We start from the raw sequence: 127,452 nt of genomic DNA on the forward strand, positions 1-127,452 counted from the left end.
TCCACTGAAGGAGTTTTGCTTTGTAATGGCTTGTGGTTCCACAGTGATTTGTAAATGAAAAACCTACTATGATTAACTCTACTGTAGTCACTAAATTACAGATACTGTCATGAGAAAGTCCAAAACTTACAGTGTTTCTTTTAAAATTTTCAGCAAGACACAAAATTCCAGTCCAGTTTAAAGTGTTTTCTTTGAATGCCATTTTAAATGGCAATAAATGGCTGCTGTGCCTTCTGGATGCAGAACTTAACGCAATGCCCTATGTGCTTCTTATACGGTAGACGGATCTTGTACTTTAAATGTACCCGAAGAAGGGCCCCCACAGGCACAGCCATTTGGATCAGCTACTCCTATGTATATAGTGCAGTAGGTTTGAATCTGCTTAGGGAGAACCACAACTGGGTGGCACGTAGCGAATGTTGGGGTTGTCTGTTCTCAGACGGCATGACACAAAGCATCCCAGACAGCAAGAGACAGAAGCATCTGCAACGTTGTTCTGATTCTGTCAAGTAGCAGTAGTTTCCATCGAAAGGTGGTGGTTATTGCTGAGACAGTAATGCACTCCGGTTGGCTTTCATCTTCTCCAAGCGTTTTACTAGATGACCATTGCTGACTTCAAGCTCTTCAGTTTTATCCAATGCTGAACGAAGCTGAAGGAAGGAAGCAGAAAAATACCCCATAACTTTCACAGTGTTTTCCCTTTCCAAAGATAAAGCAAGGTTTGTAGTTACCAACACTAACTGACCATATTGCTGGAATTTCCTTACAAGACAAAGCAGTTGAAAATTCCTGTTAGCGGAGTTAGAAGTAAATGTTGTTTAGCTGCTTTGAAGGTGACACACAGATATTTTCTAAGCAGAGTGCCAAGAATCCAAGGCATTTACAGGATGTTGAACAAACAGCTCAGACTTTGCCTCAACTTCGGAGGCACAGATGCTCAGAGACACCTGCTGGGTGACATACACCTGTCTCACTGCCTGGCTTTCATGTTTCTGGTTCGCAGAACTACAGCCACAGCCATGACTTCGGTGCCTCAGTTTTCTATGAAGTCCACCACAGGATGGGGGTTAGGGAGAGAGAGGTGGACTGCCCAGAGCAGTATTTATAGGCAGCAGAGCAGAAGGACTATTTAGAAAAAGCAAAGAGCCACACTGAACAAAAGTCAGGAGGCAGGTGTGAAAGAAGCTGACAAACGTATTTAAGCTGGTTGTAGCAGCTACTTGGAGAGAACATGAAGTTTCATAAGGCAAATATGGTCAAAATTACAGACAGCTTGAAGATGCAGTGTTTTAAGGGAGAGAAATATGACAGAGTCTGCAGATGGACACACTACAGCAAATGAATAGATTGCCAGAGCAAGAAAAACAGGCTCTGTAAGAACGATTCATATCCATTTAGCACTCAAGTTTAGACCCTGAAACTTGAAAGTTTAGACTCTCATTCCTGGTAAGGTGTGGCACTGTGCTTAAATAACTAACTGGCCAAATTAACCTTACAGCAGGATTTCCAGCTTTCTACTGCTGTAATTTCTGAATCACATGTTCTAAAAAGAGCAGTGATTTGTATTTACAAACTCCAAATTTGTAACACCCCAAGTAATGAGTCTTCAGGTACAACAAAGGACAAGGACAGCAAAGTAGAAATAGGAATTCTTCAGCTTGATGAATGTCAAACGTGAACATTCACAGCTGCAAAGTAGCATGCAAACCTGAGCATTTGAAGGCTGCTTCTAGACTCAAGCTGTACAAGTAGAACTTGAGTTTGCTGCAGAGAACTGACTCTGGTACAAAGCAAGGTATTGCAAGTCAGTTTAGGAAGGAATGGTGAAAAGGCAGTAGGAGTTCACACTTGTGACTGTTATTCCAGTTTGAGTGCTGAAAGTTTGGTTAAACATTTAGAACGAATAACTGCAGCAATAAAAAAAGCAGATGTCTATTCTTTGCTCTACTGAGAAGGGTAGTTCCTCCTCTAAAATGCAACAGACATGTCTCCCCCCATGCAGTGCAGGCTGATTGCTAGCCTATGACAGTTTGCATTTAGAGTTACCTCTCTCTGTAGTTTGCGTTTCTCTGCTTTCAATTCATCTTCTACTCTTTCAGCATTTTCAGCAGCAGTTTTGTATCGGGCTACCTGACCTTCCAATCGTATTACCTAAGGTGAAGGCAAAATTTCTGAATTAAAAGATGTACCAAGAAGTTACTCTGAAGCTTCACTCTTCCACTAGCAGTTAAGCAATAAGCAGAGAGATGCTCACTTTTCTTTAATAAAATAAAGGCATATTTTAAGAAAAAAAATACCAAGGAAGCCTGGCCATGGTAACTTACTCCAGACCTTTTATACATATCCATATCTAATATGCTTCCAGCAACAAAAAGTACAGTCCATTGACTAAATTTGTCTTAGCAAGAGTATCGCTGACATGCTCTGGACAAGAATAAACAGTTAAAACTGAACAGTCTTGTATAAAATCCATATATACTACATCATATGCCAGGAGCCATTTAAAAATTGTCGATAGCTAGGCATAAGAAAGTATTCTGAAGAGTTCAGTAAGCGCTCTCAGTATACCTTTGTCTTTGAACGTTTTTCCTTCAGTGAAGATGAGTAATACAGTCACTCTTCCCTATACATAAATGAAAGCATTTTAGTTTTTATGACTTAAGTACAGTAGTCCTGATACTCCAACACTCCTCTTTCTTACTTTAAGGGAAAATCACAGTACTCATTATTTCCTTTATTGTATAATAAAATACAGTATCTCTCTGCATTCTCACCATGCCTAAACAAACAGAACAAGCCAGAAACTTACATTCTGCTCCAATGCTGTTATCTCTTGCTCAGACTTTGCTAGCTTAAATTTGAGATCACTGATCTGTCTGTTGGCATCTCCTAAAAGAATTGCAGATATATCAGAGATGTCAGAACAAGTGTCAACAGTGTCTTCTAACAAGTCTGTCATAAAATTTCCACGCTACTTGGGGCAGCAGTAGAGCAGCAAACGCTGTCTGCCAAAAAAAGTTTCCTTCTACATCAGAGCTGGCAGCTAGCTAGCTAGCCCCAATCAGTGCCCAGCACATAGGAGCCATTCCCAGCCCTGCCCGATTCCCTCTTGACCACTCTGAAAGCAGAATTAACCAGGAACTCAAGCCAAGCTCTCCTGGGGAACATAAGGGAGACTTCCAATGGCAGTCTTGTTCAAACAAAGGAGAATTGTTCCCTCACCTCTAGTAGAGGTGCATGGCTGATTCCCAGTTTGAAGCTCCCTTAGAAATGAAGGGAGCATTTTTATTTAGAGCCATACGGTTATTGTACAGATACATTTTCTCACTCACATGCAGGACACAAAAGTTCTCTTAAAATCAAAATGTAGCTCACTTTGGAGGTCAATTATGTGCATATCTGTCCCATTTTCTAGAACTTCATCTTCTGATTGTGCATTTTCCATCTTGCCATTCTTTTGCTTTTCTTCCAGTTGTCCCTTTAATTTTTTAACCTGAAGCACACAAAAGAATTAGTTATTAAAATCAGTAAGGGAAAATTGTGGCTCAGTACTCAAATTCACTCAAGTATTATAAAAGAAATTCTATTTTTTTAAACCTAAATTCCAAAAAATCTCGTTACAAAATAATTTCTTAGAAATTCTTTTGGCAAATGACTCAGTATTTTAAGTAATCGTGCTTATGCATAAATTCAGGACCAAACATAATGAGTCGAAGATGACTGTTTTATTAAAAAAGCCATAGATGTTCTGTAGGCACATTCACATAAAACATTCTTAAAAAAACAAAACTGTGTTTGGTTGTGTGTGAAGTCTCAAGGCCAAGGATATAATCCATAAATAAAAGCACAGAGCATCCTGCAGAGAAACAGATCAGCTAAATTTTTTTGAATAAGCTTTATATCTGCTATGGATTATCATGGTACCAGCAATAGTTACTTTAATTACTATTTACCCACCTACTGTAATTCCTCCAGCATTTCCTTCTAAATGGCCCATTGCCCACAGACCCAGCAATCAGGAAGGCTTACTCTTGGAGATAAAATTTGCTTCTGCCATTTGTGGGCCATATTTTTTTTTTCCCTTGGGCTTGACCAATCTGAAGTATTATTTTTCAGAAACAGTCATGGATGAGTTTTAAGTGACTAAGGACAGCAATCTGCAATACTCTGAGCACCGAATGTGACTGGTTAGCAACATAGAACAGGCACACTGGGTCATATCTTTCTTCCCCTGTATCCTGAGTTAACACGCAGGAGAAATGTTTCAGAGGAAGAATAAAGCGGCAAGCAACGCCGTTAAGTTCTCAGCAAAAGCAACCCAGCACACGTTCTGAGGCACTGGCAATGGCACTGATGTTCTACACCTTATGTTAGGACTATTTCGATTTTTTTTAATCTCTACTGTTCTTATCACAGTTAGTAAACACACAGCATTTCAGTTTTCCTGTGATTACCTGGTCTAGTAAGGATTCTCGTTCATCAATGAGTTTTTTCAGCCTGTCTGAAAGAGAAAACTGAAAGTTCAGTGCTGATTTGATCGAGCCACACATTTCAGAGTGCATCTGATATAAGACTGAACCATTAAGGTTAGTGAAACTAATGATGAAGGTAGTTATGCACGTACCACAGGAAATGAGGCCACAGACAGGGCTGGGAAGGGGCTGCAGCCAGGGGAGGTTATGTCATTCTCACAGAACATGCTTGTCACAGCAGTAGCAGCACCCAGCTGCATGCAAAGAGGCTAGTCTTCTACGTTAGGTTAGCATGCAAGAACTCTAGGGTCAAACACAACTGTAACACAAAATCTCACAAATCTTTACAGTTTAACATAATGAAAATACTGTAAACACGTATAATCATAGCCGAGTACATTGTCAGCACTTTAAATCTTCACTTCTTTTAATAAACAGCATGACAATAACATTTAGTGTTATCTCCAGTATTATGACCAGAAAAACATTTGCCCATTAAATTGTTTCAAACCCAGCATTCTGGTAAAATAATCTTTTCTCTTTAATTCTTCATAGGCAATTCTCCTGGTCAAATATCAAGCAGGCAATGGGCAATCTGGACCAACTGTTGTGTTACACCTGAACTTGGAAGTGCTACAGATCAGCACATGGATACGTGTGGCACTGATTAATAAAGTACATGCTACAGAATGAGACAACTGGAAAACACAACTAGAAGTAACCAACCATATCACTTGGTTTTTTTCTTCCCTACTAAGGGATAGAAAATGTGAAAGCATTTCAGCAGGTACTGTATGCAACAAATCTTAACTCACAAATTTTCTTATCACTAAAATTACCTCATTAACTAACAACCTTAGTTTGCTCAGGTACACCTCAACAGAAATATATTGGAACACAGCATTCAAATATTATTATTAGAAGAGGATATATTGACCTCAGGCAGGTCTTACTCCACAAGTTTGACTTGTATGTTTATTGCAGTTTTATTTAGCTTGCCTCCCTTGCCAGCAAGCGGTCACCTGTGCAGAACCAAGCCAGTGGGCGTTCAGAGCTCAACTCCACATCTAAGGTCTGGCCTGTTAATTAAATGGTTAAAATCCAAAGGTCACTCAAGGAAAAGGTCTCTTTGTAAACTTAAGGAGAGCAATTGACAAATTACAGATAAAAGGCTGGTCGGCTTTTACCAGGTAAATTCTGTTGATAGACTTAAGTATTTTTGAAAAGATTTCATCAAAAAAAATAAAAAAAGTGACAACACTGTAGCCCTCATTTGTTGTTAAAACCTGAACAGGCCAAAGGCTTGTGGTTCACCATATTTCTTGTTAACACATGCAGTAAAGGGAACAAAGAATCTGTATTGAATCAAATCATGGGGAAATGGAAGTCCCTCTATATGGCAGACACGTACAGTCCATGAGCTAGTAATAGTGTGGTAAGTCATTCCCCTCCTTGGGTATACAAGTTCCCATATACCAGCAGTCATTCTAGAGCATGGAATAAAACCTTTACCTTGGCTTCTGATGCAATACCCACATACAGATGTTATAGCAACATCCCCGTTCAAGCAGTTCTATGCATTCATTTTGAACCTCCTCAAGTCCTATCCTTTTTTTTTTTTTTAGCCATTTGTAGCACTCTCAACATTGTTACACCTGAGCATTGACATGGAAAAACAAAATAAAGCAAAAACAAATAAGCAAACTATATTTTTACAAGTATAAACCCCTTCAAAATAATAAAACAATTTCACTTATCTATATGGGAAGGAAAGGAAGCTTAAGACAAATTCTGTAAAGGATGAAAGAAAGGGGAAAAAAATAAGTCAATGAAGAAAGCAAACAGCAAACAGCAAAAGAAAGGTCAGAGATATTCCGACCTGGAGACAGGGTTGGGAGCACAGGTCAGCAGAGATGAAGAAATGAAGTTACTAAGAATTGGAAAGAGAACAAGGACTGATGCAGAAGGCAACCTCTAGGCCACTACAAAATTAGCCCAAACTTACTGACTCCAAAGGGGCCAAATACTCCACCCTGATCCTGAAAATAACTTAGTCATGCACACAGCTAACTTTCATTAGCAAAACCACTGCTGCAGGGTGAAATATGCCTGCCTGAAGAAAGGACACCTCCTCCAGTTTCGAGTAAGGAAGCACACCAGCTTCCTCCAACCCCTTTCCCTGCAAGAGGGATGTTAGCATTTTGGGATGAACCCTGAAATCCGATCTCACCATCAGTTCTCTCTTCCATCATTACGGACATCTGTGCACCCCACTGGGACAGGTGACATGCTGGCAGCAGAATTTACAAGACCACAGAAAAAATTAGTTTGCTAAAATTGCCATACATGTAGAAAAAAGTTTTCTGCATGTATAGAGGAAGGTCTCTTAGGTTTCACTTATCTTAAAACTTCACACTCATACAGAAAACTTACTTTAGCTTTAACAGATATCTCTGCAGAGCCCCCTTATTTTTGCATTTAGAAGGAGACATTTTTCCAACAATCAAGGATCTGAGGACCCCTAGAACCATGAGCAGAGAAGAGCAATCTACTGAATTAGCACATGAAGCAGCTCATTACAATTCTTATCTGTAAAAGTACTTTCCCTTATTTCACATACAAAGATACTACAATGAAAATTCGAGTGTGACATTCATCTCCCTTAAATTTAACTTTGATAACATGATTCCCAGGCTGCTCACTGCACCAGTTCATGGCTTACATAGGCAAAGGACCTTAACAGAGGGCTGATGTGAGCAGCTGGGCCCTGGGAAGGCCTGGGAGAGAGCAGGACAGCCGGGGGTGGGGGGTGGTTACCAGTGTGTCTTCTGCTATCGTACAGGCCTGTTTGTAAGTCAAATGGTTATTCTCATCACCTTGGTAATGCAGTTGACTCTAGGTATTGCTAACTAGGGCGCTGCTTCAGTGGCACAGTTGACCTAACATCCCCTAAGCAGCCACAGAACCTTGATGTCTCTGCCTACTTGGAGGGCAGCATGGGGTGGGAAGCAGCTGGTTTTAACCTGAATGATTTGTATGATGAGTAGCCCTGCAAGTAATTAATACTGATGCAAATGAGAGGGGTAGACTGTACTTGGAGGGTGGGAGGGCATCCCATGAAATCAGACCACCAGCCCCAAGCAGCTATTCAGAACACTTTGCAACAACCCGACTGTCAGATCTACAGCAGGTTGGGTAATACTCCTTCTCTATCTCTGTCAATTTATTTTGGATCATGAGAAAACAACAACAACAAATAGTGAGAAGTGCCTTCCTCTCTTTCTCAGAACAAGGATACTGCTGGGGACAGGCTGTTGGGACAGTGAATAAGCACAGGGTTTAGAAGACACCATACTGATTTTGAGGGGGACAGGAGGACTGTTCTGTTCTGTAATAACGGAAACACTGACCAAGGCCTTTCACTATTACTTGCTGAATAAGAGGGGAAGAGAAACAACTTTCTTCAGCTGCTGCTTTGGAAAGCATTGCAGGCTAGCTCTGAATTTGCAGTAATGCACAAACCCGGGCTACAGGCTACATGTGCCACTAGGTATTGAACAGAAAACCCACAGAGCATTTGGAGCTATGGAGCTATTCTGAAAGACAAATGTCTTATACACAGAGTGGTGCTCACTGCAGCACACATCAGCAGACTGTCCCTACTCAAAACAAAATGGGTAACATAATAGCAGCAAATGTGAACCTTGATGTTAGTTCATCTCATGATTTATTGGTTTCATGTTAGACTTCATCAAAAGATTGATTTTGATATTTTGCTGTCTTTGAAAGTCAAAACCAATGAAAGAGACCAGCTAGATCTTATCTTGTATCTGTTAGATATCACAGGAAAAATGCCAAAAATGGGTTTCAATTGTGTAACTTTACAAAAGATGCATTTTCTAGGGAACTCCTCCTGAGACACTGTCCCCTCCCTGTCTCTTATGGCACACATTTCACTCAAATGTTAGCTGGCATATAATACTTAAATTACTAGATTTGGAATATAGCATCTAGCAGTTCCCTTTATCTTCAAGGTGATTTATCCCTCAACGTGCATATACTCAAGCAAAAACCAAAGAGGTGAAGAACACCTTCTCCTCCATGGTACTTGCCCAATTCCAGAAGTCAGGGACCAGCTGCTAACAGCAGTACCAAGAAGCTAATGTTCAGGAATGGATTTATAGTACATCAGCTATTCTTCATTGCCTGTCCATGTTCCTGCTCCTACCCTAGTTTCACTGAGAGCTGGCCAGTTACTGTGGGATAAAAGCTGGTACATGGACAGTTAGTTAAGACTAGAGGTGTTATTATTTCTCCTTCTGTGACTTGGCTTTAAAAAGGACTTTTCTTACAGATGCTTTGTTTTCTGAAGTGGAAAAGCTAGTTAAAAACAGCTCACCATTAATTCCCTCAACCATCCATACAAATTTCTATTAGAAACACTCGTATGAAAAATACAGGAAACGCTGGCATGTGCCTAATTTAGATCCATCCACAAGTATAGGTGAAGCCTGGCAAGCACATTTAATTATATATTTAAGCGTATCTAACATTTAAATATAAATACATTTAAAGTACTTTCAACTTTAAACCATATATTACAGTTGCAAGTATAGCAGAGACAACTTTAAACAGCCACTGCTACATAGTACAAAGAGATGCTTGTAAGATCTATGACATTTCAGATTAGCATTTAGTGTAAACCCTTAAGAAGAACAACTTCTAATACTTACAGAAACCATACTGGAACTGTTGTAAGTTGGAGAGAAGCCATACGAAAAGAGTTACAGGTTTACAGTCCTGTTAGAGGTTTACAGTTACGGGTGCCATTGCATATTAAAGGTCCTCAAGCACCAAGGCTGCCCATTCCTAGTAAGATAGCTCTTCTAGCCACATAGCACAATGCAATAAATTTAATAAAGCAAGCTGCAGAAAGATGTTTTTGAAATTATATAATTTAAATAAATATTTATGCAGGTTTATAAACAGTGCTCTGGACAGGCAATTTGAAGTATAAAATATGTTTATTTCAATTATATACAGCTCATTACATTTTGATATACATCTTGAAATTTTGCAGTCTGTTTGTACTCCATCAACTTTTTAACACCACCACAAATACAGCCTTCCATAGCGCCCCCGCCCCAATTCCTCAGCTTGCATTCCCTTGGGATGTTCAGTACTTAAAACAACTTTAAATTCATTTTTCATTAGGCAAAACATGCTCTTCCTGCCAAGCACTAGTAAAGATGCAAGAAGAAATATACCAATGGAGTCGAAGTGTCTAATTTATGCCAGCAAGTCAAAGCAACCCAGCTTTTCAAAAAGGCACGAGGGCTAGTATACAGACCAACAATCGTCTATGGTCCAATACCCAACAAGAATTAAGACATGCAAAATTATCTTCTTTCCAGAAAGGAAGAGGAAAGAATTTTTCAGATATAAAAACACTCCTTCAGAATCATAGTTTGCAAAAAATATAGTGCAGTAAGGAAATACAACTTTAAACAAAAATCTTTTTTGAAAAATAGGTATTTTATATATTCATAGCTAGACAGTACTTGATAGCAAACCTAAGCACACATTACAGTGTGTATTGACACTTCCTTTAGAAAAAATAAAAAAAACCATGTGAGACATGGTGTAAAAGGCCTGTTGTGGTGCAAAGTGCCTACATGAAGTAAACATGTATATATTTATTCCTTTCAGCAAAATAAGACCTGTATGTTGCACTTGCTTCAAACTGTATGTTGTTCTTCCAAAGTTTTAGACTAAACAGACTCACAGTGATCTAATTATATTTTGGAATATGACCATATCAGAAATACACACAAAGTGGAATAAGAGTATTTTTTTTTCCATAGTAAAAAAATAAATTGGTTCCTAGGCTTTAATCATTCAGAAAGAAGTTTCAACATCAGATCAGTGTTGCTGATATACTGAGTTCCTTCATGAAGTGTTAATGTACTTACTGTAGATCTAACGCGCGTAAGTACATATAAGTATGCATATAAGTTCACAAAGGTCCAATACACATTAAGTACATTCAAGACATCTATCATCTAGGCTAGGAGAAAAAATAATTTCATATACTTGCATCACTACCACTTACATAACATTGTATTATGATGAGAGTTACCTATAAAGAAAAAACCTTAAGAGTATTCCTAAGGTCTGATGTATTGTGCAAAGTGCATGCTTCTGTACTGGGACTAATCAAATAGCATGTAACTTGTGTAGTCTTGAGATTGTGAACTTATGATACCGTACAGTCATCTCTGGATTTACCCTTACTCCTTCTACCACCCTGCAAATCCTCCTTGCTTTCATCCCTGTTATTGCCAGCACTTTCCAAATCCTGTTCCAAGACATTTTCATCTGGTATTTTTTCCACTTTATTAGAATCTGATGCTTTGATTTCATCTTCCATCACATCAGTCTTCTCATCAGTTTTCCATGATGCTTCCCCTTGCAAGCACCCTGTTTCTTCAGGTTCATCTCCTTTTTTATGCTGCAAGCTGTCATCTTCAGTCAGGGCATCTTCAGTTTCTATTTTGTCTGTTCTTTCTCTGGTTTCGTCTGTCTGGGCAGTTTTTCCAACAGCACCATTTGCTCCATTACCCTCTCCTTTCTGTGTATCAGCTTTCTCTCCATCACATTTTTCATCAGTTTCTAGTATCTGTCTTGACCCCTTATCAAAATCAAATGCATCACCGTCATCTTCCAGTCTTCCCTCTGCTTGACCATCCAATTTAACTTGTTCACTAACATTTTCATCCTGCTCAGCTTTCTGCGCCAGGGATTGATTTGCACCTTCGTCAGAAGCAAATCCACCACCATGGCGGTAAGCAAGCTCTAACTCTTCCTCATTTTCTTTCAGTGTTTGTTTATCGACTTTGTTTTCAGTAGTTACACTAATATCTACAGTTGACGACTCTTTAGATTCACCTTTCTCTTGTTTAACTACATTCTGCATTTCACCTTCTAAAGGAGTATTTTTCTCTCCCACTGTATCTCCTGTTGTTTCTTCACTGCACTGAACTGCCTGACCTTCTACCTTTGGCTTTAAATCTTCTACCCATTCTGTCCTACTTTCCTTTCCTTTCCCAGACTCATCCTCTATTTCCACTTCTGACTCCTGAATTTTGTCTTCTAAAAGACTTGGGTCTGAACTGGTTTCCTGAGTCATCACCTCTTTCACAATATCCATGCCTGGCTCTGCCTGCTGCAGCACACATCCTTTTACCTCAGTGATACAGCCTGCAGTCTCCACAGCTGCCTTATCTTGCTCGCCTGTTTCTGCAGAATCTGAACACATCTCCAACTCTTCTATTAATACTTCCTCCTGTTCATTCCTCTCGGCCACAGCATTTTCAAGTTCAGTTTTATCTTGCATATTTTGTTCCTCTGATAATGCTGAAGGATTGTCCTCTGAAGAAACTGGTTGGATGCATGCCTGATCTCCTCCACCTTCCTTTTCACTTGCATCTGCAGGGACACCACTTTCACATGACTCCATCCCCTCCAAACCCACAGACTCAGTTTCCCTTATCTGACCCTGAACTGTGCTCCCAACCTCAGTTTCTTCTTCAGCTCTATCACCTCCTGTTTTATCAATTCTTCCATCAGTGCAGTCTTTGCTTTCAACAAGCTTTTCCTTCAAGACATTTGGAACCTCCTTTTCAGCACTTTCTTCTGAGTGCTGGAGTCCCTCAGTGTGACTCTCCACATTTACCTCTTCACTAAGTGAGCCTGCTACTGTAACGTCTAGTAGCCCTGCCTGGTTAGAAACCAACTCACAGCTCTCACTTGTAATGTTGGCTTCCTGATCCATTTCATTATCACTCAAGGCATGGCTACCTTTAAGATCCTCTTGTTCTTCCTGTTCGGGTGCAGCTTCTTCCAGTTCATGCTCTGTACCTAAGACACTAGGCATTTCCTGAGGAGTCTCAAAAATCTGATGACCTTGCAGAGAGCCCACATCTGAGTCCCAATTTGTCCTTGCACTTAAGTCATGGTGTTCAGCCTCTGTACTAACAGGCTGTTGGACTGCTGTGCCTGCGGACTCGGTCTCCGTTCTCAAATCATCTGTGTCACTATCATCATTTGAAGAAATGCTCCCTGATACATGTTCTGTAAGGCTTTGAATTTGTTCTGTAAACCTACTATCTGGTAACATCACTGTTGACAGGGCACCATGTTCTTCAACCGTTCTTTCTGCCTTTGCATTTTCATCAGCATGCAATGTCTGTACTTCCCGCTCCTCAGACTCCTCTTTGTGTTCCTCACGCTCAGTATTCTGCAAGATTTCTCTTTTCCCCATATCCTCCAAAATCTCATTTTTCATGTCCACTTCATTGGCTTTGCCTAAAAGACCATTGAGAAAATTGAAGGGACCACACCATAGCACTTACCTCCCCACTTAAAACCCGAAAGAGAATGAATCAAAGAATAGGTTAATAAAAGATCAGCTTTTGCCAATTACGTGAGGCAAAGCAGCAATTGAATTAGTAAGGGTTCGGGGTTTTTGATCAGTGAAATTCACCACCACCCTCTCAAAGCAAGAAGTCTCTGGTGCTGGCTTGTGTTTTTGTAAAGTAAAAGATTTATGCTCTTGGCTGTGTGAATTACAGCTTTTGTAGATGAGAACAACTGTTTCAAGCAGTGCAATTTAACAGCAATACTTGCAGATGTTAACGCTAACAGTAAAGATTATTTTTTCTCAGCAATATTCTCTACAACTTTAACCCTAACACCACACTGTGCATGCAGGAGTGCATGTCTGATGCCATTATAATGAAGTAATCAAGGATTATTCAGTAATATTTTACTCCTAAGTATCATGAACAGGCATCATCAGTGTATATGACAAACACTGAATGTAAAATCTGATTGGCAAACAAATGGTTCAGCTGTTTAACATTACCAACACAGAACAAAGCTCAGGTACTTAGTGCCCCTTACAGCCACTTCATCCACCCAAAGAGGTGGGGACCTCTGTGGTTTTGGGATTTTTTTTGTAACAGTTTTTCTTCAACTTATACTTAGAAGCAACAAGTATTAGAACAACAGGGCTTGTGTTTTCAGCAGTTAGCTTTTGGGTCTATGTTGTACCTATTTCCAAAAAAAACCAAAACCAAAAAGAAAAACCCCAAAAAAACCCCCCAAAAACCCAAAACCCACAAAACAAAAAAACACCAAACCAAACCACAAAAAAATCCACACCACCACCACCCTCCCCCCCAAAAAAACCCCAAACCAACAGAATAAGGAGAGACAGAAAACATACTACATTTAAAAATACACCCTTACCTTGGTTTTGGTGTTCCAGATTGTTTCCACACAAAAACTCAGTGAGGAAAAAGCAGCCAACAGCTAAAAGCAAGTTAACTTGCACTTGCGACAGTTGGCTGCCTGTTGCCATTTATTAGTATGTTCATTTAGAAAAAAAACAGGAGGGGGAAAAAAAATCCATTATTTCCCTCCCTTCCTCTTAATATAAAAGTTCTCTGAGTGGCCACTCATCACAAGTGCATAAGAACAATGCTTTTGCCAACCAGATTTCTCCTTCCTAACACTATCTGTCTCAGAGTCATATTCTTTGACTTTAACAGCATTAATCCTGTTATAACAAGTAAAAACATTGAAGTGTTAATATTAACTGCTCAATAGTACTAGATACCAAGAACAACAAATTCATACATTAGTGTGTTTTAACAGTGCCCGGCACTGTTGTTTAGTGGACACTTACAGTTGTCAGGTATATAAATGAGCCAACATACAAGTTCTTTATAGGAAGCTAATTTTTTTTTTTTCCCTGATTCTTTAGGATATGTGCTGAAAAATGTTGAACAAAAGTAGGATTATTCTGGGACAATTTTCAAATTCAGGGTTTAAATAGTAATCTGAATGATTGCTACTTATCTGTAATGTCATATGTGTACTCTCATCCTTTGTCGCCTTGAATGGGAAATGAAGTCTGCCTTTGCAGGAAACTGCACAACATACTTGAAGTGATAATAAATATTAAGCAGAAAAATGCATAGGGAGTGATTCAACAAGTAGCATGCTGCGTGATGTGTTAATTGTCCCACTAACAAATGCCCAAACTCCAAGCAAAGATGAATGAATGGACAGACAGACAGAAAGACATGATAGGATATATAGCACTTACCTAGCGCCCCATCCCCTCCTGTCTTTAATGCCTGAGTTGTGCCTGGAACAGTTTTGGAAGAATCCAGGTGTCCTTCGTTATCAAGAATGTCTGATGTCTCCCCGTTGGTGGCTATGTCAGAGTCTGGGATTATTCCATGTTTCTGTGGAGAAGCAAAAGCAATGCTTTAGAGCCTGCTGCTCAGAAAGGGGAGGATTGTTCAGGTGTTCTTGTCCTTGATACTCTGAATACACAATTGCTTCAATCGTTCCATTAAACATGGCTGGAAGTCAGAAAAGAACACAAAATATTACAGTTCTCAGTTTTGGGGGTTTTTTTGTGTGTGTGTTGGGTTTTTTTAAAAAACATAAGTCTGCTGCATAAAACATTCCTCAGAAAAGAGTCTCCTACAAAAGCAACTACGTAATACTACAGACTATACTAAGGGCTCATGGTCAATATTAGGGGGAAGGACTTTCTATATAAAAATCCTGAAATGGCAGCTTAAAGGCAACATGAAAATAAGAGCTCTTGCTGCTGAGCGAGATTAAAATTTTCTGCAAAAACGTACAGGAGGAAAAGGTCAGCAGTTGAATATAAGTTTCTTTTACTCCTCTTGCGTACCTTCAGTTGCTCCTTCAGCACAACCACTTCATCTCTAAGGTCATCCCGCTCACTCCTTATGGAATCAAAGAAATCTTTCTGCCTCTCTAACGCCTGAGTTCCCAACACAGACAGAGGGCGAGGAGATGTGAAGAAAGGAAGGGAGACAAGTAAAGACCATGAAAAGCAAGTGTAAACAAGAATGAGTAGATTTAAGATATTCAGAGATTCATGGAAGTGGCATGTATGGAAAAGGTAAAGTTTACAGATTGAAGGACCAAGTTTACATACACACAACTAAGCTTCAAATCCAAGAAACGCACAGCTTATTCAATAACCAGGAATTCCTCCTAAAGACATTCAGAGCCCAATCCTTCACTAGGGATCCTTCAAATGAGGATCCACTTTTCATTCTTATCTGCTAGACAATTTAATTCATATCCATATTATTTCAACATGCACATTGAAGACATAGTGCCATTCCTATGCGTTAACAGAAGGGCATGAAAGCAGGCCCAGCAGATTTTAATAGCCCTTTTATTCCATGGATTACCATCATGGGTGCAGTACATTTCAATTAATTTGAAAACTGCCATTAAGTCATCTTTAGACTGGGATGTACCATGTGCAAATGCATATTTTGCTACTGAATCCCCCCAATATTCCTATATAAGTACAAGTAGAACAGTAGCAAAAATTAGACAATTTTGAGTTTCAAGTTGCTACAAGTTATTGGACATCACAAGCATGGGCAAGTGGCCAGATTTCTTTGTCCTCAATTCAGGAAGTCTTGCAATGCTCATTGTTAGAAAAGAAATCTAAGCTTTTCTTTAAGAGTGGGTTTCCATTTGGCTTTGATAAGGGGTGGTGGGAAGGGATGAGAAGCAAGGGAGAGTTAAGAGACTTTCAACCCAGCAGTCCATAAATAGCTCTGTTACTTCTTTATCACACTCCAATTTCTGCTCAGTCAGCAGATTAAATCTGAATAAGCAAAAATTCAGTGCTGATAGAATTGCATTATAAATAGCAGTTCCTTTCTCAATATGGCAAATACACCATGGTGCACCACAGCAAATAAATTGCCCTAGGTTTTGAAATCAGACCAGCTAAATCTTTCTTGGATTTTATGATACTGGCCAAAGACAAAAATCTGCTATTTGCTAGTTCACTGGTAATATAGTAAGACAGCCACACCAAGCAAAGTCACTAAGGAGGATTTTATTCAGGAGGTTTTGCAAATGCAGGATCAGCTGGAGAACAACAGTGCCACTCTGAACACATTTCAGGAGTTGACAGTCCTACCCCTATTTTTTTGTCTTTCCACTCTATTGTCTCCTGAAGATCAGAAATTTCCCTGACATAGCTCTGCTGTTTCTGTTGCAGCTGTTGGATTTCCTGAGAGACAGGAGCAAAACAAGAAGACAGAAAGCAGGTAACAGGTTAACAAAGAAGGTCAAGATTGCAGTGATGCCAAAGAATGAAAAAAGTCAGGTGCTAAAGTAAAAGAGTATCTACATGCACATTTCACAGTTTTTGACATCTCAACTAAACCTACACTCCTGAACACAATCTTACTGTTCACGAGATGACTTGCAACAAAGTTAGACAGTTCCACTGGTTTCCTCTGCATTTCCACGAACAGCTGTTTGAAACACAGCTTATTTCGTATTATGAACAAGGCAAAAAAGAAGTCCAACTTCACATAATACTTATGAAAGTACTATTTCTATCAGTCAGCCAGCTCTGAACCTGTTTGGCCTGAAACACTAGTATTTCTTCAGGTGAGAAACTTGAGTAGGGAGTAAAATCCTCCATGCCTCACCTTCTACGCTCCTACTGCTAACTGGGAACATATCAATCGAAGAAGCCATTAAAAAAAAGTTACTTACTGCAAGCATTTCTTCTCTTTGCTTCAGAGCCTCTTTGATTTCCATGAACTGAAACTGCAGTATGCTATGAGCATGCTTCTCCCTCTCAAATTCCTATAAATAACAAAATATTGAGATTTTTATTGATCAAAAATAGTATCCCATGAAAAAAAGAAAATAAGCCCAAATACAAAGAAAATGCTTACTGCAATGCAATTCTTGAATATTCCTCTAATTACAGTCCCACAAGAGTACAATTTTTGTCTTATTTGTCCTTTTCCCAAGAAACTATTATTCCATCAAATACAGAAGTGACAGACATAATTTAGCTGGTTTCATAAGTTGAGCAGCAGGCTGGCAGTGAATAGCTTTTACACTCAAGTCCTACAGACTTCACAGATTAATGGATGGGAATTTAACCCACTCCTTCCACATAACTGTGTACTAAAAGTTAGCCAGACATTGTGGACTTTAAAAAAAACCTCACACTGTATCTTCTAGGAGCTATGTGTATACTATAGTCAAATGCCCCAAGCTAAAGAGACATTTCTGAAAAGCTAACACAAGCCACAGCTTTATTATTTAACACCAACTTGCTAGCTGTCAGATGCTGACTTCATGTAAAACTTAATTCACTCAACCATATAGCTGCCTTAATGATATAAACTGCACAACTCTCTCCCACGGGCCCTCTGAAGAGAGCTTTGTGTGTAAAATACTCCAGAAGCTGGGGGAGGAATCCTCCAGAATTCACTATGAACAAAACCTTTGAATTTACTTTAAAGGTGGAATATAAAAGGACATGTGATAATATCAATATAACCTTACCATATGAAACATTTCTTCAGAAATTGCTTTATAAGACAGAAACTTAGGGAAGAGTCCCATTTGTATGATCACAACCACAGAATATCCTGCTATTCCACTTGCTTTAACAGTAACTAAAACAATGACTTATTTAAAATCTTGAATAGTAATTTGGTTGCCTCCTCCCAAAGGTCTCTGCATCCCCCACCCAATCTTCCCCTGTTAAATAGCATGCCATAACTATATACATACTTTACTTTTTTCTTCATATTGCCGCCTGGATTCTGCCAGCTGTTCTTCTAACTCTAAGAGCGCATCCTTCAGGGTATCCACTTGGTACATGAAATTTGTTTTTTCATTATCTAGTTGAGCATTTGACACCATAGCCTTTTTATATTTCTCTTCAACTTCGGCTAGAGAGTCCTGCAAAGAATAAGCAACCACAGTCAGAGTCAGTTATAAAAGATACCTTGCCAACCAAGCCCTTGAACAAGAAAATTAAGTACTAAACCACAAGCATGCCAAGTACTCCTACAGAAACCAGTGCTAATCATGTGCTTACCAACTGTCCCAAGGTGATGATAACCGCCCCTGTGTTCCCACCAGACGTCTGTTCACAAGCAAGGAACCTTACCTCTGGACGGATAAAATGTTTCCTGTTCTCTGCTGCTTCAGCTTCTGCTTTCTCAGAGTTTTCTTCCTTCCCCCTCCTCCCCCTGCCCCTGCACAGTGGCAGCTCAAAGCAGCTGCTGAAGATGACAAGTTGATTTTTTTTTTTTTAAAGGTAAACTGGGCTTCATTTAAGATCATTTTAGATGATCTTAGGCCTTAAATTAAGGCAGTTTGACAGCCACTTCACACAAATTTCAGGGATCCTTACAGTGTGGGAACCACTAAATATACTGACTCAGGAATTAGAATTTGCCATCAAAAAGCTGCAGCTTTTGTCACCTGATGTATCATTTTTCATTAGGTCTCCTATATCATATCCCTTCTTTACAAATTTACTCTGCAAGACACAATTCCCAGGATCTCAAAAAACCTCTCCTATCAACTTGACCTGAATATAAGATACTGAGGTATTTATAACAACAGATGATGGCAAAATAAAGATCAGCATCATTTTCCATGTTGTGCAGTCAAACTTTGCAGTGTATGATTTCCATACAGAAACAAAACAGTGCAAATACACAAACAAGGAGGACACTCATGTCAACATTTTAGTTTACAGATCAAGCAATTTCTCTCAGAACTTAAGTAATTCTAATAATTACATCTAAAGCACAGTTGAGTTTAATGTACTTCCCTTTTCAGTCAATGGAACTGGGGATGATACTGGTTAGATGATGACAAAATTAAGTTTGAATCAGTTTAGTTTACATTTCTATTGACAAATAAGAGAATTTGACTTTAAGGACAAATTTGTACAGTTCCAAACACCAACTGTGTTTTGGTACATTTTCCAGCCCAAGGATGAGAAATACCAAGCAAAGAAAAGCAGCCAGGATTTGGAAACAGTGGTAGGATCAAACCTCAGAAGTTAGCTGGAAAGAAAGTATATGCAAGTAAGAAGTTAAGGTAGTTGCTGCACCACTCCTTTAGCACACTACATTTTGTTTTCTTAGCATCAAGCAGTGTGGCTTAGGTATAAATCACTACAAAAGGCAGTCTAAGGGACATGAGTTGAAAAATGACCTACATTTTTTTATGCAGTATGATTATTTTGCTATACCTACTACACAGCGATTTGGGGAAAAAAAAAAACCCAGGTTTTACAGAAAAGGCCAAGCTCCTCTTTTTCCATTGAGAACTCTGTTAAGATGGCACCATCTTCACCTGACGCAGTGTTGAGCCGATGACACAGTCAGCTATTATTGCTGATAAATAATGCACTATATGCTGGATGTCTACATATGTATTTGCAAGACTGCCTTTTCCAAAAAATGCAGCTCGTGTTGCTGTTCACTTATGAGGTGGTGGTACGCAGATGCACAAGTTAATTGTTACACCAAAATTTGTTTATGGCTTCATGAAAGCGGTAAGCACTTCCTTTGTGCCAACTGGTGTGAGTGTTCGTTCTTCACGTAACAAGCTTTGTTACGTGAACTTTTGTTACTAGAATTGTTTAAGGGTGTCTTCTGTGATCTAAATATAAAACCAAAACGACAATCACCACCTCACATGCACAACTTTCCAACTGCATGCTGGACCTTATCAAAACAAAAACATACAAGCTTTTAAACTCTGATTTTTCATAGCACTGTACGTCATGAGTTTTAGTTCATCTTCCAATATTGGGAGGCTTCCTGGATTAGGAAACTGTAAAAAAAACCCTAATAATTTTAATTTACTAGCAAAATTATTACCTTCTCAAAACAGCAAAGACAACATGCAATAGTAATCAGCGGCCTTTCAATTAACATTTGGAAGCATTTCTCACCACAATCAATCGAGGTCAGAACAGATACTTTTCCAGTTAATTAAATGCTTTTCACACAATTTACAAGCCCTTCCAGAAGAAAAGCATGCAAGGTCAGTTCTAGGTCTCACACTGACTCTCTGAATGTTTAGCTAGTGTTAATGATCACACTCCCAGTCTGCAGTAAACCAGTACCTTCATTTCTTTCAGTCCCTGCATGTATTTGCCTTCTACATCCTGAATCTGGTCCTTTAACTCATAGATATCCTGAGGGAAACGATGAGAAAGGTGAATGATGCCACTGAATCTAACGGGCAGAAGCACAGCTGATAGGGAAAAGCAAGTATTCAAAGTTCTCATTTAAATATTTCTACCACATCGGTTAAGCAGTCTGATCCTAACCTGAAGCACTGCTGGACAAGGAAATTTCTTGGTTAGAAGTTTATGTCAATTCTGCTCTTCTTGACTGGAAAAAATGAAATCTTCAACATTAAGGACAAGACACAAACCCAGCTTCAAATCCTCCAACAATTACATGCCCCAGACGGACAGCCCTTTCGCTGATTATCATCCTCTTTGAGGAATTCTGGTATTAAGGGTAAGGGCTGCCAAAGCCAGCCTGAAATACAGGCTATACTAGAGATGTAGGAAAGACTGTATGAAAACCATCCGTCACACTAAATTTAATTGTAAGCCCTATTTCACAGTCTTTCTCCTCTTCTGTCCTTGGTCACCAGCAAAGGGCTATCTTTCAGCTGTTTTACAGTGCTGAAACTGGGACAGACCTGCTTGTATGTGAAGTCCTAATACAAATTCCAGATGTTAACTGGTTGAAATTTCAGAAGAGCTATAAATTGTATGTATGAAAGCTAACAGAACTCACATTCCCCATTTCAAAATGGTCTTCAGAATGGAGCATTAAAAAAACCAGATTAAAACCAAAACAATTTAGCTACAGACTACCCAGACTTGCACTCAATTATGAACACTGGATTGCATAGCTATTTGCTATTCAAATGTTTCTAACTTCAGGGAATCACAAAATAACCCCCGCTCCCTAAATTAGCATCCAGTAAGTGCAGTGCTTGCATTATTTCAATCCTCCTGTCAGTGTGCTATACTGAGTCCACTTCCTATTTCATTAGGTTAGGATGAGATCTATTATGATCTGTCTGTTCTACTATCGTATGCCATAGGACTTTACCCAAATATTCCTGCAATACACACTAGCTTCCCAGCAGCATCTCTCTAATAAAGCTATTCACTTTTCATTTACAGCATACAGTTCATTTTGTCAGAACTGCCAAGAGGGGAGACAAGACAGTTTATTTTTTGGAAAGAAGTCTAAAGCATATTTAATAATATCCTTTATATAATATTAGTCTATTTAATAATAATGAGGGGGACAGTCCTAGTTAGTATTAGCCTGTCAATCCCAATTCTTACTGCCAATTTCTATAGTCAGTAACAGGAACATCAACACTACTTTTGAGTAATCTTATTGTTTATTAATTTATCAAATGCAAGGCATAAAAACATTCTGATCAAAAGAGATATAGTTAAGAGACAGATTCCTAACAATTTATGCTGGTTTTAAGTATTTCTTACCTTTATTTCTCTAATAGATGCCTCTGTATCAGCTGAGATGGATGTATCCCCACTGCCTCTTCGTGAAGAAGTCCCACCCAGAGAAGCTAAAGTAGCTGCTGATAAACTTGAAACAGTACGTGCTCCCTACAATCACACACAGTTAAAAATGGTTGTGATTTTTTTTTCCTATATTATGGGTTTGTACATTTTTGTTGTTGTTTTGTGGTTTGGTTTTTTTTGTTTTAAATACACACTTTATACCAACCCTTGCACTTCTAAATTATGCAAATTTGATTGAAATGCAACTTTCTAAGAAGAAAAATTGAAAGAACAAGCTTTAACAAAGGAAAGCAATGAGAAAAGGCAGATCAGATGCATTTACACTATTGTAATAGGAGGTTGCATGACTTAGCATCTAACTATTAATTCTTAATTAGACAAAGTCTTTAGGGGCTAGTATCGTCTTGCCAGGTATTTTCAAAACTTGTAATAATACATTTTGTGGATGCTTTTGTCTACCTCCCAAGCTCCTCTCCTTTCACAGACATTTATCTACTCAGCAGCAGTAGCCACATTAACTGTTTTACTGTACCAAGGGTTTTGCATTAAGCCAATTTCTCACTACTGCAGTAGTCTCCTCTTTTTTATTATTATTTATTTATTTTTATGTAATAACATAATTAAAATCTAATGAACAAACACAGTATTCATGTGGCTTAGCCTAAAGCAATTTCAGCCAACTGCTGTGAAGGTCAACTACTTAACATCTGAATGACCAGAGGTTGAAAACTTCTTCTTCAAAAATGTAGCAGTAGACAGCTCCAACAATTCAAATTTTTGCCCCACAATGGATTTTGTATATTTCTGTACACTCACTGTGAGTTCCACCTACCAGAAAGAATGTGAAAAAAGCACTATTGTCAGAATAATTCATAACATTCTTCTTACCTTCTCAAAGTCTTTTTCTGGCCTTTCCTCAATCTGTAAAACAAAGATTTAGAAGGAATTATTAGATAATAAAGGACAAGTGAAGGCAGGAAGATATCAGAAAGGGAATTCTTAAACCTGTAAAAGATTTTTCATTAGCAATTTCTATCCACTCAAAAAGCAGCCAGCTCACTCGGAAGAGCGGTGTCCTGGCTGACATCTCAGGGCACGAGGCTGGACAGCTCACCTCAAATTTCTAAGCAGTATGTAATTAAGTGGAATAGACTTACTGATAAAAAACTATTTGGTCTATTTAATAAAGACAGAAGAATACTTTTTTTCCATATTCTACATCACAATGTTTCAAACATGAAGATGGCACTCGATCTATGAGTTAACAATGCAAGAATACCAATACCTACATGGGCATGAACTCAAACCCCCAGATTTCTTTCCCTGGACATAAAACCAGCTGTATGCACATGCTGTGCTGACATATGCACCTACTCCTACTTCTTTTACAGCAATTTAAAAATATGCCTCAAATAAAACCAAAATAGCAATTTTTTTGTCATGATTCACTTTGCGGGTGGGGGAGGGGGGGAAGGGAGCGTTTCAAAACAGAATCTTTTTATAAGTGACTCCATCTAAAATGGATCTGGGTGTAAAAGGACTGCATGCAAGAAAAAGCTCAGCAGAACTCAATGTCTAGAACATGTCAGCGTCTTCTGGAAACGTTCAGCATCACAGTCAAGATGTTTTCCCAAAAGACTTCTACAAAATTAATGGCTTCCTCAGATCAAGAGCCTGAGTCAAAGGGAATAATTTTTTTGAAACAATTGGAGGGGAAAAAAAAAAAAATCAGGAGAGATCTGTTTCAGGGGAAGGTAGGAAATAGTTGAGGTTAAGTTGATAAGTTTCATTGAAGATGCACCCAAAAACTTCATCTCTTTCCAATCAGTCCACATTCAGCAGGTTTTTTTTCTTCGAATTATACAGAGCAATGTGTGAATGATCTCACTTGTTATTTTTCATATTATCTGTGGTACCCTATTAAAAAAAAAAATCCCAGAACTGAGAGGTACCTATTACAAATCAGCTTTTTACACTGACAACACATCTCATAAATTCCCTATGATTAGCATTAGGGAAGTTTAAGACTTAGGTTTCAAAGTAAAATAAGCCAGACTTAAAGCACTAGATAAAAACTTTGCAGAGACACTGCATACACAGAGTACTTAAAGGAAAAAAAAAAAAAACCACAACCCAAATCTCTGAATTTGGATGCAATAAGAAAAGGTGACTAATTAAGACAGATACTTCAGTTCAGACCCAATAAACAAGATGTACTTACTTCTGCAAACAGCCTATTATTTTCATGCCAGACAGCTCCAAGTGGTGGATCTGGCAGCCTTCTAGCCCAGCCAAACACTATGTTGTTGCTTATCAAGACAGTTGTGGCAGTGTAAATATTGGTGTGTTACCAAAAATTAGTGTGTACACACACAAATCTATCTCCAGAAATTTATGTACAGCCTTTTGCGAAGTCTATCTTATGGGTTCAGAGCACAACTCAAAAGTATTTTCCTTGAGCCATTTGTATAATGTCCTCTATTTTCTGAAAAAGCATGCAACCTTCGTTTTCAATAAGAAGGGAGTAAATCTTGATATTGTTTTAATGATGCATCACATGGGTCAAATAAAAGCTTCCATTTACAAAGGGGAAAATGTTGAAGAAAATGTGGCGAGAGATATGCATACAGTGGGCATTTCTACTCGAAACACTCATAACCACACCTGTGAAGCTTGCTATGCATTTATTGCAAAACAATCTTTAATAACTCTCTGAGGTGGCATAAACTTTAATAATTAAATTATTAAGTAACTTCTAAAATTGAGGTGGTTTAAGAAAAAAAAAATACCGGTGATTTCATTTTCCCTAGTGATGCCCTCATACACATGTCGATTTGGTGCTATGAATGGAATACTCCGAGCATTTTCTCCTCAAAAACAGTAATTACCACTAACAATATATTTAAGTATTAATATTTAAAAATTTAATGTTTTGAGAAAAGCCAGTTCCTCATACTAACACAGTATCTTTCCATTACAAAGATGCCTCCTGCTACACAACACTTTCCTAAGCAAAAAGTCAGTCTGAAACAAGCAGCATTTAATTTTATGGTTATGTGGCAGTGATACACCAAAATCTGTCAAGAGTGTCTTGTAGAAAGACAGAAGTCTATTTTAGATGAGTATTTTATGGAGTTTTCATTCTGCTCATCTTTAGATTTATGTATTCACAGTATCACTCCTTTAAAAAGATGTCTCGTGCTTTCCAACAGCACTCAGCCACCAGAGGGAACTCCAGGTTTTCAGCCTTCACCTAGTCCCCGACAAGCCCTTTGGCATTTGATCCAGTAAGAAACCAGAGAACGGTCAGGAAAAAAAATGTTTATTTTTATTTGAAGTTGCACAAAATTCTTGCCCAAAATACTTACCTTCCATATTATCATTTAATAAAGAATACTGTAATGATTAAACAGACTGCAAACAACCTCTCCACAGTACTACAGCCAGGGCAGCCCTTCATACAAATATACTGGCTTTGGGACTTGTCCACATGAAAATACAGAGGACTAACAGAATAGTTGCTAGAGGAGGAGATCTAAAGAGGAATTCACCTAACAATACTAGACCTTTAATTTCTACAACATTATACCATTTTTCATTTCCACAAGGGTATGGGTCCGTTACTAATCCCAGATTACCTTCCTCTTCACCAACAATTTGGGCAATTTGTACTTGAGTGTGTAAAAAGCAGGAAAAGGCAGTAATTTTCTGAGGAACTCCAGCACACGCATCTTTGTTTTGGCAAGGGGAATAATTTGCTCTCTGCAAAATAAGTACAATGGGATCAGAGTTCAGCCTCTTCAGACAGCGATTTTGGAATAAATCTGCAGCCATGTTACAAAACTGTTAGCAATATCAGAGGCTTACTGCAGCTGTACAAGAGCAAAATCATCCCACAAGTCTATATATGGACATATTGCCTATTTTTTCATAGATAATAAAAACATTTTAGTGTAATGTTTGAAGAAGTATTTCTCTCTACTCTGCCATCAACTAGCAGGTTAACCCTTGAAGCTCTTTGCCCCTGGTGAGTGTCCAGGCCAAAATTAGTCCCCGCAGTGCTATCACAGTACATCCAACAAGACAATTCTCAAACACCTACTGAAAAAGACCAGAGACCCTGGGAAAGTCAAGCATTACACCCCAGCTGCAAGTAAAGAGATCTTTAAATCGATGGAAGAGTCAGGACTAAGGCACAATTTCCAGTTTCCAGGGTCCTAAACAAGGCTACAGACGAAGGGAAATCTGAAACGCTTGCCGTTGGGTAGTGCTGCCTGCCACACTCAGGTATGAGAACAACTTTAATGTGTTCAGTATATGGCTGTCACTGCTCAGCTCCACCTAAGATCTTGCACTTCAATCAACTTCCTCATGAAAGCAAGTGGGGTTTTTTTTGGTGACAAATAAAATTAAGATCATTTCCTGCTCTTAAAGCAGTACAGCACAGTTTGAAATGGAAATATGGCCCACCGAAGAAAAATTCTTGCAATAGGTAGTGCTGAACACCAGATGGTATCTACAAAATGGAATTAAAAACCAAGAAGTACTGCAGTCAATATAACCCCTCCTACAATCCCCATCTTACCAGTCTGATCAGCTGGGCTGGGGGAGGCAGTAATACAGAGGGTTCCTGCGTGTTTTTTCAGTGAGAGCCACCTTAACGCTAGCAATTTGCAATAAGCCTTTACAAATCAGCAGGGGAAAACCACTGCTGAACTTTGTTAGGTCTAAAGTGGATTTGTCAGAAGTATCCTTGCTCAGGAATGAATGTTATGCCAAACGTCATTGCTTCAACAAACTTATCAGTCTCTGAAATGCAAGTTAGCACTGCAAGTTAGCAAATCCTCACTCTGGAGGGGCCGAAAGCACACCCAGACTGTCAGTGGCTGCGCTAGGATACAGGCCTACTGTAAATCTGTAAGCGTAGAGGAGAGAAGGTAAAGCTTGAGCATACCGATAACTGCTTCCATGAAAATTAAGTCCAACTATTTCTGGCGAGAACCTGGTAAGCTTCTTCAAATGAAAAAAGCTGTTCACAACTGTGCATTACTGTATGACCTGAGGACTGCACACTTGCTAAGTGGCACTTCCATTTTCATTCTTGCACTTCATATGATTATGCTGCTGTCGGTACCAGCCCACCTGGCTAGGCTGCATGCCGACTGCTTGTGCCCACAGTCTGAGACTCCAGAAGAAGGAAGAGAGTTAATATGAAAGACCACCTTCTCCGGGTAGCAGAGCGTGCCCTCTCCTATTTGCCTTCCTTTGCTCAGATAGATAGACTCAGAATGCAATAGTATTTACTTCAACTGTATAAATAATTGCTTTTCACTAGTAGTTTATTAATTTAAAAAAAAGAAAAATTCCAGCAATTCATATTAAAAAGTCCACCTCAGCCAAAACATGCCACTAGCTCCGGCACAAGATTTACCTCCATCTCTACAGACAGGCCTGATGTTTGCTCTCAGCAGCAAGTAAGATCTTAAGATCTGTACTTTGTATCAAGTATAATGCTTTAATATTAAACAACACATTTGCATATCTGCAGTAACTGCAAGGACAGCAGACAACAATTAGTACTGGGTATAATGGGAAAAATGTTAAAGAAAAATAAGCAAAACAGCAAACTTCATGCAGATATATTGAATTCTTAAAAATACAAAAACAAATAAATATTCACTTGTGTTTATCTTTCTGGCTTTTACTGTATTGCAAACATGGTAACACAAATGAGAACACAGGCTGGCAAAGCTGTGCATAGCAGGAAACCTACTGTCAGTTTTCGCTCACTGTTTAATGAACAGTGATAGAAGGGGGAAACAAAATTCTGAGAAAAGATTTAAGGGCTGCAATAACAAGACATTGTACACTTTAATTTAGAAAGTTAAATTGAATCATTCTCCATTCTCAATATATAATTTCTCATAATAGTTAGTCAGGCTCAGGAACAGTTCCATTTCGGTTTTCTGCCTAATAATGCCCATAGTCATAAGAAAATAATATTTAACTTCAGTGTTAAGCACTCATGATTACAGTACATCGATTTTTGTAAACTATCACACTCTCGAGTGACGTAAGCATGCTGGAAGCTCAGCTTTTCCACCCAACAGATACTCCCCTTTCCTTCCTCCTCCACCAGCCATTTAAAAACTAAACTTGGAATCAAATCTTTATGTGTGTAAATGCCAGAAGATACGTAAAGCAGAATCAAGAAAGCACATGGCTCGATACATTAAGGGAGGGAACAACTCTGTTTTGGGGGTTAGCAATTTTAAAACAGTTCTAATGTAGACTATTGATATAGACAAAAACAACCACTTTTTTCCCCTCTCATAAGTTATCACCATTGTCCGAGCAGATCTTTATTTTTCCTTTAGGAGTCCAAGCAGATGATATTTCGGGAATGTACGCGTGCAAGCTATACACTGCTAAGCCCACTGAGAAGACAGGGCTCTCTTTCAGCATCTTTACTGCCAAGATCAAGTACACAACTGGAAATGTTACCAAAATGCCTTGAATCCTCTGTTAGTAAAAGGCAAGGCAAGTGATTCCTTACTGTGAGTTATGTGAAAAGGTATTGTCTGTTAAATGGGGGGGGGGGGGGGGGGGGAATCACAAGGTGCTACTGCATTGACCCCATGTAGTAATTAGAACTTTTAAGAGCAATGCCACCATGTTAACAAGGCTTGTATTACCTTGCATTAGGAGAAGCAAAGCCCCTGTAGTGGTGCCTTTTAGACCCACTACGGTGTTAAATCTCAGCTCTTCAAGGCCACAGAAATAACGGAAGCTCTTCACACCCAGCAATAAGCCACTAATTAAAAAAGTGCCTGTTGTCTCCTTGAAGAGTAGATTCAGCTTGGCACCTCTCCAGCATCAGTGCTGACACAGCTAACCATCTCTAGCCACTTGCATACAAACAGTCCAACGTGTAAGCAGAGAACAGAAGACAAAAAAAATCCCCTATAGCTGCCAGGAGGGACAAGCTGCATTTTGTGATTACCGTAAGCAACTTGCACAAATGACTGCATACAAAAACCACAATGGAAACCAACATAAATCCTTACACTTAAGGAACTTTAATAGAATCCCTGGTTACTCTGATTATTTTTTGCTTTGGGGAGAATTGAAATTCGGTTTGCAAAGCCATTTAAGAAGTATTACTGATGTAAGATATATACTGCAAAAACACATAGCTCAGGGACTCAGACTCAGGGACTAATTAAATTATCTATAGCTCACCGGCTGCCATACATTATCTGATGAAAATCCTTTAAAAAAAAAAATTTAAAAAGTGGATATACCCTTGTCTTTAAGAAACACCAACACTTCAGAGCACAAAGCTCTATTCTATCAGTTCCATTTTCTTTTGCTCCAGCCAGTTTATTCATCTCTTTCTCATGAGAGGGCTTGCTTGACAATCAAGAGGCTCACCTGTTCCCTGCCTGATGACAAGAAGTAAGAAAGCATGGAGAGTTCAGGCACCTTTCACCACCGGGATGCAGACCTACTGCACAGTTCTGAACTATGGGAGAAAACCCCCACAGAAGACAGGTTTTCAAATTGCAGGCTACATTTGAAGGGGGAACCAGCATCATGGGGGACATCAGATACAAAGCAATTCCTTAGTGCAGACTGTATGTGCTGACTGAAAAGGAACACTCCAAATGTTCATGTTACAGCTTACCGTGCTGCATGCTGTGGTAGCTTCTTTTGACTATCCAGGTAACTCCTTTTTAATTAGTCCTTAAGGCAACATTTACAGCACTTAAGTTTCAGCTACTCAGCAAAGCAACAAAGGCAACAGGATGTTCTGACTAGAGAAGCACGTTGTGTGTGTTAATTTATGGTATCACCCTCCTCATCACTTCCTATCTTGGGGACGTGGTAGGTAATATGTGACAGGTCCCGGGAGCACTAGCACATTAAAACTTCACTAGAAGGAATGCTTCCATGAAGCAAAGCCAGTTTACCAAAACTCAGTGCAACACTTCAAAACTCACTCTCCGTGGAACATTAATTTTGTTATAGACTAGTTTACTATAAGCTGCACATTTCCTCTAAAAGACATGCTACGGCACTCTGCTACTGTCACCATTCTACCAGGCCTTGCTCTGAAATTAATCAGGAAAGATATTCAGAGTTGTAAACAGTTAGATGGAACAATCACAAAGAGAAAGCACCAATATGCCATTGAAAAAATAGAAGACAATTACTTTATATCTGTAAAAAGCAGGGGAAAGTCTTGTCTTGGTCAACCAGAGTCACAGGGGTTGGACAAGCCTTTAGCATTTGAGCCTTGTTCAGCCATGGCTACTTGGGAATTCATGATGCTAGACACGGCAGGTACACATAATCCTTCTAGCACTTCACCATGCTAAAGACTCTGCAGTGCCTGGTAATCTACAGTCCAACAAATACATCCAAATTGAATCTCAGGACAGCCCTGCAACTTTGCAGCAACACAACACCAAAATACTGCTGAATGGAGAGAAACTAAACTACCTGAATGCTGGAGTAAGATTTAGGGTCTCCTGATTTTAATAACCAAAGGAGATGCAGCACTAGCATCAACAACCCTGTCTTTTTCACAAAAAAAGATGTGCTTGCTGATGCGCTTTATGCCCAACTTAGAAAAAAGTTTAGTATTGTCACGTGAGTCCAAAGTGTACTTCTATTGTAAAAACGTGCACCTGCATAGAAGTTACTTTGGTTTTGCAATTTCTCATCTGGTTTACGCCTTTTTTGTCTTAAGCTTTGCCCAGAAGGTCCAATTAATACCAAAGAAACTATCTCATGAGGGACAGTGACCTCTGTACAGAAGAGAGCCTGAAGAACAGAAGAATTAAACAGTTGAGCGACAAAGAAAAATAGAGGAGCTCACCACTGGACTGGCCCGAGCAGAGCTGGCTCTTGAGGATGCCCGAGATCCTGAACCAAGGTAGCAGCTGTACTCGGAAGGCTGCCGCAGGTAAACCAAGAATAGCAAGCACAGAAAAAAGAAAAGCATTAGAATTAGGAAGGGAAGTGAGAGAGGATTTAGAGCATTACATCTGAAGTTAGTTACAAAAATGGTTACATGCAGCTGGACAAAGGAATAGCAGTGAAAGTCAGAGAACAGACACCTCAAACTGTTCATTCAAAAATTAAGGCAAGCAGTAATTCCAGTTGACGGACCAAGTAGAGTTTTAATTCAATTCTTAGAATGACAGAATACTAATTATTTATTTATATATCTTAAGATACCAGTCACAAGTAAGCAACTCGCACTCCCTACAAAAAAGGCTCAATCCCACTACTCTTCCAGAGCTGAGAGGTTCTCTGGTGAGCCTTCTTCCCATGTTTCCAACATTGTGCACATACAAAATTAATCCATTCTCCACAGGCCAAAGCAAGAAACATCCATCTACGTGGTGATTAAAGTAAAAACTGAGACCATCTCAGAGACTGAGCATCTCCTGCTTTTCCAGCACCTGCAGTCTTCATCTCCTGCCAGAGAAAGTATTTTAGTCCTTCTTAAAAGCAAACACGTAAGCAGTGATGCAGAACCAACAGGGCTGACTTGTTGCTGACAAGGACAAAGAATGCGTCTACACTGTTTTATTTTCAGAGGTTATAATGCAGTGGAAGTAGAGAAGAGAAATGAAAGTTTAAAGCATCAGGGAAAGAGAACTAAAATGTATTCTGGAAATACATTTTGGAATTACTCCCTCTATTTTCAGATTTCAGAGTAGCAATCCTGTATTTAGATTAACTTTATAGAAAGATACATAAGCACACATAAAAGAGAGGTTTTGATAAATTCAGAACAGAGATGATTTAAAGAAGTTTTTGAGGTTTATGAGAGATTATATTTTTCCCATTGCTACCACCTCAAGGCAATTGTGAATGTAGCCTTTGTAACAAAAAGAGGCATGTCAGTCTGTCAAATTTCACGTGCAAAAGCTTGTACCAACACAAGGGCAGAGGCAGTTCAGGGACAGGAACAAGCACGAAAAACTGCTCTTCTCAGCAGCTCAGAATATGCTGCTAATGACCCATATAAGTTTATTTTATAGACACTTAAAAATGTTTCTCAGATACAAAACCACTGAAATCTAAAGAATTATCCTACTTTTGAGATGCATGTACTCTGCCTTTTTTTAACGTTTCTTCTGTTAAGTTACCTGGCCGCTAAAGGAATCCCCTGGACTCCTCAGCTACAGAGACAGCCAGGTCTTCAGCAAGCTATTAGAGGACTGTTTCAGCATCATTAGTCACACTAACAAAGCAGCACAGTAGTAAATTAAAATTAAGTTTATAGTACTAATAAATGATAAGAGGGTAAGCTGGAAAGAACCCCAGCTACAGCAGAACCAGAAGCTTAGTTACTAACCACAAAGCATTACGTTCCAAGGTATACAGCCCTTAGCAAGCCCCTGAAGCAGGGCAGAACATGACCAAGCCACATCCCCTGATGCCTTACGTGAAGTGACACTGGCTTCATGTACCTGAACTACTGAGGCTTCATTTCAGAGACGAAAATACACAAAATTTAGAACTGTTGCACACAGTTTACAACTATTTTCAATCACAGCCACTTCAATTCCTAAGTTACAAACAAAAAGCACTGAAGTAAATATTTAGATTTTGTTTTCTTGTTAACTAGCTCTAGCACAGAAGCCTTGTGCCATCACTGGCATGTTATGTTTAATATAACAAGGATGTAGAATAAACTTGAAACACATGACAGGGAAAAAGTATAAGCTACTGGTGAATCCCATATTAATGCTTCACAGGACCTATTTATTCCATAGCTGCTCTCTGTGTATTGCAAGGCAGAATATGGAAGCAAGCGCCACCTGTTCAGCTGAGACCGAGCACGCCCAGTTTCAGCCTTGCCCCCTGCATTCACCTGTCCTCTAATCATCCAAAAACATTCTTTAGGGACAGCTACCCAAATGGCACACCCTCTACATGTTAAAAGTGCTACAAGGGTCAGAGACATTAAAGTAACCACAGATAACTTCGTAATTGTGACAAGGCCATTCCCTTTGTGGCAGGAACCTCATGCTTCAACTCTCTTATTACTACAGGTGACTGTGCAACGGAAACTGGAATGGCAGGGTTACACACAGACTTCCAAATACCTGTGGCACAGGGTGGGATGGGATGGAGGAAGGGGAACAAGCACCAGCATTTTATTCAGTGTTCCCTGCTCAAGCCATTAACAGTGGCTGAAAGACTTGTAAACAGCATTTGGGCTCAGAGCCCACTCTAAGTGATTTCTCCCAAGAGTAGAAATGTATTATCTGGACCTTTGAGAGGCTTCTCTCAAAGGAAGACATCCCGTACAAACAAAGGGCTACAACCAGCTCAGCACAGCCTCAATGGCAAATTCACTGCTGCTGCCACAACAGTCCAAACAGGTAAGTATCAATGAGTTTTCCAAGGCAGCCAAATGAAAACAAGGCACAACTGTGAAACAAAACATAATCTGAAGCTTAACATCAGTAGCAGCAAGATGCACAGCCCAACTAGCAAATCAGCGTGATTGCAAGAGGATGGCATAGCCCTTTAAAGACCAATGAGCACTTCGTAAGCATTCTTGAAAGTTGTTTCCTTCTCCAAGCTAATAAAATTGTAATTTTTAACATTCAATTAACATTGATGCTTTGTCTTGAGGCTTTTTTCTGTTCAGGTCTTGGGTGGTGGTTTTTTGCTTGTTAGGGGTTTTTGTGTGTGTTTGGGGTTTTTTTTTTTTGATAAACAGCAAAGCAGTTCAGAGGCAGTATAAGCACTGGGTCCACAAAGCAGAAATTAAAAAAAAAAAAAGACTGGTTAATTTTTTCCAGGCAGATAAAACAGCAGCAGATGTACTGCCTGGCCCAAACATCCACCATGACATAGAGGCCCCATCTGAGAAGAGGTGAAGGCGTCTCCTGCCTTCCAATCTGTAAGCCGAGTACTGCAGCCTCTCTTTTTTGAAAGGAAACAATTTATATTGTCATTCCTCATATTGCCTCTACCTGTGACAGGGCCATCCACTCACAGGAGCATATATTTTGAAAACATTGTCACAAGTTGCCTGAGACATCACTACAGAATCCAAGAAAAAAAAAAAACAAAACAACGCAAGCCATACATTCACAACAATCCTTTACTTCATGCTAGCAGGTAAGTGCTAATGGGGAAGTGATTTTATTTATTAATAAAACCTGTTCCATTCTCAGTTTTCAAAAGAAGAAGTAAGTCTCAGTGAGGGAAGGGGCTTTATGTACCGCCTTTCCAAGGTGTATTACCTGCAAACCAAGTGCAAGGCAGAGCTGAATTCCCCTTGCCACAGGGGAGGCAAGTGCCTAGCGCCAGGCTCTGTCGAGGCCAGGCATTACAACAGCAGATAAATCACTACTAATTATTTCGTGGAAGCTCACAGAAACGGTGCTCGTACTCTTGCGTACAGCAGCAGGCTATGAATCTCACACAGGCCATCTTAAGTGTTCCTCAGCCCAGAAAAGGCTGTGTTCTGGTACACACAGTTTACTGGAGGACAGAAACAGGACAACAGGGAAATGCAGAAAACGTCTTACAGCACGAGAACTAGAGGCACTATACCGACGACTCCCACTGTAAACACTCTCGTCATACACAGATGCCTACAATTAAAAGACAGAGTCAGAACAGGACTGGCAGACCTAGTTTCTGATTTCAGTCTGGAGCATCACAAATTCACAAGGTGCAGCGCGAAGGACATAGGGGAATGAGCAGTATGTGCAAGGACAGGGACATCTGTACGCAACCACAGGCGACATGCAGGTGAAGATCTAACACAACCTGAAGTCAGTAAGCTGGGAAATGCCGTAAGGCACATGCAAAATCTGACATCCACCCCCTAGTCATGCATTTCTAACCGTTCTCCCAATCATCAATTCAACAGTTTATGTTGCCTTCCAACAAAACAGCTACATCAATTCTCATTGTCCAAATCTGTTTAACTTTCATTTCTGGTGCTGGCAAAATATGGGGGGGCGGGGAGAATCCCCACGCTTACACCTGATGAATTTCACTTACTAGCCAGTTTACCAATTAATAAAAAAGGAGGAAGATGCATATTCTAAGACTCTGGCTCTAGTTTAGCACATAAATGTCTGGCTCAGGAAACACAGGAAACTCTGCCTTTAAGCACTGAGAATAAAATCTGAGAGATGCTCATTTTAAAGGTTAAAAAAGAAGAGTGGAAATTGCCTACAAAAATGTTTTAAACAGAGTTTTGTTAGCTGTTACACAGCCAGAAAGAATTGATGTTGCCTATCTCTGGCCTGCTCCTGTATGTTGCAGCTAATAAATCAAAATGAAGACAACCGCCTCCATCCAGAGAGAAGCCTGTGGCAGTATCACAACCCCAGGAGCAGTGGTTGCACAGTTCCAACGGGAATAAAAGGAAGGACCAGCAAACCCAGGTCTGTACAAACAGCATTGCACACATGCATTCAGATGGATCAGACACCAAACTGTGAAATAAATGGACCCAACAGGAACTACAGAGGTAAGAGACAACATATGCATGGCTGAAGGTGAGTGGCTTTGGTATTTGTGTTTAGAGCATTAGTACAACAAACCCTGTAACTTCTGGCTGGCTGGGCATCGCTGTACAGCAAGGAGGGCTGAGGAAGACAAGCACAAAACTTTTTTGCATAGAAAATGAAACAAAGGTGCCTACAGCAGAATTAACCATCTTGATAAGATATTAGGATTATTAAACTACAACAGAAGGAAACCCAGTACAGAGGGTGTTAGTCATCTGCGCCATAAAAGCATTAGATCTCAACTCCCAAAGACTAAGAATACCAGGCAGACACGTGCGTTTCCTACAGGAAGGGAGGACACAACTGTATGCAAAAGCAAAATGGTATAATTTAATTTTAGGTTGTTAAGTTGTTATTGTCTCACACACATTTGTGTATAGCAGCCAGAAATGGTGTTTCTCCTAACTTCAACCAAAGCCAGAAAAAGCTACATACAAAGACAGAAGTGTTGTCAGATATACGTTTTAAGTGTTTCACACATCTGAAAGATCATCTCTCATGTATTCTATTATTAAAAAAATGCAAAGAAAACCCAAGTAATTCAGGACAAAATTATGAGTAGTTAAGTCAGAGCACCATAAAACAAATGCCTTTGCTGTTAGTAATCATCATTCACAAGATGCAGCAATTAAGTTCACTGTATCTGTATCAATGTATCTGGCATAATTAGGTGCAAGAGATACTCCAGCAGTGGTCTCCAGCCCACAGCTTGCAGACAATGTGCTGCTGCAAGTCAGCCCGCTCATCTGCAGTGCCCCCAATCGCCCGCCACCACAGAGCACCAGGCAATCTCCTCGTGCTGCTCCCCGTCGGGCAGGACAGGCTGCAGACCACTGCTCAAGCACTGCTTTGCTAGCGCTGGACTTCCACCCGCAGAGGACAATCCAACCTCCAGGGTGATTTTGAAGCTTCAGTGATTTTCTTCTAGCAGTCTGTGAATTACTTGCTTGTAATTTCATTTTATACAGACTGGATTGTCTTAAGCTTGCTAGGCTGACATGGTCAGCAGAGAATTGCCTCAAACAGAATAGAGAACTTCAGATAATTAAGATTTCCCTTATTTTTTCCAGACCAGCTGAAGCCAAAAGCAAACAAAATAACTGTAGGAAAGGGAGGAGCAGCAAAGGAAAATGAATTGTGCTCATTTTAAAACAGCTTTCCATTACTCACTCCAATCTTAAAAGGTCTGTTTTGTTTTTGTTTTTTTAAGTTTTACTAAGAGCTACAGACAGTCTTGGCAATTGGTCCAAATTCCTTCCTAAGTACACGAGGTTGTATTATCCAAATGAAGTCAGAACAAGTCCAGGCCAGGTAAAGCCAGAGGGCAACAAACCCAGTTTCCATTTTGGGGAGAAGGTTGAGATGTGGAGGCATAGCCGCTGTTGTGAAGACCCAGATCAGAGTAGTAGGAAGCCTGCATTAATAGCAAACAAAAAAACCCGTTGATAACTCAGCTTCGTAACATGAAAGGCTAAATTCCTTTAAATAAGAAGCAAAAAGTAAATTAGGTGATTGCAAATAGCAAGGAGTCAAAGTGGTCTTTGCAAAAAGAAGAAATAACTGCATTAAGGAAACTGCATTAGACATAGGAGGATGTGTGAAAATTGTGTGCCTTTTCCATTTGTAAGACAAAGATTTTTTTAAATAAACAAAAGCCCTTTCCTTTATCCCTACAGCACCTTACACACAGAATACACATTTTGTTTATTTTCTACTGAAAAGGCTTCAAACCCTCACACCCCCTCCTCCCTTCTTAATGCTATGACCCAGCATGACAGTATCCTGCAAAGACATGGTTTGTATGGGACTTGGAAGAAGATGGACCCCATTTCCCAAAGCTCATGCACCTAAGTTTCATCCTAACTCTAGTTAAGTGAAGCTGTATTTATCAACATACTTCCAGCTTCTGTAAAACAGAACAGACATCTGTTTCACAAGATGCTGGAAATGGTAGCTTCCAGCTCAAACTCAGAATGAATGGCGGCATCACAGCTTCATACCTAAAAACCCAGGCTCCTGCTTTACAGGACTTATTTCTTTGCACGTGCAGTCCCACCACTGCGGACAATAGAGTAGATTGCCACGCCCATCAAGCACTGGAAAAACATATTGGTCAGAGAGTAGGTCAGCTTCCTTCTGAGCTCTTGCGGAGTTTATAACCTGTAAGCTAAACCCACAAGAGATGCAGGAGAAGGTGTCAGGACAACTCTGCTGGGAGACAGAGAGCAAAGCCAGGGACCAAAACTGTTGGGTGTGCCCATCAGGAAAAGTGAGCAGCCCACTGTCAGATATGGCAAGACTGAATGCAAAGAAAAAACTTCTGTAAGAAGTAAGACTGCCTAAATTAAATACCTGCTTTTATGCAGCTTCCTACCTAGCATCTAGCCAACCTTGCACTTTCGGTCCACCTATTTGGTCTCCCCAAGAGTGGGAAGATCTTAATTCAACTCCAAGTTAAATACCAAAAGTACCAATAGTGAGTGACGGACAACTCCAGTGGACTTAAAATCACCCTTACCCTCCAAAATACTACTTTATTTATCTAGTGTGATATACAGCACCTCCATTCATTTCCCCCAGCACCTGTACTGGAGCATAGGATGCCAGCTCAGCTTTTCTGCTGTTGTCTATTATCTGTGAGAATTTCCGCTGCACAAACCCTTCAACACAAAGCTGGAACGCAGGGCTTGACAGGGTGCAGGAAGGCTGACAGCAGCAGGATATTTATAATACTGAGTTGAACTCATTATTTTGGCTTCCCAAAAGCTTTAGAAGCACGCAACAATATATAATGAACAACTTAAATTGTTATAAACAGCTGTTTTTAAGATACAGGGATATTTTAATTTGCAAATCAAGGTCTGTTTTCAATGCAGATTGGAAATCCATATATAAGACATTATGCATCTCAAAGCCAAAGGAATCAAGAAAAATACAGGCATACTAGGAAGACACTGTATTTTCCTTCTTTTCTGAAAAACAGCAGCCTAAAAGCACATGTAAAATGTGATAAAATAGGTAGTCTGCCGCAGCAGGGACAGATGCAGCCCCGAGCCAAGCAGGCAGGGTTTAAAGCCACACCAGGAAGGCAGGCTTAGGAGCGAGCACAGGCTGCTGCAGCCAGCGTGCAGGTGAGGGAGGAAACGCTACCTCCCTGCATACCCGCCCTTGTGAAATGACTTCTGTGCTCGCTCAAGTCTCCTGTAACTAGCCCTGCAACAACACACGAGTTGCAAAGGTATTTTCAAAGACCTCCTAGGCACTGTTTAGATTCCTTCTTTTCCCATGGATGCGTGCACACTGGTGGGAATGGTTGCTCTGAAAGAGCTCCACACCTTCTTTGCTATACTCCAGCACCTCCCTTTACAGCTGTTCTCTAACATCCTGCTTCTCTGGTCATTTCTTACGGAGGTCTAGATAACCAAGATACTCTGCTTCTAGCAGTCAGCAATTACTCAGCTTTCTGACAAGCCTTAACTAGTAATTGCATCATCACTATAAACTATGTAGGTGTTAACTCAATTTACAAATGAGGGAGATCTGTGGCAAATTAAAAAGAAACTTGTTTGTTCTTGACACTGAACTTCTGTCACTGCAGGCAAACAGATCTGTGGATAAGACACAACACCCACAGGTATATACTGAGGATAAATCATTGTCCAACCTCAAAAGTTTAGCTCCCTTTCTGCCTCACTCTTCCTGAATGCCAGTAAAAAAAGACTTTCACTGAAAATAAAACTGAATAAACTGAACTGAGCTTAAAGAAATTACTTTCATTCCCACTTAGGGAGTTTGTAATCCACACATGGACTACTTAGGCACACGGCATTATTAACTTTTAAGGAATCAACCTGTGATATTGCAAGTACAGCGTACAGAGGCTGATCTCCGTGTGGACATCACTCCATTTTGCAACTTAAAATTGGACGCCTATTCTGGAAACAACTACTTTATCAGCAGACTCATCACTTCCTGACCTGAAGAACCCTGCCTCTCTTCTGTTTTTTGTTGTCACTTTGGCAATCTTTACAGTTAGGTTTGGGGTTTTTGGAGAGAGTATTCCTAAAGGTGAACGGAAGCTGGACTGGCATCAACTAGTTTTGGAGTATCAGCTACTCCAAGTCCCCACCAAACTCTCATTCCCCTTCTAAATAATGATTAATCTGAATTACACTTAGTAATGAAAACAGCAAGAAACTAATGATGTTGCTGTAATTATGCTCTACATACACTAAACCTCCATGCTACAAACCCCAATACCAAGATGATTTTAAATTATTTAAATGGAAACCAAATAAATTCTTTTCCCTGGATGACTTTCTTACAGATATTTTGCTTTTCCTGCAGTACTTGGAGCTCTGGAGTATGTCATTAAAAAATAAGAACATCATTTGTCAGAAGCACTACATAACAAAGTTCCTCAAAACTGTCAAGTGGTTCAGCAAGAGTGCCAACAACAGGATATACTGTTTTCTTAACAGTTTAAGCATCGGTATTTAATTTTCTCTTATCCACATATACAAGCTAAATGCATAAAACCATATGGAAGCAACAATTTAAAATGGGCATGAAATACAAGATCCCATTTCACCACTTATACAAGCGCCTGCTTAACTTCATGCTTACAAAGTAACTCACTGAAGCCTATCCCATGTTGAGCAAGTATTGCTCAAACACTTAGCTAAATGGAGTCTTAAAAGTAGTTTATTTTTCCCCTAAACATAGAGCTTTAGTCTGCATACCACTAAATTTCTTTAGAAGCCTTGATAGCATAAAGATCAACAGGCTCTGAGCTTTTGTCTGCCTTTGTTAAAATAAAGGCAAGGAAAAAAAAAACACCACCAAACAGTTCGCCTCCCTGCCCCCCAAAGTCGCTCTGCTTGATACAATACCTTTAAATAATTTGCACAAACCCCAATATTTAACAAAGCAGGACAATTAATTCCTATAATTGACACAAAACACTTGTGCTGGAACAGAAGGGAACACTGTGACCCACATACACACAATGGAGTTAGTAATTAAGCTTTTTTTGCAAGACTATTTCTAGAAATAAAAGTACATGAATGGTAAGTAGCTAAGTAGTAACGCACTGGCTGTTCACCTCTGTGGAAGTTTCCAGAAACCTTAGGATACAGTTTATAAAGGACAAAAAAAGCATTTAGTTAAGCAAACTTCAAATAAACAACATACATTTGGGGAAAATTCAAAATCCAAAGTCCATTCTACATATGCAAGTCTCAAGACATAGACTAAATTCTAGGTGAAGCTTGGGAGTTTCAGTGTTAGAGCATGACGTGAACACGTTGCACAGGCTGGAAAACAATTGTTCTGTTGTCCAGCACGTGGAAATCCTCCACGCCAGGTGCTGCCAAACTATTTCTTGTCACAATTTAACTTTTACCCAATTTTGTTTACAAGCTAAACAGTTCTGGGTTCCAAGTTCTACTTGTACCAAATTCAGAGACATGTGGGGTTGGGTGGTTTGGGTTTTTTTTTTTTTTTTTTTTGGGGGGGGGTGGTTCTTTAAGACAGCTTATTGCTGCACCTCTGCATCTGACAAACTGCAAAACACACAATATGCAAGACAGGAAAAACCTGCTTTACCACAGAAAAGAATTTGCTCATTAGCTTTAATCCCATTACATAGAGCAATAGATTTTATAGCAATATAAATCATCTACTAACCCTGCTAGACTTTCTACTCTGGGATGATCCATACACGTCTTCCTCATAACCATTGGTCTGTTATGGAAGGAAAAGAAAAAGAAAAAGAAAAAGAAAAAGAAAAAAAAGAGAAAAAAATTGACACAGACCCAAAAGGGAATTTTTAGCAAAAGTCATCACTTACAAAAAGCAAAGGCAGAGACAGAACTTTTCACAGATACACCAGGAACAGGAGAAGTGCAGGATTAGGTCATGATTTCAAACATGAGGACATGAACATTTGTGTGTCTGCCAGTGCCTGTGTACCAGCCAAAAACGTCAAGGATACTGCTGCTTGCCTTTTTCGACCCTTTTTTTTGTTTTTCTTTTGAGGAACACTTTTGCTTCCCCTGTTATTACTGCACTATAGCACCTGCATGTTCAAATGCTCTCTGAAGGGAACACAGGACAAAAAGGGGGCACTAAAGATGAGAATACAATAAAAGAAGTTTATCACTGTAGTTACTTACACCTCTGGCAGCTAAGCAATTAAAAAGCAGTAAATTGTAGCAAAATAATTAATTCTAAGAGAGAAACTGAGAAATTCAGTTTAGTAAACATGCAATGCTGTACGAAATCTCTTCTTTTTAGCTTTCCCCAGTTACATCAAAATTAAACCCAGACCGTGACCATCTGCCACATCCCAGTATTTTGTGTGGCAGTCCAGAGACTAACAAGAGATTTCAGTGGGTTCAGCTGTGCTCTGTCATGCTCAATAGCCTGCCTTGTCATTAAGGTGTTTTCTTTCAAAGGAGAAAAACCAAACAGGCTCAGAACAAGGGTTTCACAAGAAGGGTGAGGTGCTTCAAGTCCCTATGGCAGCAGGGTCAGGAATAAAGTGAAATGATCACTACTACGATGCAGTTTTTAGTCTGGAAACATGATGTTGAAGAAAAGAGGATAGACCCAAAAGTCACCTCAATCAATACCATTAGAAGTTCAGATTTCTCAATCAATTCACAATGCGGCCTGGTTTAACATCGAAAATGAGGAAGCACCCTGTGTATTTGGGGTGGGCTTTTTTAGTGGAAATTTAATTAGAATTTCTATTCAAATTAAGCTTTGAAGTCCAAGTTTTAATGCATTCACAAAATCAAAATCCACTAAATGCAATCTGAATCAGTTTCCAAGCAAAATATTTATCATCTACTATACAGTGGCTTCCATGAAAAATTAAACAAATTAACTTCAAAACTAGTTTAGACCCAAGCTGGTAAAGCAACTTCTGGGAAAAGCTTAGATTCTCTACTGAAATGCAATATGATCACCACAAACGGAGGGCCAACATCCAGTTTCTTTTTTCAAGAAGAACTGATTTGAAACACTGCTATAGCCTTCTCATACAGTTTGGGTTCTTTCCTGGTTTTACTAGGTTTTTTTCAGGCTCCTTGAAATCCTCTACCATTTTCCTGAAGAATGGTTAAAATTAATCTTCAGCAACTGAAGCCAACAATCCAGCTGCAGGCTCAATAGCACCATACAGACCAATTACCTCCACTGCCCCTTTCATTACTACACACATGAATTAAGTTTGCCTTTTTTCAGCAAGGTAATACTGACTAAATGTAACCTCAGATCATTATCTGAACCATTCCTGTGCAGAATTCCTTACTTTGCAATAGTGTATTTCATTTTTCTCAAATGTGGTATTCCTCATTTATTTTTACTATTACTCAGTTTTGACAAGTTGTCTCCTATTCATCATCAGTATTTTTATTCTTGCATGCATTCTTGCATAACCTTGCACGAAACTGCCTTCACTCCCTGTACTTAGACAGCTAGGCAATACAGACTTCTGTAGAACTGCTCTCCCCTTTAAAAACAGATGATGCTGTCTTAGATGGGAATAGACCAGATGAGATCCTTTCCAGCTGTCTCATTTTCTAACAGAGTTATTTCTCAACTAACTGTGCATTTCTTTTACAAAAACTTGATCTTGCCCAAGGTTTCATTTAATGTCACGTAGAGACATGCCAAGAGCCTTATAGTCAAGTTATAGTCACATATAATGCTTTTCCTTTACGCCCTTAAATAATTACCCTGCTTAGGGAAATTAAGTTGAATTGTCATGATTCATTTTCCACAAACCCAGGTGAAGTGTTTGTCACTTTATATTTCAGACACTTCTAAATGTATCTGATTTGCCCTGTATCTTTCAGATTTCAAGCCAAAGCCCCATAGGTCAGGTCATTTCCCTTGTCACTATGACCCATCCTCTCCAGAGACTTCACCAGTGCATATTTTTGAAGGCAAATGCTCCAGACAGCTCCTGACGAGCAGGGTCAATTTTATCAGACCTCGCTGACCTTTGTTCTATGCTATGTTAACATACTAAGCATCTGATCATAAGCTTCACAAAAACTGGAACAAATAAAATTGTATACTGGGGAGGCTGAAATACTCAGATTGTACGTGTTCTCCCTTCATAATTATGCAATTGACCCTATTCTTTTCTGTGTTTTCCTCTTGCTTTTAATGGATGCAGAAAACTTTCTCATTGCCATTATATCCATTTATACTTGCGACACTTTTTACCTTAGACTGTGGCTAATAGTGCTCCTTCAGGCTTCTTTCTCAATCCCACATCCAGCTTCTGCTTCTCAGAAAATTCTCTGCTGATGTACTGAAGAACCCCAACCCAGCCTGGCAACCTCTTTCTGCAATGAGTAGCCTTCCCTCCACAGCACCAGCAGACCACTCTGCCCGCTCTTGTGTACTCTTTCACTCCCTGGAGTTGCTCCCCATGAGATTCAGCTAAAATCCTCACCATGTGAAAGCACATTACACTTCACCTTCAATCCAGGTTTGGCCTTGAAGTGCTCTAAGTAGTGCCTGACTTGTACAGGTGCTAGTAACGCATTGATACTATGCAGAACTACCTTTATGAAAAGATGCAGCCTTTACTACATATATATTCGATTTACACTACCTTTATGAAAAGATACAGCCTTTACTACATATATAGTCTATCAGTATTACCTATTTCTGTGTAATATTAAAGCTCAAGTTAGGTTTTGAGTTTTTCAAGATGCTTTTTAGGTACAACACTGAGGTAAGTGTTGGATTATACCACATTTTGCAGATGAAGTGATACTTAATATTCTTGCAGACCTAACAAGTCCTGATAGTTACACCACATCCTTGACATCAGGCTGGTGAGCCTTTGCAGCCAACATACTTGCACATATTCTCCTGTCCTCTCACAGTGGTTTTGTATGCAAAAACCTCTTTGAGACACGTTACTCAAGATACATACTGCTTTGGAGTAGTTCTTCTTTTTGGTCCTCTCATTCTCTAATCCAGCCTGCAGTGAGATTAAGAATGCAGGATGAAAAGATCAATGAGTTTTTGTGCACTCATCCACAGCCAGGCATGCATATCAACATGCAAAAACATCAGTCCAATCTTCTTCCATGTCTACACAACACTGCTCAGTAAGCACACATAAAAAAAATCAAATCTCAAAGTCAAATGACCAGTTATTAAAGAATATTGTTAAAAGTGATGATAGGACTGTTAAATTTAGTAGCCACACTTAAAATCACTCACACTTGCTGGGTTAAGTCAATTAAAAGAGCTACCAGCTGTCTATGCTTACTACATCAATACATTCTTGCAAAATCCAAATGTGTTTGAACTATTTCTGTATATAGGTCACTCACAAATAGATACATTGCACTCCTAATTTGAAATAGCACAGGGAACGAAGGGGAGTGAAAAAGCTAGAGTCTATAAAACTGCTTCCCACAGTTTGCTTTCTGCAGAAACTGACACCTCTATTTCAACACAGCGCTACCACAAGACAGCACTGTTAAGAGTACAAGGAAATTTTTTAAACTGAGCTTAAAGTCCCAGTCCTCATTCTCCCTTCCGTGCCCTTTCTGTTCTTCCAAGAGTCAGCTTTATCTCAATGTGTTCAATGCAAATACTTGTTCCTGTCTTCTTATTACCTACAGAGTTTGATTTTATCCTCCAAAGCAAAGGTAACAGCTCAATACACTAGCTGCAGCTTTGGTAGGCAGCGTATTTGTCCTGTCACCTTTGCCAGGTCTATTCAGAGTGAGTTTGTGAGAGTTTTTTTCCTTTCCAGATTTATGCCGAAATAAAACCAGATGTACCTGGTCAAATGATGGACAGACTGTAACAGAAAAAGTCTGTTCAGGGAAACAAAAGCTATTCTGCTCTGTCCTATGATAACTACTGAACTAGACCTACGTTAGAGCTCTCTAATCATTCAGCACTTTTCATCTGAACTGCGTCAGAGCAGCAGGCAGGGAAGTAGCATCTTTACATCACAGACCACAAAGTGCCTCAGGATCATTTTAGATCATCCCTTATCTCAGATCAGCTATCGCAATTGAGGTTAGCTGCTTCTTCATGATTAGTTTTTAAACACACACTGCAACTTGCAGAATATTCTCACCACTGGGTAGGTGCTTGCATATTCCAAATGAGACTGTCAGGGCATGAGAGGAAAGAAAAATCAGAATACAAAAGAAAACACTGAAGCAAGTTATGGCAATCAAAAGAATCCGCCAAAACAAAACAAGCAAACAAACAAAAAAACAAAACCAAAAAAAACCAAACAGAGAGATGTAAATCCCACCTACAGAACTTTGATAATGCAGGACTTCTTGCACAAAGCCAGGAGTCAGGAACTTTGTCAAGCGAACAGAACAAGGAAAATGCACCAACTCCATCACGAGTGATTAATAACACAACAGTATTTCATGCTGGATGATCTCAGATTAGAGACAGCCAGCTGTGAAGTGGGAGAAGGACACCTGCAGTAGAAAAGAGACTGAAGAGAAGCTCAAGTTTCTCAACAAACCCAGGATGATGTTACTGGGCTTCCCTAGGAAAAAACTGTGTGATAAAGAACCAAGCTGCAGAACTTCTGAAACAAGAGAGGCAGAACACTTTGATGGGTTCAGGATGTGCCACAGAAAAGCTAAAGATGCCCCTTCATCACAGCTGAAGGTCTGCCTGCAGGAGGTGGACATATACTCAAGCTAGCACTATATCAACACACTAGGCCGCTGTTTGCAGTATAGTCACAGCTGTGGAGCTTAAATCAGTTTGCTAGCCAGGTCTAATCCACATCTCAGGTGGTTTTACAGTCCATGTTGATGGTTGCTCTGCCAGAAGCATCCAGGCCAGCTCCCCAAAAGTTAGCTCAGCAGATCTCTGGTGCCTGCAGTTCAGACATCCACTTAGAAAATATTCCAGGAAAAAATCGAGAGTAAAACCCACACAGATTAGTAGGGTGGTAAAGTTTTAGGGAGAAATACATTTCTGATATTGGCTCATTTAATTGAAAACTTTCTGTACAGAAAAGAAGCATAGCTTCAAAAAGCAACCCCTAACACCATCAGCCCTCCACAGTGCAATGAGCCTGACTGCCAAAGACGTAACATCAATTTTCAGAAAATGGAAGTCTTGTAGACCAATTACAATGGCATCCTGCAACTATGGAAGGAGCCTTCAAATATCCAAAAAAAAGAGATGACTGACTACATTTATAAATCCTTTGTGGACACAAGGCAATATTTTTGGTGCTTTCTTCACACTAAAATAGCTCAGAAGCCAAACTGAACTCTAGTCCTTAGAGGTAATTTTTTAGGGTTTTTTTAGGATTTTTTTTTTTACTTTGTTGCTTTGAAGAGACACACAGCAAGAGCCAAACCCTCAGAGATAGCCAGAGAGAGATGTGGTCAAACTATTAAAAGCATCTACTTTAAGCCCACGCTAGGAAAATGATCAATGTATGTTCTATCAATTCATTGTGAATAAAACAACTAGAAGATGTATAAGGGTCAATTTCAGTTCAGACTAGCAAACATTTTCTTTCTTCTACAATCCCAGTGACACTTGGATCGGGGAAGGAAGCTCTGTCAAAACTCTTTTCCTGTGCATGCCCAAGTGTCAGCTTACATAAGAATATTCACCAAACGCTACTTTATGATGTCTGTGCAACATCACTAGAAACACCAGGGTGAAAAGTTTCTACCACATCCTTCTGTCAGAAAAGGATATTCTTTGCAAAAGTATTAGGTATTTATGGGCCATCCCATAAACCATCTGGAGACCACTGTTCACCAGACCAGCAGCAGTTATTGCAGCCTGAAGGCACGCTGGCAGCCCAGAGACTGGCTGCTCTGGGGAAAAAAGGGGTCAGAAAAGCTTCTTCTCAAGGGATGGTGAGGAAACAGAATGCAAGGCTTCTACTGTTTAAATACAGAACAATAAAATGCAGGATCATATTACAAAAACACATCAAAAGGAATCAGTAGTGGGTTTCCATGAACAGAAGGTATTTCAGATGAACAGGGCTCCTGCTATAAATACAGTGCCAGTGTACTTGCATGTGGCCGTATCAAGGGACACGCTGTTATAGCCACAGTTAAACAACCTATTTGTATTGTAATCACCTTCTAAATAGAAAGAATTGACATTTCAACTGATCTAGAGATTTTTCCCCTCCAAAACACACTTTCATAGACATGTCCAAGTTTAAGTAAAATAAACATCGGTTTTCACATTGAGCTATGAAGATAAGCTTTTCTTTGTTGAATCTTTGGAGTTTTAAGGCACCTTCTACCTTGGAAAAGCAATTGAATAAGTTTGAAGTCTTAAAGATTTTAACAGCATTTCATAAGTAGTAATAAGGATTCCACTAAAAAGGGAACAAGGCAACACTTAAAATTAAGTACATCTTACGCTATCTTACAGTGATCTCCGTTAGGAATCATTGAGCAGGCTCTGCAGTAGTAACTCCCCCCACCACCATCTTCCAGAACTCTTCTAGAGGCATATGAGGCGTTTTACTCAGTCCTGTTCCTTGGTGGATACTTTGTCAGGAAAAAAAGCTAGTTCTAGCCTAGATAGTTACTAGCAAGTTTTTTAAGGAGGAAAAAAACAGTAATTGTATGACATGAAATCTCCAAAGAAGCCAGAAACCAAGGATTACAAATAAAGATCCTGCTATGAATGATACAGGTCTTTCTTGTTCTATAAAAATACAAATGATCATCCAGCTTAACCACAGAACTAGCACTACTTATGAGTTAGGAACAATATCTGTAGAAGAACAAATTCTTCTCAAACACAACCTTTTTCAACACAAATGACTCCAAACACAAACTGGTCACAGCTGAATCAGGGTCAGGACTGCCGAGAGCTGCCTCCATAGCGCTGTTATGGATTGTTTCAGTTTTGTGGTTAGCTGAATGCTTCTCCATAGGTCTCAGAAGCAGTAAGCTCTGATCATCTTCTGAAGACTATCAACACATGCTGAGACAGTAGCATTAGCCATTCACAACTACTAAATTGCTTAAACTGTCTTCGCAATTACAAGAGCTAATTACATCTATGCTAGAATGGAGTTAAGATTCACACAGGTGTATTATCTGGAAAAAATACTGTATGGATATTTTGAGGAAAAAAATGAACTTTTTCTATAGATGAGTACTGGTGCACTACAGCACTCTGCTCTACTAATCGCTCCCTCCACAAAACTCAAGTCTGCAGATTAATTTCAAGCATCTCTAAAGCAGCTCTGAGGAGAGCGTTCACATGCAATTCCACAGCACTCAAGACTCATTTTCACTGATAATTTACTTTTGGTTTCCTGAGCTAAACATTGATCATGCAGTAAGCTAGCACTTTCTCTTCCCAAATTCTCAATATCAGTAATGAAACAGGGGAACTTACAGGTGCATACAAGAAAAAACTGCATATACTAATGTTTTGGCTAAGTACTTCCTGCAGCAGTAACGGAGAACAGCATTTACCAGAAAGGTTTCTACAGAGTCGCATGCTCTGCTGGTGTTCCTGCACCGTGCATACAAATCTGACAATTCCCCTGGTTGAAAGAATTATTGACCTACATGTACTTGGGGGGGGGGGGGACCACAAACAAACCCATATGCCTTGAACATAGAACACGTCAAGACCTTGGAAGGGCATTATCAGAGTACTATAACCAGGCTGGTGGTACAGGGGGACAGCAACATCAGTACACACACATGCACACTTAAATTGTACAATTTACCAACCCTCAGGCTTCCACGGCTACCCACTGACATGCGCTCATCTTCATCCGAAGCCTATCAAAAGAAAGTATAAAGACAAGAAAACAATGAAAAGAACACAAGTAACAGGCAGTGAGGTAAATGCCAATGGCTTTGATGGTACAGAAAGAAAGAAAAGACATACAAAATAAATATCTTTAAAAAAGAATTGCATTAAAACTATAAGCAGAAAGTAAATTAAATCATACCCTGACCAAGAAACGCTGTCAGGCATTTCACTACAGGACAAATGACAACCTTGCTATGCTCTTGGCCCACTGTCTGAATAAACAAACATTAAACATTCCAAGCAGGTTATTTCCCCACCTTCCACCCCCTGCCCCCCTTTATTCTAGCACATTTGCAAAAGCTCCCCGGAGTGACTGGAGAGAGGGGCAGAGAAGTCAGGAAGTGGCTTTGGTGTTTTCACTTGCCTGGGGTGGGGGGGGGCTTGTTTTTTCTTTTAAAAAGGAACTGCCTTATACATGCCTGTTTTCTTAATTTGAAGTGTCTAGCTAAAAAGAAAAAGCAAAAGTAGATACTAACCGAGGCATTTCTTCGGGCTCTACGGGAGTAACGCTCACTGTCTTCCTACCAAGGCAGCAAGGAAAAAAAAAAAAAAAAAAAGAGTGAAGTGTTGAAAGGACAGATACACCAACAGAGCGCTATCAGAAAGACACAGTGAACTTGAGCAATGTATAGGAGTCAGCAAGGTTAAACCAAACAATGGAAGGTGACACCCTGTCAAGTCAGAAAAACCCTTTTGCCCTCATTTGTGACCCCAACTTTCTTACCCTCTGTTTTATTCTGCTACACACTTTTATTACTTTTGCAGAAAACTGTATGCAGTGATGCCCTTATTACTATCTCAAAAAAAATGTTTCAAGTGCATCTCTCTACATCTGGGAATCAGTATACTTACAGTGCTTTTGTAATTAAGCTTTCCAGTTTGCAGTCCTTCACAATAAATCTCAAGAATCTTCTATTTGAAATAAGGTGGCAGGGCAATGGTCTCTCTCTAGTGAGTATCCCAGAGGGGCACAGCCTGGCCCCTTGCTTCAGACCAAAAGCACCTGTGCTCTGCAACACACCAGCATCACTGCCTTTTGCAGGCCAAAGGCTGTGTTAATGCTGGAAATGCTGTAGGATGTATTATGTTTCAACAAACTGATTTTAACAAACTGATTTTACAGGGAGTTTAGAAACAGTGATAGAACACAGGAGGGGTAAAAAAAAAAAGTTTCAATGCTGTAGTTAATGGTTCTCACAGGTGAACTGATTTCTAAGCAAGGGCATTGCTAGTAAGGTGGAGCTAAGCTCACCAAGCAAGGATTTGAAGAGACTTAATAGTTTATCCATGAGATTGGAGCATCTTGGGTGGATGGTTGGTCCATATGGCAGCAGGCTTTCAAGAAGGCACAGAGCAAACCAGCATTTATGCCCATTAATTATCAAGGGTCAAGGAAGCCAGGGAGTTTGAAAAGTTATTTTCCACACTGGAAGTCAGATGTTTGGTTTTGCCTTTTTCAGTGTGCACTTCTCAGCTTGTAGGGCAAGGCCACAAACAACAGTTTTCATCTGGCATCATTAGTAAGTTTATGAAATCACTTATGTTTGAAAGACATTTGAAGCCACTGGCTTCCAGCCCTTTAGCAACTTCTTCATCTTATATAATGGGTGTTAAAACAGTCCGATGTTGCTAATGGACAAGTCTATATCTGGTATCAACTTCACTGGCTTAGCTAATGGTAAAATCCAGTACGTTGCATTTCTGGAAAAAGCAAGCATTGGCACCGTAGCAGTAATAATGCATGTGAACAGTGCCCCTGGACCAGTAAGTAGAAGTAACTGAAGCAGCATGGATAAAACTTGCCCAAAATCTAACTGAAGACAGATGTGAGAAGACTCAAATTGTAACAAAATCCACAAGAAGCAAAATGAGTACGTAGATTCCTTGTGTCACAGCTGGCTTTATTGGGTCTATATGCTAAACTAATCTTCAAGTGACAGGGTGGAGACAGAGGTCTGTAAAAAGAGATGGCTCAACCAAACCCTTGCCAGTTTTAAGCTGATCGTAAGCCACATTTCAGGTATTGATGTGGACTGCAAGAATCCTTGTGATAGGAGTGGAATTCATGTTTCCAATACATGAAAATGCCTACTTTGTGGTATTTCAAACTCTATGAACTATACAAAACTTCAACATGTAAAAGTTGCTTAGCTACATTGATTGAGGCCTACCATCCATTGCTCGATGTCTCCCCATTTAGTATCCAGACCATAATATTTCTACAGACAGAAAAAGGAAAAAACAGAATTTAGATGAGAAAGGCAAACACCCAACATTTAGATATGCACTGCCAGGTTTTGGCCAAGCCACACAGCTACACACACACAAACATGCCAGGGAAAAGCTGTGCTGAGTGCCCCCAGAGCCCTCTGCAGCACGTGCCCAGGAAAAGCTGCCTGGCAAGGGAAAAGGGGTGTTTGGGGTATGGCCAGGGTACTCGGCAGCTTCTTCTTTCCCAGCAGTGCAAACAAAACCAGTGCTGTGGGGACAGGACCAAGGAGTGTAATGAGTCTTGAATTCCTGACCCATTTAAGTCAAGTCTCATTACAAGTGATCTGAACACAGAACACTTTCAGGATGAAAAATGCTGTCAAATCATGTTTACCATATAGATTTGCCAAAATTGGAAGACAAGCTGAATACAATACAACTAATCTCCATGCATTCTTGTTTGCTGTATTCAGAACTTCCCAGTGCTCCTTTTCAGAGCATGAGGCTTTTTGCCTACACTTCAACTGCCTTGGCAGTATCACCAACAAGGATAGAAGAAGACATGCTTCACCAATGCAGGCAAGACTGGAAAGCTCTCTGCATTTCAGTACCAAATGCCATGCATTTTCTTAGTAGACTGCCTCTTCTGAACCACTTCTCAGTTCATAATTTCTCTGCACAACATTGGGAACTTTCCAATGAACTTGCATTTCCACCAGACAGCAAATTTTTCAAAGATCCGCAAGTTTAGCAGGACTCTTCTTCCTCCCCAAATACACACTTCAAATCTAGTCTCAGGAAGTTTGCATTTATAATGGTGACCATAACATTCCTGTGTGAAGAAAAATCACCAGCCTAGAGCACAGTAGTTGGCAAATGGAAATCCTGCTTAAGGAAGCATAATAAGTATTTTAGAAAAAATTAGATTATTTGCTTTGAGGTTCATGTATTTGTGGAAAAAACAAGCCTGTACTTGCCAGCTTTCCTAGAGGCTTGAGGAGGCAGGAGTATCAACAGTCAAAACCTTAGGTAACAATCAAAAAAAAAATCAGAAACCTGTTCTATATTATACTCTGCATTTAGCACTCGCTCAATGGTATTAATGTAATTTTACTTTCACCCTTAAAACCCTCATTCACTATTTATTAATAAACTAAACAAACAACTGTGTTCTTTGATACTGTATCAGTTTATTCCCACTTCAGAGTTCTTCCTCATTGAACAACAAAATTATTTTCATGCTAAGGTCATCTTCATTTTCATCTTAACAGGTCTGGAGAGAAGAAAATCTGTTATGAAGTAGAATAGGCAGCAGGGTACTTAATTATACATCCTGAATAGCCCAAACTGTACAAGGATCTTTAAATACTGTCACTTTTGGGGTCAAATTGGGAAAAGGCAGGAGCTCACAGCAATCCCATTTTCTAATATTCTTCCTAATAAGTAAGTTTTTAGGCCAGTAATTTGAAAACAGGAAATAAATTCACTGCATTGCAGATTTAAGTACTATGCAAACATCTCTCTGGAACAAGGAAAATAAACAACAGTTCAACAAGCTCTTTAACCACATCCCTATGAGAACAGGGAAGCATTCCCCTCTGCTTTCCCTGCAAAGCTTCTCAGTGTATGCTCAAATACATCTAACACCCCTATACAATGCCTAGCCAAATTAGACACAAGTGAAATTTCTCCTAAATTAGAGTGAATGACATGAACCATTGTTTCTTCAAGCATTACACACTTCCTCACAAGTGCTCAGACTAGTTACTTCCAGGCAGATGCATAACATGTACAGCAGCCTGTTATAAAAATCACATTTTATGAACATCGCATCCTGAAAATGACCCCTGAAAATTATATGAACTCCAGCCAGTCAAGACTGTGTACATGATCAGAACCTACAGATTATATGCTTTGTAGTACATCAGGTCAGGTAAGGCCTTATTAGAGGCTTCTTCCTCCCCCTAAGAGATGTATAACATTTTCTAACACTAGAAATCAATTTAAAAATACTATGAAAATGGAGAATCCTTTCTTACACATAGGAAGGATTCATAAACATGCTCATAATTTTTGCAAGGTCTGCTGCTTCCTTTTCCTGCCCTCTGCTCTCCTCACTTTCTGACATATGCTTCTGAATTCAGTTTTGCAAGAGAGAGAGATAAATACCCCTTAAAAGACTTGTTGTGTCACAAGTTAAGTTCCACTTACAGTCATTTCCTCCACCACTTAAAATTACATAGCTACATGTTTAATATCCCCTAAAGAAAAATGTTAATGAATGGCTTTGCCTTGAGACTATTTTAAGTTATAATCTTTTAAACAGCACATCTCATGCTGGACTGAACTGGCAGCATTTGAAGCCTCAGGTATTTTGCCCCCTCAGCCATTTCCCATTTCTTTCTCTAACCAACTGTTCTGTTCTGCCCCAAGGGGCCTGGCTTGAATGGCCACATGGGTTAAAGGAAGAAATTGTGCTTATCTGTTCATTTGGTCTTTAGTTAGAGGCCTTTGCCAGACTCAAGTTCCCTTCTACCCTGAAAAGTGATACTACAATTAAATGATTAATGACATTAATACCATTGAGAGAGAATTTCAGATCAGATTTGCTCACTAAGTGACAGTGAAACTGCTAGACTTGCAAACTCGCTATGGGATGTTGTGAGGCTAACCCACTTATCTTCTCATCCATGTCAGGACAGCAACAGTAAACAGCCTCCTTGTCTCCCATGAGGCTGTGTATGTACCAGAAGATTAAATCAATCTTCTTTATAGAAACTAGTAATGAGCCTGTTGATCCGTGGGCAGATGTTAATTTGAGTCACTCAGTCCATAGTCAACTCCACAAATAAAAACAAGAGTAAGATATATTTGTTGCCAAATTGATGGGGTCAGGATTAAATACCGGAGCACATGATTTGAGGAGCTATCTTCATATACACATGCACTAAAAGAAGAAAACAGCATTTCCAAGAAGCACACACACTGCTAGGTCACGTGAGTGAAACATGCAGTTAAGGCTGCTGGAGTGCCAGAACAAAAACGAACAGGCTGTGGTTTTAGGACAAATTTCTCATTCAGCAAGCAATAAAAATATCAGGAAAAAGGAATATTCAATAAGGTAGAAAATGGCAGGCTTGAAGAAATACATGCTTTCTCCCTCCCTGCAAAATCTCTTTGGAGCTATTTTTCTTTCTAGGTACCACACAGTTCACATGCTGGAAGCATAACAACAGTCACACATTGTAACACAAAACCCAAAGCTCTGTTGTTACATCGCAAATGACCTCAGTTATAGCTATTGTGATTACTATTATCTTTGCCATCGTTTGGAACTATGAGAAGGAAACTGGGAGGAGGGAAGAGATCATGACTTTAAACTGACGTGAGAGAGGATTTAACAATATAAAAGCATTTACAATGCTTAAGTCACATTGGAAGAAAGACCATATGGTTTATTTAGTGAAAGATTTCAAATTCAAACACAGCATCCCTGATTTACTTCAGTGACTTTCTGCAAACAAAGTCATCTGAAAGTCATTCTTCCTGCTGGCACCTGTTAGATGCTTGCCAGGCCTGAAATATTTTCAGCAATACACTTGGCCTTCAACACACAAATGTCTGCATGGTTCTTGGTGACATATGGAGCCACCATACTCTCCTATGATGGCTGGTTTGCCAAATTACTCTTCTGCTCATTGCTTATTCTTTGCCAAACAGTCTGTAGAAAAAATTATATTAAGTGCCTGACCAGACACATTTTACATGGGTCATCTTCCCCCACTCCCCGTTATTATCCACTCCACAAGACTATGGGAGGGAATGGCATAGAAATACAAAGCCTGCTGTGCATCTTCCATTCTTAAGAGGTTTTTCTGAAATGCTAGCAAGACTCATGACATGGGAACACACACATGCAAACAAGAATGAAGGAGAGCAAGCCCTACCTTCTGAACTTGATAGATCTAGGGGAAAAGGGAAAGGAAAGAAACAAAGAAACAAAAGCTAGTGTGAATGAATAAATAGCAATGCAATGTTCCATAGCTCATTCCAAAGGGAAAAAAAAAAATCAATTATACAGAATATACAGCAAAACATGAATACAGAAAAGTGCACATTGAAGTCCTGTACAGTCAGGTAGAATGAAAGCAGTGTTCACATTCTAGGCCTCCTCTGTGTGCCCAGCTAAAATACAGCATTCCTGTTTTCATACCCACTAGGGTCTTGGAGGCACATGCAACATTTGGTCCCTAGACTTTGCACCTGACCAGAGCCTAACCAAGCTGTGAGCTAGGACCTCTTGCTTTTTTTAACCCCCATCCTTCAAAGCAATGGATGCCCAGATATTCACCTAGGGTAACAGTTGTGCATCTACCATCCCAATAAAAGCAAATAGCATTTACTACAGAAGATCTGTTCTTCTGTTAAGGACAAATTTTGTCCTTAGTCAACTAAGCGTATTTACAAAAGCATCAATGCTATACATCTTTCACTTATGTACAATGTCATCTTGTTAAAACTGTCTGAAAATTTCTTGCACACATACTGCCAGCATTGGAGGATCTCTGCAGGTTGCGTTTTCAATTTTTAATGTTTCCATGGAGCCTCACACCATTTGCAGGCACTAGTAAATGCACTGCTGACTCTACAAAGTTTTTCCATAGTCGTGAACCATTTTAATAATACACAAAAGCATTATAGCCATGCTAATACATCTGAATTTTAAGTGGAGAACTGCCCTTGGCTGATCAGCTTTGCAAACCCACATGAAACCAGAAAACATGTTTTTTCTTGCGTGTCTCCTAGCATTTCTAAAGCAAGAAACCCTTTTTGTTCAAACACACCTAACTGGCTACGCAAATCCAGAAAGAAACTGCATCTTCGTTCTCCCCACTTCTCTGCTGAACACCTAGCTTTGCATATGTAGGAAACTTATCACAGCTCTGGTATCAAAGCCCTCAGCTGCCTTACTGTTTGTCTTCCTACATAAGCACTGATGCTAAATAAACACCAACACCAGCCCCTCTGCTCTATGAGTACAACCCGGGGGAAGAGTACATTGCTCTGACTCCAATCCCTCAGCTGGTCAGCAGGGTAGTCAGTCTCCCATAGCCTGGGATATTCAGTGGAGCCCTGCCATCCACTGCTCTTCTGGGCCACCTCAGGTGAACCCAGATCCTAGTGCTGGGAAGCAGATAGTACTTCTTTCAGTCCCTGCCTCCATGGCCTGATCGGGTTCCCCTTCATGATCATGAAGGATAACTGCAGAACTCAGCTTAATACCTCAGAAGCATTAATTCCTATTCCTACAAGCGCAGGGGGGATAATTGAGACCCACATCTGAAGCTAGCATTCCCACACACTAATCACCTCACTTACCTTTCTCTAAGAAAACCCTGAAGAGGAAAATGAAATAAACCCTCCCACAGTTCCCAAGACTGCATACTAACTCTGATCTTTTGCTTCTCCGTTGCACACAGAGTGCCTTTCATCCTCACACGGAAGCCAACCACCACTGGTTTAGATACGTCAATTAGTACATAGCTGTTTAACCTTTAAGCTTTAGCTTCCACCCACGCTTCGAGGCAACACCATGGAAGTCGCCTTTTCCAAACCCCAATGCTTCAGGCTTGGCACAGCAGGTATTCCTGTTGAGTGCAAAGCGCGACACAAGAGGTCTTGTGTCCAGGACCCAGATTGCCAATGGGTAAGATAACAACGAAGCCCTTGTTCAGGGCCAGTCACCACAGAGGGCAGTGGAGAGGGGCACAGAGACAAAGCCAAGTGCATCATCATAACTGTTCCAACTTTTCATAAAACCTGGAATTTTTTGGTCATCTGTTAGCTAACAGGCATTACACCAGCTCTGCTCCGAAGAGACTGATCTCTCATCAGCTTACTGTCCTTCTTACATAGTATGTTACAGGAAAAAGCCACTTTTAAACAATAATTTCTATTGCAGGAATGCCCCCCACAAAGAGCTTAACAGAGTCAATGGACATCTAAGCAGTCAAATGTCTTAAATAGCACTTTTCTGTATTACAGTATGAGAAAAAATGTGGTTTTGCCCACAGTATTAGTGGCAGACTGCTTTCCTGGTTTCCTCATCATATGAGGTTTCCCACAAACGTAAAGTTTTTCATAGAAATAACTTTTGAACTGGTAGGAACAAGCCAGTGGAGCATGGTTAGATGGCAGCAGAAGGCAGAAATTCAGAGTCTACTAAAAACACCTTCAACATTGTCATTCTCCAAATTTTCTTGTGCATCTTCATACTGGTTGTATAAGAAAGATACAGCTAATCATCACAAACCTCCTTCATTTATTTCCTGTATATACAGGCACCAAGTTTCACAGTCAGTCTCTCCCCTTCCATTCAAGCCACAAGAATTCTGCTTTTCTCTAGTTTTTCCTGCACTGCCTGGGATTTTCAACGGCTTCAAACAATCCTGAATGCCAGCTGCGCCGTGGGACCTACTGACTCAGATCAGACTTGCAGGCACCAAATCCTAGCAAGGGAAGAAGGGGCCTAAGTCACAGTCAACAGGATGGGTGAGCAGATCAAGAGTGTTTGCAAGTCTTTTGCCCACATTACCTTGGCTTTACTATGTTAACTGAATTTACTACATGCTCAAGGAACTGACATGGAAAAAAAGAAACCCATGACAGAAAGTACTGGTAACATATTTTATTCCAAGGAAATAGGAATCCAAAGGAGGACAAGTACGTGCAAATGAGTATGCTGGTAAAGAACCAATTTACAAAATAGCAAAAGCTAGTTTTGTGCTGTGTCCTTAAAGCGAAAGCTGAAAATGAAGTGAGGAGACAAGCACAATGCTCTTGCCTTGAACTAAAAGTACAGGCTCATCTGCTGTGTGAACAGGCAAGCAAGAATCTTATCCTGCAGATTAAGGAGTGGGAAGAGATCATTCTCTTTTCACTTCAGGCGCTAATATCAGCTTAAGTTGTGGTCTCCAAGTAGAGAGTCAGTCCTCAAAGAGACATTTAGAGTCTTGCCAGCAGAACACACAGAAGGTACTCCTACATAAAACATTCTCTACAATTAGCCCTAATGCTGCAGCTTTTACGTGTCTTGAAACATTACTGTTAAATATTTCTTGGAAAAACAGCTTTAATATATCTTATGCCAAGCTTCTAAGGGGGGAAAAAAAAATCCACACAGAAAAAAAATTTTCTCTCCATTTTACCTGGTAGCCCCACGAGAATTAACAATTTGTCACTCAGAAAAACTGAACTGACAACTCCTGACTTGCTCTTCTTGCACAAATTAAAAATAAGTATCACTGCACACTCAGTGCCAAACGCATCTCTACAGTACAAGCCAAATGGACTGGCTTTAGACTCTGCAACTGTAAAACCAAATGTTTAAATGCCACAGCAGCATGGTATGGTAAAAAACAGAGGACCCATCACTGCTCTGACTCCCACCAGCTGGGTGGGTACCAGTGGCATGGAAACAGGCAAGGGAGCAAGTATCATCTATAACAATCCTCCTTTCAGCTTAGAACATGCATTGGCATTGCCTCACATGAGAGCTCTCCTGTACTGACTTACTATGCATGGAAGCATACCAGAAAACCTGCCATGATCTCCAGATTAATTATTTACATCTTTGGTGGATAACAACAACAAAGCAGTACAGAATAAGAAGTCAGAAACATTCAAGCAGTTACATTTACTAGATCTGTGCCTTAGAGCCTCATGTCCGTGAACCCTTTCTCTACTAAATATATATATACGTATATGCAATTCAAGAGTGACCACTATCCTTCCCTTCAGAAATTAGCATATATGAGATGATGATTCTTGTGCTCATTTTTCTTTTTCAGCTTCAGAAAACACTTTTCATTTACCTAGTTTATTCCTATTAAAGTTTTACTCATGCTCACCTCCTTACCTTCCTCTCCGTGGGGGGGGGGGGGGGACACGACACACAGACAACGGGACGGGACAGGACACGACACAGCATGACACAACAGACAAGACCCAAAAACAAAAACCAAAAAAACAAACACACCGCAAAACACTGGCATACTTATCCTTCTTACTGCTGCCTGGCATGAGGTGATGCCAGGTGATGAGATGATACCACCTCTGGAACACACTTGCAATCCTGCCCCACCACAGCAAATGGCAGCAGCCTTCCACAGTAACTCTCCCACGTCTCACACTGCAATTCAGAGTGTTTTCTTCCAAAAGCCCATCTATGCCTGCTATATAATTTCTCCAACTACTGTTCTACTACAGCAGTACGGTGCTTCACATTAATTTCCAGAAGAATTCTTAGAGTCAAGAATTCAAGCCAAGTTTACTAAAGCTATACCTCTGAGCACACAAACCATGAGATGAATAGCAGCAGCCACTGGCAAGAGGTAGAGCAGCCTGAGCAAGGGCTGAGCCCACACCTGCAGCAAGCATGCTCACCATCATCTAAAGCCAAGCTGTCTGCCACGAGCTTCCCATCGTACAGCTCCTTTTGAAAGGAAAGGAGCTTATCAATAGTGTGGCTGATGATTAATACAATTTTAAATTTCCAAAAGAATTGACTATGCAGCAATTTCTGCTGCTATTTCTACATGAAATAATTTCTGCCAAAAGAGAGCTCAGTATGATACCGCGTAGCCCTCACATTTACCGATGAGCTTTACTACACAGGTGTGAGCAATCTTTGGTGCACCCTTCACATATGGCTGGCCTACAGAACCAGCACAGGGCATTTTCATAGCTTTCTAATGGAGTTGCTGCTCATTCTACCTACAGAAACATTCATAAGAACAAAAATCTCAGTTACCTGGTGCTTTTGCATTCATATTTCTTTTGTAATGGCAACAGAACATTAGTTAAATCACATATGTAGACTCATGATGCAAGAGTCACCCAATTTGTTTAAAATGAGGAAAATGAAGCACAGATTAAGAAATGTCATTAATACCAGATGATGGGCAGGAAAGGAACAATTTCCAGTCCAAATCCAAATTGTTAAAACACTCCACTGCCAGCAAGAGCTATACTGCCATGTTTATAGCTTGTAATGGTAACATGTGTAAACTTTTAACCCAGACCAACAATATAAAGATATTCTCAAGTAATCTATGCTCCACAAGAAGCCTGTCAGGGCATGTATGTTGCTTTACGCATGAACAAGTACATACACATGCAATAAATTTATTTATCACTTTTTAACTCCTGTAACTGGCTCTAAAGCGCCTTCTGAAGTAGTAAAGCAAGTGCATTAAGTTCTGGTTATTCAACATGGCAGTAGTGGGAATGTGCTATTTATTCCTCTGAAAAGTTTGTGAAGGAAAAGAAAGATGGCAGACAACAAGCTGTACAGACACCAGTATCACAGTATGTTAAGGGGTAGGTGCCAAATCTCTTGTGTTGATATCACTGCTTGGAATTTTCTATATTTATGTTTTCTTTTATTATCTGCAAGGTTTTTTTGGCAATGAAAAACTTCCTGCAGCCATCCTTACTCGCTCTATGTTGCATCTGGGGGCTGAAATTAAGCTATTTGAAAAAAAAAAAAATACAGAATATCCAAGCTTGCAAAATATTAAATAACCATGTAGTCCAATTACATGATTTATGCCAGCGAATTACAAAACAGATTGTATTGGATATCTGGCTTAGCTTTCACTGAATTTGGTATTTCAGAGCAACATCCTGTACCATGGGACTTCTCTCTATACAAAGAAGTTTTCACAGAGTTTCAGATCACTAGCTCTTCAGTTATTAACTGCACAAGCATGCACACAAACTTTAGTTTTCATACCAAAATTTCAAGTTACTAGGACACCCTTTGCAGCATCAGCTTTTAATCTTCAAGGGGGTCATCAGCTCCATTAAAGTTACCTGCAAATTAGATGGTAACACCACTGTCAGGTGCCATGACACCCATATTTAGTTTGCTGCCCAAACAAAACACCTAGTGGTTGTTTACCACAGATCTTCCAAAGGCTGCTCGGCAAGTCCCATCACTCAGCTGTAGTCACAGCAGACAATTTGACAGTACCAACGCTTATCTGCGGTCCAGGCCTTCTGACTGTGGTCCAAGTTACAAGAAACATCCTTCAAAAAGCAGCAACTGCAGCAGAAAAAGGCTCCTCTCTTCCACAAGCACTGTGCTTGCAGCAACACTCCCCCACAGCTCTTACTGTGGGTGTGTCTGCAGGTACATCTAACCCTGTTGTGGCTACAGGGTGCTAAGACGCACCCAGACATGCCTCAACTAGACAAGACACTCCAGCACAAACCTGAGCACGGGCTAACTGCCCGAGTGCTTCTGTTCCAGACCCGATTACTGCAGCCTGCACCAACACTAGTCTGCTATCACATCCCGTTTACTGTTTAAAAGCTAAACTGAATCCTTCGCTGCACCCTAAAGCACAGATGTACATTTATTCTTACTACGTATTCCCACACCCCGTGCCCAAACTCCTTACTTCTTCCCTTTCCTTCAAAATCTATTTGAAAAAAATAAATTATGATTGCTGCTGGCCATTACGTCTACTTTGCTGTTTCATTAAATGCACATCATCAAACACAATTTTTAAGCCCTCCTGGTTCAGTCCACCTGTGTCAACCTGTGCTTGCAGCCCCATTCCAGAGCTTCAAAACAAACACTGCTCTTGGTTTCTTGAAGTGGAGAGTGACATTTAGTACAGCTCCTGCCTGTCAAACACAACAGGAGCCAAACAAGCCTTTTTGGTCTTTAGGATCATTCCTACACTGGAAGCCTATGATCTCTCACATGCTGATGTGCAGAGACACAGAAACTTTGCTGATGGTATAAAAACAACTAGCTCTTCCAGAATTTGGGAGAGACTACAGCAGACATTCAATTCAAACACTTTGGAGAAGGTAATGTTTTGCCAGGTTCAATTTCTATCATTACTTCTGCCAACAGCAGAACATTTTTACAAATGGGGACAACCACAATGCCAGCTTCACAGCAATGAAGCAAAACAACTTGCAAGTAAAGAGTTATACAAGGGCCATGAGTCTTCCATTTTCATTAGATTTCTAACAAATTGCCAAGAATCCACCCCCAGTGCACACACAAACAAGCTACGTACTTCAAAGTTTAATATTAAACAACAATTACTAACTAACCACCAGTATTTTCTGTGAATAATTATACTGGCTTCACCAAGATAAAAATTCTTGCCACAATCCATTTTTTTTTTCCAGGCTATTTTATTTGCTATTTTATGATCAGCATTAGTTCCACACAGACTATTAATGTTTCAACAAAATATAGATTAACCCTTTGTTCCAGGATCTCAGATTATATTCAGAAAAGATGATGATCAAAACACCCCCCAAAGCTTTGACCATACCTCTTTCTGTTGCCTCTCCAGTTCTTTCATTCGGATCTCCCGTGCCTCTGCCCGTGCCGCTCGCTTTGCTGCCAGTCTTGCTTCTGCCTGCAAATGGGAACACAGGAATGAAAAGCTGGACAATTCAATGTGAAACACACTTGTTAAGCAGGGCATGAAATAAGGAGACTTGATTCAGCAAGACTGTAAACACATCTGTAGGAGTTAATTCCTTATTGCAAGTAATGGCCCTGCCTTCCATAACTTGCTAGGCTTCACAGGCAGGTAATACACCCTCGTGTAGGCACTACCTTTGGTTAGCAGTTCTGTTTACAAGTGCCCTGTGCTTCTTTAATTACTATTTATGTGGATAGAAAGGAAACAGCAACATTTACTTAAGAAAGGCAGGTTTTACTTCCCCCCCCCCCCCCGTGGCGCAGATTAGTTTTTATTGATGAATTAATTTGACCAACAGCAAACACATTATGTGCCATTTTTCCTAACCGCTGACATTGCGCACACATACATGGGCACAGCAGTTAGGTAAACATTGCTCTTCAGCATGACTGTGCATAACTAAGGCTGAAATGATGCAGGCAAGGGAGTAGGGAACCTGAGAAAATGTCCTAACTCAATTAAAGGCTCCAGACATCCATATTCAAGTCCAAACCTCTCCAGAGTGGAAATCTGCCAAGAACGGGCCTCTCGGGAGATCTACAGTGCTTCCTCATTTCAGCCCAGCTGGAAGTGCTGGAACATGCTATACAGTAACATTTTTAATATTCTGCTTTTAATCCCAGGCAAAACCAGTTAGTCTTCTAGAGAAAAATGTAAAATTAGCTCAGGCTTGGTACAGTGTGACTGAGAGCAGTTCACGCAGCGTAATTCAGAATAGCTCAGCAGGAAGCAAAAGGCATGGCTCAGCTAGTCACCCTGGCAGTGCACCCAACTCCTCTGCTTCTGAAACCTTTTGCTCTAAGTACAGCATCCAATTTAACAGGAAAAACTGCAATAATATCAAGGTCAAGCATACAGAAAATTAGAATGCCAGCACTTTCATTAGCACTTCTAAACAGAAAGCAAATCAAGGGGGGGGGGGGGGGGGGGGGGGGGAAGAAAGCACTGTAATTTCTTTTCCCTTCTTTAAGTATATTCACCACTCAAAGTAGAAGGAAAAGGGCCACAACCGTCAAAAACACCAAACAAAACACTGAAAAAAAGCCAAAAAAGGAGCAGGCTGGATGGAATTTTCACTTAGCAGAAAAGTGCTAATGAAAACTAAACACAAGCCGATATATGGGAAGACAGGGAGCCTTGCAGTGCTGTCCATCTTAAACATCACCAACAATAACAAAATCTAAAACATACAGTCACTAGGCTAAAAATTAAGTTCACATCACCCACCTTCTACAAGACCCCACCACAAACAGCCCCAACCCCTAAATACTGCTGCTCTTCAGTTACGGACATTCCCCCCCTTTTTACTCTGTTGCCCCTAGGCTCAAACTGGTAGGCAGGGAGATTCCTTTTGACAACTATTGTAGCTCCCTGTTGTGCAAACATGATCTACTAGTTCAATGAACTGAGTTTTTAATTCCTGCAACACAGACACTTTCAGCCTGAAAAAATTACTTGTAACAACAGAAAAACCTTCTCAGAGGGTAAAAATGCCCATGGCAGAAAGAGAAAAAGGTTGGGTTTGCACAGAGGGCTGCTCTCTCTTCAGTTCATTGCTTGAATTTCAAGGTAGCTAGCTCCGCCATGGAGAGAAACTCCAAAACACACCCGTGGTCTCAAATCTAAAGCAGACTTCCACACTTGCACCCAGAAACTGTCCCCTCTCATCATCGCAGTGTGCTGTCACTTATGGAGCCAAATGACAGCAGGCTCTGGGGTGAAGGCATGTGTTACCACCAGCGTTTTCAAGGGACCCTGGCTTCAACAGCCCGTACCAACCTGGAGCAGTTTGTCCCAAAAAATCCCACAGTCCTGCTGCTGGGCAAATACTAGGTGGAATCCCTGCCAGGCAGCATTATGGTTTACCTGCAATGTCTGAAAACGTTTATGACTACATAAACATGCTGTAAGACGTATGCTAAAGGTAAGAAATCATAGTACTGGAACAAGTACGATACTGACTTGACATGATCCATTTGTGTTTATCTGAAAATAAATTTCAATACCTCAAGAAGCATTACTGTAGGTCTCACAGTTGGTACTGCTGTAAATACAGGACAGTGTCAGAGGTAAGGACTGCTCCATGCTATTCATCACAAGAGGCAGCCAGGCGATACCAGGTAACAACCACCATCTTTCGCCAGTAGCCATTCAAACACAACATGCACATACCCCAAGGAAGGGGAATCTTGCTCCAAGAACTCCAGCTCATGAATGATTGGGGGGGGGGGGGGGGGGGGGGGGGAGAACAGCAGATACAATTTTAAAGAACACCCTTCTCTCCTTACGGTTTAGAGATGCATTCCCTCATCCTGACACGCACACTCTAAGTAGTCTTAAGAAACAGCACAAAAATGAAAGTAAACAAACTTAACTCTGTACATACATTTGAAAATTGCACCTGATCTGGGTGAAGAATAACACCAGTGCAAACAATTAGCTATATTTTTCCCATATGGAAAACAAAAGGTCTTAAAGTCTCCATAAGCAAAATACACCAAACAGTACAGAACTGTGTATCTCTAACTTCCCACCCACCAGAAAGACAGGAACAAGATTATTTTGATGTTAAAATTATTGTAGATACGGTCCTTATGAATTTCGATAACCAGCTAAGCTTTCATGTTAGAAAAACTCTATGCCTGTATGTAAAATTCAGATGTTGTGCTTAAACACACACACACAATTTCCCCTTCCATTTTCCTTGTATGATTAAGGCCAAACAATTTACATTCTTGCTAGCTATGTTACAGAATTATATATTCTCCAGAAGTGAGCACAATATATGATGAAACGAAGCAATGTGAAAAATGGAAGGGGGAAAAAAAAAATTTAGCAAGTTATTCTAAGGCATCCCTGAGAACAAGGCTTGCCAGTTCCCTAGATACCAATACCAACTGCAGTAAGTTAAATTTTTCTTTGTGCAACATCCCAGTAAATGACAGGTTACATGTATGATACATTTCAGTTATAAGTGCCAATCCATGGGGTGGCTCTAATTTATTCTATTTCAGTTTTGTAGTCCTTCACCTGCTCATGCAAAGCCAATTTGCAAACCTTTAAGAGATGCAAGAGTGAAAAAGCACTTTCACTTAGTATCTTTGACTAACAATAGCTTACATCTGGAACAAGCACATTGTTTATTTATGAACTTTTTCTTTCCGTGGCCACATGGCTCTTCAGCATTAAGTAGCTTTCAACACAAACAAGAGAAACAATATATTCTGGATCCTTTCAAATAACCTTTTAAATTTTTTTTTTTTTTTAGCATAACAAATTCTGCCATCAGCACATACCCTACCGGAACCTTTGTAAGAAGTCAACGCAGCGTTATTTCACCCAGAACACTAGTATTTTAAAGCAACTCATTTTATCACATCAAAACAAAGAATTACAGAATCATTCAACAAGCTCCACAAGTCCAATATCCTATCTCAGCATTTCCAAACCCCACTCATCGGAGGCTATGCATGAGCCTTTGGAGGACATTCTCCAACACAGCAGAAACTTATTATGCTATAATGGTCACTAAATGATCCATCTGTGCCCTTCATAACCCCATTTCTACCACACTTTTACTGTTATTTAGCTTCAGTGAACATTTTTGGTATCCTGTAGGTGGCATTGGTGACAAACCAGGCATCACTCATGAGCTCAGAGGAAGTAAATCAATCAGGGCAGGGATGCATCCACACCTAACACTTATCGTGTACAATTCTATCAGTCAAACTAAAAGTCTGGTAGCAACCCTAACGTCTAGCAAATTTCGCAGCAAGTGTGGGAGACAAACAGGAACTATTACATACAGATTTTCCTATGCAGAACCACAGCTCACCTACTGACAGAAGCAGCTGCCCCAACAGCAAGCTACATGGCATGGACATTCATAATACAACCTCTACCATCACCTACAGACTTTTAGACTAACACAGTAAGGGTATCAGATTTGATACTAGCATGACTAAACTAGTCTGAGTTTGTCAAGCCATACTCTTCAAGAGTCTTGCACTCTGTTTTCACATTAATAGTTCTGTGCTATAAACACCTTTATTTCTTGCACACCCTGCAAACAGAAACTTTAACTTTACATTTCTCTCTCTGTGCTGACTAAAACAAAACAGGCTTTGCCTGGATGACTGTGGCCTTCATCCAGCCCAAGCACTTGCCAGAGCCCACACCCAAGTCACCTCTAAGGGCAGTGGCAGAGACACCATAGCCTGCCAGAGACACAGCTGAACGTCATGAAATCACCAATAAATTCATACAGATTTCTGAAATTCAGACTACAAAAGCTAAAACGGCAGTCTCAAGGTTGACAGCATAAATAACTATTCAACAGATTCAAGATTAAAAAAAAAAAAAAAATCACTAAGATAGAAGGAACTAATCTTAAAATCATCTAAAATTCACTAGTGACTCAGTGAGCAATACAGGCCTCAATCAAAAGTGACAGATCGCTGGCAAAAACAGAAGAATAAAAATATGAAGCCTAATTGCACTCATTACAAAGCTTTTGTAACTTCCCTTTTATGAAGTGTTGCTCATCTGACAAGAACCAGCAGCTTCAGCTGTACTGTGCACATCATACAAAAAAAAAAAAGGGGGCAAGCAAGAGGAGATGGCAACCACACTGCCAAGATGAACATGGAAATGCACACCAGCTGAAAAATAATCACCTTAATTTATGTAACTCACTCAAATACTACAACTACATATCCTGCATTTTTGTCATTTTATTGCAGTTGCCCAGAATGATTTATAGCCCCTAAGCCCCAAAACAAGTATACTGCTGCACTACAAAATGCTCGTTGCTTTTGTTGGTTCCACTTGCTCAGCACTCGACACCCCTGCTTAAGGGTCACTTCAGTTTTAAAATAAAAATTCCAGTCCTATGCAGCAGCAGATCTTTATCCTGCCTTAAGGAGTTCAGTACGTTTAGGTCTGAACAGGGAAAAACTAAGCAGGTTGTAACCTGGTTCACTACTGAAGTACAACTGCATCTGAAAAAAAGAAAAAGCTAAAAGAGATATTTGGTATCTGCTGGAAAGGGCGAGAAACATCTCCTTCTGCTGTCTGCAGCATGAGGCAGTGGGGAGAAGCAGGAGTACGAGATCTGCAACTGCTGCAGTTACCCCCGCACACCCCGTTTTTAAATACCACTCACCAAGACGAGGCGAGGTCTGGTTGCACCCATAGCCAGCGCTGCCGGGGCCAGCATATAATACACAATAGTTACGGAAGCAACGACTTCCTGGCCCCGAGTGCCGTGCCGGGGAAGCTGCACATTCATTATCATTTCGATGAATTATTTAGGCAACTTGGTTAGGTAGATGCTAACAACACACATCCTGAAGGTGTGCATTCTCACAGCTTTTCCCTTATGAAATGCCCAAGAGTTTATTGTTTGACTGGAAGCCCCAAGAAACAGCCAACAAAGGCAGGAAATTATGCTGCTTTTTTGAGCAGTGAAAAATGACTATGTTGACTTGCCACATAGCTACATACGTAAGAGTTTTCGATCTATACAAAGCACCCCTTAATTCCAATGTACTCAAAATTATCTGCTTCTAAGACTAGTAATCAAAGTTCGTATCATATTTTTTTGTGGAGGACTTAAGCCTTAGTTTGCCAGCACCAAACCATACTCAGAAAGCTCTCTGATCCCACTGTCACAGAAGCTTTAAAACACAAGTCTGCCCAACTAAATTACACCTGCTCACTGTGTGCAACTACTATTATGTATTTCTGCAATAACTATTCTCAGGCTGATTTAAACTTCTTGCCAACATGCTTAAGATACAGCCAGCAAGTCACTTCTGGGGCAAGCATAATTCTTCATGAATTCCATCCCATTCCAATATTTGCATATAAAGGCTTTTCCTCAAATGTTATACAGCTGTTCACTCTACTTATGCAAGTCATACTTCACCAGACAAAAGAAATCTGATAAGGTTTGTTGTAATTCTACAGAATTTATAGTCTATTTAGACAAGCAGCACCTGATCTGCAATATTCCTGTAACACAGCTGAGCAACACAGCTATCAGGTAAAACTAGTGCTAACCCACGGCAATGTTTTTCCCGTCTCCACCCGAGTAATAAGTGACCTAAACTGGCGAGTTCAGGAGCCTCCACCATGAATTACCATATGCTCCTTAGCACTGAAACAAGGGTATCTATGAATAGCTTCTATGTTTAGAGGTCAAACCAGTATATTTACCTGACATTTTTTGCATGTAAGTTAAATATAAACACACTTTGCACCACTTACTCATATGACAATGAGCCTATGAATCACGAAGGGCTCCAACATTCCACATCCTGCTTAACTCCTCACTTTTAAATGCAAATTAGTATGAAAAGGTAGCGTGTTCATGAACCTTAGCCTACATATAAACATAAGGATTCCCTTCCAATACCCACGTACCAGCGTTGCTGGTTAGACAGCCAGGCCCCATTACGGGCTCGCCTAACAGCTCCTCTCCCGTTCACACAGTGACAGTGGTGAACCGGAAAGTGACAGTTCTTGTCAACGGGTGACTAACCCGCCCATTAACGTTGCATGGTCACATGGGGCTGTTCTGAAACTTTATTTAGAAAACATTTAACAGGTTCAATTGGCATTTCTGCTCCCCTATCAAACCGAGCAGTAAGTAGCTTACGTTTTAGTCCTTGATTTTGAAAAGACGGCCTTAGAAAATGCCATACACTTTAAAGAATCAGCTACCTCACACAGCTGTCAGTGGCAGCCCGAAGCACCTCGCTGGCACCCACCTCTGCAGAGCTGCTGTGAATTACACACCCTACCCAAAAGCAGACTACATTCCACGTGGTTCAAAAGCCCGGAGACCCCAGCAGGCTCTCAGGTGCCCAGATCGCTAGGTCCGAGCTCAGCCAGCGAAGGCAAGGCAGGCGCGGAGGGGAGGCCCGCAGGAAGCGGCGCCGGCGCTCAGCGGAGCTCACGGGTTCACAGCCGCGCAAGGGCGCCCGCCGCCGGCCCCCGCCACCACGTGGGGTGCCGGGGTGCGCGGCCAGCTCTGCCGGCGGGGCCAAAGCCCCGCTGCCCCCTTCCCGGGGCGCCCGCGGGCACGACGCGGAGCCCGGGCCGGCGCCCCCACACCCCCCCCCAGGGCGGCTGGGGTGGGGGCAAGCGCCCCCGCCGCCCCGCCTTACCTGCTGCTGGGCGGCCGGGCTGAGGCAGTCGGCTGCCGCCTCCATGGCTCCAGCCCCTCCTTCCCGCCGCCGCCGGCCGTCTGCCCCCGCCGCTCCGCGCTGCGGGAAGCCAGCCCGGCCCGGCCCCCCGCGGCTCCGGGGCGGGGCGCTGGCGGGGCCGCCTCCCGGCCGGGGGAGCCCGCGGGCGGCTCGGCGCTCCCCTCGGCCGGCTGCCGGGGGTCTGCGCCCGGCTGCGGGGCGTCTCGGCGGCAGAGCGGAGCGCGCTTCAGCGCTCGTCTCCAGTTACCGGCCCGCTTGCCGCTGCTCCCGCCGATTATTACTCTAAAATCCCCGCCGGGCCCGCGCAACAAGCTTCCCTTAAGCAGTTCGCATCAGAGAAAGCAATTCTGAGAATGGTTTGCAAGCTCATAACCTCCTTTCTATGCTCGAGGAAGGCAAACACCCCCCGCAACAGCCCAACAATTCCCTGCTCAGCACACGTCCGCCCTCCGGGCTGCACATCCAAGCTGCTTCTCCCAGCACACTGGAAGATAACATTCAGAAGCACTTGAACAGATGCTTATAAATACATATTCACACCAACCAGTATTTGCATCGCGGAAATAAACCGCTTAACTGTTGTTAATTTCCTGCAATTACATCAGTATGGTGTGTTGGGTTGCGTAGAGCTGAGCTTAACATGGGTGATCAACGCTGGATATTGCCAGTGTTGGTTTTATTCTTGAAGAAACAGCATTACACTCTAAGCAATAAAAAAAAAAAAAATGGAGCAAAAGAAAAGGCCGGGGGGAAAGAAAAGCACCTAATCGGGGTCTGAAAGTACTGCAGAAGAGCAGTCGAGAACAGTGGCTGGCCAAAAAAAAAAAAAAGGGAATTCCGCATTTCTAAAGGTCTCTTGTGATGAGCTGGATGAGCCTAAAACATACTAAGGTAAAAATCAGAAGGATTAGAGGACACAAGTGTTTTTAAAGGACACTAAATGGGACAATACCCTAAGAACAATTCAAGGTACAGTCAGAGCAGAAATCTTGGCTCCACAGAAATTAGTGCCATCTCTTGATTCCCCCGACTTCATCCGAAGTACACACACCTACCCCCTCGCAGAGACAAGAGGGCAGGGAGGAAGCCACCAGGGCAGGGAGGATTACGGAAGCTTAAGCTGCTCATTTTATCCATCGCAGTTTTGCAGCAGCAACAATAGAACACACGGAGAGTCACCTTCCTGGCACCGGATTTTCTCCGGTTGCAGAGACAAGCAAAACAGGTTGCTTCTTAGCAACTAAACCCTGCGCTCTCCTCCCCGGTCAGCCAGCACGGGTTGGGGAGCCCTGCGAAGCCTCTACCCAGCAACTGAGCTCAGTTTTTCCATGAACTGCCAGCCCAGTAGAGAGAATCTGGTTTTTCATGCTGGCAGAGCACACACTGCCATGCTGCTGACAATATTTCAGCTAATTTGGAAGCGCTGGCACTATTTTATATTCAGGAGGCAATACTTCAACTGGATTTATTGACAGTACCTGGACCCCAGCCATGTCCCACTGTCCCTGGAAAGGCCAGACATGCTTCCTTTAAATAAAAGGCATTAGGGATGCCTAACTTGCACCCTGGCCCTGGGAGAAACCCTGCTTAAGTGAGGGGAAGCTCTGCATTTCTAAAACAGACTGTGGTTTTACGTACGTCATAGAATGACAGAATGGTTTGTGTTGGAAGGGACCTTCAAAGGTCATCTAATCCAACCCCCCTGCCATGGGCAGGGACATCTTTCACTAGATCAGGTTGCTCAGAGCCCCATCCAACCTGACCTTGAACACCTCCAACGAGGAGGCATCCACACCTTCTTTGGGCAACCTGTTCCAGTGGCTCACCACCATCATCATAAAACATTTCTTCCTTGTATCCAACCTAAATCTGCCCTCTCAGTTCAAAACAGTTACCCCTTGTCCTGTCACTACAGGCCCTGGTAAAAAGTCTTTCTCCGTCATTCCTATAAGCCCCCTTTCAGTACTGAAAGCCTGTAATAAGGTCCACAAAGTCTCCATCTTTCATTAAACTCCAAAACCACCTGTTGAGCCTACAAGTTATTTTTTCATCTTGATTCATATTTTCCTTCATTACAGGGTAAAAGACCCAACTTCGCCTTAAAAAAAAAAAATCTGAACTGTCTTAAATCCACTTCAATGTGCATATGAAAATAAAAGAAACTAATAGATATAGAAATAATATATGTTCCTGTGAAGCAGGAACATAAACACATGCCTCAAAAGGTAGTGGTTTAATTACAAAAAGTCAGGCTTAAGCTACTCTGAAAATTGATAATTGCAGATTCAATGATACACTATAGCCTTACGATCAATTTCTTCTTGGTAAACCTGCTAGCTGGAGGGTATCACAGGTATGTCTGCATAACAAAACACATGAAATGAAAGGGGAAAGGGAAGCCAGTCAATATAGTCTGCCCAGCACACTTCATAGGCAATCAATATTCAGTACAGAGAAAACATCTGTAATTTAAATCTATGTTTAATAGATACCCATTTCATCCCCTGGTACAGCTTATACTGAACTCAGGAACCAGGCCAACATAACATGACCAGGAAATGCTTTCCTATTCAAGTGGCATAACATGCAGCCCTAAGCCCGTTATTTAAGGCTGATAAGTTCCTAGCCTGCTACGTTTCCCTTATCCTCTATCAGCAAGAGCAAAGAACAACAGAAATCTACAATAACTGAAGGAAGACCTGAAGGAAGACCCTGGCATGCCCTGCAGCTGTGCTTTCTGCCCCAGCTGGCTGGCTTGCCTGGAGACGCACCCTGAGCACTGGGTGATCCTGCCTTCAGGCTGGCAATCTCTCTGCTCTACCCTGCAGTGCTGAACAAGTCTTTCTTTTGTGAATGGCCCTGTGTCCAAGACAAGTTATGCCCTAATTCTCAGGGAGTGCTCCGTGTTCAATTTTGGTGCAGCAAACAGTATCAAGCATTGAGGAAATCCAAAAAGCATGATCAGCTATGAAGAAGGCACTTCTGGACTATGGCAGCTCACCCTAAGGTAGCTGGGGGCCAGGCACTGAGTTAATTGTTCAGGAAAAATTTGTCTTGCCTTATATGTAGAAGTTTGAACAGAGAAGGAAAGGAAAGGAGATTGACGTTAACTGTGTAAATATGAAGCATCATAACAACTCAGCATGAAGAAGTATGCATATTTTCATCTTGGTTTGAAATAGACAATTTCTTCCAGTTTTCTTGGTTAATGAGAATTAACCTCCCCTTATGTTTATTTGCAAATCTGTACAGTTTTTGTACTACCTGTTACTTGGAAGATACACCAGAGATGTGAGTACTTCCTTTTCAAGGCATAAATTACTGAGGACCCACCACCACCACCTTTTTCTAATTACTTTCTAAATCAATATAGAAGCCAAGATGTTTGTTTTTATTTGGCTTACTTGAGGAAGCACTTCATACCTCAGGATAAATTCAAACACACAAGTGTGCTATGGACCTGCTGGCTAGGAACCGAAGGATCAGGGAGTCTTTTTAATATTAGTGAACTTCCATTTTTCAGTAATACAGAGCTGACAGCATTCAAAACACACACTTCAGCATGCCTGAATTGATGAAGCGAGCGCCATTCTGCTTGGATTTCCAAACAGGTCCTGACAGATTTCCCAAGAACAGGAATTCTCTGTATACTTGCATACACACTTACTTCCTCATCTCTCTTTCCTCCTGGCATTCCACTGGATCCTTCAGACACCACTAAATAAAAAGCAAGTGCATACAGTTCTGCAACTGCAAGAGCTGAGCCACAATCTAGGAAGCCAGTGATGCATTTTACTTGACTGCTTGCCAAAGCTATTTAGCATTGTTAAACTGACAGCAGTTAGCTCTGACTCCTTGCTATTCGAACTGCTGCTGTGTAACTTAGGGGAGCAGTGGGGTACTCACAGCACCTAGAGAATGCTGTCTGAAGGTGGGTATTAGTCTATCTTTTCTTTTTTTACCCCCTCAAAAATGCAGTGTCTATCTAGTCATACCTCCCCCGTACTCAGAAAAATAGCCAAAGGATCTGAAGCTCTGCTAAGTACGATGCCTTCAGCGCATGGTTCTTGTGTCTGTGCATTTCCCATTTGAAAGGACATTGCAAGAGTGACATGAATTCAGGGAGACATCCAAGCAGGAAGAATGTTCACAATGGAACTATGCATTACATGTTGTACAATGCTAAATTGAGCATAAGAAAAACAGGTAACAGGAGAGACTGAAGAGGGAGGAGGGGGAAAACAAACAAGCAAGCCAACATTTTCATAAACCTGGTAGGTTAACTGTGAATTCATCTTAGGTACTTGTAAGCAGAAAAAAACTATGGCACTCAGTTTCTGATTGCAGACTCCTTATGTCTCCTTGGGGAACATACCTCACCTTTGCAAACATGCATACACAAAAAAATGCATGCTTGCACACAACACAACGCATTCCTCCACAAATACAGGCCTAAATCCTAAAAATCAGTTTCACAGAACTGCAACCCTTTACCCATAACTACCAAGGAGTTGCATCAAAAGGAATAGGGAAAGATCATACAGTCATCTTTGAGGTATGTTACAGTCACTGAAAATGCAAAGAAATTCCAAGGAGGCCTGGCTTCCAACACAGGTCACACCCAATTGATTATTATTGTCTTCAGGGCGAGTTGTGCTAGAGGTAGTTTAAGAGGCATGGAAGCAGGGCTTCAAGTAGGAATAAGGCAGTCAAAACCTTTACAGACAAGTTTAAACACTTAAAAAACCTGGAACACAGAGCACACTGACTCCAGCTTGGCCTACTCCAATATTATTCTTAAGCAATATCAGCAGCCACCTTGCAACACTATCTGTCACCTATATATGTAACTCAGCTTATTTCATTTATATCTAACAAAAAGAAATTATATTGTGCATTTCCTTTATTCTCTTCAAGTAGTATCTCTTAGAATTTCAGTAATGTCCTTCCATATCACATTTACTACTGGCTTTCCAAACAGTGGGAACAGACAAATCAAGTCTCACTTTGTGGAGAAAAAGACTGGAAAGTACTTCATATTAGAAGAAAAATTTGGTTACTCAAGCTTTTTGGGGTGGGGTGTTTGGTTTTGGTTTTTTTTTTTCTTTTTTAAGGTTCATATTCTTGTTCTAATGTTCAAGAAAGTCTATAAAAATCTACAGAGTAACACACATCTGAAGTCACAAAGACAGAAGAAACTACACATGCATCTCACTTCATCTTCCCTGTCTGCTGTGGGCATCCTGGCACCCTCAAAGCTCAGTTGGCAAAGTTAACAAAACCTCCTTGTAAACCGTAACCAAGGCAATGAACTCAAGTATACACAACTAAGTGCTTCTTAGAAAAACAATGTCCGGTTTTCATCACCAAAATGTACTGCCAGTATCAACAGATTATTTTCTATTGAGGCTAGAACGCGATGCAGCAAGGAGGAGGAAGGAAACTGTTGAACCAGGCGCAAGTGCTTCTCACTGCACTGAAGTCAGACAAACCGAACCATGCTAGTGGGGAAGCTGGAAGACTCTTGGATACCCTATACATGGTATGTTTATCATTCAGCTCAGGGAATCCATTCAACTTCAAAATGCAAAAGCATTTTGAGAGTGAATATATTAAATGTCTTGCTACTATCAGAAAGCTTCAGAAATTTGAAATACGGGTGTATGAAAAGTTACATGATCTTTCTGTTTTAGAAGAGACAGATTTAAGAATAGTTCCCATAAGCCAATAAATTCCTGACCTGCTCTTAAACTTTTCTGTTCCTTTGCTTAATAATGAAAAAAAAAAAAGCCCACAGAATTTTAAAAGATTAAAAAAAAGAGCTTTGATTAGAAGCATCTCACAGAACCTGAGTATGCAGACATCTGTGTGAAACAAACATGTGCAAGAGTGATCCAGTAAGAGATTCTTACTTGTAGAAAAGTGCTTCTCTGCTGGTGTATCCACAATATTAGGCTTTGCCATCTCCCAGGCTCTACTTCAAACCTAATCAGCTTTAAAGAGCTGGAAGCTGCATTAAACATTTCTACCATGACTGCAAATTTTGTAAATTGGAAAACCAACAGTAATTTCAAAGAAGACCACGCAGAAAGGCAGAGGTTCAGCACCTCAGTCCTGCCCTCCACTAGGGACATTAGGTGGGGAAGCACTAAGAGCATTTGAAAACTCTGGGAGTGCCATGGTTACACCTCATCAAGCTCTCCAACTCAACATGCAAAAAGAGGCAACCAACATCCAAGTCACAGTAAAAGACAAGTCCAAAAATTCAGACTTACAGCTAAACATAATTATGGTTTCAACCCAAATATTTACCTATATGCACCAGAGAATAAACTAGTATGGCATCTTAAATGTACAATGATCAAATCTTTACCTAAGATCCTTTGCAAACACTGAAAAATCTCATTATCAAACATCTTAGCAAAAAATTGACAGTTCACTTTGAGAAGTGTCCAGTTTTCCCATACAAAGGGGATAACACCACCACCTATGGAGGAAAATCGACCAAAAGAACTGTTATGGAGTTTCCCACGACTACCCTAACTGCAACCTCAACCTATTTTTCCGAATTGGACTCATTCACATGATGCAGTCCTACAAGACTGAAGTTTGGTGGGAGATGAAGTTAAGTTTTTTCGTGGAAAGTTTTCCTTGCAAGGGCATTCCAAGATGGATTTCTTATTTTGTTTTTAAAGTTTCTCAGAATGCCAGAGCTTTGTTCTTCTCTTTTCATTAATTCCAAGCACCAGGAGCAGGGAGTACGAACAGGCAGACACTCCCCTCTGACATGCCGATAGTGCTGTTGTGAGTTATCTGTGTTTAAGGGGTCAGCATTCTTGTTGTTCTTGCTTAACATTTTGAGCTAAAGACTGGGAAGAGGAGGAGGGGAAGAGACCCACAACTAATGAGGAATTTACACATGAACATTGACCACTTCAGAGAAACATTTGCTTATGTGTTTGCCAGGAAACCCATCTCAGAGATATAATTTAAGCATGTGACCAGAGGCTGGAAAGTCTTGTTGACATGGACCTTTTTTCCCCATGAAGAAGGAGAATGTTTATTCGGCAGAACACTGCACTGAACAGCATGTACAGCTCTACAGTGTAAGAGACAATTAGGGAGTTGCGTCCTACTTCATAAATTATATTGCCATGCAGTCACAAGGGGCTGCTGCTAAAAATATAGTCTGAAAAATACACAAAATAAAAATACAGTAACTGAACTCCATCATGAGCTTGCATGGATTACCAAAGTAAATCCTGCCACAAGGAACTGATCTTAAAATACCTGTTAAAAGGGGGCATCCTGTAGGCATTTCCATAGATCCTAGCAGTGTTTTAGAGGCATTTATTACCTTAGTAAATTTTTTTCTTGTTTTGTTTTCCTCCCTGTTCACATATTGCCCCTCTTTCAGCCAGATTGCTTTAAGCCCTCTGAAGTCTGCAGTGAACTCTGTGCGACTTTAATTACAAAGGCTGTTCTACAATCAAACAGAAATACAGTATTTAAAAAGTACTCTGGAATACTTGCTTGTCAACAATTTCTTCAGTGGCTCATGCCTGGTGTGGTCTCTCTTGCAGTGCTGGGTTCCCTTTGCGTACTAAGCCACTGGCTTAGCTACAGATTGGTTAGCTGCAAACTGGATTCCACTTTAAGATGCACTGGACTTGTGGTAGGAGAAGAAAAACGTAGAAAGGAAAAGTGCTGGAAGCACGTCCTTCCATTCGAACAAACCCTCTCCATGAGAAAATGCTGGGGAGTTCAAAGCAGCTTCAAAGGCAAGATTCAGAAGAAAATTACAGAATTCTACAGAAAATCAGTTCTGTAGAATCCTGTAAAAACAGAGATTTTCACAAGCACTGTAGCTCCAGGGCCTGGAGAATGGAAGATCACTGTGTACATATAGGGCATACCACTTCCACTGCTATGTAGCAATAAATAACTTGTCCTGTTTCTGTACTCTGAAAGAGCAAAACAGGGATGAAAGAATAATTCCAGTATAGGATGTTGGCGGGCAGCTCTGCAGAAGCATGTTACAGCTTTAAACCCTGACCAATTTTCTATAGGTACTGTATTTGGCAGAGGACCAATGCAGTGTGAACTAACCACATTTACATCACTTCTTCAATTAGTGTTTTCTCTCAAAATAGCTCTACAGTCAAGTAAGTGGCTGCTCCCACCAGAGAAGAATTTGGATACCACTCTACAGCTGTTATCTCACAGAACAAAACCACACGTTTTATACACCCTGTATAATACTGCACTCGCATACTTTAGATCAAGACTATTAGTCATGTAAAACAGCTTTGAGGAAGTCGACATTGACCTTGGAAACAGTTTGATCACTCATTCAAGTAAATTAATCAGAACTGTTGAGGCTACAATGCTACTACCTATGGGGCGGGGTGGGGGGGATCAAACAAGAACCACTAACTGACAGTATTAGCAAATACGAACTGGAATTTCACAAGAAAAGTATACAAAGCTTCCCAGTGTTGTCTCCTGAAATACTTATTTGCATGAAGCTGCATTCAGTGGTTTCTTCCATTTGCTTTACCCAACTTCTTTATAAAAAGAAACTTCTCTTTTACAGTGACCACACTGATCCTTTTAGTTCTCCCTCTATTAGATCAGCAGTGTTCTGCAGTGACTGTTTTCCTTGTTTAAAATTTAGATAAAACTGAACCTCAGAACATGCAAGTAGAACAGTCGTATTCCAGAGTACTTTTCAAATACTGTATTTCTGTTTGATTGTAGAACAGCCTTTGTAATTAAAGTCGCACAGAGTTCACTGCAGACTTCAGAGAGCTTAAAGCAGTCTGGCTGAAAGAGGGGCAGTATGCGAACAGGGAGTACCTAAGGCAGGTTAAGAGCAGAGATTGTAAAACCCATCCCACAGTAAGTCTATAGTATGTATACCTCAAAAGGCTTTAAATCTTTCTTTATTACAAAATGTGTATGTTTGGCATCCTGAATCTCTTCTTTCTTTGGAGAGAGAAAACAGCATGTTTGCTATAATACAGGCACTAGGGTTATCCAGGTACTGCAAATGAACTGGTAACATACAGAACTGGATTATATTTGGTTTAAGCAAATATAAAGTGAAAGATGAAAGAAAGATAATTTACCACCTTAATGACCCTGCATTCTTGCTAGTTTGATATCTTCATGTGATACCACAAATAAAAAAAATAAAATAAAAAATTAAAAAGAAAATAATTTTTAAAATAAAAATAAAATTAAAAATAAAAAGTTGAATTATATTTCTCATCTTTAGTGCTTGACTGCTATTTTTTTCCCACATGGGAGCAAAGCTATAACCAGTGTTTCCCACCAGGACCTGTCTGCAGGCACCCAGCACACGGGAAAGGTCAGCAGAAAGACTCTCAGTAAGGAAGCACACATGCAAAATTAATTCAGCCATTGGTACATATTACTGAAGAGCAAACACATTTGTCTTGACAATGCTCACAGAGAAAGTAAGCACAATAACCAAATTTGGAGCCTGCAATAAACAGCAATATCTCATCCAGCTTCTTTACAGCATAAACACAGGTTGGGGAGGGCTCCGGGGCTCGGTGAATGCCAACATCTTTTTGAACATGGACATAAACAGAGGTTTTGTTCCTGACTGGTAAAAATATTTGAAGTATAAATAAGAACTGAAATTCAGGGAGTGCTACAAGCAACGCAATCTGTGGGGACCACATTCTGGTTTCCACTGAACAGCAAAATTTCATCTGAATAAAAGCTGGCAAATCTTGAACACCGCTCTGCACTTAAGGCACATTAAAATGTGGATATAAACCTCAGCAACTGCTTAAAACAATGCTCAAACTACAAGTAAAGAGAAAAGAAACCACAAATTTTGAAGTAAAGGTTACTGATACGGTTCTAGGGATTACCCACTCTGCGACAAGAAGTGGTATAAAGCTTTAAGAAAGGGCATAAATGATTAAGTTCTGTTTTGTTTTTCAAATCAAGCACACCTGCTTTCTGGTTTAATCACCTTAAAAAAAAAGCAACCAAAAGCCCACCTTTACTTGCATCACAGTAAGAAGAAATACATTTACAGGGAAGTATGTGTCCGCCAGCACCACTGGGTCTCTACAGAAGTGCGGTCTTTGCATTCAAAGTTTCAGACTGATTTATTCTTTTAAGGCCAAGTAAAATGAAGATCAGAAGTTTTAGGTAATCCACTGAATACTCCCCCCCATATTATATGCTCTCAAAGAGGCAACAGAGGCAGTAACAGATATCAAATGTTATTAGATACCCAACAGCTGGAGACTGTCGGTCAGATACTAATGAAATGTCCAGTTCTTGGCCATGCAAGTTATATGGTATTGAGAAATTATGCAAACGGATAGTGTGACATAAAGATAAGAGATAAAGGAAAAAGGTGCTGAAAATACTGCAGACCAACCAAAAACATTACATAGCTAAAATAGATGATGAATATACAAGAGAGCACAAGAGGGAAGGAAAATAAAATACTAGTGAAAATTAAAAATCAGGCCTAATAAAAGCATAGAAGACAAGTGCCAAAGCCTAGGGGACCCAAGATTTAACAGCCATGTTCCAGTTCTTGTACACAAACAGTTCAGCACCAGTTAAGTGAAACTGGATAGCTTCCAATGCTAAGACAAATTGTATCATTATTTTGAAATAGGGTAAGATGAACTGCTGTTATTTCAGTGTCACGCTAATGTGAGACCTTTCCATTTTGCAACAGGTCAGAACAATTTGTCTCTTAACTTCCAGTGGGAAATTTCGAAAAGCTTCAGGCCAAGAACTAGTCAGTGAAGTTGCACAGGTCTTTGTCATCAGTTAGGAACAATTCAGAATTCCACTGCGCTTCAGTTTCTCGTCCAGAGAATTGAGATTATACGTTCTTCTGGAGGAAAACAAATACAAGCAGTATTTTGAAATCTTCAGACAGAAGACATTACGTATAGAGATGTTAGGCCAACAGAGCAATTGAGGACCGTCAAGAAAAAAAAAAATTAATCTTTCACACAGCTACAGCGTTTTTATTTATCAGCTATACCGGAGAGTACACAGGAAGCAAAGAGAGCTCTTTTTTGGAATTTAGTTTTCAGGAGCAACTTGTATAACACAGCAGCCCTCTGCAGACAAAAGCAATAGCCTGTGAAGCAGGCTCAGAAACGCTGACTGCCAGAGAGGAGATATGAGAGAGATCTTAATACTGTCAGTATAGCAGGCACTTGCCAAGTCTGGTACAGTTACGATAGAGACTTCTCTCTGCTTTTACAAAAAAGTAAATCATACTATATACTAATAGCATGGCAGTATAAGTTCTTGGGGAAAAAAAAAAGGAAATTAAATCTCAAAAGTTAATTAAATGCTTTTACAGATTTAGTCCTCTTGATGTAAAAGAATGTTCCAATTTGTAGAGGTATGCAGTGAAGCAAGTCTTAAGGTCAATATCCCACTCAGTAGATCAGATGAGTACTGCTGATGAATTATTCCACCTAAAAAGACCGAGAATGAACTTCAAGCTTGTTTAAACTGGCCTGAAACCCACAAGAGGGAGCAGCAATCAAGTAAAGCAAACGTTTTGTGTGTTTCTAAAGAGACAGTACTTCCATCACACAAAGCTGGATCCCTGAATTTTCAGTATAAATGTTTAATTAACTGGCTATTCAGTCATTGAGAATGTGGATGAAAATTATTAGCACCTTTTAATCTGATCTTGGGATAAGAAAGAAGATGAGACCGCTGTAGAAGGTATACTCCTCTGCATTCCTGCTGACGACATGGTAATTCAGCCTTCCTTAAATTATTACCCTTACCAAATGCATTTCAACCACCTATGTAAAGAAGTAAACCAACAAAGGTGGCAGGGGAGTGGGTATATTTAGAGTTTGTGTCAAGTCTCCAGATCCCTCAGCCCCAAAACCCACAAATCCTAACTTCATTTTGCCAGTAATTCATGTTTTGTATCCTCGCTTTCTGCTTCATCAATGCTTTTGAAGAACTCCAACAAAACCTACAGTTTTTCTTTAACTACCAGCCTTTCAAAAGGTAACAGCTTCTGCATTCAGCATCACTTCAACACAGCAGAAAAACATATTAAAAGGTTTGAAAAGGTTCACAATATTGTTTCTTGCAGGCTCCCACAACCACAGGACAGCCTTGTTTTTATGTGAAAGAACAGAAACAAGTAAGACAGCAGTGTGCTTTGCTGGCAGATGTTTTTTTAAGTAGGAGCACCTCAGAGCTCAAAGCAGAAGCTGAGAACTCAACTAAATACTTACTTAGAGGCAGAACCTCCCACATCACTTTGTCTCCTACCTCCCAGCCCAGTATTTCAGGATCTATTAATAATTTATTGCCTTTTCTTAGCTAAGAAAAGGAATTGTAAAAAGAGCACATTCAACTATAAACTGCAACAGAGGGGAGACTGCCAGACAGAATTTTGACAGAAGAATACTTTGAGACAGAATTTTTTCTTTTCATGGTTCAAGGTGATCCCAGGAGGGCCAGTGAAGGGCAGCTGAGCCGGTCACCAATGCAGGAGCAGCTGCATCAGCCAGCTACAACCCACCCCACGCTGGGCAAACCAGGCCCCGCACAGCTTCTGCTCAGGGAACAGCTCCCTCGAGCTTTGAACCTGCCAGCGCAGCATCCGGCCAGCCCCATGTAGTAAGGGTGAGGCGCAAGGGTGCACAGAGTCCCATCATCAGTCCTTCTAGCAGCTCATGGAGGGTGCGGTTGGACTTCTTCTCATCCCCCTGTACTTTGTTACTGCTCTCCCTTCCCAGGTTTCTCCCTCTGGATTTATCCACAGTGACCTCAACAGGTATTTCATTATATGCACACACTTACTCACCTGAAAAAATTGGAAAAATTAGGAAACTGAATTTAATTGAAACTATGCCTTGGATCATAACAAAAAAAAAAAAGGGGATTTTACATTCATCTGTAAAATCCAGCACAGTAGCTAGCAAGCCAGTATCACAGACAAAAAAAAAACCCACCACAAACCAATCCACAACAAAAACCAAACAAAAAAACCAACCCATTTTTACATGTTCTGGTTCTTTAATGAAAGCTCTGACTGCCCTTCGTGCTTTCCTGTCTTTTTTAAAGCCATCTGTTATGGATGCAGAATTACTTGGAGCCACAGACATGTAAAACATAACTGGTTTTAGAGGCATGTCTGCCAGAGAATACAAGATTTGCTGGTAATCATTCAAGAATGTTAATGTCAAATATTATTAATAATCACAATACAGCATACTACTAGCATAGGCTTTTAGATTATATGAAAAAAAGCAATACATAAGGAAGTTATACACCAGAATAACTTCCATGTATTTTCTTAGCTCTGACAACAGTTCATCTTTCATGGAGAGTAACATTTCAGAAAAGATGCACAGCAACTACTGAAAAGCTTTAATGATGTTTACAACCATATCACCTCGCAGTCAGATAGTAAAAGAGTTTAAACCAACTAAAATTTGGAGAGAAGACCTCAATGCCTTCCATGTCGCCAGAAGCAGCGATGCTTTAATAGGTAGCAAATCTCCATGGCTCAACGGCACCAATTAACCAGGGAAGTAACGAAGCTCCTTGAAACTCGAGATGCTGCCTGGAAGGAAAAACATCTCCTTGAGGTCACTGAGAATTCTTTGTGACCTTTTGCAAACACAGATAAATCCATTAATTTGTCCCTGTTGAACTCCAAATGTCCACCTGCTCTTCCCTGGCAGATATACGAGGATATTGTGCCAGTGTACTTTTTACAGTTGTGAAGCACTCCTGTCTCCTGCATTACAAGCAGCGTGCTGATAAAAAAAAAAATGTACACTTGCCACACAAAACCCAAAGAAAAAAAAAAATCAATCAGTTGAGACTCAAGGACATGATGGCAAACTTATTCTGCTACTCGCAGAAAACACCAGTGAAGCAAGTAGCACTACCTGACCATTTTAAATGAGTCTTCAAAAGATCTAAGAATTGCTGCTACCAAAATATTACCTAAAAAAAGTATGAATAAATTTAAGATAGAGTTGCTGACAGTAGCTACATACCAATCGAGTTATGGAAAGACTTAAATTTAAGTCCAGCAGAAGTCTTTTGTTAGGAGTGCATTTTAAATACACTCTACTAAATCTGCAGATACTGCATGTGTCTTACGGAGTAAGACTTGCTAGGGAATGAAAGTGTGTAAATATAGCATACAGCTTGGATATGCTCCATCTACAAGTAACTGAGAAAGCCTACTTTCACCTCGCAAAAGCATTTAACACTACTTTAGGTCTAGCCAATGCTGAGGAACGGACTTGTGAGCTATTTATATGCAAAGATAAAGGTGCCAAAAAAGGTTTTTAAAAACCTTGAGGTCATCAAGCCTCAGTCTAAGAGATGTAGTGTTCCTGCTATAGAGCCAGTTCTTCATATAGCTGCTAGCAGAGAACAAGCAAATAAAGTAAAACAGGGGAGTGATGCACTATTTCTCTGAAAAACACATTTAAATAAGCAAAGACAGAAGCTAGAAGCGCCGAGTATTTGGCCAGCATACGAATGCATTCAGCTTAGTACACTATGCATTAGTTAACAGCAGGCTCAAGATTTCCTCTAAATAAATCATATGGGTCTGCATGATTTTATACCATTACACAATTAATGAAACAGTCACTTCACAGTGGATAGCAATATCACAAAATCACGTCACCGTTCCATTCATACAGGGGGAAAAAAAAAATGCTGTAGCATTATATAATTAACAACTCAACAGGGCTTTTGAAATTCTGGCAAAGTCAAGGTTATCTGAGAACAACCTTGAACGTTCAGAGAACACTCCCCAGTTATGTTAATGGCTCAACAAGAGCCACAGTCAGCAAAATCCACTTCACTGAAAGGCTAGAGTACCAAGACTGCAAAAACCACTGGAGTATGTAACCACAGTTTGTGCAAATCCAGTATAGCATCTATAGCGGGTCTGAGAAAAGCAAGGCTAATTCTTTTCAAATGGGAGAAGCTCTGCCATAACAGCTATATACTAGAAATAAGCATGATAAATAGTCCAGGTTTTGACAAAAATGCCATTATAACCATTCTGCTGCAACCAACTGCTTGGAGATGCTCACGTGCTTAAAAAGTATCTATCAAATCACCATGCAACACACTACACCTGCAGAGACACTACAGCTAATATCCTGGCAATTACCTGGACACAAGGCAACATTATACACAAGAACGGGTCACAGAGCAACCAGCATCAGTCCCAAAGATACACTTAGTAGCTAGAAATTAAGGATGTCCAGTAATATTTCTAAGCCTGTCAAATACCTTTTTTTTTTTTTTTTAATCTGAACAATGCGGCAGCAGGAGAAAATCCATCCATGGATTATTTAAGAGACAAATAAGTGCACAGCAGCATCCTAAGGAAACTCTATACACAAAGATATGTCCATGGAAACAGCTCTTTAGCTATGCAAGAAACAGCTAATTGCCTACATTCGTCAAGAAACAGACACATCTTACTCAGAAGGAGAAACAGGTCGTGTTTTTTACGTCATGTAAAGTACATATCAGAGTTTGCTTTACGGCAGGCTAAATGCTGAGCACCGATACTGAACACTGGGTAAGCACCAGCCAGGACAGTGAGATGCCACAGAGGTCCTCAGCCCAACCTCTATTCCTCACCGGCCAGTTCTTCCACTCCAACCTAGGAATAAGGCTTCCCCACCCCAAATACTGCTTTGAGGGGTGGGAGGGAAGGATGCTGCTGCTCTCTGACATTTCCAAAGAGTAGCCAAGATGTGCAGTGGTTTCAATGGGGAACATCCACAAAACATGGATCTTTAAGAAATGCCTTGGGGCTGCACACCTTCCCGTTGACAACACTGCAGATTCTCTCCAGGGCCCCTGGCAGCCAGCCCAGCAGCACGCTCTGCTGTTGTCCCACTTCCCTCCAGAGACCAAAGCCAGAGTCACACACAGAATACCAGACAGGGACTACACTTGGACACAAGCTCCAAATCCAACAAGCCCTGTGTCTTCCCATACACACTGATGGCATTTTACTTTCCGCATTAGATATAGGACCCCACTGAGCTTATCACAGAGAGCAAAGCAAACACATGCTTCGCAGGTAAATCACATCCAAGCTTGACTTAGGAGGTGCCACTTTTAAATACGAGTTAAGAGGAGAGCCCAGCCACCCAAATGCCCATTGCAAAGAACGCAACACACACACTACGAGCATACCATGCTGCTGCTTACAAGTCTGCCTCTCCACTGGCCACTTCTGAACCACAAATAATTTGTTATGATCTGACCACCTCTGACAGAAGATTTTCCCACTAAAAACACAAGCAGTCTGGCTAATTTTAAAAGACTGATACAGCATTGCCCTTACTTTGTTCACCAGGCTCAGGTTTAACACCTTTGGAGATAAATCATCCCAATTAAGCATAATAGAATATCATTACAGCTCTGTTGCAATATTTACTCTTCACAAGTAACTATCTATTTCTGCTCTCTTGTATATAACATATCCTTTAAACTGTTCATGTTTTGGTGCCATCCAGAGACCAACTGAGATCACAACTCACCTCTCTAAATATTTATACTATATAACATGCTCTAGTTGTGACGGACAATACAGACCAAGTATTACACTGATACCATTACTGAGTCAATAGTACCCAAGTTACCCGGCTGATACCATCATCCACATCAAAATAAACTACTTATCTGAGCAGGATTAAATATGTGTGCTCTATATTAGATGTTTCATGCTGTTTAGGTTTTGTTCTCCAAATGGTGTGTAGAGGGCAAAGTAGGTGACAGCTTTTTTTTTATGCTGCTACTAGAATCCATTCCTCACATTCATGCAGACTCACGTGGCTTAAATACTGTGGAAAAAGAAAGCCTTCTGCCACAGTCACTGTAAAGTCCTTACAAAAAAACACCATACAGCTTTCATTCTAGCTATCTCTTCTATGAAGAAGTTAAGTATATACAAACTACTTAGCATCTTTCCCTCCTTGTGTAGTTTTTCTTAGTCCTATAAATTTTACTTAAGTATACTGTTGGGAGTATTGATCATCCACCCCATATAAGAAAGCGTACCTATTTGACCTTTTAAATTTTGCTATGATATTGCATCAGTTGAAACAACAGCCATCCCTCACCACCACCAAGCCAGATAAAGGGTTTATTTTCTCTGAGTGATGTGCAGGATTGAGCTTCTGTCATGTTCTTTCACTGCAGCGGAAAGAACTCTAAATAGACCAATTATCATCCATCCCATAAAAACCTTTATCCAGAGAGGTCAATGAGGTACACACAGACCAGCCCACAGAGGCAGCTGCAGAACCCAAATATTCACGTGGCAAAAGCTTTGGCATTTACAAGAGGAATTCACACATTTCTCCTGTGCTGAATCCGTACCTCCTGCACTATTCCCCTTTCACAACTTGTGGGCAGGCACTGCCTGATCTGATCTCCTTAGGGCATTAATATGCACTGCTACCACAGCAGCTGCTACCCGTCCTGCTCCATCCTCCAGAGCAATGACAGCTCTGGTCTTAACTAGATGGATACGAGCAACAAGGGACAGATGGCAAAAGCGTACTCAGCATGTGCTTTCTGCAGGAGATACAGCGCTTCACAAATCTGTTGCGCTAAGAAAAAAGCCTGACTTGGACTGTTGATGGATGCCAAGGGATACTCCTATATGACAATGGATTACAGTTCCCTTTTCCTTTGTTCAGTTTTCAAATCCAGTAGCAGGGGCACAGCTGAACCAAGACTGCCCATCACTCCTTGTCCATGCACAGACTGCCCCATAGGGTGGTAAGGAAATTATTTCTCTGCTTGTTCCCCTGTGGTATCTCAGTAAGAAAAGAAAAAACGAGTGGCTATTTTTCATCACGTTCATGCTGTGAAGTTTCCCCATGACAACACAGCTGATTTGCCCAACAGTATTTGTTTCTTTTGTTAGTGACAGAAAAGATCAGGAACAAAAGGAAAATTAAGAAAGAAAGGAAAAAAAACTAGTGCTGGAAATATGATTCAGCTGTTAGATAATGGAGGCTGACTTATAAAGAGTACAGGCTACACAACTGGTAACAACCATGTTGTCTGACTTGCATGACAGTACCTGGCAGAGGGGAAGAAATGAGACTTCAAAGTCCTGTTTATTATAAAATCTAAGACCTGGTCTAGTTGTGAGACTAACAAGGAGAAAACAAATTTAAGCGCTGACCTACAGTTCTAAAATTAGTTTCATTAAATGCATTTACTACTAGCAAATGCCATTCTGATGACATGAAAGCCAGAACAGGACTCTAGAAAGCTGTGTGTTCCTCACAGCATACATCACCCTCCAAAACTAGATTTCTTCATGTCTAGTAGGTATCAATGCTCTTCATAAACATAACTATTAGGGTTTTTTTATGGGCTCTTCTATGTTGCCACAGCATAAACAGTACTGAAGTCCTCAACTTCATAGTCCCTCAGTGACACGAAGCACCAGCGTTGTTCTGAATCCAGCAGAATTGCCCATAGCCTTGACAATAAAAACAAATGTTCAAGTGTCCATACAGAGGCAGAATTCTGCTAAATCTAAGCAGAATATTATATTCCTGATCTTAAAGAAGCATCAGAATTGACAGTATGCAACTGCGTTTCTTCTAACACTCAAGCTGTGTATAAGAATAGCCTTTTCTCCTTAAATCAGCCTTTCATTCTTCACAGTGACATTTAAACCTTTTATGCTACAGGGGCATGTCATCCTGAATTCAGCACAGTTCTTGTGCTTTTTATCCTTCAAATGTGTTCACTAAAACACTCGAAGACCATTCCATTAGATTCATGCTGCACTGTCCCCAGGAATCCTCAGTCCCAGCTCCCTAAGCAATGGTCCATATACACATTACTAGGCTTTCTAGGAAACTGTTTCAAAGAGAAACTGAAATAGTTGCATACAAAAAAAAAATTGTTGAGATGTTCTTATTTTTATTATTTTAAAATATAAGCACTGATTCTCCTCTTGTCATCACTGTCACCAACAACTGCTCAGACTGGAAATTATAAGAATCATCCTTTTAAATACAAACCTTTTTTCCTTAGATACTTCTAAACAGGTTTTTGGTCTCACGGACACAAACCTGCAAGAATCATTTACCTAAAGCATCCGGAGAACTCAAGATTGGGATCTGTGCAATGTTCTCATCATTAAATCTTTGGTTACTGAAAGGAAGAAACAGGGTGTCAGGCTGCTGAACTTAGGCAAGCCCCGATGTGAGGAAGTCACACTGGAGAGAGGCAATCAGCCTAAGCATCCTGCTCCAAGGTCTCCAAGCTGAGCCTTAACTGCATAACCATGAGAAAAAGATTAGATGGGGGCAAGCACAAGATAGTTTCAAAGTGACTGAGACCTAGATAGTCAAGAAAATATTTTCATGGATCTGAGCCTTAGGCTTTTGAGTTCCAATTCACTGGTAGTTGATAGGTTTCAAAGTGTTCGTGCTGCTCCAGAAGACCTTATGGACAAAGTGATCTTAAGTAAAAAGTTATTAAGCTCTATTAACACAGAGGTATTTACAGAATATTGATTTTTCCAAATCTAGACTTAAACCAGCATCAACAACAGCCTATATTAGAATCTGAAATACCTATCAGTTACATCATTAGTAAAGCAGGGTCTAATAGCATAGCAACTTACAAAAATGGATCATTTCCACAAATTCAACAAGACAGGAACCTTGGCACATGATACAGTGAATTTCTCACCCAGTTCTCCAGCATAATCCTGGTTAATCCAGTCAAAACCCCTTTATTCTCATCCCATGTTTAGAATTAGTTTTTATATTTGTCAGCTGACAAACTGTCAGTTTGTTCACATACCGGAGGGCATGTTTGTTTAACACAAACAGAAAAAGGACAGGCTCACAAAAAACAACCAACATGCTAAAGTCAGTCTCTCACCCGCACTGACTAAGCGGATAAGATCTGTAGCTCTGGGAACAGTGGAAGAAGGTCAGTCCTACAAAGCAAAATCTATACAGGCTAAATTCTTCATGAACACTTGATTTTACCTGAAAGAGTGTTTTAACTCTCAGCTTCAAGGGCCAGAAGCTATGAAAGCATGTATGCTGCACAAAACATCCCAGAGACACAACAATGTATCCTTGCTTCCACTAGAATAACAGCATCCACCTAAACTTTACTTCCTTTGAACAGAATTAAGACTTAGCCACACTAGACACAAACAGCTCAACTGAACACAAGGGTCTGAATGCATTTTTCAACTCATCTGCCTGATCCCTTCTGTAGATGTATTACAGGCTCTCCAACACCGCAGGCTTTACCATAATCAGCATAATTCCCACCAGCTTCGGTGGGAGTAGATTCAGGACTTGTGCGGACCCACGAGAAGACTTGGTCAACTCCAAGAATTAGCTGGCAGTTATTCTAAGCCCTTCCTCCTCAACACCGCGTGAATCTAAGTACCTTTTGGGGGATGGCTGCACCACACTCCAAGGCAGAGGTAGAATTGGAAGCTCGGAATTAAGCTGACAATTTATCTTGATGACTTATTAACTTTGCAAATGACATATGAATTCCGTCTTGAAATCCAACAGTTGCCAATACTAAAATATCAAAAGTTTAAAGTGTAAACAAAAAGTCAAAGCTAGACTTTTATTGATGACAAAAGGGATTGTGAAAATACTGGAATTTATCAGTCCAAAAAAATTGAATGACCATTTCCTGGTCCTTCACACAACCAAGACAGAAATATAGGCAAAGTGACTTTAGGAGTAACGACACGTAAGCATTTCCGTAGTGCAGACAAAGGAATCTCAAACTAGAGCCTAGCACGTCAACCATAGGGTTTTTTGTGGTTAAAATCTAGGAATGAACATCCTGTATTTTGATGAATAAGACATTAACTCATGTTTAACCTTTAACTAAACTGAAGAAATACCTAAGGAACAGGGCCAAGACAGCTTTACTATCTAGAATTTTAGCACCTTCTTAATTATGTCAATCAGAAAAAGTTGTAAGATACTCTCCCTTCCTTCCTTACACAGGCTTTGTAGTGAGTAGGTGGTGATTAACTTTTCATTAACATGAAAAGTGCTACCAAACAGCCTACTCGCAAATCTGCCTGGAAGACTCAGATCATTCTAATGTAAGCAAGAGTACTGCAACAGGCCACAATCCTGAAGTCTTTAATAACACTGCACAGAGAGATGGAGTATAAATTCCTCCCACCAAGAATTCTCCATCAACGAACTATCCCAAGATTAACAGGTGAGCTTCTTTTTTGCATCTTTGCATCTCCTAATAGTTTTCACAGGTATCCAACTGCAACTGCATCTTCCTTAGTATCAATACAGATCTGACAGCTAGAGATGAGAGTTTACAGATCCCACTAACAACAGTCTAAGGTATTAATTCCCTTCCATAGTATCATTTTAAGTTTATTACAAGTGCTCAGGTGACTGATTTATGCATTCAGACAGTCACAGATTAAGTTAAGCATCCTCTCTGTAAACACCGCGCTCTAAGGAGAAGCAAGTGGAATACAAATAGCAAAAAAGCAGCATAAAGTTACCTAATTTGGCATACACTTTTGGTTGAAAAATGTCAGCTGTTGCAAGTACAAGCTCTCAGACAAACACTTCCTCTGAAATACTACTTAGTAATGGTCATCTCAGTGCATATTGCAGCACTGCCTTGCTCATTTCCAGAAATCTGCCTAAAATCTGGATGTTTGGGTTCACAGAATTGTTACTAATTTGAGAGATCCCTAGCGAGTGCCTAAAATTGAATAATTCTTTTAATTGCTAATGTGGTAGCAATAGGAGAGTTATTTTCCATGCGCTCAGATATTTATACAGCCTTATTTTTGGTATGGTAAGCTGTTTGAGAATTTATATTCAACCTATGGCAGAGGAAAAGGAAAATATGCTACACCGTACATTCCCAGTAAGTCAGCTATGGCTTTGGATGCCATACTTTATATATTTAGACTCAGGCATTAGCAACTTTACCTGAATAAGCTGCAGCTAAAAAATACCATCATTTAAGTCTTATTTAAAAAGTCTAATCTAAAAGTTATTTCTCTTATTTCTGTTTTGATCAAGAAAAGTGCTTTGACTTTGGTTGGAATTTACCTTAAAATTCTGTGTTTTCTTTGTCACATTTGTCCTATCAAGAGCTTAAAGGACAGGACACGGAACTTCTACACCAATATACTCTCTGAATAAAAACAGAGACTCCAGAAAGAAAAATCACTTTCAATAGTGGGGAAATTCAAATGGTAAGCCACTATCATCATGACTTGGGGGGCAGGGGGGGCACCCAGGAATTTAACAACAAAATAAGTTTCAGAAATTATGAACTGCCTCTTTCAGAAAAATGTCAGCCCCTTTGTAAGCAATTGCTGCCTCTCCCTTCCCCCAGCCCCAATCTCCTTCCTTTTCAGGCAAAATTTCAACATTTTGGAAACTGCACTAAACAAAAAGGTATCCGCCTCATACTCATATTCAACCTTCATCTGCAACCCAGTATACTGGACAACTCATAGCATCCATACTGCACTGTAGACACCATCAACCCAGCAATCTGCTTTCTATTATGGACTACACTATGTACAGATGGAGTTCATTAAATTAAGCAGTGTGGCAAAAAGCAAACCATTCACATGACAGCAGAGGGCTGCAGCTGTTGACCAACTCGGCCATCTCCAAATAACTCCCATAACTACAGCATGTAACACAACCCTTCCTTATTTGTTCGCCTCCCTGCAAGGGAATGACTGCAGGAAACATACTCTCACCCTTCCTTTCCAATGGGGGGAAGGGTAAAGAGAGTAGATCAGGTTCCAGATGACGTAAGTAACTTTTCCTTCAAGACTTCAAATACCCAAGCAGAGATTGGACATAGTAGTGTTGACCAGTCCTGGCATGAAAATTCTGTAATGGGGGCTCTTGCTTGTCTGTATCCATAGGAGACTATGTAACAGAGTCACTGGGAGAAAGAGGGGAAAAATAAGTTATGTGACAGTTTGGTTTAATTTTAGAAACCATTTCCACACCCCACCTCACAAATCACAAGAAGATGTGGGATCTTAAAACCCCTTCCTTTTGTCAAGCACACCAAGTCTTTGCTTTCATGAAAGGCAAAGCCACTTTCAACTCAATGCCATTAAAATTTGTGTTGAAAAAGTGTGAAAGTGTGAAAGCGTTGAAAAGCCAAACTGCATCACAAAAAGCAGCTTTAAGGACTTGACACACTAGGACAGTCTAAAGCTACAGTTTTACACAGATTAGGAGAGTGTATCTGAATATTATTGTTTACACTCCAGAAATTAAACACTATTTACATGAGTAAGTACACCTAGCATATTTACTATTATGAAAAAATTCTATACAATGATTAATTTTATTGCACAAGGTATGTAAATAACATTATTTCCTCAAACAAGAAGTATCAATAAAATCTTTGCCAGAAAGCTGCCACTTTATCTGTGAAGTCTTGTTCTCAAATCATAGTTCTGCTACAACAGAACTCTGCTAGTCCTCACCAACATAGCAACTTAATCTTTACTTCTCTAACATGTGATTTCCTTTAATTATATTTGCAGAATATTTATAAGGCTATTAACTTTAATTATAAGAGTCAGCAGTAATTAACAATACAAATCACAGGTTTTTTTGTTTTGGTGTTTTGGTTTTTTTTTTACGAATCAATTTGATAATCTATCACACTGATTGGTCAGCCTGATGGAGCTACTTCACTCAACACGACAAGCAGCTGAAATGGGCAAATATTAACATCTCTGTAGACAAGCTTTAGCACCCAAATAAGAGTCTATATTTTCCCTCTTGTTCCAGCAAATCCCAAAATTCACTTGGCGATATGAAATGGACTTTGAGAAAGCATCAGAAAGAACTGACATTACTCTCAAATTTTTTTATATGTCATCGTACTTCCACGTGTGCTTGGACCTCAACTCACATTTTGTGGCAATTAGGAAATCTAGCTTTTAGCCAAGGAGCTAGCCCCAAGTGACAACTGAATGACTGCAAGCATCAGGGGTCTACAGGGGGACTGTCATAATGGGAAAAGGAGACACTGAAAAGGAGGGAGTCCACAGGGAGATCTCAAACTGGTAGTACAGAGGCTGGTTCAACTCTAGTTGTTATGCACAGATTCACTACATCACACAGACTTCACCCTCACAGACCAAACTTGCAAAACTACAACCTGGTTCCACTATATGATAGTGTTAACAATGGATCTGTAATGCAGGGAGGTGTCATCAGAAAATCCTGCATAAGCCCTTACCACCGTCTGAACAGTGAAAAGCATCATGAGTTCCTCCTCTTTCAGATGCATGAGGTTTTTCAGCTCTCAGCTGTCATTTTTGACAAAGCTGTAACTTCAGATGGCAAGTGGTTGCAACATGATCTTATAAAATAAATTAGCTAAGCTTTCAGCCTTCCTACAAGGGGGGAAAACTCAACTGCAATCACAGTGAAAGCTCTAATCTAGTTTTTCAGTTATTCAGTCTTTTTACCAGAAGTAAATGTACACGAACCTACACAGCCCATTCAGAGATGTATGCCATTTGTTGCCAGCAACAGATCTATGACCTTGCCCACTTTGCTCACACACATTTCCCACATCTAGCTTTGTCGCTCTCAGAGCGTGAGGAACAGATGAAGCAGATAGTTCTGCTCCTGAACTTTACCAGGATGTTTTTCTAGCTCTTCTTTTCAAAAAGCTTTTTGAGACTACTGCTAAACAATCATGGTCTAAAGCCTTTACAACTAGATCAAGAGAAGAGTCAGGATGCCAAAAATCTTGGATGTGAGGAAGTGACTCCAGTCCAAACACAGTGATAAAAAGGTACACTACATACAAAAGCAGCCAGAATTATTAAGAGTCTCTTGGCTTGTCCTGCCTACTCTTTCACCTCATTCATTAACTCGCAAGTCCTACTGATTCTCTTCTGAGATAAATATTTAAAGTTATATAGTTTGAACTTGCCAAACTTTGGGGGGGGAAGGGGGGAGGGGCACAACTTCTCAAATGCATACTGAAAAGAAGATGTACTAGAGGAGCAGAAAAACTTCCAAGCACAAAAGCTCATTTTCTCTAGGTTTTATTAATAAATCAGTATTGCTTCTAAAGCTAGACCATGTCTTCTAGAATTATCATAATACAACATCCATCGCACTAGGAAGGCTTATACTCACAGTAAGTAGGTCCAGTGCAATTTTTGCTGATCTTGGGCTGTGGTTTGCAAAATGCAATTCCATCCAATGTAATCACTTTATAATAGATTTCGGATGCTAAAGACCAACAATAGATTAAAACCATGCTGACAAGGAGATAGGTGAAGGACTGGCTACATCAAGGTTAACCTTTCAGTCAATTCATCTCAATAAGCCTTCAGTTTTGGCTTCCTATCTTGCCAAATCCAAGCAGGGAGACAGGTCTTCTACAAAGAAAAAGGCCTTTCTCGTAATGCTATCACTAATGTCCAAGATGCTGAACCCCAAAAAATTGCTGCAGATCTCTAATCTGTTTCAGAATGGAACTGCAAATTAGACAGCAACATGCACATGCAGAAAACCTCTGCTGCCTGCCTGTGACACCTGAACTGGAGAGACTGAGTCAGTTCACATTTTGACCTACTTCATCCTGAACAACTGGTTAGTACATTTCTAGTCCTGAGGCAAAACACAAACTCCAAAGGAAAAAAAAGAAGGAAAAAAAAAAAAAAGACCAGTTCTCTGGCATTCTGCGTTCACAGAAAAGTTATTATTTTTTCTCTTTTATGGAGTTAACTTTGTCATTTGATTGCAAGCATGAGTCAGTGGCAGGGAGGGGAAGAAGACAGAACCGTTAGGACAGGAAGCTCATTCCTATGAGGCCCTACTTAGCTAAACCACAGGCATCGCCCCGGCAGAGCTGAAAGCCCTGCCAGAGCCGGCATTGCTTCACCTCTCAAACGATGGGAAACAGCAAGGTGAGGGAAGCGACTGCTTGGGAGTTAAGAAACGGTGGATAAAGATGCACCATAACTGGGTGCCGCTCTCACAGCTACACTAGTCAGGCAAGACTTAAGCACCATTTTTCTCCCATCTCTTCTGTAAGAGTACTGCTTTACCAGTACACTGGATGGACCTACAGTATCATGCCCCCTCCCTTAATGATGGTACAGCTTCCAAAGAGCTGTTAAAATCAACACCAGCACTTTGCTTTCAAAGATATTTTAAGGCATAAGACACCTCCTTCCTTTTTCTCCTCCCCTTTTTGCATGAGCAACTTATTTTTCCTTTTTTCCCCTTCTGAATAAGCGTTGCAGTTGTAAAATGTGGCATTTGACTGCCCCAGAAGCATAGATTTTCCCATAGTACTTTGCCAGGAACACTTTGTTCTTGGTTTGAGTCAATGTCCAAGTGAGGAAAGTTCACTCTCCACTTCCATTCCAGCCATAACCCTTTCCCCTGGAATTTCCAACAATGCTGTGGTAGAAAAAGGCACCAGACAACAGAATCAGACAGGCTCTTGTAGTTTGCTGCGCTTCACTTAAGTGTAACCAAAAAAAGGCTATAACTTTTTGATTTGATGAGCTTAGAATATTCCATATTGAAGACAGCTGACGTAAGCATGAGATGCATGAAAATGAGAAAGCAGTTGCACAGAACATTGATTATCTTCTAAAAGTAGTTAACATTAAAAATCATTCAAGCAAAACAAATGCCGAGTACTTTGACATCTGACTACTGAAGCATTTGATGGCATTACCATGATTTTCTCTCATGCCCCTGAACTAGCCTATATCTAAAATAAACTGGGGGGGGGGGGGGGGAAGAGTGTTGTACTGAGCCTTGCCAGTCATACAATCTTTCAAGGACCTCCAGCTCTAGTAAAACTTGAGAAAGAAACAAGGATGTTTGGAAGCTAACACCTATATTGATTTGTAGTGTCAAACACAGCAGCGGCATAGCCAGGCTCGTGAATGAACTGCCTTCAAGAACCAAGGCATCTCAGCATCTCATTAATGAAAAAACACTCAGGAGTAAGAATCATGCATAAATAATTATTTCTGCTCTTCAGAGATAAAAAGTTTGAATTCAACAAAATTAAGACCAGCAGCTGATGAGTAAGAGTGCAGAAGTTGGCCAAGAGCCATCATTTAGGGAATAAAAATATTTATCGCAGACTCCCACCCAGCCTAAGTATTTTCATGCACTATAAAAACAGGCCTGGTTGAAAAATAGTTGTGCAAGAGAAGTTATTTCAAATTAATAATTAAGAGAACAGAAGACTGTCAACAAGACCCATTATGTTATATAAAAACAAATCTCACTATTGTACTTTCCAAGGTGTTCTCTGTATCAATCAGGTCACACTTCAGACAGAACTCACTACAATGCTACAGAATTGGAAATTAAATCCATTTATACAGCTGTCCTGGTTTGGCAGTATTAGGATGAACATTACATCTCATTGCACCCAGTCTGTCTGTATTTCTGTTGTAGAACTGAAGCAAAAGCAAACTGAAGACAGTCTGACAATAAACAAATCACATAACTACTGTATTAGTCATTTCTAAAGCAAGTATAATATTTTGAAGGAAACAATTCTATGATGTTAAATATCTTGATTGCCCTTATTTGCCATACCATACTTTCCCTCTTTTCCTCAGTGTTCATCAGCAAGCAAATATGGCTAGAATAACCACTTACTGTATCTCAAATGGAATTCTGTCAAGCTTAGCACGTTAAAGAGAGTATTAGGAGTGTGTTGTTTCTCTATATAAACTGGGTATCTGGTGCACAGTGTGTCTGAACAATATGGCCTGCTTGACACTGAATACAAGTTCTCCTGGGTGGGGAAAAAAAAGAAGTCTTCCTTTGGACTCACTTTCCTATGACCAAAGCACAGCATAATGTTAGCAAGGAACAAGACTGCATGTGGAACAGAAATAAAAATATGATCCAGTCTTTGGAAAGATTCGTCACACCTACCACTTACACTTGATTATTTAATTTAAGTCAGTAAAAGCCTTTCATAGAGCATGTCACTCAAAGCAGTAGAAATAAACATTTGAGCACAGAAGCAGACAAAATACTTCAGGAGTTACAAAGTTATACTACACAGAATGTTATCTGCCTATGATCTTGGGCTGCAGCATCACACCTTGTCAGCTGATTCTTTGCACCAGCAATCAGACCTTTCCCTCAGGTAGCCTTTGCTTCTTCCCCCTCCATCTCCCCATGCCCTTTCCTTTTAAAAACAACACATCTGAAGACACATCCAAGAAATCTTCATGTATTTACTAGTAGAAGAGTGTGAGGTTTATCCTACATAGAAATAAGTCCACCTAAAGTTTCCATCCACCACCATCTAGGCATAAACAGTTACCCGTGATACATTTTATAAAAGTCTGCAGGCCTTCCCAAGACAACACTTGGATTTGCAAGGCTGCTAGGCAGGATTTCCTGCCATGCCCGTGGTTAAGTTCTTGGAATGTCCTCAAGTTTAATGTCAAAAACTCAAGTGAAATGAATTTTTGTACTGACTACTGACAAAGGCTGCAGGAAGGATTTTTAACATATCTAGTTTTCAGAATGCCTGTTCTCGGACGAAACAGATTTTTACATGTAACGTTAAGATTCAAAATTGGAGGTGACCTTTAGTGCACCTTTCCATGGGTAGAATGAGAATCCACAAGATTTAATTAAATTTAGCTCTTTAGACTGATTAGAGTTAATAAAGCAATCTGGTAATAGCCCATTTTCTTGTGTTTACAATATGATGTTTTGTGGGACTACAGTATCACAGTTACAAGTTACAAGACACTTTTTTCATTACCTTTTCAACTACACTGAGTTTATATCCAATTTAAAAAAAAAAAGGACCTAGAGGCATCATAAGTACTAGAGAAGATCAGAAGTCTAGTACATAGATTGTATGAAGGACCCTACAAGAGACATCACCAGAGGAGACTGATAATTTTCACAATAGTTCTCTTGTATGTAGTAAATGTGTGTATATGTTTTATTTATAAAACAAAAACCATTTTCATGCCCCCCACTACTTTATACTTTTGTAAGCACTGGACCATTTGTTACCTGCGTGTAAAAAGTGTTTGGGGATAGCTAGGTGGGAAAGAGTTGCATGCAGTTCTTCAAGTTGTACCACCTTCCTGCAGAGAAACTGTGCTTTTCATTAACTTCAATATTCTGCTATTAACAAGTAACCTGCAGCTCTCCTTCAGGCTACCTATATTCTGATGGAAGAGTCAGGACACTTCAAATACAAGCCAAAATTCTTGATTTGTAACATCAGCCAAAGAAATGCCAAAACCTGCTTAAGCAAATCAGATTTAAGGAACAGTGTTGATATCCAGAGAAATGACCTTAAAAAAAAGCATGGTGAAATTGCCTTTTCTTGTTAGTACAGCTGTATGCTGCAGAGTACAGATACCAGCTTCTACTACATCATGCTTTACCAGATTTTCTGTCCTTTAAGCACAAATATCCATCTCCAAACTTTTAGTAACAGCACTCTAACCATGTCTTTTCAGGCGAGGAGCCCAGTTCTACATTGTTTGCAGAAAAAGCACACAGAAGAAACTTCAGAGAAAATGTTTTAAAAATTTACACTTCTCAAGGAATTTTAAGAGTCCTGTCAAAAATAAGTAAAAAAACCAAACCAAACAAACAAAAAACCCCACAGCCACCACTATCCTTCAAATGTCACCATTACAGCCAATTCAAAAATTTTTTATGTACAAGATACTCTTACCTGGCCAGTGGACAGGAGTTACCCTCTCATGTTTGCTATGGTTCCACAACCCATTCCCTCGTGGGAAGAAGAATTCTCAGAAAGAGCCAGGACATGTCAAGACAACTTGCCCTGAGGGAAATGGCACTGAACAACCCACCAGAATCATAGAATGGTTCAGGTTGGAAGGGACCTTAAAGATTATCTAGTTCCAACCCCCTTGCCATGGGTAGGGACACCTTCCACTAGACCAGGTTGCTCAAAGCCCCATCCAACCTGGCCTTGAACGCTTCCAGGGATGGGGCATCTGCAACTGCTCTGGACAACCTGTTCCAGTGCCTCACCACCCTTACAGTGAAGAATTTCTTATCTATTCTAAATCTACCCTCTTTCAGTTTAAAGCCATTACCCCTTGTCCTATCACTACATGCCCTTGTAAAACATCCCACTCCAGCTTTCTTGTAGGCCCCCCTCAGGTACTTGCAGGCTGCTATAAGGTCTCCTCAGAGCCTTCTCTTCTCCAGGCTGAGCAACCCCAACTCTCTCAGCCCGTCTTCATGGGAAAGGTGCTCCAGCCCTCTGGTCATCTTTGTGGCCCTCCTCTGGGCTTGCTCCAAAAGGTCCATGTTCTTCTTACAATGGGGGCCCCAGAGCTGGATGCAGTACTCCAGGTGGGGTGTCACAAGAGTGGAGCAGAGGGGAAGAACCACCTCCCTCGACCTGCTGGTCACGCTTCTTTTGAGGCAGTCCAGGATACGGTTGGCCTTCTGGGCTGCAAGTGTACATTTGCCAGGTCATGCTGAGCTTCTCATCAACCAACACCCCCAAGGCCTTCTCCTCAGGACTGCTCTCAATCCATTCTCTGCCCAGCCTATATTTGTGCTTGGGATTGTCCCAATCCATGCGCAGGACCTTGCACTTGGCTTTGTTGAGCTTCATGAGGTTTGCACAAGCCCACCTCTCAAGCCTGTCAAGGTCCCTCTGGATGGCACCCCTTCCTGCCAGCGTGTCGACTGCACCACACAGCTTGGTGTCATCAGCAAACTTGCTCGGGGTGCACTCAATCCCACTCTCCACACTGCCAAAGACGTTAAACAGTGCCGGTCCCAATACCAACCCCTGAGGAACATCACTCATCTCCACTTGGACATTGAACCGTTGACCGCAACTGAGTGCGACCATACAGCCAGTTCCTTATCCACCAAGTGGTCCATCCGTCAAATCCATGTCTCTCCAATTTAGAGACAAGGATGTCATGCAGGACAGCGCCAAATGCTTTACACAAGTCCAGGTAGATGATGTCAGTTGCTATTCCCTTATCCACCAACACCATAACTCCATCACAGAAGGTCACCAAATTTGTCAGGCACAATTTGCCCTTAGGGAGGCCATTTTGGCTGTCACCAATCACCTCCTTATTTTCCATGTAGCTTAGCATAGTTTCCAGGAGGATCTGCTCCATGATCTTGCTGGGCACAGAGGTGAGACTGACTGGCCTGTAGTTCCCCAGGTCTTCCTTTTTTCCCTTTTTAAAACTAGGAGTTATGTTTCCCCTTTTCCAGTCAGTGGGAACTTCACCAGACTGCCATGACTTCTCAAATATGATAGAGAGTAGCTTAGGAACTTCATCCATCAGTTTCCCTAGTCTTTGTTTTATCACCAACACACCTACAAAAGCTTTTTTTGTTGCCCTTGATGTCCCTGACCAGACTTAATTCTATCAGGGCTTTAGCTTTCCTAACCTGATCCCTGGCTGCTTGGACAATTTCTCTGTATTCCTCCCAGGCTACCTGTCCTTGCTTCCACCCTCTGTAGGCTTCCTTTCTGTGTCTGAGTTTGTCCAGGAGCTCCTTCTTCATGCACGGGGGCCTCCTGGCATTTTTGTCTGACTACTTCTTTGTTGTGATGCATTGCTCCTGAGCTTGAAGGAGGTGATCCTTGAATATTAACCAGCTTTCTTGGGCCCCCTCTTCCCTCCAGGGCTTTATCCCATGGTACTTTACCAAGCAGATCCCTGAAGAGGCCAAAGTCTGCTCTCTTGAAGTCTAAGGTATTGAGCTTGCTGTGTGCCCTCCTCGGTGCCCTAAGGATACTGAACTCCACCATTTCATGGTCACTGCAGCCAAGGCTGCCCCTGAGCTTCACATTCCCCACCAGCCCCTTCTTGTTGGTGAGAACAAGGTCCAGCAAAGCACCTCTCCTTGTTGGCTCCTCTATCACTTGGATAAGGAAGTTATCATCAATGCATTCCAGGAACCTCCCAGATTGCTTATGCCCTGCTGTGTTGTCCCTCCAACAGGTATCAGGGTGGCTGAAGTCCCCCATGAGGATGAGGGCTGGTGAACATGAGGCTGCTCCTACCTGTCTATAGAGGGCCTCATCCACTCAGTATTCCTGGTTGGGTGGCCTGTAGCAGACCCCCACTATAATGTCACCTGTCCCTGCCCTCCCTTTAATCCTGTCCCATAAGCTCTCGGTCAGCTCCTCATCAGCTTGGATTAAAGCTAAAAACTAAAAATTTAAGCTAAAAAAACCCAGCATTGTTTAAGAAACAATTGGACAGCTTTTGTGTGGGGGTGGGACAGGATTACTGCATTCAAACTGGGTCTGAGCTATAATGGGTTACCTGGAGAATGTGTGTCCTAATCTTCACTAACAAATTAGTTCAGTTTGAAATACACTACCAGGCTACACACAACTTGTTTAGTTGTACAACAAAAATGACCTTCACAGCTATTTAATGGAGTTCTTGAAACCAAGGAACGCCACTCAGAATACATCAACAGCATAAGACATAGAGGTAGCCCTCCCCTGGTCAGGTCCTTTCTTTGCTTGCTCCTTTTTTCCCCTAACAGCAATTACCACCTGGCAGATACAACTGTAACTTTATTCTCAATCTCACAGTCTATTTAACACTCAAATTGCGTTGATCAATTAGTTCATTGTCAGGAACAGCTGCGTTCAAAAAATGGCAAGTAACAAGAATGGTCAGATGATAAGACAAACCAGAGGCAAAAGCTCAGCCTTTTGAGAATCACGTTCTATTAGAGGAAATTACAGCGAAAACCCAATTCCCTTAAGATTTACTACCAGCTCCTGAGGTGTACCAAGCAATCTTTGAGGTGTTATACCTGATCGCTGTATTCACAGAGCTTGTATCCAAGACATCAGACTATTTTTTTTGGCACGCTGTTTTGATTTTATGATGGGAGGACTGAAAGGGCAGACGTGTTAGGCCAGCAGCACAGGTTGCAGACCTCGGAGAAGCAACTCTAGGTAATACAGATCTCTACAAGAAGCTTGCTTCTGTAATAACAGGTTGAGACCACCCCCCAAAAAAAAAAAAATTAGGATAGATTGCTGTGAGAGCATAGCTCACTACAAACCCATTGATCTTTATTTTCTAATGCCGAATTTGTAGATTGCTTGGTTAAACAAAATCTTGGTTATCAGATGCCCTTCTGGTAGCCTGAAAATTGCTGTTAAGTCTGACAGTATATATTTATTCAATCAGTGATACAAAAGCATTTCACCAGCACACACAGAGAACCTTTCTTTGCTTACTCTAGTTCACCAAATAATGGTATTTTTTACAGGGTTATTAGACAAGAATGTACAAATATTACTGAAAACACTGTATAACCCTCTACAATTAAAACACTGACATTTTTTACATATACTAACATTATCCCTTGTATCTACACACAAGCATACTATTTCCCAGAGCCCCTAGATTCCTCCACAGTTCATGTAAAGGTTAGCTCACATCACTGTTTCAATGTGCTCATTTCACAACAGGGCAGATTTAAATTTCATATTTAGTAGACAATGGAATAGCATGACCTTTGGGTATCACAAAAAATGTCCCAAAAGCCCACTTCAATTTTCAACAGATGTTGATTCAACATATTTGTCAATGTAAATCCTCTTAGAGCTCAGCAACACATTCAGCAAAGCAAGAAAATCAAGACCAGCACACACACATTTCATATGGGAAAACGGATACTTTAGAGAAAGCAGATCACGGGAAATGCACAGTTGCAAAGCAAGGCAATAGGGCTGTAGACCATTCAAATTTAAACTGACTTATTTTCTAAAAAGCATGTAAAGTTATATCTATTATTTTCCTAGCAACTCAATTGACAGAACTTCAAGTTTGCAATCAGAGAGAAACAAGAAGTGATTACACTTTTTTTTTTTAAAAAAAGTAGCCTGTTATCTTTTACTGTTCATAGTCAGCAAAAGCAAATATGATTTCATGTTTCTATGTGAAGACTCTAGTACATTGGCACCAGTATAAACAGCCATATCTGAAATACCTGAATCTAAAGTGATGTGTGTTTTAAAAGTGAAGGGAAAAAAAATGTGAAGCTACAAGAATTCGATAGGAGACTGGAGCCCAGGGATTTTTTTCTGCATGTGAAGCACACCAAAAGCCTTTCCTTGCTCTCCTGTCATCCTAGTATGTTAGCTGATAAACGCTCCATAATTAGAAGACCCAAGTGGGGATGCCTGAAATCCATCCGACCTGAGGGAACAAGTCTGAAAACTTGACCCAGCTTTTAGCATGCCAGATACTACTGTATTCCATTTCTGTCTACTGGAAGAGGCTGGCAAAAGCAGACAGAAGAGATACAGACTCAACTAAATTTGGTATTCAAATGTGGGATTAGGAGAAAGGATATTTTGGGACATAGGAAGTACTCAAAAGAGGAAGGCAAAGAAAAAAACAGTATTAAATTTAAGTCAGATACTGGTGAAGGGAAAGGTCACAAGATACGCAAGAGCAGAGACTGAGAGGGAAGAAACATTATTCCTTTACGTTCCCTGTCTGTGCAGAGCTCTGTGCTTGAGGCATCTGTGGGATTGTGAGAACAGTCTGCAAAGAATCACCAGTGGGACTGCTTGGGACAGAGGCATCATCACTTCATTGCAGGCAATATTAAAACACAAGTCACTGACCAACCAGCTAAACCAGTAAACAGGCAAATAAACTGCTTTTGTGGAACTCGCTTCCAGTAAGCTTTCTGTTCTGGGAAAGATAAATCAATCTGACACTAATTAGATCTAAAAACTGCAAGTAACGACCTTATGGTAGGAAAAACCCAACTCTGAGAATCTATTTTTGAGGCAGCCAGAAGCAGTTGGAGATACCATCTTGCTTGTTTCTTTGATAGAAGTTTGAACACAAATTGAATAATGCACTCTCATTCACATAAACCTTCTGACAGCTAAGAGGAAAGAAAATTGTTGCTCTGAAACTTAACTACCATTTTTGCATTTCTTCACATGCCAATGACAACATGCACTGCCCTACCTAATTACCAGGTATTAAAAATAGGAACACAGCTGTGGTGATGCACCTGGCAATTTTGGTTTACCAAAGGCTCTGATTTCTTGTACAGCAACATATAATACAAAAATAAAATTTAAATATTTTCTCAAAGAGCATGGGAGCTCACAAAGCATCAAAGAACTAGAAGGCATCCAGTGTTTTTGCAAGTATAGTGTCAGGATTAAGCTGTACCACAAAAGCAACTCTCATCTTACTCACAAAAGCAGCATGCAGGAAGGAGAAAAGAGCTGTGAGAAAGAGCGGTGACAAACCAACAAGGAGCTAGAAGCAATAGGAAATGAAGAGGCTTCCTCACCACATCCGAGACTGGAACACAGCTCGGATTTGGCACTATCAGATCACTTTCCCTGTTTGCTGTCTCCAGCTCAACTCTCAAATGCTGCAGTAGTATTTAGGCAGATAAAACCACAGCCCATGCCAAGCTGCTGGCTCACAGGCTGCAGGCACGCAGAAGGGCAAAGCAGATGCAACTGAACAAATCCACCCCTTTTCAGATCACACCCAGAATATTTTACTGAAAGTAAATCACCAAGCAATCAACTTTCCAGTTCTAGGTCAGAAATTTTTAATGAGCAATTAGCTGAGACATTCATTTTTACTGGCACCAAACCCTATCTTAAGTCCCTAAATTAACAAGTTATTTCAATCTATTCAGTGGAGCTTCCAAGTCAGAATTAGTCACTCAAAGTTTTAGACCAGACTTGTGCCATTTATGTGCAGTTATACTCAATACCCAAAACATCCATCCCTCCTTAACCCAGAAATAGCTAGTTTTGACAAAACTTCCTTTTTTTTTTTTTTAAACGTCTGACAATAAACCCAACATTTTTCAAAGGATTTGAAGAAAACCACCCCCCCTTCAGAATTCCACACACTAAAGGGGTACACACTGTACCAGAAATTCACTTACAGGAAAACGTGACACACTGAAGGGATGAAGGAATAGAGAACAGGATTGCAGGCTAGATGCTGATGTGCAAGTCAAATCCGTCTTGGGGAGACGCTGCTTCATTTAGCTAGAGATACACTCCTTTCTGCCCAGTTTTTGGTTTAGGCATACATCCACATCCCAAAACAAGCAACGCTCAATTTCAGAAACAATGTTAGTCAGAGTTAGCTTGTATCTTCTCTGTCAACACCCAAAATTCTCATCTGGTTAGGCCATAAAACTGCCCCTAGTTCTGCTCATCAGGAAATACTTCCCAAGCCATGCCCTTCACATGTCATGCCACTTAGTTAAGTTTGTTTAAAGGCAGAATTAGAAATCCATCCAAATATGCATAGGAAATGTCTTTGGTGCTGAGGTCTAGCCAGCGAGTACTCTAGGTAAGGACAGCTGTCAAACTAGGACAGCGGTCAGAGTTATGGCACATTCCTGCCAACGGGAAGGTATTACTTCCGTGCTTTTTCCCAGCCTCTGAACACATGACTTCTGTACCCTGTCTCTAGCCTCCAAAAATCAGTAGTTTTTAACAGCCTGACCAGAACATTATGTCACATAGTCATCCACCTACCTGAAGTCCCTTACACACTGCAAGCACTGCACGGCAACTAGATCAGCTCTTCCTAGGTAATTAAAACCTTCAAATTCCCACCAGTGAAGTATTGCCTTATTTAGTATTTATCATACGACACCAAGCTTTGGTGTCAACAGTTAAAGCTTCTACAACTAGGCCACTGAGAGGTGCCTTACATTTCTTGCTACCTACCAGCAACACTGGTGGTTCTCCATCGTCAAAATATCTAGGAGTACCTGCAAGTGAGCTCCAGCACAGACTACTCAATTTAAGATATTACTGTCTCCAGTTGCTAGTCTCATTCTCCTGTAAGAGGTTACACTACTCGCAGGGTAGAGGATGAAGAAGCATACAGCAGCTCTTCACCAGCAACAATTTACCTTACAACATCTTACTTTTAAAAGTTTAAAACAAAATTACAGGCAAAGATGCTAGGCTGGAATCTAGCAATCACAATAACCTTAAGTTGTTCTGGTGCAGATCGCTGCAGTTTATCTCAGTTACCCATGGTATGAAAAACGTGTTCACTAGGAATTGGCCAACACTAACTTGCAAGACTGAAGACCAAGCCTACCCATATGAATGCTTTTTAAATACATTTTTGCCTGATGCAATATTCTTATTTCAATGCACATACCAGTTATTTTTCCAGCTAAAGCTGGGAAAGTTCTACAGCCTACTTCTTGCTCCCCAACTGAAATAAGGTGAAAGAAAAGGAGAGCATCTTGGGAGTAGATGGTTACAGATGTCTTCCCATAAGAAGCCCGTAAGCACTTCACTTACCTTTACTGTGTGATGAAAGCCCAAACATCAGATATTTTTCTACTATGTGCAAGACCAGCTATTCATCTCTAGTAGATTCAGGGCGATGAGCAAGAGCACCAGATAACACCAGAAGCAGAGAAAGCTCCCCAATGAAATGACCAGGCACTTTCCCTTCTCAGAAGCATCTCTGGTAAATAAAAAAAAAAAAAAAACCCAACCCCCACAAAAAAAAACCTCCAACACCACAACCAACAGAAACCCAAACAAAAAAACCCACCCCACAAAACTTTCAAAGCCACCTTACAACTATCTGAAGGAATATTTGGCTTACTGCAGTTCCCCCACACACCATTCCAATGGGCAACTTCTCCCCAAAAAAGTATTGCAACACAAGCGAGACAACAGCTGGTATTTCAGAGCTGCTATTTTAAGGTTTGCCTATGAGGGCTGCTTATGTCTAGCTAGACTCACTGCTCCTGGCAAGCTGCTGACTTGACAAGAGGGACAAATAGCATTTTGGGCTTGTGAAACAAGGTATGTGGATTATGCCCCTTGCAACCAAAGGATGAAAAAAAAAAAACCTGAACAGTGTTGAAAGCCTTGCAAGTATACTTGAGCTCCAACTTTATCCAGCAACGGGCCTGGAAAAACATCCTTCTAGATGAGGTAATGATTAGTCTTACATCCTGCAGACAAGCTCAGCATCTGGGCTTGCAAAGGAAAAGGCTGGGCTTCCCATGTTGTTAATCCTAACAGTAGTCTCTTGCTTGACTGAAATAGGAATCACAGTTCTTAAACAGCTGTTTCCTGGGACAGCAAGAGAACAGCTGAAGAGGACTCAGGCCAGGAGTGGACACAAAAACAGGCAACTAATTATTTAAAGTTGCAATAGGCATGCTGTGAAGCAGACTGTGCATCGGGAGATGGGCTACAATCACCCCTTTAACTAAAATGAGATGGGTCTTAAGATTTTTGTCTCATTTTTTAAACCACCCAAAGCTGCTCCTTCACACATTTCCTTTGAGAAGGATTGTAAGTGAAACCAATGCCATTTGTTGGATATTTAGACATAAAACATTAGAAAAAGGGAGTGTTCAACGAAGAGCAGCACATTTGCTACATAAAATCATCACAATTTTGGAACAATTCTCCACGCCCTACTGGCAAGCATTGCCTACAAAGTTCTCCTTCCTTCCTATATTTAGGTCAACCAGGCTGAGTCAAGCCCTCCATGAGCACCCCTTGCTTTCATAACTTTCTATTCTAGAAGAGAGACCTACAGCCAGGCATGTTTTTTCAGATAATTTGTTGTCTTGGGCTGATACGTTAACGCTCGTAAAGGCAGAAAGTAATGAAATTAAAAAAAATAAGTCAAGTACAAGCCCCTGGTGCTACATAAAACAGACTGCTTCTAGGGGCTTCTCTTGGAATATTTATCTGGCTTACGAAAGTCTCCATGCGTCTCTTAAATGCCACATACTGCTCAAAAAAGTCCCACCACTATACTAACAAGGCACACAGATCTTACACTGGTGTTACATAGTATATCCTTAAAAAATATGCTGCTTTAAATGCTCTGGTTTGCATAACAGTTCAATAAAGTTTGCGTGGCTTGCATTCACATATATAAATATCCATTCCGCTTGTGTTAGCTTTGACTTTTACCAAATTGTTTTCATCTCTATTTATGGAGATTACCTGAATTGTTGTATAAACCAGAGAATTCTCCCTCAAATTATCCCCTGAATGTAAAAGCCAGGCCTTTAGATTCCACATAGAATGATCACAGCATCTCTTCACTAGCCCTGAAACTCCCATTTGGGCTTCTGAAGTTACTTAGTGCCTTCTTACTACAGCCAGTAAAGCTGGCTGGCTGCTTTCACAGAATTCACCTGCATTTTGAGCTATTTCTAGTCAGCTACACTTCTGCTCCTCCATAAGAGTGGAACATTTCAATTTTTGAATCACTAAGAATGCAAGTCAGTGCCCAAACTAAAAGCTTCAGTGAAACAATCAAATTTACAGCCCATAAACTGATAATGACAGTTATTTAAAAAATAGTATTTATGTATGTTTAAGCACGTAGGTCACAGTTCTTGAAACTCTGAAAGTGACATACAGTGTACAAAGAATGAAGAAGCAACCTTCATAACATTACTTTCTTTAATAGTAGAAACAAAGTTATGTTGCTTGAATTACTGACTTCAAATTAATTACCAGCTAAAGAGTTCTACTCTGTAAATTGCTGGATGAAAAAGAGAAGATTTCTAGCACAGAGATTATACAAGGCAGGATTGTTTTTCTGAGCAGTATAACACACATCTGTTTACAAAACATTAGCAAGACAAGGTGTAAACGGCTTTCCTAATAAAAACAAGAAATTTACCTTGACCTTGTTCTTCCTCATTCAAGAAAAATAAACCCCAGTAACTAATATTATCTGCCTGTAAGAGACATATCTCATTTACACAGATGGCAGTTCCTCATTGGATTTGCAAAATTCTTTCTGCTCATATAACACTTAACTATTACTGTAGCTAGCAAAGAGCATAGCGGAGTTCGGAAAAAAATACTTCCTTAGAAATGACATCAAGTTATCACATCAAACCCAGCTAACCCAAGCAGGAAAAAAAGCAGGAGACCAGTCCCGGTAAGGTTCAGCAGCCCAGGACTCTGTCTTCCCAAACCATGCATACACCAGCCCGAGAGAACGGACAGATGACTGCACGGTATGCGTACGCGATTACTGCTGGCTGTGCTGGCACAGACTTCGAGAAGTATCAAACTGCTAGATTTTGCAAACACTGCTGGCATGTATTCACAGGGAGGAATAAAATAGCCCAAAAGTTTCCATTGACCTAAACTCAGAATAATCTACTGGCGTCAACACGAGTCTGAAAGCAGAGAAGCCTATCATTGATCAGCTTTGCTCTCATCTGTAAGAGCTGACACCCGGAAAAAATAACCTCAGCAATACAAGCTAGGTGTGCGTACAGCAAATCCTAAGTGGCAGTCATCTGTGTCTGTCAGAAATGCAGAACACCATGTTCTTATTTTAACTATATTTACATATTTGCCATCCATTTAATTACCATGTAAGTCAGAAACTCAACAGCCAAATTTAGTGGTACAGTACTACTCTTCCCTGATGAACAAGGTGATTTACAGTAACTGTACCTTCTACCTCTGCTCTAAACAGGTCTGTACAAGGTGATAAACTACTTGCAGCTGATCTAGTTCAGAAATTGCCTCAAATGTTAAAACTTACTACTACTGCTTAACATTACTAATACTGCTACTAAAACACTGTCACTACAACGTGCTTCACTTTTTCAATTTCCTTCCCCTTGCTTAGTTACTTCCTCTTAAGACCGTTCTCACATCCCATGGGGACGAGGACTGCCGCCTTCACTGCGCAAGGCTCTCGGTCTATGCAAGACTGTACATACACAGCAAGACATCCTGGTTGCAAATTAAAAAAAAATTATGCTTCAAATAGCAGGAGTTTAAGAGAGTCTTTACAAGTCTTAAGGTGTCCTTATAGAAGCACGCAGTATAGCAAGAACTGCGGATTTTTCACGATCTTCTGACAATTACAAAATACAAACGGAAAAGCACAGTCCTCTCTTTTGGCTTTCCTCCAAAAGAAGATGTACGCATTTCAACTTACTCCCAGAGATCCCAAGGTAAAAGTACCTCTATGAATAAATCTGGTTTGGATGCTCTTTTTGGCTCCCATCTCAACATAGCAAAATGAGATCCCAGAATCTGCTAATAACTTGCAAGCACCTGTGGCTTCTGGATAACAAAGGAAGACCAAAGGAAAGAGAAGAGTGAAAATCTATGCATAAATGCAACATGTCTATGTCTCAGCTTTGCCTACACACCTGCAAGGAAGGCTGGAAGAGCAAAAGTATCAGTAACCCTTGTACCCTTCTCAACCTGAAGACTGCCAGCATCTTTATTAGGAAGAGACAAAAGGCCTACTTGACATTTTTAAGAGTTCTTAAGATCACATGGAAGGATTCATCTAGGATCCCTTGTGTGGAGAATGAGCAGTAAACAACAAAACTATTGTAAGTGCATAAACCCAAAACAGAGTAATGCAAAGAGTTAAAATAATATGGGAAAATGCTGAACCTTGAACTTGGCAGTTCACAGTTTTAGCACTCAAGGGAAAAGATAAAAGACATGCTTGTGTTGGGCTTTTTGACCAAATGGAGTTGTCCTTTAAACAATTCCCAGAAGAAGAAAAAACCAAAAAAACCCACCCAACACACAAAACAACACAATATATAAGGCCTCAAACCACTTCACAATACAGTGAAAAGCAGTATGTAAGCTAAAGAAAAGCAAAAGCAGGAGAGAAACGTGCAACAGAGAAGGACAACCTAGGCTCCCTGTTACAGATTGACGTTTTCCTTGATCAAGTGACACCACAGCCAGAACACAGTTGTGAAATTTAAACCCTCATCCCAAAGCAATTCCTAAGATGCTATCATGACTCAAACTCTTAGACAGCACAATCACTCTTACTTGCTATCTTATGTCCAGGACAAGAATGTCTCATGTCCTCCTACCTCAAACTCCATCCCCAGGAACTTTCCCATCTTCTCACCACACTGCCACAAAAACATGACTTCTGGAAACACACTAACCAAATCACTCACACAGAAATTAGCCTACTGCATATACTCCAAAGGTGCTACAAACCACTTCAAAATGGTACACAAGAACAATAAAGACTCCCCATGACAGGGCTGCCATTAGTGATACTATCTGAGGTGCGCAATGTTACAGCTAACAATCTAACAGCCAGTTGCCACCAAAAATAAGCTGCACATCGGCATTCATCTGATCCTGCTGTGACCGCGATTCAGGAAAGCAAACCAAGGGAGAGTTAAATCTCTTCTAGAAGAGCAATTTATCTTGTAACCCATCTTGGGGTCAGAGCAATACGAGGCAGAGATGAGACATACAAAACCCATGCTAGGGGAAGAGGATGGCCACCTTCAGCAGCAGGCAGCATCGGATCAGCTTAGACATGGCAAAGAACAACCCCATGGCCGCTCATCCCAATGTCAGGTTGGGGTTACCCATCTCCCCCACTGAAGACTGTTGGAGAAAGGATGCAAAACAATCTGTCAGCTTTAGTAAACATAAAAGCCAAATTCATGGCATCCTATTCACCACTGAACCAATGCAACTGTACACAAGAATAAGGAGGCAGAAATAAAACCGCCATCAGCTGTTTTTTTTAAAAGTCAGATCAAGCACAATGAAGTGTCTAGTGAGCAGCAAGCCTAACTCATTAAATATAAGCGAGTTTCCAAGTTAGATTGTACACTTATGCCTATATCTAGCATCACCTTGCAGTCTTCTGGTTTACGTTTTTTCATTTATACGTATCCATAAAAACCACGAGTGTCCTATTTTCCGGTTCTCAGTCATTAACACCAGCCTCAGCAGCAGCAGACAATTAATTTCCCCTGACGGAGGGGCTGAGGCAGGGAGGGATTTCTGCCCGGCTGGCACTGCGCGCCCTTTTCCTCACGGATAAACACTTCAAGCGCTCCAGACCTAAGCGATGCCCCGGGATCATGAAACAGGCCGGCACCGTTGAGACGAATGCGATTTTTATTTCGCCTTTCATCAACCTGCCCTGGAACCGCCGCCGTGCCCGTTGCCCGGGGGCGCGTGCGCGGCGGCGGGGGGAGCCCGGGGAGGGGGGGGGGGACAGGGCGGGGGGGGGGGGGCGATGGCCGCCCGCCGCTCACCTCGCGAGCGATCTGGTTGAGCGCATCGTCCTCCGCCGTCAGGCGCTCCCGGTTCGGCAGCCGCTTTCGCCCGGCGCCCTGCGTCCCCATGGCGGACCCGCTCCACCGCCGCTCACCCCGCCGGCCCCGGCCCTCCCGCCGCTGCCGCCGCCGCCGCCTCTGCCGCTCGCCGGCGCCGGCGTGAAGAGCCCGGCCGTCACCGCCCCCCGCCGCGCGCATGCGCCGCCGCCCCCCCCCCCCGCCCTGAGGGGCCGGGCCGGGCGCCGCCTTACCGCCCCTCGGCACCCCCCCCCCCCCGAAAGCGGGGCGCGGGGGGCGGTTTGCCCGCTCCCCTCGCACCCCTTCCTCCGCGGCAGCCCCCTCAGCCGTGGGCAGCCCCCCTCAGCCGTGGGCAGCGCCGCCGCCCCGCTGGGGACCCCCTCCCCGCGGCACCCGCGCCCCCGGCCGGGCACAGCGCCGGGCTCCCCGGCCTTCCCAGCCCTGCCGTGACCTGCCCGCCCGCGGCCTCTGGTCAGCAAAGCTGAAGGAAATTTCCCTGAAGCCGGAGAAACGGGTGTCGAAACCTCACTAGCTGTGAGCTGTGAGCCTGGGGGGTTTCTCTGCCACAAATAGGGGGGGAATGGCCTAGAAACCCATCTCCTCGTGCCCCAAACCCTCCCCCAGCTTCGTGGGATCCCTTCAGCCATGAATTTTCCTATTAAGTATAAGTGGGCGTGATTGATTTTAGTGTCAAATGCATCAGTGCTTAATTAATTAACATTGACAAGGAGCAAGTATTCTCTGGGATTCCTGTCATAGCCCTTGTACTGCAATTTTCACAATAATTCCTTAAATATGAATTAGAAGTCTCTCAGGCTGAGGACACCAAAGGCATTACGCAGATGCATGACAGAAGAAAGGGCAGCGAACCCCAACCCCCTTGCTGACAAAGACCAGCAAGCTGCATTTAATCTTTGCAACTTAATTTTACCATCGATTCAAACTTGATAAAGGTAAAAGGCAATGCCTGCCCGTTCTGGTCAGCCCAAAGTTTATCTGGCAGTTTTCATGTACCGAGATTTGGGTCATCCTCAAATTTGAAACTGTGTCAAGCAGTTTAATATATCATCCCTTCCCATGAGGACATGTATCAGAGAATAAAGCAATCGGTGGCTGTTTCAGGAAAAGAAAAAAAAAAACTAGTTTTAGCAGAATCCCTTTCCCCAAGAGGGTATAGATGCCCTCCATTGGTCCCAGGCTGGTACTTGTTCTTCAGAAATTATTTAATTCTCACTTGTTGCTTTTTATATGAGTGACATCAAGGTGCTATATTTATAGCTGGTGCCTGTGCTGAAGTGATTGTCCGTGTGATTGCCCTCCGCCCCTCCGCAGCACGGTGCCTGCCAGCACCCAGCACCGCACGTGGAAGCACTGTGGTCCGAACTTGGCAAGAGACTGCATAGACTTCTGAGGTGCAGCCTTTGACTTCAGAGTGGATGAGGAATTGAGAGCTTCTAACAAAGGCCTCCTGATCAGCCACCCCGCCAGGCAGGTCCCTTCTTCTCAGCCCTGAGATCCGCAGCCTGAACAGGAATCCCTCCATTTTTGACAGTTTTCTCCTGTTTAGCATTGCCAAGAGGCAACTGGAAGCCCACCTTCTCCTTCACCCTGCCATTGCTCCAGCACTCATTCAATGTCTACAACCTTCTTAGAGCAGCCTAACGCTCTCTCTTTTTTTCAGACAGCATTTGGGCTGTGCGTGCACTCACCACTCATGTTACAGTTGTTTTGGAAACCATGTCTCTCCTGATGACTGGGTAGTGGTATTGCATTGATGCTGCTTCTTATGCCTGGGACTATTTATCTTCACAAGAAACAAATGATTATTTTGTCAGCAGAAGCAGATAGATGAGTTCCCCACCTTACTTGGGCATTAAAAACGACAGTGTCACATCCTGCGATTTGGCATCAAGCTTACTCTGACCCCACACAAGTGGAAAAAAAAGCACCTGCTTTGCAAGGCAGCGTGAGGGGCCTTAAAAGTCAGCTCTGACTCTGCTACAGAGGCAAAGACTTGCTGTGTCTGGCTTTCCTAGATATCCCGTAGGCATCCCTTTTTCAACCACCTCAGCTCCAACCTCACCTCCCCAAGACCTGGCTTAGCACTATCACCCCTTCGGGCTCTGCATAACTTGTTCCCTGAGCCCTTATCCTTGCCCCTGCCCTTTGAGGAATTCTGGCTAAAGAGGCGAGCCTTATTTTTAGGTCTGTGTTACCCCGGGATTTCAGCCACCTGTGCAGCTGCATCACTGTATCCATGCAAGGAATTTCCAGTTCAGTGGTGCAGTAAGATTTGCACCAGTGCTGTTTGTCTTACTGGCTGAAAGCCTTACAGAGGCTTGGCCTTACAGCCAAACTGAGGTTTGTGCTAGGCAGGTTTATGTCTGAAAACCTACTATGTAGAGGGCTTTGGAAAGACAGACAGATGGACATACAAAGAAAGAAAGGAAGGAAGAAGAAAGGAAAGAAATTTTAAAAATAAAGCAGAGAAATTGGAAGAGAAGAAGCTATTGGGTGACTGCAGTCAGATTTCAAATCACACATTGAACGTGTACTGCAGTGTAAGAAATCCTTCTTTTTTCTTGCATTCCAGAATCACACATTGAACGTGCACTGCAGTGTAAGAAATCCTTCTTTTTTCTTGCATTCCAGACACTTATAGTAATTTTTTTCTTTTAATATAGTCAAAATAAGCCATCTTGTTATAAAAATACTATACATACAGAATTTGTCCAAATAAATGTGAAATAATGATTCAAATACGTTAGTTTTGGCTGTGCTATGAAGTGCAGTGAGTGCAGCTGAAAATGAAATACTGAAATGCACATTTCTTATTTTAACAAGCAACATGAAGTTGAGGCTCGTTTTGTCTGAGAGTCATAACTGTGATTAATGATACTCGGACAAGACTGAGTATCCCGTGCCAGTTTCAAAGGGCTCTATTTTAAGTGCATGATATGTACCTCGTTTTCCAATATCCTGTGTACAAGGAGGCTGTTTGATGCAGAGCACACCCCAAAGATACAGTTTTCCCTCTGTGCTGCTCTTAAACCAAGCCATCTTGTAAAACCTCGCTCTTGAGAATCAGAACAAGCAATCAGCTGTTAAAACTGCTGCTGCTCATGTACTCACAGACTGCTTCTACATAATAAAATGGATGTTTTTATACTCTGTGCAGCAAAATATGATTACATCTCTATTACTGGCAAGCCCTGGAATAGGGGAATCCAGTGGCTAGCTGACAGTGTTAAAAGAAAACACAAGGGCACCTCTCTGCTACACTGTAAGATCACGGCATCTGTCAAACCAGAAATGAAGTCTGACAGCTTTAACAAGATGTCCATCAGTCCAAGGAGAGCGGAATGCTTAAATACCTTGGAAAGGCCTATTTCATACCTAGGAGGCCAATATTTCATATTGTCAAGATACGTGAAATGAGCAGAGCTCCATTAGCATTGTAACATATTGCAAACATAACAGCAATGGTATCCAGCAGGGTCTGTGGATTTATTAATGGAAAAAAATTACATCACAGACAAGTATGTGCTGGCACTGAAATACTGCAGAAAAAAACACTGGTGCAACTGAAGGGCTTGTACTTTATTACACTTCCTAAGGAGCCCAAGATGATCCTCTTCAGCAGATCTGACCTCCTGGGGAAAGCTTTCAGATGTTGTTGCCACATTTGAGCAGTGTCAAGACAGGGCTCAGGAGACTGGTATTGTCCATGCAGATTTTGCCCGGATGAGATTCATTACTGTTACTTCACCTCTTCAAGTCAGCAGAGTCGCTGTTTGCATCAGCGGAGTTCTGGTGCGCTGGGAACCTTGCTTATCTTCGTCGTGTCTAGCCCGGGGCTTGTAGTTGCACAGCGACTTATCACAGCAAAGCCGTAACTGGTAACTGTCTTCCCAGGTGGCCCAGAAAAGAGATCAATGAGCTTGGGTTGACCAAGGAGAACACAGTCCATAAAGTGGTGGGCTTCCAAACCAAGCTTTCGGAGGACTGGAAAAAAAAAAAAATCCCACAACAGCAGCAGGTGATTATCTTGTTCCCTTTTTACCAACAGCAACTTACTTACCAAACGTGTTTTTTCTGAAGAGGGCTTATTTGTTGTCTTCATATTGCCAAAACCCCTCAATGACTTATGGGCCTCCTCTAGTCACCTTGGCATGTCATGAGATACAGTTTTTCATCTGTAAATTTTTCACAGGTCAGTGAAGATGCCACTTTAGGGATCTCGAGGTCTCAGAATTGGTTCCCTTTCAAGGCTGAGGAAGAATCTTCCTTCGGAGGGTGTTTTTCAAGGGTTAACCTTGGGGTTGATTTCATTTAATATTTTCATTAGTCCCCTGACACAAGTAGGACAGCACTAATGAAATACACTGATGACAGTGTTAGGAAGCATCATGAATAAAGGAGGATAAAGTTGTACAAGAATGGGAAGAGGTTAAGGACTTGAGAAACGAGTAGAATGAAATAAAGCAGACAGCAAATATCATGTCAAGGACTAAATTCATTATCTCATCCTGCTGTAAATGAAGGAAGAGGAGGAAGTTCTGGGGTTATAAACTGGTCACAGGTTGGTTGTGTGCTGCCATCACAACACAAACACCAAAGAATTACATTTAATGTCAGAGCACTTCAGGTAAGGGTCTACCAATGCAAATATTTATACCATTGCACAAACATCCCCAAGACCTTACCTAAAACAGTGCCTGCGAGTCTGCTTTTCCATGTTAAGAAGAACTCAAACTTGCATAGCTGTAGAGAGAAAAGCTCGTAAGATAAGCAGTAGGAGGACCTTTCCTGAGATGAGAAGGGGTTGGCTTGTCTAGCAAAAGGCAGAAAAACTGCGTCTCTTTTCTATAAACTACTTTGGAGAAAAGGGGTGAGGATGACGCTATGTAAAGCTTAGAGCCAAGTTAGCACAAAAGCATACAGCTAAACAGACCATGTATAATTGTAGTCTGGAGATCAGATGTTTCTTGTCAAAGTTCTGGACATGCATCCAAAAGCAATTTTTGGGTAGCCGGGTGAAGTGTGTTAGGTCTGTGGTAAGCATTATACTGAGAGTCTCTCTGCCTTAAAGAGCACTAGCCCAAACACCGTGGGCTCTCTCCCCTGCCACTAAATTTGGGACATGAATATCCATCACAGCTGACACTGCAATAGCCCCAGAGAGGTTGTTCTGGCCCCACTGATGCTCCTGTTTGGAGGACGTCAGCTAGCCTTCACCCAGACTAACACTGCAATCGTGTAAGCCCTCTGTTACTGTGCCAAGCAGGGAACTTAACCTGCAATTTGCAAACTGTCACTGAGCTTGCTGAAGACTGCCCATCTCAGGCTAAAAATGGGAACTTGCTCAACTCAGCCTCTGTGGACCTAATCTAATTAGCAGCAGACACGCCACGGCTCAGAGAGTTTCAGCGCAAAGCAAAGTGAAGCCAGCTCCACAGCAGCTGCAGGTTGCGGGGAGCCAAACCTATCCTAGGCTGCTGAGTAGCAACCAACTGCTGCACCTGGCTCACAAAGATGGCTTGTTATGGTCTGCTGCTTGCTATCTGCACTTCTATCTGCTATTCCCAGCCTGCCACAGCACCGCAGTGAGCTGCAAAATCTGGTTCTTTCACCTCCTTTGGGTTCCCCTCTTGCCATGTAAAAAAAGCTAAGTTTTAAGAGAGCACCAGGCTATTTTCAGAAGAAAATACATCATACATCTCTTCCACCTAGCCTAAAACACTCCTCGTTTCCAACCTCAAGTCCTATGGGGATAAAACCCATTCCAGACTGTGCGATGCTTGGGTATTACGGTGAGAAGACCTGCATACTCCCGCCTTTTTTTCCCAGAGCCTGGGTGAAAGGCAGGCAAGAGGTCAATATACGTATTTAATTTGGGAATACAGCCTCTACATCTGTCTGAAAAAATCTGTCTAAACTAGTTAGTCCTTCAACCAGACAAAATCAGGATTGCTTCGGCAAACACAATGCATTACATCAGCTGAAGCAGCTGAGGAACTGGCTCTGCATTGGGATTAATATATCAAAGCATTCCTCCTGCCATTGTGCCGGTGTCCTCACCCCGCTGACAGCCTGTAGACACAAGAGCGAGGAATCACGTGGCCTTGCTACAAGGGCTCGACACTGTCTGCTTATTTGATTTTCCCCATGGTTTTTCTGCTCCATTCTGTCTGGCCTTGTCCACTCCTGTCCCAAAAATTGCAGTGTTAAGCTGAGCCACATTTTCCAATCAGGCCCTCCAGGTTTTGTTAAACTCCAGTTGTTTTGGACTGCAGTAAAACATAGCCACAACACATGGTCTAAAAACAACCATTTATTTGTAGCAGACCAAGTGCTTGCACTAATTAGTCATACTGTTCCGTAAAATGGCATATGAACACCATTTTGGAAAAGCTTATGTGAAACCACATCACAGTTTAACTCCCTCAGCTGGGGCGGGAGAGGGGGAAGGAGGTGCTGTTTGTTGTCCCTGTGGAAATCCATCCAGATTCATCCAAAGTGCAAATCAGAGGCAAAATATCCGTTTTCTCAAGCACAGCAGAACTTAACCGTGCTCTGCTTCTAACCATCTTTCATGCTTGTCAGGGAAGAAGTATTTTCCACTCACCTATTTTACAGCAAAATGAAAAATTGCCATGTCTCTTCTCAGGGAATGGTTCCAGCCACTTAACATCAGACAGAAGAGCACCTGTGTCTGATGTCTCATGGTTCTGCATTATGAACTGAAGCTGTGCATCACTATCCCATCTCCTGTCACCTCTCCAGTCACCCACCTACACAGAACAGCAGCAAACTGGCAGTGTCAGCTAATAATTCCTGGCTTACCTAAAACAAACTATGCTGGTGCTACAGGGTTTCAGATTCCAGCTGTGATAATCACTAGTAGGGCAGGAAGGCAGGTCATTATAGTTTCCTGAAATAAAGAAGTTTGCCTAAACTGGGCAGTGAAGGAAGATACTGGTAACGAAACATTAGAGGAAATGGAGACAAAGCACTTCAGATGTTACAGTGTGTTAGAGCTGGTGCATCTGATTTTAAGTCATAACACATTTTTCTGGCATCCTAGCATTCCTGTTTTTCCGTGCACAGTGACTGATGAATGGCATGTGGGACTGACTCATCTGCCCAGTGCGCTTTCCTACCCTCTGTCTTGCTGTGCACCCCCAATCCAATTCATCCATTAGTTACTGCACCCCATCCCAGCCCTGCAGCAGTTACCGTGCTCTGCAATTTTCCTGTAGGCTTTTCCCCAGCATTAATTGTTATGGCACTAAAATCCTTCTGATCCTTCCCTGTAGGAATGTGAAGGAATTAGCTCCTCTGTTCTCCATCAACAAAGAGCCAAAACAGTCAGGCAAGCGTTGTCAAATTCTCCAGTGTTTACTTTTCCCTCTGATTGTAGAAACAATTAAGATATTTTTTCCCAAACACAATGAGTTTCCACAGAACCCTTTCATTTCAGCTGCATGTAAAAAAACCCAAATAAATAAATAAAGCACCAAATACCCCAAACTGGACAGCAAGCAAAATGTGTGCTTGCATCTAGAAACAACCAACTTAACATAACCAGCTGAATGGCTTGTCAAGGACCGGGCTGGAAACAGATGCCAGAGGCAGGAACAGAATGGCCTCAGCCACAAGTCTCTGCTTTTCCTTTCTTTTGCCTTCTGCCTTTCCTAGTTGTGCATTTCCTTAAGGACAGCTACTCAATATATAGCTAATTACTGCAGGGTTTCCAGCCTTAAGCCATGTAGGGCTGGGTACTGTTAGAAGGAGGCATCTCCCCAGGGATTGACAGACACTGCCTTTGTTGCCCAAGCTCAATTTCTACAGAAGTTTTCATCCTCCCTGACCTTGTAGCTGTGGTGGCAGAGGGGAAAGGCAGGAAAGACACTTCTCTGCAGTGGCCTCTTTTGGGGCAGTTACTAGTTGAAATTTCTGAAACATCCTGAGCGCATTAGTGGCTCAACTCGACTAATTAGAAATTCCCAAAATAATTTTTAATACATTTTTCAATTATAAAAGGAGTTGCTCTAGGTAACAGCAGATAATGGTTCCCCCCTGAGGCATCTTTGTTCCTTCCTAGTTTATTGGCTACAGATGACTCATTTCACCTCTGCATAACACTGACTGCTTTACTGCGCGTTCAGCAGTGGCTGGTGTTAAACTAGGTTGCTTAGTCTTATACCAATGAAATAATTTCTGTTCTTGTACCTTTACAGACCATGCCTGTAACACCCAGTGCATGAGACTGAAAACCAGCCAAACATTTAGACGTGACCTGAAAAAAGCAAGACTATGATGTGGCCACCGCCATTCTGCAAAGCATGGAGAGGCAAAACTCACCATAAAATGCCCTATGAACATGTCTGTACTATACATCCAAAAGCTGGGTGGGGACTTCAGGGAAAATAAAATTATATTCACACCCACACGAGCTTTCCAAGTCTGTGCTAGACAGCATTACTTAAATATATCTCTTTCCAAGCACTGGCAAACCATTTCAGTTGCATTCATTACAATTCACAAACACAGACAGATGAATCAGTTCTGGGGGAGATTACTGAGCTGGGAGCAACTTTTGGCTGTCAGTGAGCTCCTCTATAGCCCTTTGCATAGAAAGGTACCGCCTACAGCCATTTTTAGCCTAGTTTCCTAAGGGAACATGTATGATCACTCTGTGTGTGCCGGTCCCAGACTAATAGCTTAAGCCAGCTAGTCAGTTGCCACCAAGTTTATCAGCAAGGTCAAGGTCCATCCCAAATGTGATATCTCCACTGGCAAAAAAGGAGCACACGGAGCTCATGGAAGGCATCAGACCATGCACGTGGGAGAGAGTGCTTAAGTGCTTTAATCATGTAAAACGCTGCAAAACCTGCACCTTGTTAGATAACGATGTCTCTTATTTCACATAACTGTTTCCTTCATTTCCATACCCTTCAGGAGCCGGCTCTCCCTTTGAAGTCAGGTACCCAAACTAGAGCCAAAGGTCTCTGCATTGCCGCTCTCTTGGCAAGGTGGGCTGGACTTATGGAAGGGGGGTCCTCCTGGCCAAGCTCTGAGTGAAAGAGAACGTGAAGTTTGGGATAAGAAAAATGTTCAATGCATATATTTTTACTAGAGAAAGACACATGTACCTTTCACAAAAGCTACAATTTAGACACATGGCAAGAACCACTACATGCACTAAAAGGGAACGCTGACTACTTTTCCTATCTCTTTCAATCCCACCTCCAGCACCCTCAGCAGGGGCTGTTCATAGCAACTCTTAAACAGAATTTTGAGAAATCCCCTATAAATCGCAAGGGATTGTGGCTAGCAGGTAACCAGCATAGGTAGGCAGCTACCTGCAACAGTCTCTAGCCAAAGCATGGCTCCTCTCAAGAGTAAGGAGGTGTGTGGCAGACATTTCCCACCTCAGCACATCCCTGTGCTTCAAGGCTATTTATTGTGACCCGTCAAGTGTAATTTCAAAGGTGTAAGCAATATTACCTGTCTCTTCAGATGGGTAGCAGACAATGCTATAGAAAAGACTTTCTTGTGGTTCACACTTGTATTCTTTTTGTAATTTAATCCCACTATACTTAAAATGTTTATTGTAGTCAGTAGTTATTTTCCCTCCTCGGTCTTTAGCACATGCTGATGTTCACCATCACTTACCATCTGGGAGCCATTAATATTAAGTTTGTTTAATGTTTCCAAGCCAATCTCTGGAGTGTTTTAGTGATGTTAATAATTAATACAGGAAGACTAGCATTTCAGAAGCCTGAAGCAGTTCATGGCAGGCTCGGTTTCAAGCCTCAGTGTAAATGATCTGTTCATCGTTACAACTCCACCAATCCAAAAAATATTTCTTAACTTTCTATCAGTGCAACAGTGAGGAGACCAATTTTCTTCATTAACAAAGGGACAACCATTCCTCCTCTCAAATCTGACAAAATGATATTTTAATGCTCCACTGCAGCAGTGACAAACCTTGCCTGTATGATCACTAGTGGACTACCCTGGGTCTTCTGGCTACTGTGGGCCATCTGGCTTCAGGAGCTGAACTCCAGTTCATCGTACTGCATCGGTTCACGACATTACTGCAGGCATAGAAAAGGAGAAACAGCAGATACCAGGATGCTTAGAAAAAGCATTTCCATTCCAAGTCAGGCCTCTATGATTAACAACTTACCCATGTTTTCTAGGAGAACCATCATGCAAACAAGGGATTACACTTATAACAGCACAGGTATGGTGAACAGTTTTGAGAAAATAATTTTTTGTGACCTCTGGATGGACCAAGAATTTTGAATTCATTTTGCTTACTATGGTTTTAGATGCTGCTTCTTGAAACAAACAGGCTTTTAAAAATAGAAGAGCCCCAGCCTGTTTCTGAGGCTCTGTATCTCCTGGCTGCTGACAAGGGCCAGGCTGGCTTGCTCAGCAAAAGGCAGCATGCCCACTTCTCTCAAAGTGGGCTGGGGGCTCCCTGGGCCAACACTCAGCATTTCAGAGCCCAGCTCAAAGGAGCACAGTGAGGACAGCCGCTCTGCAACAGCAGGGTCAGGACCCCAGGTGGACTCTGATCGGTGAGCTCATTTATAGCAATACCAACTAAACCAAAATAGTTACATCCCAAAAGCAAGGCATGCTATATATACACAAGTGACTGGTTCCTTTGAAGCTGGCAGTGCAGAGAGACAAGTTGTCTGTCCTACAGCTGGTCCAGGAGCCAAAATCACTTAGGCAAGGTCATAATGAAAGCCACATTTCTATGACCATTAATTCTGGGCTCTGCATGCCCATCACCAGTCGTCTAAATCTGACCATAACCTCACTTCTGTCCAGCTAGCCAGAGCTCACAATAGACACAGTGTTGGCTTTGCAACAGCATCAAGACGACGGGTGACGCGCTTGGAAAGCCTGGCGATACAGAGCCAGCCCATCAGAGCCTATTCGTAGAGTAGTTTGCAGTAGCAGAGGGTTTACATCAGGTCAGCAGTGGCCTGTGGCCACTGTGGGCTTTCATCACAGCCCAGAGCCCTAAAGCCAGCGGACCACAGCACAGGGCAATAGGAGAATTCAGATGCTATCAAATACACACCCCATAATTTCTAAAATATCTGCATACATATGCACATGTATTATAGATATGAGGCTTTCTGAAAAAGCAGACAAGGATTGCCAGGCCATCATATCTACCGAGCTCATACTGCTCTATCCCTGTTGCGTCAACTTCAGTTTGTACAGGTGTAACTTTAAAGCAACTCTAGCAAATCCCAGTTCTGTGGTTTAGGCCAGAAAAGTTTCATAAAGCCCTTCCAGTGTAAATAACACATTTTTTCTGCTCCTCCACATCCACCAGCAGCAGCAGGAAAAAAAAAAAGGGAAAGCCACTTGTGCTTTCAGATGTTTTCTTCGGCCAGTCAGAGAGCAAGAGGCAATGCGGACAGCAGTGGTCACAGCATAATCCGGGCAGCTGAAACACGCTCGGGTATCTGTTCCTTGTCAGACCAGCCAAATTCAGGAGTGAGATCACGGCCACCTGTCCCCATGCAAAATGGTGCAATGTCACTGCGATCCGAGCAGAAAACAAGAGCCTGGAGGTACCTGAGCAAGCGGCACAGTGCTCAGCCATACTCTTGAAACACACTAAATAAGAAGAAATGAGAGCGTTCCAGACAAAAACTGACCCATCAGGAACAACTTCAGGGTATTCAGGGATCCCAGGAGTCCAAAAACACTAAAACTAAGCTGTCAACACTTTCTGAGCAATGCAAGGTCTTAGTGTTGGTTCAGCAGTGTGGGAGCCTTGATGGAGATCGGACAGCCTGCACTGGGCTGCCTGCATAGAGCACACCAGGGAGCACATGTAAACCGAGTGGACAAGCCAAAGGGAGCAGGAGAAACAAGTCAGGGGAGACAAAATAACTCTCCCCACAGGCAGACAGCAGACAAGTGGCAAAGCTGAGGTTTTAGTCTTGTTTTTCAAGTCAGGGTAGTGCCCTTATTACCAGACCCTGCCGCCTTTTCCACCCAACTGCTCTTCCTTAAGCCAAGGATGATTTACAGTGCTCATATTGATGAGCTAATGCTTCCTTACAGCAGTCAGAGTAAGCAGGAACCAGGTGCTACACCACCACCGAAAAAGAGCCCTCCAGGAGCTCCCGAACTGCTCCGGAAATGTCACTGTCCTTGTGCCTCCTTTTACTCAGAGAAAGAGAGAAAGAGAGGCAACCTGCCCAAAGAAACACAGCAGGCAGAGCCAAAAATATGAGATTACTGGAATTATTCTCACATGTTTACTCAAGGAATTTTGTTTTGACCTGTTCTGGTACTCCAGTGCTCTACTGAAATGTCATCATTTCCTTCACAGTTAAAAATAAAAGAAAAAGTCTGAGACAGAGCAGTGGGGGAAGGTCTACAAGGGGTTCCAGGCACTCAGATCATGCATTGTGGGCTGGAATACTTGATCCCTACCACCCCTGCGGCCAGACCTGTCTTGCAAATTCTTGTGGCACAGTTACATCAGGCAAGCATAAAATTAAATGCAATCCCTAACCTTGGAAAACAAGCAATGCCCAGTTTTTACCAGTAAAGTTTATTTCAACTAAGGAACCCTTCACTGCACAAGCACAGCTGAGCAAGGTGCATCCCTAGCTTTGTGCAGGTCACTCCGGGTGCTCTACCGATCCAGTTTCGATGCAGCCACAGTCTTTATTTGCAAACCGCTCACTGCTGAAGGAGGTCTGATTCTCCGCGTCCGGGACAGCAAGATATTCACATGCTCAAGAAGCAGGCAAGCAGACCAAGATACTGTGCGAGAAAGCTCTGGCTTCCTGACACTGCAACAGCATTTATTACAAAGGTTTGTGTCCCGGTTGCTTGGAGAACAGAGCCCACCCAAAGAAAAGCTGACTGTCCAGATGCAGTTCTGGCAGGACACCTCGGTCCGTCTCTCGTTACCCTCACTGACTGGTGTCTATTTTGTTGCTTGGTTCAGAAATGAGACTCGGGAGCAGCCATCGCCGCTGTCTTAAATGGTAGATGAGCTGTGCCCTCTAGCGGGGTCTGGCTCAGCGGGCGCCGGAGAAGGGCCCATCAGGAGGAGGATGCCCCAGCCCACACCAGGCGCACGCTTCCCTGGGCTCCGGAGGACTCAGGGACATTTACACCAGTCAGGCCATAGCACTTTGTGCGGGCATCTTATTTACACCATCTCCTTTTACAAAAGCCCTCAACAAAGGCACCCGAGATGTAACATCTGCTCAGGCAGGTGAGACTGGTATGAAAATAACAGAGCACGAGAGGGGTGCTTAGCGCAGCAGTGCAAACTGGAAGTGAAGTGTCTCCTAGCAGCTACAAAGCAATCCTTTCATCAGGCTTCAAAGTCTTCCAGCCAAGACCAAGCGCCGTGTTTTCTACTAAGAATTAGATGCTTAGTTTAGGTGCGTGATGCTACTGTAGCTTGTAGGTCCAAAACAATGGGTAGATGGGAGCAGACTGCCTTTCAGCATCGCTCATTGCTGTGGGCAAGGATTCTTGCTGCAGCAATCCCAGCCTAAGGTATCCATGCCCCCAGACCTTCCCAAACCCTGAAACACCTTTCTACCCCTCTGCTGTGCCAGTGAGACTGTTCACAGGGTCACACTGAGACTCCCACTGAAGAACTGATCTATCCAAAGCCCTGGAAAAAAATAAGGCTTTAAGTCTGCTCATTTCACAGCACAGCCTTGTGAAACAAGTTATGGAGAGGGACAGAATCACATAAACTGCTTCTGTGCTGAAAAAATTATACCAGCCTCAGATGGTTTGGGTTTCCATAGGGTTGTTAGGAATCATCTTCAAAGGCTCCCCAAAT

At 41.3% G+C, this 127,452-nt stretch overlaps 1 protein-coding gene across 1 annotated transcript; it reads right to left on the bottom strand.

Moving 5' to 3' along the window:
* Window positions 1–539: 539 nt before the first annotated feature.
* LRRFIP1 (LRR binding FLII interacting protein 1) lies at window positions 540–113,636 on the bottom strand. Its single transcript, XM_075711187.1, has 23 exons — window positions 113,547–113,636; window positions 62,960–63,046; window positions 55,544–55,561; window positions 51,557–51,604; window positions 49,862–49,906; window positions 49,301–49,351; window positions 41,226–41,282; window positions 35,571–35,615; window positions 34,542–34,607; window positions 30,857–30,934; window positions 22,861–22,893; window positions 21,931–22,056; window positions 20,518–20,589; window positions 18,156–18,326; window positions 17,118–17,210; window positions 16,531–16,623; window positions 15,250–15,342; window positions 14,647–14,788; window positions 4,455–4,501; window positions 3,376–3,493; window positions 2,810–2,889; window positions 2,047–2,151; window positions 540–650 (listed from the first exon to the last, which is right to left on the bottom strand). The coding sequence occupies exons 1-23, from the start codon at window positions 113,634–113,636 to the stop codon at window positions 540–542; spliced, it is 1,869 nt and encodes a 622-aa protein (XP_075567302.1).
* Window positions 113,637–127,452: the final 13,816 nt, after the last annotated feature.

The sequence above is a fragment of the Pelecanus crispus genome, chromosome 5 (assembly GCF_030463565.1).
Source record: "Pelecanus crispus isolate bPelCri1 chromosome 5, bPelCri1.pri, whole genome shotgun sequence".
In the NCBI taxonomy this organism is placed as follows: domain Eukaryota; kingdom Metazoa; phylum Chordata; class Aves; order Pelecaniformes; family Pelecanidae; genus Pelecanus; species Pelecanus crispus.

Bases quoted from the DNA above. Each gene is read 5' to 3' on its own strand.
- LRRFIP1 (XM_075711187.1), bottom strand. From the start codon at position 113,636: ATGGGGACGCAGGGCGCCGGGCGAAAGCGGCTGCCGAACCGGGAGCGC. The intron at 41,283-49,300 runs GTTGGTAAATTG...CTTCCATAACAG, and splicing joins GTAGCCGTGGAAGCCTGAGG to ACCAATGGTTATGAGGAAGA. The intron at 20,590-21,930 runs GTAAGAAATACT...CGTTTCCCTCAG, and splicing joins CATCTATTAGAGAAATAAAG to GATATCTATGAGTTAAAGGA.